At 39.2% G+C, this 144,179-nt stretch overlaps 1 protein-coding gene across 1 annotated transcript; it reads left to right on the plus strand.

Moving 5' to 3' along the window:
• The first annotated feature begins 42,093 nt into the window (after positions 1-42,093).
• SYDE2 (synapse defective Rho GTPase homolog 2) lies at positions 42,094-120,965 on the plus strand. Its single transcript, XM_043963017.1, has 7 exons — positions 42,094-43,450; positions 66,450-67,070; positions 81,277-82,379; positions 90,851-90,977; positions 105,025-105,206; positions 113,972-114,203; positions 118,891-120,965. Exons 1-7 carry the CDS (start codon positions 42,094-42,096, stop codon positions 119,385-119,387), a joined length of 4,119 nt encoding a protein of 1,372 aa, XP_043818952.1. The 3' UTR covers positions 119,388-120,965.
• Positions 120,966-144,179: the final 23,214 nt, after the last annotated feature.

Consider the following 144,179-nt stretch of genomic DNA (forward strand, 5'->3'; position numbering starts at 1 on the left):
GTGGAAAAGGAGGAAGGAGGACACTGGGAAATCTTGGTTTGGAACCGATTCACTTCCTGGATCTAATCTACTTGTTGATGTGATATCTATAGAAGGGATGGCTAAGAAAGAGGGCAAAGAAGGAAGGAAGGAAGGAAGGAAGGAAGGAAGGAAGGAAGGAAGGAAGGAAGGAAGGAAGGAAGGAAGGAAGGAAGGAAGGAAGGAAGGAAGGAAGGAAGGAAAGGAAGGAAGGAGGGAGGGAGGGAGGAAGGGAAAGAAGGAAGGAAGGAAAGGAAGGAAGGAGGGAGGGAGGGAGGGAAGGAAGGAAGGAAGGAAAGGAAGGAGGGAGGGAAGGAAGGAAGGAAGGAAGGAAGGAAGGAAGGAAGGAAGGAAGGAAGGAAGGAAGGAAGGAAGGAAGGAAGGAAGGGAGGGAGGGAGGGAGGGAGGGAGGGAGCAAAGGAAAGGAAAGGAAAGGAAAGGAAAGGAAAGGAAAGGAAAGGAAAGGAAAGGAAAGGAAAGGAAAGGAAAGGAAAGGAAAGGAAAGGAAAGGAAAGGAAAGGAAAGGAAAGGAAAGGAAAGGAAAGGAAAGGAAAGGAAAGGAAAGGAAAGGAAAGGAAAGGAAAGGAAAGGAAAGGGGGAAGGAAGGAAGGAAGGAAGGAAGGAAGGAAGGAAGGAAGGAAGGAAGGAAGGAAGGAAGGAAGGAAGGAAGGAAGGAAGGAAGGAAAAAACATCATTTTTTCCTCTCTTGGACTTAATTTCTCATTTTTAAAATCAAGGGGTTGGGCTTGGTAGATTCTAAGTTCCCTTCTACCTCTGAATCTATAATAATAGTAAGATCTTTCTCTGAGACAGATGTGAGTGAGGAGAGGATGGGTGATACACAGAGAAACTGTGAGTATGTGGGGGAAGTTGAGGTGGTCTGAATTGAATGGCTCCAGTAGAAACTGAGGTCATTGGCTGAGAATAAGGGAGCAGGGGGTAGAGTTGGAAAATTAAGGAGCCTGGAAAAAAATTTGGAGCAACAGGTGTGGGGAATGAGATAGGGTTATGCATAGGGATGAATAAAAGAATTCCTGAGGAACAGTTAGTACACAGCTGAAATTAAAATCACATCTGTACCACCTTTCCAAGGGCTTCTGAGAAACTAAAATAAGCTAATCATGAAAACACTCCCCCCAATTAAAAGCCATATTAAACGGTAAGATATTAATAATATTCTTATGATAAAGGGCCATCCACAGGGTGCCTGGGAAATCAAGTAATTAGAAGAGATATTAGGACAAATCCGTGTTTCCACTCACTAAAGAATGTAAATATTTTAAAATATCTCTAGCAGCTAAAACTTTCTACTAACAAATGCCTTTATCAGAACATTTTTATCTGTAGTAGCCAGAACAGAAAGTGACATCTGGGCTGTGTACTCAAAGTTGTAACTTATTATTGTAAATACTGTGATTCCACCAAATTATCTTAATTGATGTAAATTCCACAAACATGCCTTATTTATATTAACAGGAACTTGATAACACAGAATGGAGGATATGTTGGACAAATTTTGTTTTTTACAGAATTTGGATATAGAAAATGTATATATTTCCTTGTTGGTTTCTATTCTTGTGGTAATTTCTCTAAATAGATTTGTCCCTATTTTAAATAATGTTTCTTACTGTCAGAAAATTTTAAGCAGTTATTTTAAGACATTGGGGAGTGGGAGGGACATATTGGGAAACATATATTAAAAAATAAAAAATTGGGGCAGCTAGGTGGCGCAGTGGATAAAGAACCGGCCCTGGATTTAGGAGTACCTGAGTTCAAATCTGACCTCAGACACCTGACACATACTAGCTGTGTGACCCTGGGCAAGTCACTTAACCCCCATTGCCCTGCAAAAAAAAAAAATGAAAATAAAAATAAATTATTTTTTAAATGATATCAAGTTGAGTAGTAGAATAATTTTCTCTTACATGGTTTTATTCAAGACAAAAGTGTTTTATACTTTTTTTTTTACTTTAAACATCAACTTTATGATGGACAGGGGTGACCGGTATATTTACAAGTTTTAGACCACGTTTAGGTGGAAAATGAGGCACTTTGAAGTGATTTACCTTGTAACTAAATCAATTTACTTTCTAAAATGTCACTGTATTACTACTATCCTCCAAAAGTTGTTATTAACTACTTTTTCACCTCTATAAAATCTTTGGGAAATAGTCTAGATGTCCTGTGTGATAAAATAATGGGATTTAGCAGATACTCAAAGACCCACCTGGAGATTAATCTAAACTGATTGAATCAAGTGAGAGTTAACTAGATTGTAATCACACCTGGCTAGCCCTTAATGGATTTGGAGGATGCCAACCAATCAGCTTGAAGCAGTGTGTAAGGACCGCCTCTGTTCCAGACCTATAAAAAGCTTCCACAATCAGTTTGCTAAAGAGTTCCTGATTAAAGCAGGCTCGTGGAGGAGGACTTGAGGAAGAACCCAACCAGGCTGGAACTCTATTGGAGATAGGTCTTTTCTTAACTTTCTGAACTCCATGTTAATACTTGTATGCTTTAATAAATGTTTAATGCCCAAAGACTGGTGCTGAAGCTTATAATTTAATGTGACCACAACATAGATTTTAAACATCACACCTGACTGGCATGCATATACATACATACATACATACATACATACATACATACATACATACATACATACATACATACATACATACGTGTGTATGTATATGTGTGTGCGTGTGTGTGTGCATGGGCATGCATGGGCATGTGTGTGTATGCATGTGTGTATGTGTATATATGGATGTGTATGTATCTCTCAAAGCCATTCTTGACAAAGAGTAGGAGAAGCTTCCCTGAGTAGTATTCCACAACAGAGCCTATCTTCACAGTCACACAACTGGAGAGCCCTCTCCCTCCAGAGGCTGCCCCTTCCACTTTTGCATAACCCTGATTGTTCACTAAGTTTTTCCTTACCTTGGCATTTACCAAAATCTGCCTCTATCTAGTTCTGTCTTCTGAGACTGAACAGAGCAAGTTACTAAACCCTTCCATTGGACTCCATTCTGTTGACTTATTTTTAATTCATACCAAATTGTTTTACTCTTTTATAGTATAATTTGAGATCTGGCAAATCTTGCGGTAGGATACTACTCTCTATGCCCGGTTTTGCTTGGCATTTTTGAGGCTGGGCTGTGCAGTGGAAAAGAGCACTGGAACCTGGGGTCAAAAAGACCTGAGCTCAAATCTGGCTTCCAACACTTACTAGCTGTGTGACTCTGAGCAAGTCATTTAACTACTGTCTCATCTATAAAAATGGAGATAATAATAGTCCTTACATCCTAGGGTTATTGTAAGAATAAAATGCTATAGTAGTTTTAAAGTACTTTGCAAACTTTGCAATGCTATATAAAATTATCAGCTATTATATGTCTACTAAAAAGTACCTCTAAGGGGGCAGCTAGGTAGCATAGTAGATAAAGCACTGGCCCCAGATTCAGAAGGACTTGAGTTCAAATCCGGCCTCAGACACTTGACACTTACTAGCTGTGTGACTCTGGGCAAGTCACTTAACCCTCAATGCCCTGCCCCCCCCAAAAAAAGTACCTTTAGTAACCAGCTAATTGTTGATTTCCCAAAAGTGTCTTAACTTCGTAGTGAATAAAAGTCTCCTTAAAAGCTCCTCCAACACAGTGCCTCCCAAGCCCATATTAAGACCTTTAGTACCCACTTTACAATAAATGAATAAATGAGATGATGGATATAAAGTGCTTTACCAATTTCAAAGCACTATATATACACATTGTTATTGTTATTGTTGTTGTTATATTGGGTCTCTTGAAAAATGCCACAGAAATAATTTACATAGGTAATAGGATTTTGAGCTATAAAGGACCTTAAAGGCCCTTCCTGGTTAAAAATCATTATTTTATTTTACAGTTGAGGAAATTGAGGTCAAGAGGGGTTAAATGACTTACCCAAGGTCACACAGGTAGTAAATAGAATTGGAATTCAGGACCTCTAACTCCAAACCCAGTACTCTTTCCACTTCATCCCATTTCCTCTTAGTTATTCATATTCATACACAAGGAACTGTTTGTTCACTAAAGATGTTGGCTACCCTTATGGATACTGTCTGGCATAGAGTTCACATCTAAGATTGGTTCTCTATGATGATGATAAGGTCCTCCAGGTGCTATCATTGGAAGATGATATTGTACTAAGTGCACCAAGCCCTGCAATTTGTAGCACCTCCTAAAGGAAATCCATAATTACTCAAAAGTTTGGTCTAACCAGCCACATGAGAAAAACCAAGTAGACAAAGAATGCCATCTATTTTTTTTTTTTGCGGGGCAATGGGGGTTAAGTGACTTGCCCAGGGTCACACAGCTAGTAAGTGTCAAATATCTGAGGTTGGATTTGAACTCAGGTCCTCCTGAATCCAGGGTCGGTGCTTTATCCACTGCTCCACCTAGCTGCCCCTATGCCATCTATTTTTAACATCAATATCCTTCTAGTGGCTTTGAACCACGGAATATCACCATCTCCAAAGAAACACTTCTGTGGGCCACACAAAGGGCAGTGAAGAAACGAATGGAAGGCATGTGAACAGGGATATACCGTGTACAAGAATTGGTGGAAAAGATAGCTGTCAAAGATAAGTGGGCCCAGAAAAGGAGACATGGAACAAGAGTGAAGGTAAACTGATGGACAGTTTATGAGCTATATTGATCTCCATATAATATTATCTAAAAGAAGGTGACCAGGGTGAAGAGTCGACACTTTGTGGAGGATTTAAGGGAGAATATGAGCAAGATTTATAAGGATGAAGAATCTATTGGAGTGTGACATCGCAGTCCAAGATGGTGGCAGTGGTTGGAGTCTCCTTAAGGTGAAATATTATCCTGGGCATTGCTGCATGCTGGGACCCATGTGCACACCTGCAATAGGGCCCAGATAATAGCAGCCAATGCTCCTTGCTTCAAGATATAGAACCTGGACAATCCTGAAAACAAATATATGAAGTCGATTTGAATAAATGTGGTCCTGTGGTGTTAGATGCCTTGATCAAGATGAAAAAAGTAGTTACCATGTTTACTTTCTGAAGATCATACAGAGGTGGCATCTGTGGTTCTTATTCAATGTACATCTGTTTTATCTTAAACATTCATTGGTGGGGGCAGCTAGGTGGCATAGTGGATAAAGCACTGCCCCGGATTCAGGAGGACCTGAGTTCAAATCTGGCCTCAGATGCTTGACACTTACTAGTTGTGTGACCCTGGGCAAGTCACTTAACCCTCATTGCCCTGTCAAAAAAAACAAACAAAAAAGAAACATTCATTTAAAATTTTGAGTTCTGAATTCTCTCCTTCCTTCTAGAACCTCGCCCACCCATTGAGAAGTCAAGTGATATTATATCAATTACATATGTGATGTCATGCAAAATGTATTTCCATATTAAATACGTTGCACAAACAACCAAAAAAACTACAACCCGACAAAAAAATAAAGGAAAAAAGTCTTCTGCTTCAATTTGCATCAGAGTTCATCAGTTCTTTCTCTAGAGATGGGGAGTATGTTCATCATGGGTCCTTTGGAATTGTCTTAGATCATTGCATTGAGAAGAGTAGTAACCAAGTCTTTCACAGTTGATTATAGTTATTATATTGCTGCTACTGTGTACAGTAATGTCTGTGATTTGGTTTTTTTTGTTGTTTGTTTTTTGGTGAGACAATTGGGGTTAAGTGACTTATCCAGAGTCACACAGCTAGTAAGTGTCAGGCGTCTGAGGCTCAATTTGAACTCAGGTCCTTCTGAATCCAGGGCCAGTGCTTTATCTACAGTGCCACCTAGCTGCCCCAATGTCTGTGGTTTTAAAACAACTTTTCTTTTTTAAGTTTGTGGAAGCAAAGGAAGAGAAGGCAGAAAATATAAATGGATTTTTCTAGGAGTTTGCCTCTGAAAGGGGGAAAAGATAGAGGATAATTGCTTTCTATTTTAACATCATTTAAAAAATCTGTATGCAAGGGTAACATTAAGCACCTATCTTTCCTCCTTTGAGCTGTTGTGGGGTGAGGCTTGACCCCAGGCAAGGGGCAGAGGTAGGAGAGATATCTCCAATGAAAAGGCATAAGAGGGGGCAGCTAGGTGGTGCAGCAGATAAAGTACTGGCCCTGAATTCAGGAGGACCCGAGTTCAAATCCGGCCTCAGACACTTGACACTTACTAGCTGAGTGACCCTGGGCAAGTCACATAACCCCAATTGCCTCACCAAAAAAACAAAACAAAAAAAGGCATTAGAAGTAGAAGCTTAATGAGAAGGTACAAAGCCAAGGTTAGATGGTGTAATAGGAGGGAGCACAGGTTGTTGGACACCATATATGGTCTCCTGAGTGTCATGTCCCTAGGCAATCCCAGGTACCTTTCTCTTTCTCCTGCTTTTGGCAAGGCCTTTCTGCAGAGAGAAAGATCTCAGACCATCAAGGCAAGAAGTAGTAGGAAAGTGGGGGGAAAAAAGTAGTGGGGACTTTATGGTCAGGACCTGGAGTCAGAAAGACCTGAGTTAAAATTTGTCCTCTGACTTGTATATGCCTATATGACTCTAGACAAGTCACTTCACCTCTGTTTGCCTCCATTTCCCCTCTATAAAATGGGGATAATAATAGCACCTATCTCTCAGGGTTGTGAGAATTAAAGAGATAGCCATTGTAAAGTACTTAGCCAAGCCCCTGACACGTACAAAGGGCTACCTAAATGTTAGTTGTTGCTGTTGTTGTTATTTAGGGGAGAAATGTCCTCCAATGATCAGAGGAGTCCACTTTTTGTCCTAACCCATAGTAATCAAGTGATGCTGCAGCTCTAGGCTTCCCACCTGGTCTCTGAGCCTCCCATGGTTGGGGGAAGTCCTAGACTGTGTGGGATCTGTCTGGGCAAGGTGACAGAGGGCTGAGGCCCAGATCTGATAGCATGGCAATATTCAGATCCTTGTGACTTGTTACCCAACTCATCCTCAACATGAAAGGTTAGAAATTAGAGATTCGCTGCCATCCCCTTCTCCATGTTTCATACCAGTCTCAATTAGTTAACAAGCAGTCAGGATTTTAGAGTCACAGGGGGAAAGGAAGTACCTGGATTTGACTTCTCAGACCCTAAAGAAAGCATGGTGGTGGACAAAAGAGATCTGCAGAAAGAGTCAAGAGTTTGGGGAATTCTATACCTCAGAGGTCACCCTCCTTTTTGTGGGCTCATAGTTGGCAATTTGGTGCCAATTCAGCCACGCGTTGTGCTTTACCCTGCTTTTCCTGCCTATACATTTCCTGTCTCTATATATTGGATTACAACCCCAATGATGCAAAGAAGGCTATATTACACCAGAGAAAGGAAAGGGAAAGAGGACTGATCAGACCTCTAATATAAAAATGAACTCATCCTGTGGTGATGGTGTGCCAGAAAGCCAACTACTATGAAACCTGAATTTTAGTTCTGGTTCTTCCCCTCGTTTTCTGTGTGATTTTGGGGCATGCAAGTTCCTTTCTTTGGACCTCAGCTTCCTCACCCATGAAGTGAGGACATTACATTAGATGAGCTCCAAGATTCCTTCCAGTTCTGCCAGTCTCCATTTGTACAAACTAGTGGCTTCAAGCTGTCAACATTCCTTCTCAAAGGCAGAAATGGAAGGAATAGTTTCTGGTCAACTCTTTTACAAGTAAGCAATTCTCTTTTTTGGGGTTTATTTTATTTATTTATTTATTTTTAGTGAGGCAATTGGGGTTAAGTGACTTGCCCAGGGTCACACAGCTAGTAAGTGTTAAGTGTCTGAGGCCGGATTTGAACTCAGGTCCTCCTGACTCCAGGGCCGGTGCTCTATCCACTGCGCCACCTAGCTGCACCACAAGTAAGCAATTCTCAAGGTGAGCCGCTTGTCTTTTAAAAAAAAATGGATCCAAATATGACTGCCCCTCAACAAGATGCAGTGAGAAACATTTATTAAAAGATTGTGGTGCAAAATAAATATTTCAGAGTGCCAATGAAATGAAGAACTCTTATCTTTCTGGAATGTTAAAGTGCTTGCCTACTGTAAGACAGGAGAGACTGATTAGGTGTTTCTAGTAACTGCTCATAGGGGATTACATAAAAGCAAACACAATTCTTGGTATTTTATTTAAGACTTCTGTGATCAGTCTTCTCACCTGTCAAGTTTGAACTGTGGAATTTCAGGATTTCCACAGATTGTGGAATTAGCTATTATTTAACCATCAAACCTCACAGTTGGATGGGAGTTGACCTAGTCTATCTCACAATTTAACAGAATTTCTTCTACAATATGTGACCCAAGTGATCACCTATCCCTTGCTTAATGATCTCTAGGAAGAGGGAACCAATTACCTTCTTTCTTTCTTTCTTTCTTTTTTGGCAAGGCAATAAGGGTTAAGTGACTTGCCCAGGGTCACACAGCTAGTAAGTGTCAAATGTCTTAAGTCAGATTTGAACTCAGGTCCTCCTGAATCAAGGGCCAGTGCTTTATCCACTGTACCAAAACTGATTACCTTCTGAAGCAGCCCATTCCATTTCTGGATAATGCTGATTGCCACAAGGTTTTCCCTTACCTTGAGCCAAAGTATCTCTTTCTAAAGCTTCCAGCTATTCCCTGTTCTGTCTGCTGAGTGCAAACAGATTATTTTACAGGACAATTTTCCAAATGCTTGAGAAACTTATCTTGTCATGCCCAACCCTTCCCCCCACCCAAGTCTTCTGTTCTCCAGGATAAACATCTCCAGTTCCTTCAAACAAATCATCAAAAGGCAAAGATAATTCTCCTCAGGAAAGAAAACCAAAGCAAAATAAGTGTCAAGTGGTTTAGCTTTCTTATATTTTGCCGTTATCATGCCATCATTAGCTCTAGGTTTGAATCCTAGTTCCAACACTTCATAGCTATGGGATCACAGCCAAATCTCATAATCTTCATAAAATGGGGATAAATTTTTTTTTTACATATAAGGTATTTTTATTTTTTCCGTTACATGTAAAGATAGTTCTCAACTTTTGTTTATACAAGCTTTACAATTTCAGATTTTTCTTCCTCCCTCCCCTCCCTCCCCCCTCCCCTAGACAGCAGGTAATCTGATATAGGTTATATCTACATATCTATATATCTATATACATATACATATATATATACACATAATAACATTAATCCTATTTCTGCATTAATCCTGTTACAAGAGAAAAAATCAGAGCAGTGATGCAAAACCTCAAAATATATAAAAAAAAAAACAACAGCACCCAAAACAAAAGAAATAGTATGGTTCAATCAGCATCTATACTCCACAGTTCTTTTTTTTTTTCTTGGATTTGGAGATCCTCTTCTATCATGAGTTCCCTGGAACTCTTCTGTACCATTGCATTGGTGAGAAGAATACAGTCCATCACAGTAGGTCAACACTCAATGTTGATGATACTGTGTACAATGTTCTCCTGGTTCTGCTCATCTCACTCATCATCAGCTCACGTAAGACCCTCCAGGTTTCTCTGAACTCCTCCTGCTCATCATTTCTTACAGCACAATAGTATTCCATTGTATTCATATACCACAACTTGTCCAGCCATTCCCCAATTGATGGGCACCCCCTCAACTTCCAATTCCTTGCTACCACGTAAAGAGCAGCTATAAATATTTTTGTACATGTGGGTCCCTTTCCCCCTTCCATGATTTCTTTGAGAAAAAGACCTAAAAGTGGAATTGCTGGGTCAAAGGGTATGCACAGCTTTATCGCCCTTTGGGGCATAATTCCAAATTGCTCTCCAGAATGGTTGGATCAGTTCACAGCTCCACCAACAATGCATTAGTGTTCCAATTTTCCCACAGCTTCTCCAACATTTATTATCTTCCTTTTTTGTCATTTTAGCCAATCTGATAGGTGTCAGGTGGTACTTCAGAGTTGTTTTAATTTGCATCTCTCTAATCATTAGAGATTTAGAGCATTTTTTCATATGGGAATAGATAGCTTTGGTTTCTTCATCAGAAAACTGCCTGTTCATATCCTTTGACCATTTCTCAATTGGGGAATGACTTGGATTCTTATAAATTTGATTTAATTCCCTATATATTTTAGAGATGAGGACTTTATCAGAAGTACTGGCCTCAAAAATTGTTTCCCAGCTTTCTGCCTCCCTTCTAATTTTGGATGCATTGCTTCTGTTTGTACAAAAATTTTTTAATTTAATATAATCAAAATCATCCATTTTGCATTTTATAATATACTCTATCTCTTGTTTGGTTAAAAACTGTTTTCCTTTCCAAAGATCTGATAGGTACACTATTCCTTTCTCTCCTAATTTACCTATGGTATCACCTCTTATGTCTAAATCATGTATCCATTTTGACCTTATTTTAGTATAAGGTGTAAGATGTTGGTCTAAGCCTAATTTCTGCCATACTATCTTCCAGTTTTCCCAGCAGTTTTTGTCAAATACTGAGTTCCTATCCCAGAAGCTGGAGTCTTTGGGTTTATCAAACACTACATTACTAGTGTCATTTACTACTGCATTTCCTGAGCCTAGCCTATTCCATTGATCTACCACTCTATTTTTTAGCCAGTATCAGATAGTTTTGATGACTGCTGCTTTATAGTAAAGCTCCAGGTTTGGTACCGCTAACCCAACTTTCTGTGAATTTTTTTTCATTATTTCCCTGGATATTCTTGATTTTTTGTTTTTCCAGATGAATTTTGTTACTATTTTTTCTAGCTGTATAAAATAATTTTTAGGTAGTCTGATTGGTATGCCACTGAATAAGTAAATTAATTTAGGCAGTATTGTCATTTTTACTATATTAGCTCTGCCTATCCATGAGCAATTGATATCTTTCCAATTATTTAGATCTGATTTGATTTGTGTGAAGAGTGTTTGGTAGTTGTGTTCATAGAGTTCCTGGGTTTGTCTTGGCAAGTAGACTCCCAAGTATTTTATATTATCTACCATTACTTTAAATGGAATTTCTCTTTCTATCTCTTGCTGCTGGACTTTGTTGGTCATGGATAGAAATGCTGATGATTTATGTGGATTAACAACTTTGCTAAAGTTGTTAATTGTTTCAAGTAATTTTTGAGTTGATTCTCTAGGATTCTTTAAGTATATCATCATATCATCTGCAAAGAGTGATAGTTTTGCTTCCTCCTTGTCTATTCTAATTCCTTTAATTCCTTTTTCTTCTCTGATTGCTAAAGCTAACATTTCTAGGACAATATTAAATAATAGCGGTGATAATGGACATCCCTGTTTCACCCCTGATCTTATTGGGAAGGCCTCTAATTTATCTCCATTGCATATAATACTTGCTGATGGCTTTAGGTAGATACTGTTTATTATTCTAAGGAAAGCTCCACCTATTCCTAAACTCTCTAGTGTTTTTATTAGGAATGGGTGTTGTACTTTGTCAAAAGCTTTCTCTGCATCTATTGAGATAATCATATGATTTTGGTTGGTTTTCTTATTGATGTGGTTGATTATGTTAATAGTTTTTCTAATGTTGAACCAGCCCTGCATTCCTGGTATAAATCCCACCTGGTCATAGTGTATTATCCTGGTGATCACTTGCTGTAATCTCCTTGCTAATATCTTATTTAAGATTTTAGCATCAATATTCATTAGGGAAATTGGTCTATAATTTTCTTTCTCTGTTTTTGCTTTGTCTGGTTTTGGTATCACCACCATATTTGTGTCATAAAATGAATTTGGTAGAACTCCTTCTTCACCTATTTTTCCAAATAATTTGTATAATATTGGAATTAATTGTTCTTTAAATGTTTGGTAAAATTCACCCGTAAACCAAAATGGGGATAAATTTAGGCATACTTATAATATCTACAACACAAAGTCTAGGTGAAGAAAGTACTTTGTCAATCTGTCAAGTATTTGGAAGAGGGCAACCTTTATGATGAAGGGCTTTGAGTCCATGAGATATAAGGCTTAGTGTAAATAACTGGACATGTTTAGCCTGAAGGAGATAAGATGGAAGGTCAGGGGAAATGACAGAGGAAGTCATCTTTAAATATTTGAAGGGAGGTCATACAGAAGAGGGATTATACTTGTTCTGTCTGCCTCCTGAGAAGAGAATTAGGAGCAATCATTGGAAGTTGCAAAAAAGGTAAATTTAGGCTTGATTTAGGCCAAGAAAAGTTCCTAAAATTTAGAGCTGATCAAAAGAGAAGTGGGCTGCCTCAAGAAATGTATTCTTCCTCTTTGGGGATCTTCAAACAGAGGCTGCATGACTGTTTGTTGGACATTATATAGTGGGGAATTCTTTTGTATATGCATTGGGCTAGATAGATGGTCACTGATCTCCCTTCCAAATCTCAAACTCTCTGATTTTGTAAAATGAAAGACAGCTCCCTCCCCCCAAATCAATCATGTTCAAGTATACAGACACAAAGAGGCAAGTACCCCCACTGGCCATGTCTGATAATGCATATATTGTTATGCATATAATGCATAACAATAATACATATAATACAATATAATAATGCATATAATGTTATATATTGAGGTCAAAGAGGAAATTAATAAACGAACACTAGGGTACTTCATTGGCATCCATACAAAGGTCTAGAGCAAAGTCCTCAGCATGTTAGTTGGATCTCCTGTGGAAAATTAATGGGGGGGGGGGGGTGCAGCTAGGTGGTGCAGTGGATGAACTACCTGCCCTGGATTCAGGAGGACCTGAGTTCAAATTCAACCTCAGACACTTGACACTTAATAGCTGTGTGACCCTGGGCAAGTCACTTAACCCTCATTGCCCTGGAAAGAAAGAAAGAAAGAAAGAAAGAAAGAAAGAAAGAAAGAAAGAAAGAAAGAAAGAAAGAAAGAAAGAAAGAAAGAAAGAGAAAAGAAAAGAAAGAAAATTAATGGGGAAATATGAACAAGAGTCCCAAAGGATGTTGGCATGGATAGGTTATAATATGCTTCATTGCCAGGAGTACTCACATCAATAAAATCACAGAGATCTGGAAGTATGCAATGTCTAACATTCCATTATCTTCTAATTTTTTATATGTTTTTAGATTTAGAGCTCTGACCCATTGAGAATTTATTTTGATACGAGTATGAGAAGTTAATCCAATTCTGTTTTTTACTATATTGTTATCTAATTTCTCCCACATGTTTACTGAATGATGAATTCCTTCCCCAGGGTTTTGTATTTGTCAAACACTACTCTATTTTATGCATTTCTTTCTAATCTATTTTTGTTGGTTTACTTTTAATTCTTACCAGATACTTTGAAATCTGGTAGATATGGCAAGACACCGCTCCCCATCAAGTCCCCCAGTTTTTCTTGACATTCTTGACTGTTCAGAATGCATATTTCTAACTCCCTCTGAATTTTATCTTCAAGACCAGTTCCTCCTGGGGCTAAAGCTCCTTCTAGACTTCAGGTCAATTCAATTTCCAAACAAGGCCAAATTTCTTCTTGGCTGTCAACTGTAGGGAGATTCCCTTTATTGCCCTAGGCTTACTGTCTCTGGCAGTAGTTTCTTCACAGTCTTGCTACCATTTTTTTTTTATTTATGTGAGTGAAGAGAAAAAAAAAATCATGGATTAAGTCTTGACTGCCAGCCTCATGCCTTATCTCCCAATTGTCTGTTACTATCACCAATTTCCCTTCCCAGACTTTTAAAATCTCTAGGAGAGAAGCACAGAAAGAAAAGGCATTCTAGGATCAGTTCTAAGGACTTGCATTTTCTACCCTCCCCCAACCCATCCTTCTCCAGGTAATGATCTTTGTGTCCAGCTAGGATCTGGGGGGAGTAAGAAGGAAATTAGCAAGGAGTTTGATTTCTTTTTCTATCCTCTGGAAGTTTCTACCTTATAAAGAGCATAGATGCTCAATAAATAGTTTTTTGAACAAATATAAGAATGTAATTTCCTAGGGTACTGACCTTTGAAATAAATAAAAATCATGCTAATAACCTCTTATTTCCAAGATGTAAGATCTTCCTCCCAAATAGCAGCTTATCAATAATTTCAGAGAAATTAATTAATGATGCCTACCATCACACTGATAATAAGTGGCAGGGGTGGAATGATACCCCAAAATGAAGCCGCACTTGATCCACTTGATACCATGCTCCCTCTCCTAAGATTATATACCTTGGTTAAACCTTTAGGGAAAAAGAAAAAAATATTCATACCACAGCAAAGGAGAGCAAGAGTATTAAGGTGTTCTTGGCTATGTAACAACTAATATTCTCTGTGTTAATATCAGCATGTGAGTATCATGGTGAATATGTGACTGATATATGAATGTCATATCAGATTGTGAAAAAAAGTGGAAAAAGTTAAAGATGGCAGGAACTATATTGTAAAGTGTGGTTTAGGGACAAGGAATGAAACAGACCAAGGTTTATAGACTACTGAAACACCTCATGTCTTTATATCTTGAACATTTTCTTTGAGAAAAGAATTAGTGTCATCCAAGTAAACAGTCATCTGAAAGGCATTTAAAGATGAAATGGAAAGAAGACAGAAAATAGAAGAAAAATGGAAAAGATCTATAAAAATTATTATAACCAATCATTTTCATCATCAAGTACAATGGAACCTCCACACTTTGACCCTAATGTCACAGTCTAGGATGTGCTTATAGGGCCAATAAAAATGGCATTAAAGAGAACAAAGTGGGGCAACTAGGTGGCACAGTGGATAGAGCACCGGCCCTGGAGTCAGGAGTACCTGAGTTGAAATCCGGCCTCAGACACTTAACACTTATTAACTGTGTGACCCTGGGCAAGTCACTTAACCCCCATTGCCTCACTAAAAAAAAAAAAAAGAGAGAGAGAGAGAGAGAACAAAGATGGGAAAAGCAGCCAAATTTGACCAAATGTATATAGAGAAAGGTTGTAATGGAGATGTGTTGGAGACACCATTAGGATGGCCCTGGAGCATCAGTATGTATCCGAAGAAGGGAAAAATATCAAAGGCATAAAAAATTCCCTCCCACAACTTCAGACCACGTAAAAATAAAAAAAAGCAACTAAGAAAACATCTACTAACCTATGTGTTTACTCTCCCATGGTCCAAAATCTTTATGTATATTTATATACAGACAAGTAGTACAGAGGATAGTGAAACCTGGCCTTGGAATCAGGAAGACCTGAGTTCAAATCCAGCCTCAGACACTTACTAGCTGTGTGACCCTGGGCAAGTTACTTAGCCTCCATTAACTTACTCAGTCTCAGTTTCCTCATCTGTAAAATATGGTAATAATATCGCCCAACTCAAAGGGTTGTTGTGAGCATACAATGAGATAACATAGATGAAGTACTTTGCAAAACTTAAAGTGCTATATAAATACTATTTATTACTACAGGAACCAGGGATATCTTTGCTGAAGATATTAATAGGGAATGAGTAGGCTTTCAGAATTAATATTCATTACATTTTTTACCATTTCACAATTGGCTGAGAGATATAATGAATGTAAGCTCAAATTGTTTGTTAATTATGAAAAGGCATGTGATTCAGTAAAACAAAATGGCCCTTAAAACTTCTAACAAAATGCCTCCCATTTATATGTCAAGGCAATTCAACCTTTCTTTAAAAGATATGACAACATTAAAAAAGAAAAACTATTCCACAAGCCTCTGGTTATGAATATTAAGCAAAAAACGAAATATGGAGATGTATCCCTGGCAAAGCTGTTGACCACCGTTTTGGAGGAGATGCATTACAAAGACCAGCTTCAAGTGGGATTCTCTATGGGGGGAAGAAGGGGAAGGGGAGTTCTCCCGAGCTCTCCTTGACTGGATAATATTGCTGTGGTTACATCAAAGCCTGGAATATTGCAAGGCCCTCTGAAAAAGATCAGTCGCTATTCAAAAGTTTGGCCCAAGCACCACCAACACCACCCAAGTAGATGGAGAGTGTCTGTTGCCTGGGTTATGATATGCATTTGGGTAGACAGCTCACAGTTCTTATACATTAGAATGTAATCTGGGACAGAAGTATAGATGAGACAATCATTTGGACCTGGAATTGTAATGAAAGAAGAAACCAGGCAATTGACTTTAGGAAATTGCCAAGTTCCTATAATGACTCAACTTTCCCTGGAAACCCAGGTACATCTTTTTAAAACCAGTATTGTTTTGATGCTGTTGTTTTGTCCTTTGTTCTCAAAGAGGACCATGACACTGGGGTGATGTCATGACTTGCAGTGCATTGGATTTTTAAATGAAGGAGGGCTGTGCAAGGTCACCAACCTCACTCTTTCCTCCAGAGCCATCTGGGTCCAGTGGCAAGATATATATATCAGGATGACTGGAGTTGGCCCTGGTTGTTTTTTTAAGGCAGGTGGGGTTAAGTGACTTGCCCAGCGTCATACAGCTAGTAAGTGTCTGAAGTGAGATTCGAACTCTGGTCCTCCCAATTTCAGGGACAGTGCTCCATCCACTGCACCACCTAGCTGCCCTTGTTCCATGACAATGGCACATGGAATCCAACAATCTCCAAAAAATTAAAAATTATTCACACAGAGGGCGGTGGAAAGGAGTAAGTAGATGGTAGGAGTAAGGAAGCTGTAATAAATAACCAATAAAGAACTTTAAGAACAGTAATAAAAGAATGCTTACCACCAGGCTATGAAATGCAGAGGGGCTAAGTGCTGGAAATATAAATGCAAACATGCAAAGCAGTCCCTGCCCACAAGGAACTTACATTTTAATGAGGGAGGACTACTCCTAAAGGGGAACATGTAAAGGTGGAGGAGAGGGGCTGGGACTGGGAGATTATATGCAGCCAGAATCCCAGCAAAATAAGGCCAAAGCGCACTTAGAGTTTAGCATGCCAGGGGCTAAATCCAAGGCTCTGGTGGGGGGCATGTGGGGATATTGTCAGTGGAGGTGAAACAGTACAGAGACGGCTCTGAAGTAGAATAGGTAGGAAAAAAAATAGGGGCTAATCTTGTGGCTAAAGTGACGGATGGCAAGTGGACAGAGAAAATGCTCAGCAGGTACCCTTCAATGGCAGGAGCAAGTGAACTAGACTACTGAGAAGACAGATACCTATGTCAAACTTACAGAAGGTCACGGACTCTAGATAGGCAGGCATGGGTAGCTTGTGATCTGCCCCTGCTGGAAGGAACTCCCAAATCAATGAAATGCCGGCTCCATTTGAGTGCTTGAGGGTTTTGAGTGTGTTTTATTGTACTTAATGAAACCTTATAAGCATTTTAAGGTGGTGCCAGAATAAATAAGGATTACCTCCTCTTCTTCACAGATAGAGATTAATGTCCATAAATATTTCCCAAAACCATACGAATATTCAGTATTCTCATGCTATATTTCCTCTTTTCTGTGAAAAGGAGGCCTAAAACTGAAACTCTTGTGAGTCAAATCACAACCCACTGTCGAGATAGGAAGACTTATCTTGGTCACCTAGATGCACCACACTTGGACCAGGCCTAATTACTTTGTTTTTTTTATGTTGTTTTGTTTTTTGGGGTTTTTCGGTGAGGCAATGGGGGTTAAGTGACTTGACCAGGGTCACACAGCCAGTAAGTGTCAAGTATCTGAGGCTGGATTTGAACTCAGGTCCTCCTGAATCCAGGGCTGGTGCTTTATCCACTGTGTCACCTAGATGCCCTGGCATAATTACTTTGTAATCAAATCTCATCTATTTTTTAAAAAAGTCAATAATGTAGAAATATGTTTAATGTGATCGTCCATATATAAGTATATCAGATTGCTTTCTTCTTGGGGAGTGGGATAGGAAGGGAGGGAGGGAGAAAATTTTGGAACTAGAAATCTTAGGAAAACAAATGTTGAAAACTATCTTTACATGTAACTGGAAAATAATAAAATATGTTTATTATTTTAAAAAAATAAAAACAAAAACAAAGTCAAGTTAACAATTAAAGTCAAGAAGCATTTATTAAGTGCCCACTCTGATAGGTACTGTACTAAGGACTAGAGATACAATGAAAGGTAAAAATCCCAATCTCTGCCTTCAGGGACCTTACAGTCTAGCTGGAGAGACAACTATATAAAAACAAGATACATACAATATGAATTAGAGATAACCTCAGAGCAAAGGTACTATAAGGTTAAGAAAGACTTGGAGGGGCAGCTAGGTGGTGCAATGGGTAAAGCACCAGCCCTGGATTCAGGAGGTCCTGAGTTCAAATCCAGCCTCAGACACTTGACACTTATTAGCTATGTGACCCTGGGCAAGTCACTTAACCCCCATTGCCCCTCGAAAGGAAGGAAGACTGGGAAAGGCTTAATGCAAAAGGTGAAACTGAGACTTGAAGGAGCAAAGAAAGCCAACAGGCCTGCATGACGAGCAAAAGAGTTCCAGGCATTTAAACAGATTTATCATTTAGGATTCCTCACAACATCCTGGGAAGATCTGATCTATGATCTGACAAAGGAGGGACCTATGACAGGGAGTGCTTGAATGGTAGATCTGCTGAAGGTCAAAGAGGGGATGAGTGGTGATGCTATGGCTGCCTCTCAGCCAAGGAAAGCCTAGTAGGCTTCAGTAGGGAAAGGAATTCTCTAAGAAGGGTTGATGTCAGCATGGCAAGCTGTCAGAGTCTTTCAATGTGTGGGCAATACCCATTTTATTCTATTAAGCAATTTGGATGGAGGAAGGGATTAGCTTGAAGAGCTATGAGGATTACTAATTAGCAAAATCATGTGAGCAACACAAGACTCTTTAACCTCTTTTGACTCTTCCAGGTGCAGTGGAGACTCTCCAAATCATAGTCACATTAAGAGATGAAAGCCTTCTGATAGTTTTTCCTTACACAATTATCTTAAAAGACAAAACCATGGTGCAGCTAGGTGGAGCAGTGGATAAAGCACCTGCCCTGGATTCAGGAGGCCCTCAGTTCAAATCCAGCCTCAGACACTTGACACTTACTAGCCGTGTGACCCTAGGCAAGTCACTTAACCCTCATTGCCCCACAAAAAAAAAAAAAAAAAGACAAAACCAACCCCCCCCCCCAGCTTCCTTTGGCCAATGAGGAGAGATATTTTACCAGTAATTGTGAAATTTGTAGAAATCAGTCAACAATCATTTATTTATTAAGTACCTGGTGTGTGTGCCAAGCACCCTTCTATGTGTTCTAGAGCAACCTCTGCTCTCTAAAAAACAAACCCTGCTTTCTAGGGTAAGAGAGAAAATGTGCACATATAATAGGTAAGGATAGGGTGTGGACCTCAGATTCTTTTGGAACTCCCAGGGGAGGAATCTCCTCCTCTCAGAGTAGGTCTCTCTCTTTTACTGCAGTCTTACAAGTTGACTGAGGGCCTGAGAGATGTTTCCTAGGGTCACTCATCCTGTGCGTGAGACCAGGCTTAAACCCTGGTCTTCCTAGCTTCCATTCAAATTCATTAAGCTACACTATATCTTTATACACACACACACACACACACATAAATGTATATACTGCCTCTTTATATACATATGCATTTATATTCATATAAATACAAACTACATACAAAACACATTTAATATCTTTTTAGTTTTTTTTTGGTGGGGCAATGAGAGTTGCGACTTGCCCAGGGTCACACAGCTAGTGGCAAGTATCTGAGGTCACATTTGAACTCAGGTCCTCCTGGATCTAGGGCAGGTGCTTTATCCACTGAGCCACCTAGCTGCCCCCATTTTTTTTTTTTTTTGAGGAACTTTATTATCAGCTGGGGGAATCAAGAATGAGCTCATACAGGAAGTGATGAGCCCTGAGTTTTTTTAATGTAGCTTAGGCTCTGATGCTATTGTCCTAGATCCCACTCGCACTGACAAGTTGGGTCTCCAGGGAGTGGGTACTATATCTCCCCTTGAGAGTTCTGGGGGGAAGCCCTGTAGGGCTGGGAGTGGTTATTCCTAGTACTGTGACTCACCCAACTTCCCATTAGTGTGCTTCCCCTATTGATTATCAGTTGATATAAATTAGCCAGCTAGACTTAATTAGCTCTTAGAAATGGATGTAGGGGCAGCTAAGTGGTGCAGTGGATAGAGCACCGGCTCTGGAGTCAGGAGTACCTGAGTTCAAATCTGGCCTCAGACACTTAACACTTACTGGCTGTGTGACCCTGGGCAAGTCACTTAACCCCAATTGCCTCACTAAAAAAAAAATGGATGTAATAAGAACAAGTGGTACAAAGGATCCTCTGATCTTCCCTCCTCCTCACCTCCCCATACCGAACTAGGGACATATGCCACAGATACAAAGTCTAGGGGAACATGGGCTCATGCTTAGAGAATGTGTTTGATACAGCAAAGGGGGTGGCTCAGAGTTCCTGAAGGACGTTGGCTAGAGTTCTTTTGTTCCCTCTCTGGGGCCCTCACAAACCTCTCTCGAAGCACGGGCAGCTTTCTCTGAGGCTCCTTATAGGATTCAGATGCTACCTTCCCCCAGTCTATTTAGTTTGTTCTTGACTCTTTTCTTTTTTTTAGTGAAGGTCACAAGAGGAGGCTCAGTCAAGGGGGGCTGAGAGAAGAAAGAGATTCTTCCCTCCCCCTCCCCACCAAGCAATTTGCTTACTGGGGCTTGGCTGAAAATGCTCTCTCCTGACTTGCCATTGGATGCTGGCTAGACCCTTGAATACCTGGGTTCCAGACTACTTTGTTACTTTATACAAGTCCCATAGGGATTGATTAAGTCATTCTAGTCTTTCCCCAACTTAACTGTTTGCACTTAGTTTAATTCCCTAAATTGATTCATTAATTTAATAGTTATGTTCACACCTTGAGCACAGCTAGGAAAAGTGGATACACTGAACAACAACAATATTCATGCCTGAAAAAGTATCAGGGCTGCCATGTTTTGGGGGAGGTTTTTGTTAGTTACTTTATGTGAGAGGGGCTGGTAGGTAGTGCAGGGACAAAGTGTTGGTCCTGGAGTCAGGAAATTGTTGTTGTTGAATTGTTTCAGTCTTGTCTACTCTCTGACCTCATTTGGGATTTTATTGGCAGAGGTACTGAAGTGGTTTGCCATTTCCTTCTCCAACTCATTTTATAGATGATGAACTGAGGCAAACAGTTCTCCCTGACTCTGGGCAACTAAATGGCACAGTGGATAAAGGAATGGTCCTGGAGTCAGGAGGACCTGAATTCTAATTTGACTTCAGATACTTACCAGCTGTGTGACTCTGGGCAAGTCATTTAACCCTGTGTGCCTCAGTTTCCTCATCTGTAAAATGAGCTGGAGAAGGAAAGGGTGAATCACTCCAGTATCTTTGCCAAGAAAATCCCAAATGGGGTCACTAAGAGTCAGACATAACTGAAAATGAAAAATGACTGAATAACTTTAAGTGGGATGGTATGTATGATTAATTGAATCAATTGATGAGAGATGGAGTTGATCCACTCAGATATGGGACAACCCTGAGGCAGAATTGCCAGGATTAGAGGACAAGAGCTTCTATATCTAGCTGGCCCCAGACCCGCATTTTACCCCATCTACTTATCCCCCCTGGAGGAAACAAGGATGTAAGCAAGTGGGCATCAGAGTATGGCCCCACATCTATCTTTACACCTCTTGTATCCAGAACAATAATAAAATCAAAATTACCCCTGCTACTTGAAAGTCTATGAGGACATCCTGCCCTGTGGCTTGGCTCACAATCCCTGTGACTGCTTGCACCAATGCTTCCTTCCACAATCCCTTCCTTGATTGTTATTCCTGCTGTCTATCTCCAGATGATCCCGTCTGCTCCTTGAGGGCAGGGATTGTTATATTTGTATCCCTAGCTTCTAGCATAATGCTTGATACAAAGTAAATCCTCAATAATTGCTTGTTGTTTGGTACTACAAAACATGCAAAGTAAGGGGCAGCTAGGTGGTGCACCGGCCTTGGAGTCAGGAGTACCCGAATTCTAATCCGGTCTCAGACACTTAACACTTACTAGCTGTGTGACCCTGGGCAAGTCACTTAACCCCAATTGCCTCACTAAAAAACAACAACAACAACAACAAAAAACATGCAAAGTACGTAATTCATGTAATCAATCCATGTTACTCAAGTGATGGGGGCAGGGTGGGGGAACCCATTCACTTACATTAATAATGTAGCATATTAAAGTCTGCAAAATGTTTTGCATGAATGATGTCATTTGAATCTCACAGTCGCCCTGAGACATAGATGCTACAACTAACATCATCCCCATTTTAAAGATGAGAAAACTGAAGCTCAGAGGTCAGTGACCCATGGTCACCTGGTTGGTAGAGGTAGGATTTGAACCCAGGTCTTCCTAACTTCAAGATTCACCACACGTTTATCATTCAGGATTTCAAGTCTTGATGTCATAGATGCTTATGTTTCCTCAGGTGGCAATTCTCAGAAGACAAGTTTTTGTGAGTACTAGTGAAGGGAGAAATTCATTAACCTAGTGGCCAAGCGTTAGGCTGATCACCTGCTCACCTAAACAGGCTGGTTCTTGGTCAAGTTTTAGCCACACAGTCCATCACTGGGCCATATTCAAACCTTTCCAAGTAGGTAGCACCTGCCAGAGCCTAGGTTAGACTGGCACAGGCTGCAGGAGCTCAGGTACCATGATAAGGGAGTGGTGGTGGAATCTACCTTTGGAAAGGACTCAATGAGCACAATCAGGCATGTGACGTCTGTGCCAACCCCCCCTGCAATGCTCTCCCCTCTCATGGCTGTGCTATGACATTTTTAGATAGCTTTATTCTGGAAACAAACCAAATGTTCAGGCCTATGGATGTCAGCAACGATTTTCTAAAATATAATGTCTAGGAAGAGACGCAGTCTCCCATTTCTCCCTGTAGAATGTGTGTATCAAACATAGCTGTGATTCATACTTTAAATATGCATTTATTTAATTGAATCACAGAGTAAACAGAGACATAAAACTCCAAATGCCTCCAGGCAGCCTTGGTAAGTGCAATGGACTTTGTTTAGAAGCTTTGTTCTTTTGGGATTTCAGCAACCTCTGGGTATGTAATTATGAGGCTGCCATATATTGTACACAGGGGAAAAGGTTTTTCTTATTAGTGAGTCTGCTTTGTATTCAATGAAAAAAGACTTTCTTCAATGAAAGCTCATGGAAATCGTGCTTTACTAGTTTCTTATTGCATCCAGTTAGAATTACTGTTATTATTGTAAGACTTTGTCTCCTCTGCTCAGACTGGACGATCAAACACAAATCATGCTGAAGGTTTTATTAACAGTGGTTCAGGCTAATTATTCTACATTACTGGAAGATTATTTTAATACTGTTTATAAGAACCTGAAAGTATTGGGAAAAAATATGGTTATCCAGCAGCAACTGTCTTTTAGGTAGAATTCTGAACAGTAACATTCAAAGTTTCACTGTTCTAGTTTAAATTTGTCTATCAGATATTTGGAGAGAAATCTAGCAATCCACTCACAAAAGAGTGAGTGGAAAAATGTTAGATAAATCATATCTGATTTATATTTTATTATATCTAATAGCAAAATTTTAAATTTTAAAATTGGATTATACATGGATTTTTATAGTAAAAGCTTCAAATTCAAAGTTTAAAAAAAACTATGAGAATATGTTTGGGAGGAAAGTTTCTTTTTGGCAAGGTTTGAAGTTTACCATTGGCTACTCTATTAGTCATTAGTAAGTATGTTGATAATTGGTGCATTTCTATTTTTATAGACATGCACACAAACATATATGTATATATATACACACAACTATGTGTGTGTGTATATATACATACAATCATATATGTATGTTAATAATATGTAATTCTGCATTGTTTTCAATGAAATAGACATACAGAAACACCCTCTGTGTATATATATCTATGGGGGAGTCTTTAAAAAATCATTGCTTGGGGCAGCTAGGTGGTGCAGTGGACCAGCCCTGGATTCAGGAGGACCTGAGTTCAAATTTGACCTCAGACACCCTGGGCAAAGTCACTTAACCCTCATTGCCCCCCCCCCCAAAAAAAAGCATTGCTTGGAACTAAATTATAGGCAGCTTTTGATTTGGGTTTTTTCCTAAATTAGTTTCTAGTTATTCCAAGTCTCTGTAAGGGGCTAAAATTCTAGCTAGTCTGTCTAAAATCTAATGACTGGTCGTCAATAAATTATAAGCTTTAGCAAGAGTCAGACTTTTAAGCATTTATTAAGGAGAATAAGAATTTGGTGAAGAGAGAGAGAAAGAGGCCTAGATTCAGGTATCTATCTCCGGGAGCTACAGTTCTCCTGCTCCGCTCTCCATGAGAGTCCTGGCAAAAGAGATCGAGAGAGCCAGCCTCGCCCTCCTCTTCCTCCCACAAGCAAACGTCACTTCCTGATGCCAAAGAAAAGCCGCTTGGCTTGCCCTCAGAAGCTTTCTCCTCATGGCACAGATTTCCTACAAGTAGCTCTCCAGCAGGTGGCGTCATTCCAATTGTTACATCACAGTATGTAACATGCAACCTTTATTCTGTATACGGCAGTAAATTCTTCAGTTCTAGAATAGAAAAGGTTAAGGTTTATTTTCACAATATGTCCGATACTTTAAAATAATTTTCCCAATAATTCTTTGTTGAAAATTATTAATAATCCTTTAAAAAAAAAACCTTACAGAAGAGAACAAACACAGTACTGCAAAAGCTTAAATAGTTCCAGATACTAAAAAAATTTGGGGGTTTTGTTAGTAAGAAAGAGTGACAAGGCCAGAAACAAGTCCTAGTTTTAATTATGGCTTTCTAAACAAAATCATGAAATTCATTAATTTTTTTAAAAAGTTGGGCTAATAAGCAAATTATAGTTTTTAATTGTGTTTTTACTAAATATTCTATTTATTTATATATGTGTATATATTGTGTTTACAGGTTGAACAACTTAAGCTTTTGAAGGCAATGATTGTTTCATTTTTGGTTTTGTATTCCCAACACTAGTGTAGTTTAGGTGTTTAATAAATCTTTATTGATTGAAAATCCTTGTTGTTCAGTCATGTCTGACTCTTCATAACTCCATTTGGGGTTTTCTTGGCAGAGATGCTAGAGTGGTTTTGCCATTTCCTTCTCCAGTTCATTTCGAAGATGAGGAAACAGAGACAAACAGGGTTAAGTGACTTGCCCAGGGCCACACAGCTACTAAGCCCCTGAGACCAGATTTGAATGGAGGAAAATGAGTCTTCCTGAATCCAAGCCCAGTGCTCTATCTATCTATATCCGAGACAAGCTTGAGTGAATCAGAGTTTCTTAATAAAATGTGACACATGGTCTAGCTGAGGACCATCCTATCACCATCCAACAAACTCAAGGAATTACATTTGGTCTAGATCTGTGATTTTATTGGTACAAGGAACTCCCGGTGAGGCAAATCTCTGTACCAGTACAGATTAATTGTTCTACAATTTATAATCTTATAAAGTTGCTGGGGAATACAGAGAGCTTAGTCAAGTGACTTGCTGAAGGTCATACAGTCAATAAGTTTCAAAGTCAGGACTAGAACTCAGATCTTACTGGCTTGGAGGCCAATTTAGAGTCATCATACCTCTTTGGATTACATTTACTTTAAGTTAAATGTATAAAAAGCTGTGTGTATGTGTGTGTGTGTGTGCACGCGTGCACACGTGTGCGCATGTCTGCACGCATGCACATGAACAAGGGAGTGTGTGTTTTTGTGTAATATCTTTGTGACTTTGGTTGTTTCTGGGTCCTCATTCCTAATCTGTAAAATGAAAGGGTTGGGCTAGATAGTTTTTTTCAACCTTAAAATCTATGTCCCTATGATACCAAGTTGTAGCTACCTTTAAAATAAAAGTCAGACTCCCAAGATTTTGCTATAAAAAGACAAATATGAATGACTGGAGCTTGGGCTGGAAGCACCAAGAACACTAGAGAACACTAATGATAGTAGTGAAGTGTTTAGCCACATTTCCTGAAGGTCCTTTGAAATGTTAAACCACATTCTGTAAAAGAGAAAAATAATTCACACAAACAAAGGTTCCCTCCGGCCAAAAGAAGCAGCAAACATTCCTTGTCTTTTTCATTCAAACTAGCAGTCTAGGGAAAGCCTGAATGGCAGCTGTAAATTTACTGTCTCTGAGTGAAGGGAGCAGAACCAGGGGAACAGTTTGGACACAAATAACAACATGGTAGCCTCGGATCGATGCCATGAACAACCTTGATTCCAAATCACACGTGATTAAGAGTGCCACCCACCTCCTGAATAAGAGGCGTGGGACTAAATCAGCAGAACAAAATACACATTTTTTGGTCAGGGCCGACATGGGAGTTTGTTTTTCTTAACTATGAAGGTGTTTTTGTTTTGTTTTGCTTTATTTTTTTTTTTGTTTGGGCTCTCTCTCTCTTTCTCTCTCTCTCTCTCTCTCTGTAGGGAAGGAGAAAAAAATGAATGGTTGATAATTGAAAAAAAATCAAACATGAAGAACTATGTAACTGAAAGGGAAAGTCATGGATATATATTACCCAATAAATGAACAGTTCAAAGAACGTAATTGATCAGCAGGATATCATATCTGCTTAATTGCTGTTTCTAACAATTTCCTTAATCTGTGTGTGTGTGGGGGGGGGTTCTCATCTTTTCTTTTTTCTTCTTTTTTCTGTTAATTGCTTCCTCCATTGAAGAATTCATAAATATAAGTCCACTCCTCCCAGAAAAGAAGTCTGCTAATCAGGTATAAATATGTATATTCAGTAAACCTCTGCATTTAAGGTTGTTTGTTTGTTTGTTTGTTTTTTGGAAAGAGGAAAAGAAGAAAAGAATATTATAAATTGATGCTTTGAGAACCCATACTGTGGTTGTGTATATCAAGTTTTTACTTTACAAGATTTCTGGTTTTAGTACTCTCTTTTTAATGCCATTAATGGAGTTGAAAGTGAATTTAGGTCTAAAGCCAATTTACTGCCTTAACCTGGCTGCTATGTTAGACTTTCTCTGAGATGGAAAGATTGAGGCAAGTAAAGCCAATGTTAGAGACGAACCTGTGAATCAGGAAAATGCAGTGGACTTTCAAGGAAAAGACAATGGAATACTTTGGTTGCCATGGGGACAATTCCCTGTGGACCTTAACCAATTATATTGAGGCTAATTCTACTGTGCCTTCCCTGACATTAAATAAGCTAGTCCTCCTTTTTCTACCAGATTCACTCTAGTTTGGCCTCCTGCCCAGCAGGGGCACTGTTGGACCATAGAAGGGGCATCCTTTGTGAGCTTAACCAACAAAATTCAATGAATGTGTATTAAATGCCTACTGCATGTAAGAAAAAATCTGGGACCAATTCTGGGAACCCTTTCTAAATTAGTGAACAATAAGTTAATTCAGGATGATAATGGTGATGGTGATAGTTAATATTTATATAGCACTTTCTATGTTCCAGGCACTGTGCTAAGGACTTTACAAATATCAAAATATGTGGGACTTTCTTAAGGGGCAATATAGGAAATTTAAATGGTTGCGGACAAGGTAGCAGTTGCATTTGTTAAGAGGTGTAATTTATTTTTTTTAAAGATATGAATTATTTTATTTCTTTTTTAAGAAGCAATCTAGGGGCGGCTAGGTGGCGCAGTGGATAGAGCACTGGCCCTGGAGTCAGGAGTACCTGAGTTCAAATCCGGCCTCAGACACTTAACACTTACTAGCTGTGTGACCATGGGCAAGTCACTTAACCCCAATTGCCTCACTAAAAAAAAAAAAAAGCAATCTAGGTTAAGTGACTTGCCCAGGGTCACACAGCTAGTAAGTGTCCGAGGCTGGATTTGAACTCAGGTCCTCTTGACTCCAGAGCCAGGGAGACACCTAGCTGCCCCTAAAAAAGATGTAAATTCTTTAAAAAACAAAACAAAACAAAAAATGGGGCAGCTAGGTGGTGCAGTGGATAAAGCACCTGCCCTGGATTCAAGAGGACCTGAGTTCAAATTCAGTATCAGACACTTGACACGTGCTAGCTGTGTGACCCTGGGAAAGTCACTTAACCCTCATTGCCCTGCAAAAAACAAAAACAAAACCAACAAATACAGGATTCCACTTGTTTTATTTTTGTCTGCTTTTGAAAAAAAAAGTGCTTTTTGTTGTTCCTATTGTCCTTTTACCTATATGGTATCTAAATTACCATATAATATCATTCAGATATTACCTGAATGGTATCTATAACTTGATGTGGTAGAAAGAGAGCTGATTTTGGAGTCAGGAAGACCTGGGTTCAAATTCGACCTCTGATACATATTGGCTTTGTGAATGTAGGTACTTCACTTCTCAGTGTCCAAGGGTAGCTCTAAGACTCCAAATTACACAAAAGTGTTTATTTTCATCAGTAGAGGGAGTTCCTCATGGGGTGCTGTATCCCCAAGAAATGACCAATTACATATCTAGTTCAAAAATTTTGTGGCTAGAACCCATCTTCTTTTATTATATTTTTTACAGTGCTTAGATCGCACCCTCTACATTATTGCCTCATTTCTATTGCCTCAAATCCATCAGTAGATAATTAAATACCAAAAGTAGGTTCACACCTTAAAAGCATCCTTTAGTTCTTGGGGCTCAGTTGCCACAGATGTGGTGCTAGGTGGAGCCCCAAACAATGGAAGATGATTTTGTATTAGACAATGACTGGTACAACACCTGAACTCAGAAAGGTGAATTAAGGACAGAGAATCAACTGCTAAATCTCACCCTCCTGTTTATGTTTTTCTTTGTAACCCTAGTGCTTAGCAAAGTTCCTAGCACATAGTGGGCACTTGCATATTTTTTGGTGGACTTGACTTTCAGCCAGATTCTCAAGGTTGTATTTCATAATTGATTTTGACTATATAATCACAGTTGGTTCTTACTGTGCAAATATACATTATCATATTTTCTTGACAACAAAGTTAAATGTGAAAAATAAAGGTTTTGTAACCATCAGTTGGAATGGAAATAATTTGAGATAGAGATCAAATTGTGTTTATACACATGATTATTGGCAGCCTTACCCTCAGTCATTTCCTGTGTGACTCTTTCATGGGGGAGTAAGTTTATGCCTGAACAATTCATTAAATAGCTTTAAATGTATGAAATGGAAATACTGTTGTACCATCTGTGGTTTTCTGTGTGAAATAGAATCAAGATTTTTTATAATATAATTTTTTTTCTGAAATCAGAATTATATATCTGATAGATTTTTTTATTCCAGACTTGGTTAGTTTAATGAGCTAGCTAAATACACTTTTCCCATCCATGTCTCATATTCATCAATAGAAATCATTGCAAAAATAACACTGAAGTAGTATGGTCTAGTGGAGAGGTAAGCAGTGGGCTGGAAATGAAAGCAGATTCTCTCTTCCAAACTGAATCCAATATGCCAGTTCAGTCACTGTGCTCTTCCTAGGTGTGCTAGACACTGCTGGTGATACAATCATAAATAAGATTAAAGGCACAATCCCTTGCCTTCAAGGAGTTGATAGTCTAATAGGGAAGTTAAAATATGCATGCAAATAACTAGGTAGAAAGGAGAATCTGAAGGAAAATTCAGAAGAGTCTTGGATTTCTGGGAAAGCTTTATGGAGAGACAACCTAGGACATGAAGTACCAGTAGGAAGTATTTGGACTACTGGAGTTGGGTGGGCATAGAGGGTAAATCAAAAGCATGAAAATAGAAATGGCTAATTTATGTCTTAGTCTCCTTTTTTCAGTTGAGTCTGACTCTTCTTGACTCCATTTGGAATTTTCTTGGCAAGATATTAGAGTGGTTTGCCATTTCCTTCTGCAGTTCATTTTCCAGATGAGGAAACTGAGGCAAAGAGGCTTAAATGACTTGCCCAGGGTCACCCAGCTAGTAAGCAGGCAAGGCCAGATTTGAGGTCTTCCTGATTCCAGGCTCAGCATTCTACCCACAGGGCTGCTTAGGTGCCTCTAATTTATTTTATATTTAATTTTGGAGATGATAGGGAGTCACTGGAGTTTATTGAGTAGGAAAGTGATGAGGTCAGACCTGAGGTTTAGAAAAATTCCTTTGGAAGCTATTGTAATAGTTTTCTGTCTCTCACACAAGTCTCTCCCCAATCCATACCATCCTTTACTCCCAGCTGTCAAAAGTGGAAGGTCTGTCCATGTCACCTCCTCTCCCCCTATTCAGTCAACTCCAGACTCCCTATCACCTCCAAGATGAAAAATGAAATCCTCTGTTTGGCGCTTTATAACCTGTTGTTCTCCTACATTTTTAGTCTTCTTATTCCACCCCAGTCCCATTCTATATACCCTCCTATCCAATGACAAAGGCTTCTTTGCTGTTGCTCTTTGAATAAGACATTCCCTTTCCCTACTTGGCATTTTCACTGACTGTCCCTCGTGCCTGGAATTCTCTCACTCATCTCTGCCTCTTGGTTTGCTTTAAGTGGCTGCTAAAATCTGCCTTCTATAAGAAGTCTTTTCTTATCCTCCTTCAAATGCTAATGCTTATCTCCAATCTATTTTATTTCTTGTTTGGACTTAGTTATTCCCATATTGTCTCTCCCATTAGACTATGAGCTCCTTAAGAGCAGGGACTATCTTTTGCCTTCTTTTTTTTTTGTATGCCCAGAATTTAGCAAAGTGCCCAGCACACAGCAGACACTCAATAAATGCTTGCTGACTGATTGACTGTTCTTATTATTTCTTTTCTTTCTTTCTTTTTTTTTGTTGGGGCAATTGGGGTTAAGTGACTTGCCCAGGATCACACAGCTAGCAAGTGTCAAGTGTCTAAAGTCAGATTTGAACTCAGGTCCTTCTGAATTCAGGGCTGGTGCTCTATCCACTGTGCCACCTAGCTGCCCCATGTTCTTATTGTTTCTTAAACAATGCAGTCCTTGGAATGGCTTTTCCCATCTGTGCACAAAATATACTTCTTTACCCCTGAACCTTCTTAGAATCCCAAGTTTCTTTTAAGACTCAATTTTAAGAAGCATGTTCTTCAGGAAGCCTTTCCTGATCTCTCAACTACTAATACCTGTCCCCCTCCTCCCCCCCCAAAAAACCATAATTTACATTTATTTTGTATTTTTTGTATATACCTACATATATGTTGTTTTTTTGGATAGAATGCAAATTCATCAAAGGTAGGGACTACTTATTTCACTTTTATTTTTTCATCTCCAGTGCTAATCCCAGTGCCTGAGAGACAGTAATCACTAGATTCTGGTTGTTTGATTATCACCAGAAGGTTGACCATAAGGTGATGATTTTTTTTCAAGTGGCAAAAGAACTGTGTTCCATGTCCAATATGCAAAAAATTAAACTTATAAAATAGATGTGTATTATTCAGAGTTAATTATTTATACTCTAAAAGGAATGTAATTTGATTTTATAAAAGGACTTATCACTGACTCCCTTTTAGTATAGAGTTTAACCAATCAACCATCTACTACATGAAAAGTACTGTGCTAGTTAAAAACATTTTTCATTTTATTAATCTTATCTGCCCCGAGTCCTCTTAACAACTCAAACTGCATGTGATTTAGAATCACTCTTTCCTCCCATTAATAAAACACTTTCACCGATAACCATTTCTAATTCATCTCTTGCCTTTATGCTTTTGTTCATGCCATTTTCTCCTTGCATTTTCATTATCATCTCATACATTTAAAATATAATTATTTGTTTAAATTCTATTTATACAAATATTTTCAGGTATATGTATATTGCTTATATTTTTACTGACTTCCATAGAGGATAGGGACTAAGCTTTTGATTTCATTAAGATAGGGTGAGTCCCAGATACTTCCTCCAAGGCAGATTAGAACTTCTCCAATTTAACATTCTCAGAAAGTTGCCTAGAGTGCAGAGACTTTAACTGACTTGCTGAAGGCCATAACGCCAGTGTGTGTCAGCCTCAAGACCTGAACCAATTCAGGCCTTCCTGGCTCTGAGACTCTTTTTCTATCCACTACCTATCTCATGTGGTCTCTTATTGAGTTCCATAAGGCAGGAAAAAAACAACAACAAACAAACCCAAACCAAACCAATTCATCTAATGTAAATTTTCATCTATAGTTATCCAGGGCATGTTAGTAATTCGTGTGTAGCAAAGGGTTCAGGCAGTGGAAAGGTGGCTGAATCTGATGTGTCTCATTCTTCCCCCTTTATTATATCAGATAGAGAAAACAAATTACCAAGGTTTCCTTCAAACCTTCTACTTGATCTAGGAACATGTTAAATTTCACCAAAAATGGCAGTGGTTTGGGTATGTAAACAATGCCTTAAGAATGCCCCCTAAGAAGATGGAGAAGGATGGGGGAGTGAGAAACTCTTACTCTCAACAGATTTGGCTCAAAGAGGGAATGACATACACACTCAAGTGGGTATAGTAATATATTTTGCCTTGAGGGAAAGTGGGAGGGGAAGGAGATAAGGAGGGGAGAGATGAAGGAAGGGAGGACAGATTGGGGGAAGGGGCAGTAAAAAGCAAAACACTTTCGAGGAGGGATAGGGTGGAAGAAGATAGAAAATAGAGTAAATATCAAGGGGAGGGAATAAAATGGAGAGTAATACAGTTAGCAATAGTAACTGTGAAAGAAATCAGAAGGATGTATGAAAAATGCAAACCACCAACAGAGAAAGAACTGATGGTATCTGAATAGATTGAAGTATAATTTTGTTTGTTAGTTCCTCTTTCTAAAGCTATTTTGTCTATTTTCTTTCACAACCTGACTAATGAGATGTTTTGCATGACTGCTCATGTATGACTTATATTGAATTGCTTGATTTCTTAAGGAGGGTTAAGGAGGGAGGGAGGAAGAAAATGTGGAACATAAAGTTTTTAAAAAATCAATGTGAAAAAATTTGGTTTTTTTTTAATATAACTTGGAGAAAATTCTAAATAAATTATATTAAAGAAAAAAAAAAGAATGCCCCCTAAACAAAACAACAATCTTTTCCCTACAATCATCTCTAAACTACAGAACAAAAGATAACCCTACAGTGACTATAGCTCCCTCAGAGCAATCACTGTCTACAGAGACTGGGGATAGCTTTCTTCAATCCTGATATAAAGGTTTCCTCAGATTTCCTCAGATGGTTTCCTCAGATTTTGATTTGATGGAACTTGGGAAGGAAGTATTTTGCCCAAGTCTATCCCTCATATTCATGCTCGTAGCTGGGGATAGCTAACACACTGGGCACTAATGGAGCACTGTTATCCTTTTAAATTCATCCTCCACTGTTTATCTGTACTTCCCACTCTTATATGAGTCCTTTTTTTCCCCTCCCATTGGTAATAAACATTTTTATAGTTTTGGGTTCCAATTTTTATCCCTCTTTCCCTCCCTCCCCTCACCCCTCCCTGAGGTGGCAAACAATTAGATATGGGTTATACATGTACCATTATGTAAAATGCTACCATATTTACCATTTTGTACAAGAAAACTTGATTAAAAGAAAAAAATGCAAGTAAAAAATAGCATGCTTCAGTCTGTGTTCCATCAGTTCTTTCTTTGGAGGTGGATAGTATATTTCATCAATAATCCTTTGGGATTGTTTTGGATTGTTGTATTGCTGAGAATAGTCAAGTCATTCATGGTTCTTCATCAAACAATATTTCTGTCTCTGTGTACAATGTTCTTTTGGTTCTGCTCACTTCACTATACATCATTTCATGCATGTCTTTCCAGGCCTTTCTGAAATCATCTTGCTTGTTGTTTCTTACAGCACAATAATATTCTATCACCATCATATACCACAGTTTGTTTAGCCAGTCCCCAATTGATGGGCATTCCTTTGACTTCCAATTCTTAGCCACCACAAAAAGAGCTGCTAGAAATATTTTTGTCCAAATAGGTCTTTTTCTCTTTTGGGGGACGTCTTTGGGATATAAACCTATACAAGCCCTTTTAAAATTTGATTCAATCAGTGAGGCCCTTGTTCAGTTATATCAACTTCTTTAGATATTTTCAATTCTTCTTCCTCAGTTTTTTATTTTTGTCTTTTTGTCCCTAGGACCTAGCACAGTCCAGGCACATAGTAAGGATTTAATATATATGAGCTAATTCAATCAATCATTCCATCAGCCTGGGTGCTAGAAAGATATCAACAAAACAATTCTTATTCTCCAGGAGTTACATTGATTGGAATCATGATTTTGTAAACAAAACCCTACTGGGAGTTTCCTTCCCATTGTCCGTTTTGAGTTCACTTCTCTTTTAGAGTTTTAGGCGACAGATTCCTATTTTATCTTTTCTCTGCCTTTTTGAAATCTGCCCTAAAGGCTAGGATACACCTAAGGCTATTGCTAGTTTGTTCCTTGTTTGTCCTTGGTTCTTGAAGAGAACCACGATATATATCAGGAAGGTGATGTCATGAATTGGAAGTGAATTGGATTTAAGTGAGGGAGGGCTGTGCAAAGCCACCAATCTCACTCTCTCCTTCAGAGCCATCTGGGTCCAGTGGCAGGATATATATCAGGACAACTAGAGATGGCCCCAAATGCAATGGGAGACTCTGGCCTTTTTAGATTAAGGTCTTTCCTGGGTCTCAGTTTGCCTGAGGCCATGCCCAGTCAGTGATTAAGGCTAGGTAAGAAATGAGCAAGGCTATTGCTATCCATCCCCTCTATATCTGTCAGTTTGTCAGTCAATAAACATTTAAATGCCATGGACTGTGATAAATAAATACATACTGGGGCTACAAATAAGGAAAAAAGATAGTTTCTGCTCTCAAGGTGCTTACAATCTAATGGATGAAGACAAAACATAAATGGAAGCTGTAAATTGTGGATGGGATGGAGTGGAGGAAAAGATATACAAGTTGAGAAGTCAGAGAAGTTTCAGAGTAGTACAGCCAGGTGAGAAACAAGGAGATGGCTGACCTGAAATGGAGGCTTGGAGTTCATGGCCACACCCTTCAATAAGAGACTGTAAATAATGCAGGTCACAAATAATCTAGTTTGGTTAGGCAAAGCCCACAAGGAGAGACATCATGTGGGAAATAACAGAATTTCAAGAGCTAGAAGGGACTTGAATGGAGCAAAAAAGAATCCTTACTGCAATATAGGTACCCATCTCACCATTGGACTTTGTGCTGTTCAGTCATGTCCAACTCTTCATGACCCCATTTGGGGTTTTCTTGGCAAAAACCCTGGATTGGTTCGCCATTTCCTTCTCCAGCTCATTTTACAGATGAGGAAACTGAGGCAAACAGGGTTAAGTGACTTTCCCAGGGTCACACAGCTAGTAAGTGTCTGGGGCCAGATTTGAACAGAGGAAGATGTCTTCCTGACTCCAGGCTTGTTGCTCTATCCACTGTGCCACCTGACTCTTTGTTTTGTTTTGTTTTTCTGACTGCTTGTTTAATCAAGCCTAAATTTGGGGGGCAGCTAGATGGCAAGCACCGGCCCTGGATTCAGGAGGACCTGAGTTCAAATCCGGCCTCAGACACTTGACACTTTACTAGCTGTGTGACCCTGGGCAAGTCACTTGACCCCCATTGCCAAAAAAAAAAAAAAAAGAAAAAAAAAGAAAGAAAAAAGAATCAAGCCTAAATTTGCCTCTGCAATTTCCAACCAGTGGTGAAGTTTTGTCCTGTAAAGTTAAGGAAAGCAAATCTAATCCTTTTTTTTCACCCAAATCCCTTTTAAGGACATGAAGACAGTTCTCATATTTGTGCCTCCTTCCCCTCAAGTCTTCTATAGGCTAAGCAATCCTAATACTTCAACTACCCTCAAAAGGCATGGATTGAAGCCCTTCACTATCCCGATTTCTTTCCTCTGGACATTCTCCAGCTTATCAGTCTCTTTCCTAAAAGATGATACCCAGAACAGAATAGAATACTACAGATGTCATTTGTACATTTGGGATTGACACATCCCTTTGCTCCAGGATGGGATGCCTCTCTTCATTCAGCCCAAGATCACATCAGCATTTTCTGATAGCATTATCCCAGTTGATCCAAATTGAATTTGATGTCCACTAAAACTCTTGTCTGCCAAAAGCTCAGGTATCACCAGATTGTGAAAGGCCCTGAATACCTGAAGAGGTGGGACTGGAAGTCTAAGCCTGGAACCCAGTAATTTCTTGGTAGGGAAACATTTCTCCCGCCATTGTCCCCCAAGGTCCTCCATTTTCCCTAAGTAATACCTGGTCTTCTCATGGACCAGGAACTGAACATCAACTCTCCCTTATGTTTTGTGTCCTCCAATTAGAATGAGAGTCCCTTGAGAGTAGGGAGGGTCTCAATTTTTTATCTGTATCCTGACTGCATAGCACAGTGCTTCATACATAGTAAGCACTTAATAAATCTTTTTTCATTCCATAATTTGGCACGGTTGAAGGAGGTTCTAATGCCAGGATTCTGTTATTTTAGGTTCAACGTTGGGACAAAACGAGCCACTTGAAAACCATTGAACAGTTAACAAAGGGAGATTTACTTTGCTCTAACCCCAGAAGAATATGCAACAAATATATAGTGGTACTTAGTTTCTCTGAATGTGCCTCTCCACACACATATGGGAACTCTGATGATCAGGACAGTGTATAATAGAGGTGGCAAGCTTCCTGGTCTTCAGAAATCCAGTCAAAAGACTCTACTTTTTGTACCCTTAGGTGACCAGGAAGCTGTTTTGGGGGGATCTTGAGCCAACCAGTGCCTAGGCATAGTTTTGACTCCTTTTAGGGAAAGCTTATCCCTGTTGAAGGAGGGAAGGAAGAAGGGTGTGGGCAAACCCCATATTGTGGGTGGAGGGAAAAAAAAACCTGCATCAGGGCAAGGCTGGTAAATATTAGTCTTATCAGAGGCAATGATGTGAAGGAGCTGTAGGAGAAGAAGGATGAGGGGGAGACCTGGTTGGTGGCTATTGCAGTAATGTAGGTAGGTGGTAATGATGGGTGATAAAAGATGGTAGCAACAGGAATTGAGAGGAGAGTTGTGAGACTTTGTAGAGGAATGGATAGAAATCAGATTGGGTGTAGGGGGTTTGGGGAAGATTAGGGCTGGAGGGATAGAGTTGGGTGACATTTGCATAGAGAGGGACTGAAAAGTAGTACGGTGGGAAGAACACCAACTTTGAAGTCAGAAGACCTCTGAAGCTGGCTACTTTGTGACCTTGGGCGAGTCACTTGGTCTGTTTCCTCATCTGTAAAATGAAGGGATTGGATTAGATGGTCTCTAAGGTCTTGCAGCTCTGAAAACCTTATAGTGCTTTATATGTATGAATCCCATCAAAGATGACCATGAATGTGATCAGCAAGAGAGAGAAAAGAATCAAGGATAGAACTTTGCAGAGCTTGTTTCACGTAAGGAAATGATGTTTCGTCATGAAGCACAGGGAGGAGTGTGAGAACCAGGGTGCCACCCCCTGCTGAGAAAGACATTGTGAAAACCAGAGCCCTACCCCCTAGCAAACATGTGGCTTGGCTTGACATCTGGAAGTCATCACTACTCATAGAACTGCCTGTCAGTCATGTCAATCAATGCTACCAGCTAATCAGCTTGGAGCTGTGTGTGGGGACTGCCCTGTTTCCTGTTCCACAGGGAGCTTCTGGGAGAAGCCACTGAGGATCACCCTTTTTGTTCTGGGACTTTGGGTTGGTGGCAGACAGAGTGGAAAGGAGACAGGCTTTTCTTGCTTTACTATACTCCATGTGCTCTCTTTACTCTTTTTTTTTCTTGGTGAGGCAATTGGGGTTAAGTGACTTGCCCAGGGTCACACAGCTAGTATCAAGTGTCTGTGGCTGGATTTGAACTCAGGTCCTCCTGAATTCAGGTCCAGTGCTTTATCCACTGTGCCACCTAGCTGCCTCCTCTTTACTCTTTAATAAATGCTTAAAAGCCTAGACTGTTGCTGAATTTATCAATAAATCTTAGCTAGTTTCCCCCTCCAAAACTAGGGGGGCAGGTAAGGATACACATTAGATTTTTTTTGGGGGGGTTATTTGTTTTTCCCCCCCTGGTGGGGCAATGAGGGTTAAGTGACTTGCCCAGGGTCACACAGCTAGTAAGTGTCAAGTGTCTGAGGCCGGATTTGAACTCAGGTCCTCCTGAATCCAGGGCCGGTGCTTTGTCTACTGCACCATGTAGTTGCCCCCTACACATTAGATTTTAAAAACCACAAGCTCCAACATCTTTTTTTTTATTTCATTTTATTTTATTTTTATTTTAGTGAGGCAATTGGGGTTAAGTGACTTGCCCAGGGTCACACAGCTAGTAAGTGTCAAGTGTCTGAGGCCGGATTTGAACTCAGGTACTCCTGACTCCAGGGCCGGTGCTCTATCCACTGCGCCATCTAGCTGCCCCCAAGCTCCAACATCTTAAGATCAGGAAGAAGGACCATCATGAGGAAGAGATATTGGGCATTTTCTTGTTTCTATAAGGCAGAGCTCTGAGCAATGATAGGAAGTGGCAAAGAGGAAGATATAGGGGGATTATCAGAGCTTTCCAAAAGTGGAATGGGCTACCTTGGGAGTAAATGGGTTCCCCTTCACCGCAGGTCTTTCGGTGAAGGCTAGGTGACCACTTGTCAGGGATGTGGCAGAGGGGGTTTCTGTTCAAGTATTAGTGCAACCAGATTCTCTCTGAGGCCCCTTCCCATGATAGAGTAGGCAGTGAAGCAGTCAGAGGAGGGACACTTAGAAAGGAAGAATGAAAAAGCATTCATCTGAGTGCATACTATGTGTCAGGTACTAGAGATAAAAATACAAAAGTGAGCTAGTCCTTACCCTTGGGGAGACAAAATAGAAGAGTAAGTGGGGGTGGCCAGGGAAGGGAGTTTTGGCCTGGGTGAGTGAAGGCCATAGCTCCATCAATTGTTAAAGCCCCTCAAAAAGCAATGGTTTTACTGATCGGATTGTTTCTAGAGCAAAAGACTGAGAGGTGGTGGGAAGCCATATGTGCCCCATAGCAGGAGTGATGGAAGACATGGGAAGGATGTACTGAAGCATGGCCATCTGCATAGAGATGAGATGGTCCTGAGATAAAGAAAGGCAACAGCATTTTCGTGGATGTGTGTGAACAAGACCCAGGATCTTGTGCCCAAGAACCCTGGGAATAGTAGGGCTCCTCTTCCCTCTCCCCTCCCCATACCTGCCCTGCTTTTTAGCCCAGATCCTGCAACCACTTCCTTGTGAAAAAGGAGCCCACATGCATCAACCATTGACCCACTCTGCTGAAGGGCAGCTCAGCCCAAGAAACCTGGGAATAGCAGCACCCTCTCCATAGACACACACCCTCCTAAGACCACCAGCTCTGCTTCCAACCAACAATCACCAGGGGAAGCAATTCTTGAAGATATGGGACCTGACAACTGACTCTCTGGGTGCTGCAGCCTTTGTCTCTTCAGCAGCCACAAAGTACTTAGCATTGTCGGGATCAATGGCAGAAACTGCTAGGGTTTTATTAAGAGAAATTACACTAAAGAAGGTTCCATTCCATCTGCTTTGCTGCTTCCTAGGAACCACTGGATCTTTCTATCTAACTTGTAGCTGAAACCACATATATTTTAATAAGATGTCCCCAAGATCTTAAAACTTAAGACTTTGGGGACATCCTGTATATTGTCTTCCCATATTTGATTATCTTGCTCTCCCTGAGAGCAGGGATTGTTTTGCCTTTTTTTTTTTTGTCTCTAGCATTAAGCACAGTGCTTTGCATATAGTAAGTGCTTAATTTTTTTTTAGCAAGCACATAATATATGCTTATCAATTAGCTAATTAATTAATGTTCTAGAAACAGATATAGTGGGTTTGCATTTACTCACTCACTGAATAGGAGTGAGTGCAAATTAAAAAACCCATTATATCTAGCTGAATCTAGAACATTTCATATCCACCCACCTCGACACCTTGCTACCAGCCCTGCAGCTGCCTCCCTCTCTTTACCTGTAATAACATTATTCCAGAAACCAGACCTCCAGAGCCCATTCTCCCCTCACCATTCTTTGGGGGAGTAAATCCACCCAGAATAAAAAGGATAGACCAAAGTTTAATAAATCTTTGATGACTTGACAGTATAGTATTTAGAAAGCCAAGGAAGGAATTTGCCCAGATGGAGGGAATAATCACCAGTGTCAAAAAAGCTGTAAGGAGGGTGAAGACAGAGAAAAAGCTATTGAATTAGTGGTTAAGGAGGGTGCAGTTGGCCCTGGAATAGCAGTTTTTAGTAGGTATTTTGGAACACTGTTATTCTTTGATTCCTTTTCTTGGTCCTGGTGCAGATCATTTAGTGACCTGGATGGGAATGTGAACTACAATTATATCTTTAAAAAAATAATTTGCAGATCTGGTATTTACAGTTCATAACTACTGATACAACTGAAAAATTAAGACTTCTTTCAACCATAAATTTTCTTTTTAAACTTCTTCTTCTTCTTTTTTTTTTTTAGTGAGGCAATTGGGGTTAAGTGACTTGCCCAGGGTCACACAACTAGTAAGTGTTAAGTGTCTGAGGCCGGATTTGAACTCAGGTACTCCTGACTCCAGGGCCAGTGCTCTATCCACTGCACCACCTAGCTGCCCCAACCATAAATTTTCAATGTCTACTATCACAATGGTCATAGAGACCCTTAGGGGGCACTATGTTGCTGAAGGGAAGTACTGGTTGCTGAATTCCATTTAATAAACAATCAAAGGAGACATGAATACTGGTGTTTCTCAAGGAAAAAAAAAATCTAATACAGAAAACAAAACAGACAACCTAATTGTTCTTTGACAAAATTAAATTAAAAAAAAGTTTTCCTAATAATAGCCATTCTAGCTTCCCTCCCCCCCCCTTCTTTTAAAACGATTCAGTAAAAGAGAACCATATTAGCTGTGCATTGACTACTATGTTAATGCACTATCTCAGGACCAAGAGGAACTGGGTTCAGATCTCACCTCTTCCACTTGTGTTGACCTTGGGCAAGTCACAACTTCCCTAGGCCTGTTTCCTCATCCGGAAAATGAGAAGCTGGACTAGGCAACTGCTGAAGTCACTTCTAGATCTAAAACTATAATCTTGGGATCTAGCCCAGTTTCCTCATTTTACCAAGAAGGAAAACTAAGGGAGAGAGTGTCCTGTCATGGAAAGTACACTGACTTTGGAATGGGTACAAGGAGTCCAAAGTCCAGCTTTGCCATCTATCTACCTACCTACCTATCTTTTTTTTTTTTTTTTTAGTGAGGCAACTGGGGTTAAGTGACTTGCCCAGGGTCACACAGCTAGTATGTGTTAAGTGTCTCAGGCCGGATTTGAACTCAGGTACTCCTGACTCCAGGGCCCGTTCTATCCACTGGCCACCTAGCTGCCCCCTATCTATCTTAATCATCTATCCACCCACCCATCCATCCACCCATCCATCCATCCATCCATCCATGACCTTGCCTAAATCGCTTCGTTTGTCTAGGACTCAGATGGACTGGATGATCTCTAAGGTCCCTTCCCATGATCTTAAGTACTATCAGGCCTCAGTTTCCCAAACTGCACAACCTCGGGGTTAGACTAGATGCCCTCTTAGACCCTTTCCAGACCTAAATCAGTACAATCCCATCAGGCTTAGAGAAAAGAGAACTTTCCAACAGGAACTGTGAGTTTAGAGCCCCGCTCGTCTTTGCCTATCTGTGTCCCCAGCGTGCTCAGCACATAGTAGGTGCTTCCTAAGTGTCTAACGATTGACTACGGGTTCCACAGCGCCCAAGGGACCCCAAGTTGGGTGTCTTTTTCAGACGGAGCCCGCATGACGGGAGATGCACCCGCGGCGTGCCCGTCCAAACAGCCTTTGTGGGAGCACATGCCGGGACCTGCAGTCCCCGGGGTGCCAGCGCGAGCCCAGCTGGGGGCCTCGGCCGGCCACCTGGAGACCTTTTGCAAGAGCCCGCCCCGGGTTCGCACGAGGACGCTGGGCGCAGGAAGGCTGGGACGGGGGCTCCCTCCTTTCGCTCCCCTCCCTCAAGGCTGGCGTTCCCCCCCCCCCGCCCCTCAGCCCTCGCCCCGGGGCGCGTGGCCCCCGCGCTCCCCGCGCGCCCCTCGCCGATCTCCTGGGCCGGTGGAGCATGCGCGCTGGCGCCGCTCCCATCCCCGCCCCCTTCCCCCGGCTGAGTTATGCCAAGTATGTGAGGAGCCGGGGAGGCGGGAGGCGGGTTCGAGAGCCACCGCCGGCCATGGGGCGCTGCCGCCGCCGCTGCCGCTGTCGCCGCCGCCGCCCGCCGGAGCCAGGGCCGGGGGCGCCGAGGCAGGCGCGCGTGCCATGGCAGAGCCTCTGAGGAGAACCTGGTCCCGGCTGCGGGGGAAGCGCGCCTCGCGCGGGGCCGCGCGCCCGGAGCGGGAGCGCGCGCGGCCCGAGGAGTCCCGCGCTCCCCCCGTGCCGCTCGCCCCCGCCGGCCCCGAGGGCGAGGACGCGGGCCCGGCAGCCCCCTGCGCGTGCTCGCCCGGCGGCCGCGGCCGCGGTAGCAGCCTCGGGCCCCCGCTGTCCCGGCGGTCCAGTCCGGGCGGCCGCATCCTGCGGCAGGCGGAGGGCCCGGACCTGGAGGACGAGGACTACTATGAGAACCTGCCCGGCTCCGAGGGCGAGGGCTGGGGCGAGGGCTCGGCCGCCCCCGCCGCCATCGCCCCCGCCGCCGCCTCCGCCGCCGGCCCCTCCCCGGGGGCGGGCGGCGGCCGCCTGGAGACGGGCCGGCTGCGCTCCCAGCTCCAGGAGGCCTATTATTTACTCATCCAGGCCATGCACGACCTGCAGCAGGTGTCCCCGCCCCAGGCGCCGTGGACGGGGTTAGAGGGGCACAGGCACCCGGCGGCTCCTCCCCCTCTTCCTTCATCTTCGCCCTCTCCCCCTCTTCTCCTCCCCCCTCCCTCTCCTTCTCTCCCTCCTCCCGCGTCCTCTCTTCCCCCTGAGCCTCCTCTCTCCCCCCCTCATCCCCCCTCTCCCCCTCCTCTTCTCCCTCCTCTCCCTCCTCTCTCTCCTCTTCTCCCTCCTCTCTCTCCTCTTCTCCCTCCTCTCCCTCCTCCCCCTCCTCCCTCTCCTCCCCCTCCTCCCCCGCCCCGCACGCGGAGCCTGGAGAGCTTCCCGGTGGGGGCCCCGGCGCTTCTGCAGCGGTGGTCCAGCGACAGCTCGGTCCGCTACAGCGCGCTGCCGGCCACCGCGCAGTCCAGCTGTGCGGGCTGGGACCGGGACGCTCCCCAGCCACGTGGAGGGGCGATGGACAGCCTCGGGTCGGGCTGCGCCTCCCGAGCCGCACCGGCCGGCTGCGTGGGCTTGCGTCCCTCGGAGCGGGGGACGGACGCAAGGTTGATCGGGGACCCCGGCTCCTCCGGGAGTCCTTTGGGCCATCTGGCGGCGCCCTCTGGCTTACACAGGAGCAAAGGGCACGGCCCCGAGAGTCCCTTCTTTAAGCCTCCCGTGGTGACTGTGAAGAAGCTGCAGAAGTGGATGTACAAAGGACGCCTGCTGTCCCTGGGAATGAAGGGACGCGTTAGTGGGTCCCCGTCCCGGTCCCCGTCCCCCAAAGCCCTTGACACTCCAGCAGCCCCGCGGTGCCTGGGAGCATGGAAAGTGCAAGAAAGCAAAACCCATCCTGTACCTGCAGACCAAAGAATCATGCTGACAGGTAGGGGACTAAGTAGCTTTACCGTTTTTCCTGTCCTTAACGTCCATAACATTCAAGGCTTTTTTTTTTAACCAATTTTGGATTCCGATTTAGTGATGGAGAATGTCGTTGCATATTAACTTATTGTAACAAAAGGGCATAGATGTCATGTAAGTGACACCAGCACCGCTTTTGAGGTAACATTGTAACCGATTTAATCATTCTAGTGTTTCGGTTTTTTTTCCTTTTCTTTTTAACGCACTGGAATGAAAACTGATGTTTTTAGACACTTGAATTTTTTTTCTCTTAAGAGCCATTGTGAACTTTCTGAACACAGCCAGCAATGAGTAACTATTACAACACTTGGATTTAAGAACTGGGTGGTGCTTTCCTCAGTCTGTGTAGCTCTAGGCAAAACCATTGACTTTTGTGCAGTTTGTGAATTTGAATTTGTTCCAGTGTAGAATTTACACAGTAAATAAGCTTTTATTTTAATCACTTCCCCCCCCCATCAACAAAGAATTTTAATATGTATGATTTTTTTTCGTTTCACTGAGTAGGATTCCACTTGCACCCATTACTCAAATCTAAATAATGACTTTTGTTTTCATACGTATCTGATTATATTTAAATCAACAGAATCACATTTGATCATTACCATTTATCTTAATAGTATTTTCAAGTAGTCTTGCTAAGCTGTAATAAACTAATTTGGAATTTTCATTTCATTTTAACTTAGCAAAGAGGGCAAAGTATCATAGTCAGGGAAGTGCAGAATTGTAATTTAATAAACGGATTTGAAAAGTGAAGAGAACTGAATACACTAAATTATCATATTCTTTACTAGTAGTAAAATAGTAGTTGGCATGAGACTTTTAGGTGTTAATTCGGATATGAGATGTCAGCCCTAGGAATTGAGATATTGTCCTAAGATGGACTGGGTGGAGAGGGTGCTGGGTTCAGGATTAAGAAGACATGAGTTCATCTTCCTTCTCAGGTGCTTGGTAGCTGTGAGCGTCCCCTGTACAAGACACTTCCTCTCTCTGCCCTCATTTTTATCATCTCTAAAATGAGGTAGTGTAGATTGATTGACTTATGGCTTCATAACTTAACTCTCTAAAAGATGATTAAAATATCAGTTTTTGACAAAACTTCCCATTTTAATGATGCTTTGAGCTTTGATTTGCATATAGGCATCATATCTCTGAGTGAATTTTTGCTATAGTATAAATGGTGGTCTGTTGGATTACTTATTTTATCAGTTAGTGTCATTAATGTCAGTTATATAATTTTAAAATGCTAAATGTTGATATTTAAATTTTAACATGGAAGCAGTATAGAATAAACTTCAGCTCATTTGACAGCGTCATTTTATAAGAAAGCTTTAAGTGGAAAGTGACAAACTCTACTTGTCACAAAATTGTCACAGACTTTAAAAGTTCATTAACAAATAAGTATGTGTGCATCAGTGGTTATGGTGGAAACAAAAGTTTAGACAACTTCTGGGCACATTGAGGCATATATGAAAGTATGCTTTATTTATGAGAAAAAGATGAATTTTAAGCAGATTTGTCAAATAAGATATTTTGGGGCCTCTCTAATTCTGTACCACTAAATTGTTATATATTTTTTAAAAAATTGTTTCATCTCACAAGTGGGAAAGTGAGGTATTTTGCAGTAAGTTGATCATTAAGTAAGATGCGCCTTTTGGTTCTTAAGTATTTATAAGCATTTTTGTCATTTGGAAAATTCAGTACTGCAACTCCTTTTCTTCTTGTGATTTTGGTTCAGTTAACCCTTTGTATAATTTAAAAATAGGAGCCTATACAAAGGGTGATGTAAAACTTGTCAGACATTTCGTAACTTATTGTCTGAAGGTAAAATATATACCTTCTGTACACGTGTATAATTTTGTTGGAGAATACACATTCATGTAAAAAAAACCAACCTACTTATTACCAAAGATAAGACTAGATTAGTTGGAATTCTGCCAGCAAGAATTAGTTAAATGGGCTGGCAAGCTTTAAAGGAAATTAAAGTTCAATATCCAAATTAATCATATTATAGGTAAGGTTATTCTCATGAATGAATTATTAGTATTTTAAGAAAACTACATACTGTCTTTGAACTCTCTTTGGGAAAGCTTTTCTAAATGAATTTCCATTCAAATGACATATTTAACTTTTAGATGATAGAGTTGACATATCTAATTGATTTCATTTCCTATATCTACTGTCATTAAACATCTGTTTAAGGAGATGCTGTAGACATCTGTTATTGGGACTTAACAGAAATTCTCATGATATCCATGTGGACATTATGGGGAAATGTGAACAGTTAAATGGATTCAGAACTGGCTAAATTACTATAATCCTGAAATTTGGATTACTGAATTCCCCTCATCCTGCAGGGGCATGCTGCTGGTCTCTGGCCTGAACCCTGTTCTATTCTGTATTTTTAATAAATAACTAGGATGAAGATACATAGAACTGAGAGTGATAGCTAAGATGTCAGATGACAGAATAGGGATAAGAAAAAAAATTTCAGGATGGAGTGAAATGATAGAACAAGTAAAAAAAGTTGAAATTTAATAAGGATAAATACATTTAAAATGTTGCTCTTCAGCAGAAAGAAAGAAAACGAGAGAAAGAAAGAAAAGAGAAAGAAAGAAGAAAAGAATCTGAGTAATTACAGGCTGGAGAGATGAAAAAGGTGTGACAAGTTAAATTGAGTCAATAGTATAGATATATCATCCAAAGAAGTAACATGACCTTGTTGTTGTTCAGTTATTCAATTGTGTATGAGTTTTTTTGACCCTGTGGTCCATAAGGCCCATGGGAGTTTTCTTGGCAAAGATACTGGAGCTGTCTGCTATTTGCTTCTCCAGTGGATTAAGGCAAACATAGGGTAAGTGACTTTCCCTGGGGTCACACTGCTAGTAAGTGTTTGAAGCTGAATTTGAACTCTGGTCTTCCTGATTCCAGGCCCAGTACTCTATCCACTGAGCAACCTAGCTGCCTCCTATGACATTAGGCAGCACTAAATGTTGCCTCCAGAGCATTATGTTCAGTTCTGGATGCCATATTTTAGAAGGGACATGGCTCATAAGAAGTCTATCAGGATGGTAAGCTTGAAACTGTCATCTAGAAATGGTTGAAAAAACTTGGGGATAGTTTTGCTGGTGAAGAGTGGAATGTAGCTGTCATGTAAAAGAGGGCTTAATAGTTTACCTCCATGGTGCCTTTTGGTTCTGAAAATCTGTAATAAAAAAAGACTATTATAAGAGAAAATATTGATGGGTAGAAAATACTGCTTTTTTGAAATAAGTTGAGTTTATTGAACATTTTAGGCAAAACTTAAAAGACCTTTTAGATGTTTTCAGATAGTATCTAATTAAGTCTCATTAAAGTCTATGGATTAGGGTTATGATGGTGTTGGATGAAGGTACTCATTTGCAGAGAAATAACTTACTTACCCAATGCCACATAGTAGGGTAGAAGAGCCTTTTTATTTTTTTAAAGTAGTTTGTAACAGTTTTATTTCATAAAAGAGCAAATTGTTCAGATTGATACCATTCTTCATCAGTTTGGAATATTGGCATCTTCTAAGGCACTAACTAAAAGCACAGTACAGCTAAAGCTGCACCTTCTTGATTAAACATCGATTATAATTGTAGTCACAAGGTATATTCTTTTTCTTATATTATCTATGATAGTAATCCTCTTTGTTTTTAATTTGACCACACTTGTGATTTCATCAAATTAGGGAGCTGCCAGAGAGAGGGAACTAACTCTCCCAGTGCAGGCTGCCATCTGTCCCATAATTAGGAATCTCAGAGAGCTGCCTTAGGTACTGAGAGGTTGTCTTTGCCCACACTCAAAAGGAGAGTTTGAGTCCAAGGTGGAACTTAACCAGGGCTTCTGGACTCAGGTTAATTCTCTGTCTGCTAGGCAACACTTCCTTCTCTTCTTTTTGCAAGTATTTTATGAATGCTTTTTTGAGTATTATTATTATTTTTTTAAATTCTTTTGTTTAAATTCTTTTTTTTTTTTAGTGAGGCAATGGGGGTTAAGTGACTTGCCCAGTGTCTGAGGCCGAATTTGAACTCAGGTACTCCTGACTCCAGGGCCGGTGCTCTATTCACTGTGCCACCTAGCTGCCCCTGAGTATTATTTTTTAACATTACTGTCACTTCCTAGGCAGTTATCCTACCAATAGAAAACTCCTTTATCAAATGTGGTTATTTAAATCAAACTTACGCCAGTAACCACATCTAAAATGTATGCTTCGTTCCACACCTATTGTTCGCTATCACTGTGTGGAAAGGCCAGAGGAATGGTAGCTGCATGGATCAGAGTTCTGAACTCTTATAGTGTTGTTTGCCTTTACACTGTTGTGGTCATCACATAGATTATTTTCGTGATTGTGCTTACTTTGTTCTGCATAAGCTCATGCAAGTCTAGTTGTTCCCCTGAATTCATAGTTAAGTCTTTTGAAATAATAATAATATCCCATTATCTTAATATCCCACAATTTGTTCAGCTATTCCCCAGCTGATAGACAACCACTTTCCGACCAGTTCTTTGCTGTTATACAAAATAGGCTGCTATAAATATTTTCTTACATAATTATTTGTGCTTCAGATTACTTTTATTTCTCATGGAACATGAACAAGATGAGAGGTCTGAGTTTTCTCAAACAAGATTAACTTCTACAGAGACCACACTTGAGACAACTGAAATGTTATCAAATACGGTGGATCATGCTATAAGTATCTTGTCTTCTCAGTGTTCTGAGACTAGGTGTATTTCCACAGAGACCAAGCCTGTAGTAACTGGAATGTTCTCAGAGTATGTGTCTCCAACCACAAATATCTTGTCCTCTGAATGTTATATAGTTGAGCTGACATTTGTTTTTCTTCCCCCTTCTTGGAGGTGAGAGGTCCCCAGGTGTTACATATTGAGTAGGTTTTCTGAATTCATCCATCAGTTGGCCTTACTTTTTTTTCCTCCCTCACAATCCCCACCCCATATGTGCTCCCCTACACATCTGTCAGGTGGGGAGGGGTGGAGAGAAGAAGAGGAGGAAAGGGAGAAGGGAGGGGAGGGGAAAGGGAAGGGGTTCCAGAATGGGATGGAGATACACACTCACTCACTCTGTCTGTCTCTCCCCTCAGCCCCCATCTCATTTATATATCTGCTACTGTTTATTACCAGATCAAGGGGCAATTTCTGCACTCACATAATTTCAAATTGTTTTCCAGAGTGGTTGAATTACTTTTCAGCTCTACCAGTGGTGCATTAGTTATTAGTGTGCCTGCTTTCCAACAGCCTCAACAGCATTGATCTTTTGTCCCTTTTATCAATCTGATGTTTGGGTGGTAAAACCTTCAAGTGATTTAATTTGCATTTTTCTTATTATTGGTCATCTGGAACATTGTTTTATTTGGTTATTTGATAGCTTACATTTCTCTCTTTTTGAAAACTACCTGTTCAAATCTTTGGAACCTTTAATCCTTGGGGTATGACTCTTGTTCTTACATATTTGTATCAATTCATTACATACCTTAGATAACAGAAGTTTATCAGAGGTATTTGCTACAGAGTTTTTTACCCCCTCAAATTAACTGCTTCTCTTCTTATTCTAGCTTTGTTGATTTTGTTCATGGAAAAAAAAATTCAGTTTTATGTAATCAAAATTGCCCATTTTATCTCCAGTTATGAGTTTTTTCTGTAGTCATAATTGCTTAAATTACCTCTTTCCATTCTCCTCAAACTTTAAATGATGTATTCTTTTATACTTAAGTGCCATCTTCACTAAAAAATTTGAGTCTACCAGCTGAGAGCTCCCTTTTCAGCCTCATCTCACATCACTCAGGCATCTTCCTCTACTGTTATCTCCTTTACCCCCATCATAGACAGAGCAGTGGCCCTTCTCATTGCCAAGGCAAACTTCTCTACCTTTGATCCCATTCCATTCTGTCTTCACCAGCATGTTTCTCCTTATCTGTTGGCTATTTCCCTGCTCCCTACAAATAAATGTGCCCACGATCCCTAACCCTAACCTTATTAGCGTACCCACCTATATCTCTTTCATTTCATGCCTAAATTCCCTGAGTAATTAATACCTCCATTTTCTCTACTCTTATGCTTCTAAACTTTCTGCATTCTGACTTCCTTATTCAACTGGAAAATGCTCTCTCCCAGATCTCTTAATTGGCCAAATCTAATGGCCTCTTCTCAACCTTTATTCTTTTTAACTTCTCTGCAATCTGTTAATCACCCTCTTATTCTGGATACTCTGTCTTTTCTAGCTTTTCTTGATACTGTTCTTTCCTGGTATTCTTCATTCCTCTTTGACCACTTTTCAGTCTCTTTTGATAAGGTCGTCTTCCAAGTTATATTCACTCACAATGAATATGTCTTTTCAAAGGTCTTTCCCTGTCCCTTTGTCTCTTCTCGCTCCATATTATCCTGATTGATGATCTCATCAGCTCCCTTGGGCTCAGTTATTATCTTTATGTAGATGATTCTTAAATCTATTTATCCAGTATTAATCTTTTTCCTGACCATGAGTTTTGAATCATCACCTGCCTATTGGACATCTTGAACTGGATGTTTGTCTTTTCCATTCCTCACTCTCACTCTACATATCCAATTTGTTGCTGTCTTGTTGGTCCTACCTTCAAAACATTTTGCATCTAAATTCCTTTCCTTTCATTCACACAGCTGCCCCACTTCATGCAGGCCCTCCTTACCTCATACCTGGATTCTTAGGATGATAACCTTCTAGTCAATCTCCTCTCAAATATCGCCCTGCTCTGATCCATCCACTGTATTGCCAGAGTAAAGAGGGGGTGAGTCTATGTTACCCCTAAACTCAGTAATCTCCAGTGGATCCCTGTTAATTGATAGGATCAAATATAAAGCCTTTTAGCACTCAACTCGGGTCTAAACTTGCAGTCTTACTTTGTGTCCTTAGGGTCCCTTCCCCTTTTCCTCCATTTCCTTCAATGTCTCCTTCTAGAACCTCCATTTAAGGAGGGTGCCTAGGCCAAACACTGTTTCCTACCATACTGCTCTCCTCTAGATTTCTCCATCATTCCTCCCTCCCTTTTATGTGTTCTCTTTTCTTTAAAATGTAAGCTCCTTGGAGTCAGGGACTGGCTTTCTTTTTGCTTTACTTGTATTCCCAGCTCTTAGCACATTCTAAGTGCTTAATAAATGCTTGTTAACTGATTGCATTTTACTCTTGTAAAACTGATTGACTTACTGTTCTTCACACACAGAACTCCATCTCCCATCTCCAGAACTTTTCCATGCCTGTGTCCTATGCCTGAAATACTCTCTCTTCACCTTGCACCTTCTGGATTCCCTGTCTTCCTTCAAGACTCAGCTGTCTTGCAAGAGGCCTTTTCTAGTGCCCCCATTGTTAGTGACTTTCCACTGAGATAACACTTCTTACATTGTTTATATCTTGTATGAATGTAGATAACATAGATAATTTGAACTTGGGGGGGGCAGGGGTTGTGTTTTTACCTTTCTTTGTATCCCTAGCCCTTAGCACAGTGCCCAACACATAGTAACCACTTAACAAATGCTTGCTCATTATGTATTTTCTCTCAATAGAAAATATTATCTACAGTTTCCAATTTTTAAACAAATTTTGAACTTAAACACTAACAAAGTATTTTCATACACACAGACAATAAAGAGAATTCTTTGAGATGATAATCTCCTCTTCTTGCTTTTCCAAATTCCTTCATTATTCAATCCCAAATTGCTATAGAGTAAACCCCTCAACCCCTAATGTCTGTTCTCTCGTTTCCACCTATTTAAGCCCTCCTCTGACAATATCTCAGTCTGTATCAGCCCACCCCTTCTACTGTGTCCTCTTGAATTACCACTCTGTAATTAACAAACTCTCCTAAGTGTTAGATGACTTCTTCCCTGTAGTACTCACTGAGTGTTGGTTCTTCCTATATAATAACATTGGCTGTCTTTTGTAATAATTGTTGCACCTTGTATATGCTCTGACTTACTAGACCTGGTGGTAAAGTCAGAATATCTCCTGCTCCTCATTGCCATGTCTAGCTTCTCCCTCTCCCTCTATCACTCAGCAACCTTTTTTTCTTTTAAGGTCCACACTTCCAAATTTATTACCCAATCTGGAGCTTAGAGGCTGGTTGTTTACTGATCCTCAGGACATCTCTCCCTTCTTTATCAGTGAGTTCAGTGCTTGACTGACAGTCTTCCCTCACACCCCAACTCCAGGGCTTTTACTGGGAATGAATGTTAGCAAGCATGTTGATGTTCCCCTAACCCCACAATTCCTGAGTCTACACAACTACCATGAACAGGATGGTCATACCCTTAGTCTTGCCATCATCCATAAATGTTCTGTTTTCATGATCAGGAACACTGAAGTTCTTTTATCTAATCATTATCTTTTATCATTCTATCTTTCCTTATGCCACCCAAACCTGTTCTTTACCCTGGCTTCTTTACTTTCCCAGGCCATCACCATTGCTCTTTTTCTTTCTTTGCTTTTGAATCTCTTTCTCCCTTGTCCTATCACATGCCCACATCTTGTTAAACCCCAACCTTGTATTAGTCCTACCATTCTCCTTTGCTTTTCCTCACATGCTGCTAAATGGGACCGGAAGAAGTGAAGAAACTAAGCTGTTCATTATACATGTATTATGTTCTCTCATATAAGTTGGTCCTTCACCACAAGGTATTATTTTGATCCTCTCTCTGTCACAATGTTGGTTACAAGCCTCTCCTTTTCTCAGACATACCTCAGCAGCTCCTTTTCCTGGATTTTCAGCTGAGAATCTCATCTGTTTCTTTACCAAGAACACCAAAGCCATTCAGTTTTCACTCTCTTTTCTTCCTTATCTCACAACCCTGGACAGCATCCCCCCTACTCCCCATTCTTTTTTCTTTTATTGTGAAGCTGTGGCCCTTCACACAAAGGGCAATTCCTCTACTGCTACCTTTTAAAATTCTGAGCTTAATGAATATAAAATATAATAAGAATTTTTGCATGTTGTTTTTCCTTTTTCTTCAAAGAGGACTAATGACATCTCAGATGATATCTTGTGCATGAATTGGATTTGAGTGAGGCAAAGCTATACACAGGAGTCAGCTTCACTCTCTCTTCCAGAGTCATTGAAGTCCAATGGCAGGACAAAAGTCAAGATGACTGTTGATGTTGTGTGTTTTTGCATATTAAATTATTATTGCTATTTACATAAATTTTGGGTAAGCATATTATTCATTTGTTCAATATTATACCAGTAAAGGATTGACCATGTGTCTCTCTAACTTCTCATGGTCTCAGGCTGTGTGGTAGAGAAAGCAGGGGGAGAACTTCAGCATGTCAGTTAGCAAGAGCAGGAGAAAAGCCCCAGAAGTCCCCAAAGACCTCAAAGACACCTATGTTTTAAATTTGGATAACTGGGAAGATAATGGTCCTCTAGACAGTACTAGGGAAATTAGGAAGAGGGGACACAGCTACAAGGGGAATTTTCCTAAACCACAAGTCTGACAATATCACTGCCTTACTCAGTAAATCCCAGTGGCTCTCTGTTATCTCTGGGATTAAGTATAAATTCTGTTATTTAAAGCTCTTCAAAAACTGTTCTCACTATATTTCTAGTCTTAGACATTATGCCCCACTCAATGCACACTACAGTATATCCATACTGACCCAGGAATCTCTGTCTCTTTGCCTTTGTTTCTTTGCACTGGTGGTCCCTTGATGCCTAGAATTCAATCCTTCATCTTCAGTCTTGGTTTTTTTAAGACTCAGCTCAAGTGCTTCCTTTTATAAGATGCATTTTCTGTTCCCTCCAGCTGTTAGTACTCTCTCTCCCAACACAACCTTTTGGTTATTTTGAAGATACCCTCTATACACTATGTACAATGTTATTTCCCTCATTAAAATGTAAATTTTTTATGGGCAGTACCTGTTTTGTTTCTTTTTTTGTGTCTCCAGTGTTTAGTATAATTCCTGGTACATAGTAGATGCTTAATAAATGCTTGTTGTGGAGCTTGTGCATTCATGGCCCAGGCTGACTGTCAGTATCTGCACTTTAGTTGGTATATGGTTACAATCCTGAGTTCATGGAAGGCAAGGCTGATTATGTCTGTTGCTAAGCTTTTTGAGTCTTCTCCATTCCCTAGGTGTGTCTTTAACTAGTATTAGGCAAGAAATTGACTGCCCTTATGCCCAGCCCTCCTTCTTTGTCTAAAAAGAAATCCTTCTTAGGCTGAGATGGACTTGACTGACCCGGAAGGGTAACAGCATCCATTTTCTTCCTTGCTGTGTGACCCTGGGCAAGTTATTTAACTCCAATTGTCTTAAACATCAGGGCCATTTTCAGTCATCCTGATATATATCTTGCCACCAGACCCAGATGGCTCTGGAGGAGAGAGAGAGAGTGAGGTTGGTGACCCTGCACAGCCCTCCCTCACTTAAATACAATTCAGTGCAAGTCATGACTTCGCCGTGATGTCATGATCCTCTTTGAGAAAGGAGGACCACTACCATCAGCAACATAGAAGGAAGTCATTCTTCAGCATTGTCTTCCATACTATTAACTCACTCAGATATTTTTTCTACAGCTGGTGAGTGCATTCCCATTATAAATCTGATTCCATCACTTCTTTTCTCCTGATTACCATGGAGTCCAAGTACCTTTTCAAAAAGAAATTGTTGTAATGTGTGTATTGTTTTCATTATCCCTTGACTACTCTGGGACCCTATTTTAGACTGATAAATTAACCAATCTTTCTACTACTTGGTATGAGATAGATTTCGATCATTACATTTCTTTATGTGTTCCTTACCTATCACAATTGCTTCTTCTTCTCTATCCCATTGGAGATTGAGTTAGAATCCAAAACAGCCAAATAGTCCACAAGCATTTATTAAACATCTAAGATACACCAGACATTTTGCTAGGAGCTGGGGATAATACAAAGACAGAAAGAACACAGTCCTTGCTTTCGAGGAGTTTGCATTCTACTAAGGGTAACAGAACATACACATATAAATAAATATGAAATTTATTTGAAGTAAATACAAGATGGTTTTAGTGGGGAGCGAGGGACATTTGTAGGGAGGAGCACATGTAAAGATCGCATGTAGAATGTGGCCCTTTAGGTGAACTTTGAAGGAAGAGAGGCATTCTCAGAGATGGAGATGATGAGGGGAATGCATTCTAGGTATGGGGGACAGCCTGTGCAAAGGATCAGTGTTCCTTTGTTCATCTGTTATTGAAGATAAAATTAATTCCTTCCTTCCTTCCTTCCTTCCTTCCTTCCTTCCTTCCTTCCTTCCTTCCTTCCTTCCTTCCTTCCTTCCTTCCTTCCTTCCTTCCTTCCTTCCTTCCTTCCTTCCTTCCTTCCTTCCTTCCTTCCTTCCTTCCTTCCTTCCTCCCTCCCTCCCTCCCTCCCTCCCTCCCTCCCTCCCTCCCTCTCTCTCTCTCTCTTTCTTTCTTTCTTTCTTTCTGGGGCAGTGGGGGTTAAGTGACTTGCCTAGGGTCACACAGCTAGTAAGTGTCAAGTGTCTTCGGCCAGATTTGAACTCAGGTCCTCCTGAATCCAGGGCCGGTGCTTTATCCACTGTGCCACCTAGCTGCCCCCTAAAATTAATTTTTTTTATAAAAATGGTGATAAATCTGTTTAATTTTTTACTTTTATTTGTTGTCTTTCATTTTCCATCTGAAAATGTTCTTGGAATAAACTGGTTTGGTTGACTCTCATGCTGGGTCTTGATAACTATTTAAAATCTTCCACTATCCATTTTTTTCCATTTAGCAAGGAGAATCAAATATTTGCTATTGTCAGGAGGTTTCTGGTCCCTTTTTGTTTCCTCATTTTGATGGTTGGTTTATTTTGGCTAATCTTGCAGAAATGGTGATAGTTCAGGTTGATGACTTTTCCTTTTTCACATTTTTTAGCATCTATGATTCCCTACATTGGTTTGCTAGCTGTTGGCTGTCTGTTAAGATGTAGATTTTTGTTTTGTTTTGTTGGTTTTTTTGGTGATATTGTTCAGTGCTTGGTATGTCTAAAGCCTTCCTACTACTCTCTTCTTGGAAGCATTCATGGTGTACAGGTCTAGCTTTGGCTTCTTTTTTTCTTAATCCTTTTCATTGAAGTCATTATCAACTATATAGCAATTTGTAGAATCTTGTCATTTTCTTTGTAGAATTTCTCTTTATCATCATCTTCTGCAACCTGATATTAGCACATATAAATTTACATTATTGGCTTATTCTAGTTATGAGCACTGTAAAGTGAGATAAACAAGGGTCTTATGAAATTGTTTCTTTTTACTTTGGGGTGAATGATAAAGCCAGGTCTACCAATTCCTTTTTTTCCCTCTCTGATGGTAACGTCTGAGATGGTCTTCCATTTAACTACAATTTCTTATATATTCTGGTTTAACTTATAGTAAAAATGTCAGTATTGATATGATTCAGTTTCTTAAGCAGAATATCAACTTATTGGTTATTGAATAAGGGCATAAATAAGTTTATAGAAACTGTGGTAAAATTTTTTGCTACTATTCCATGATCACTTCAAGTGTTAATGGGGGCTGCATTGAACTGAGAGGGCATTTTGGATTTTTCTTTGTTTCATGGGTTACCATGCCAAAGAACTAATCATCCATTGGCTAACATGCTGGTGTTAAGCCTCTTTCCTCTAACTTAGGCTGGTCCATGGACAAAAGACATTGGCTATTGTCAGGACCATACTAGTGTCCCACTGTCCTAGCATTTGACAGTCCAGTGTCATCCTCATATCATAATGAGGCATTAGAGATGGACTTTGCAAAGGCTTTTGAGAATAATCAAATAGGAGTTTTTAAAAAAAATGTTATGAACTTTTTAGAACTTTTAGTAGTACTAGCGTGCTATTAATCATTTTGTGTACTTATGTATTTAATAATTATGCATGGGCTAATTTGTCCCTAATTGAGATTAATTCAGAAATTTAAAGTTATTATGCATAGTTATAAGTATTATCATGTTGCATCAAGCCTTAAGATTACTTAGAAATTATGAACCCATTTGCCCGCTATCCTGCATTTAAAAATACATTTTAATTGGTACCTATTACTCAGACATAAACTCAAAAGCAACAGGTAGATTTATTTTGCATTTAAAAAATGATTAAAATGTAACTAGGTATGTTTGGTTTGAGACATTTATATACATGATTGTTTTATGAATTATAATGCCTAAGTATATATAAACTTTGAGAGTGGGAGGAGGGAAGAAAAAAAAGAAAAAAAGAAATTTACTTGATAACTTTATTATATATTTAAAGGGAATAGCAAGTTGTATATAATAGAAAAAAATTGTAACTGGTAATAAAAAGGTCAACATGGTCTTTCAGTGCAATTCAATCCCAAGGAGCAATTAATTACTAACAGTCTAATATGTGTAAAGCATTTCGCTAGATCTGGGGCAATATAAATGAAAAACAATCCCTGCCTTTAAGGATCTTGTACTCTTCTGGGGATATCTAAAATATAAACAGATAACTATATACTCGATACTTTGAGGAGCAAGCACTAATGACCAAGGTGTCAGGAAACTATAGGAAAACCAAGGAACCTAGGGATTCAAAGAGGTAAGGAGAGAGTCTATTCCAGGTGTGAGGAACAGGCTGGTTGTCCAGAGCCCTGGAGACTGGAGAATTCATGAACGGGGAGTGGGCTCAACAGTGGACAGATGGACAGTCAGGCTGGAAAGATAGAGTAGAGCTAAGGTGTAAAGAATTTTAAAACTCTTAACTGGATGAGTTTGCCTTTTATCTTAGAAGAGAATGGGGGCTTGGTGTCTCTTTCTCTCTCTCTCTTTTTTTTTTTTTGATGAGGCAGTTGGGGTTAAGTGACTTGCCCAGGTCACACAGTTAGTAAATGTCAAGTATCTGAGGCTGGATTTGAACTCAGGTCCTCCTGAATCCAGGGCTGGTGCTTTATCCACTGTGCCACCTAGCTACCCCTTTGTTTCTTTTCTTTTCTTTCTTTTTTTTTTTTAGTGTTTTATAATGTACATAATTTTAAGTACATGATACAGTTTATAAGTAAAATCTCGTATGTGTGTATATCTTACAGACAGCTGAAAGGCAGCATCTCTGAAAGAGAACTCATTGTCTTCTCCTCCTACCCAATTTCGTTCGTTCCCTTCCTATTTTCCCTGTTTTTTGTTGAGAGCAGTACCACCCTTCTAGTCACCCAGGTTCATAACTCCAGAATCATCCTTGATATTTCCCTCTTTTACCTTCCACATCAATCACGAGTCTTGCCGATTTCCCTGCATATATGTATATGTAGAAACACACACATACACACATATTTTTACTGATAGAGTGCATAATCAAAAAGTTTGGAGACCACTGATCTACATGAGAGGTGATGAGGGCCTGAAATGGGATGGTGGCATGTTAATACAAAGAAAAGAATGAATGCAGGGGATGTGTAGATAAAATTGGGAGGACACGATGACTGATTAGATATGGAAGAAGGTGAGAGAGAATGTGAAATATCAAGACTGATTTTGAAGTTATGAACCTGGGTGACTAGAAGGTTGGTATTGCTTTCAACAAAAAGGAAAGAAGGAAGGAAGAAGAAATTGGATTGGAGGAAAAGATGATGAGTTCTTTTTCAGATATGTGGCCTTTCAGATGCCTTTGAGATATTTGGGCCCAATAGGCAGTTGGTGATCTGGGATTGAAACTCAGGAGAGTAGATTTTCTTAAAATTAAAGTTGAATTTGTTTTTTTTTACCGATATAGATCCTTTTCTTTTCTACTTTCCTCAAGAACTCTGATCATTTCATTCCCTCTGGTCTGATTCCTTATCTTCCAGAGCTACAAAGAAACCTAGTTCATCTTACTCATGCTCTTCTTTTCCATTTTTGCCTGTCCTCTTAAGCTTAAGCCTAAACCTCTTTTTCCTTAGAAACTATTTCTAGTCTGGTTTTCCCTTTTTTCCCCTTAGAAAAGCAATTGAGTCAGAGGTTTTGTTTTGGTTTTGGTGGAGGAGAGACAGGGCATTAGTGATCTTGAACTGGAAAGTTTTGTGTATCACTGATTTTTAAAGAAATGTGTTGATTATAATAATAATAATAATACTTAACATTTATGTAGCATCTTGGCACTGTGGTAAGGGCTTTACAAATATTATGTCAGTTCATCTTCACAACAACCCAGTAAAGTAGTTACTTTTATTATCCCCAATTTACCATGGAGGTTACTGAGGCAAACAGGTGAAAGTGATCTACCCCTGGTCTCATAGCTATTAAATGTATAAGGCCAGATTAGAATCAAATCTTCCTAACTCCAGGCTCAGTAATCTGTGTGCTGTACTACCTGTGTGCTTCATTGAAAGTTGGGAAATACAGTCCAAAGACTTAAAACTGTTAGACATTGGGCAAAATTTATTTATTTTGCTCTCTCCTTGGCTCAGTTTCTCTAAAATGTGGGTAAATTTTTTCCCTTTCTCCTTTGTAAGGGTATCTTATCAAGATATGAAATATTAGTTGTGAAAACATTTTGAGCCCATTGGTCTAACTGGGGAAGAGTACAGCGGGCACATCATCTTGTTAATTCTGGATATTAGACCTTTCTTAAAGAAGCCAGATACCTCATTAGCTCTCTTCCTTGCCCTAGCACATTGCTCACTCATACTTCATTTGTACCAGGCTTTTACCTTCCAACATTGTTGTCCTTGCCTTCCTGGTGCAAAGAGTCTTTTCTTTAGTTATAAGTATCCAGAGTAGTTCCTTTACCACTTTGCTCCTCACTATTTACCACAGTAACTTAGAAACAACAAACAGTATCTACCTCTTTTTTGTTGGCCTCAGTTTCCTCAATGCTTTGTGTTTTTTACCCCTCCTGACCTTATTCTTATGGGACCCTGCCATGCTTTTGTAGTCACCCTTTACTGCCTGCCATTGCTTTTTTTTTCTCTTTCTACACATCTTTCAAAAAATATAACCTAGGGAGTTTGTAGTCGATCTCCATACTAATATACCTTTAGACCACAGCTCCTTATTTTTCTTTTTGGTAGTTTGAGGTGTTAATACAAATATCGATGTGCCAAAGGAGCTCATTCATTTTCTTCATCCCTCAAGGAATTGGCATTTGGATTGGTGATCTTGATGGACCTGCTCATCTGCTTTCTCTGTAGTTTTATGTTTCTTAGAGGAAACATTGTGAATAATCTCTGTAAGGTAAGATGGTTGCACACCAGGAATGCTTCTGTCCCTTTGATACTGAGTATCCAGTATTGTAGGAATCCATCATGTCATGTGTTTTGTCTTTTTACTGCTAATCATCATCCTGTGTGGTCAGTCTTTTGATAATATGACAGTTTTGCTTGATCTTGACATAGTGATCTGTTGTCTGATGAACTTTTTTGTTCTTTTAGCTATTTTAGGCTTCAGAGACTCTGAGGGTTGGCATGTTGATGGTAGAAAGATGGCAGTCTCATCTGGGGAGGGTGAGAAAGAGGGAGTGGAGAGACACACAGAGATGAGGGTGGGAGAAGGAGAGAAAGGGGAAATGCAAACACATATTCATTTGACAACTGTACTTTTTTTGCCTCTTTAGAATTGTTACTCTTTCTGTTCTCAGAATTTCATCTTTGGTATCTTCTCATCTGTTCTATGTAGAATTTTAGTTTGTGAGATTCTGCCTATTTTTTCTTCTGAGCCTTCTTCCAAAAGCTAAATCATTTAGACAATTGATAGCTTTTTTCTCCTTTATCATTAACCCTAAGGTGTAATCATTTCTGCCCCACCTCCCCAGGTTTCCATCATTTCCACTCTAGCCACCAGTTCCTCACTGTTAGTGAGAATCAGGTTTAGAATAGAATTTTTCCTCATTGGTGCCTCTACCAAAGGAGAGATTTTCTTTCCTTCCAACATAAACCTATAAAATACTCTGTTGCCCAACTGGAACTGAACAATTACTCACAGAATGTTGATTGTCCTTCGTTCTCAAAGAGGACCATGACATAGGGGAGGTGATATCATAACTTGCAGTGAATTGGATTTAAGTGAGGCAGGGTTGTGCAGTCACCAGCCTCACTCTGTTCTCTGGAGCCATCTGGGTTCAGTGGCAACATATAGATCAGGATAACTGGGGATGGCCCTGGATGCATTGGGAGATCTTGGCTTTTTCAAGCTTTTTCCAGGTCTCAGCATAGCTCCTCTCTTTCCCTTTCCCTTTCCCTTTCCCATTCCTTTTCCCTTTCCCTTTCCCTTTCCACTTTCCCTTTCCCTCCCTCTGTCCATAGAGGGAATCATACCCTTACCTATGGGCACTCTGCCCAATGAAATATAAGTTTAATTGCTATCACTTCACAAGATGTCTTGGGGTTTAAGGCTAGATTTCTTTTAAGGACCATTCCTTAAACCCAAATAACTGGGTCCTAGCCTAAGCCTCATTTGGCTACTGTTTGGCCTCTTGATGGCTCAGCGTGGGTGTAAATAGCAATTGTTTCTATTTTGGTCAGAAACCCTGAGGGTCTTCCCCCCTCCCCCCACTTATGTATTGAGTGTTTGATTTTCTTTTTGAGTAGGTAAAAGAGATTCTTTGCCTCATTTCTTACCTATCCTTAATCACTGAATGGGTGTTGTCTCAGGCAAACTGAGATCTGGGAAAGACCTTAGTTTAGAAAAAGGTCAAGGGGCCATCACCTGTGGTGGCCAACCGAGGGAAAAATAACATGTACTTATAAGTAAATACAAAACACATAAAAAATGCTTACAAAGTAACAGGAGGAGGGCCATACTAATCACAGGAAGAATCAGGAAAAGTCTATTGTAGGGGGTTAGATTTGCACTCAGCCTTGAAGGAAATTTGGCAGTCTAACAGGTGAAGGTGAGAAAAGTGTTTCAAGTGTGTGTGTGTGTGGGGGGGGGAGGGGGCATGGTCAGTGCTGGAGTCACCACGGGTAGTGATGAAATGTCATACTGTGAAAAGGGCAAGGCAGACTAGTTTGGCTGATAAGGGTGTGAGAGGAAGTGATGTAATTAGCCTGGAAAGACTCCTGGGGCCAGACTGTGAACGTCTTTAAATGCCAGAGTTGTGCTTATTCCCAGGTGCAATTGGGAGCCACTAGAGGTTTTTCATCAGAGGATGGACATGATTCAGGAATATCCATTTAGCAGCTGTGTGGGGACTGGTGTAGAGAATAAGAGAATTGGAGGCAGGGAGCCCAGTTAGAAGGCTGATGCAGTAGTACAGGGCTTCTTAAACTTTTTCCATTTGTGACCCTTTTGCCCAAGAAATTTTTATGTGACCCCAGGTATGTATAAAATAGGTATACATAACCTTTTACTATTGCCTAATATTTTGCAACCCTGACATTCAGTTAAGAGAACTCACAGCTTAAAAAGCTAGGTGGTAGTCCAGAGGTGATAAGGCCTTGAATTAGAGTTAGGCTGGTGGTTGTGTGAGGAGAGACAGTCAGAGAGAGACAGACAGAGACTAAGAGATAGAGACAGAGAGATTGATTGATTGGGAGCTATTATCAAGTTATAAACAAGATTTCACAATTGATTGACTCTGTGAGGTGAAGACAGTGAGGAGTTGAGAATAACACCAAGACTTTCAACCTAGGTGACTAGAAGGTTGGAAGCTTGAAACAGAAAAGGCTTTTGGGGAAGAGATGATGCGGTTCAGTTTTGGACATGTTCAGTTTGAGAGGCCTGTGGACATGCATTTTTTTTTTATGCACAGGAGGCAGATTGGGTATTGAAGCTTAGGAGAGAGACTAGGACTGGAAATACAGATTTGGGAGTCATGATAATTAAACCCAAAGGAGGACCAAAATGACATCACTGTTAGAATCAAGTTACAGTGTGTCCAACTGTGGCTGATCTGACTAATATGTGCTTGGAATGCTCTACCACAGGTCGGGTACAAATAATCCATGTGAACAACTGAGATAGTCATTGAATCGTTATTGGATATCAAAGCTAGTGTTTTAGCTTCAATGGTGTTACTTACCTACTGTGGGACTAACCTTGATCTGCCTCCAATTATTTATTCATCTAATAGCTTATTTTCATGGACTGAATTAATGATTTTTAGGTGGAAGATGCCCAGATGATTGAGAGTTGATCATCCCCATTAACAAGTTCAGGCATGCCCATAGTTTACAAATTAATTGTACTACAAAAGGTTTAAATTCAGCTTTTGGTTTGGAATGCTAACCCTTTTTCCTTTTCTTTTAAAAAATTAAAATTTCTTTTAAGAAAATCTTAATAATATTTTATTTTTTCCAGTTATATGTAAAAATAGTTTTTAACATTTGTTTTTATAAGATTTTGAGTTTTAAATTTTTCTCCCTCCTTCCCTTCCCTCTTCCCTCCCCGAGACAGAAAGCAATATGATATAGGTTATATACATACAATCACATTAAACATTTCCGCATCAGTCATCTTGTAAAAGAAGAATCAGAACAAAAGGGAAAAACCTCAAAAAAGAAAAAAAAAACAACATAGAAATAGTATGGTTCAATTTGCATTCAGATCCCACAGTTCTTTTTTCTGGATATGGAGAGCATGTTCTATCATGAGTCCTTTGAAATTGTCTTGGATCATTGTATTGCTGAGAAGAGCTAACTAAGTCTATCACAGTTGGTCATCACACAGTGTTGCTATTACTGTATACAGTTCTCTTGGTTCTGCTCGTTTCACTCAGCATCAGTTCATGTAAGTCTTCCCAGGTTTTTCTGAAATCTGCCTGTTCATCATTTCTTACACCACAGCACTATTCCATTACATTCATATAATACAACTTGTTTGGGCATTCCCTTGATTTCCAATTCTTTGCCACCACAAAGAGAGCTGTTATAAATATTTTTGTACATTGTGGGTCCTTTCCCCTTGTTTATGATCTCGTTGGCATACAGACCTAGTAGTGATGTTACTGGGTCAAAATTTTTTTTTTATTATAGACATATATTTAACAGAGTAATAACAAATTGCTTTATTTATCCCCTTCTGAAGCAGTTGGCTTTCTTCTCAGGATTAAAAAAAAAATGATTTATTGATGCACCCTTCCTTCCTCCCTCCCTCCTTCCCTCCCTCCCTCCCTCTCTCCCTCCCTCCCTCTCTCCCTTCCATCAGCCATTACAACCTTCCCAAATAAAAGTTCACTTTAATGACAAATAAGTATAGTCAAGCAAAACAAGTCAACTTATTTAATAGGCCCTGTCTAAAAATGCATGTCTTATTCTTTCCCTCTAGTTCAACCGTCCTCTTCTAAGAGGCAAGAGATATGTTTAATTATTTCTGAAGTCATGATTGATTACTACATTTGTTAGAATGTTGAAGTTTTTCAACTTTGTTTTTTTTCTTTTATATTATTGTGGTCATTTTGTAAATTATTCTCTCAGTTCTGTTCATTTCATTCTGTACCAATTCACAGAAATCTTTACAAGTTTCTTTAGGTTTATGTTTCTTGTTTTTTTACAGCACAATAATAGAATGCATTTTCTCCAAAAAAATACTATGCAAAGTGGCAGTATTTCTAGGCTAACTCAAAAAAAGGCTAACATATTATAGTGATGCTTCTCAAAGGCTGTGCCAGTGGAACACAAGAACTCTTGGTAGGTTCTGTTCAATCAATCAAACATTTATTACATACCTACCATGTATTAGGCACTATGCTAAGTGTAGGGGATGAAAAGAAAGGCAAAAGAAAACCTAGAGAAGCTCACAGTCTAATTTCTCAAACTGGGAAGATTTCCATGTGGGAATATACCTGGTGACTGTATGTTTTATGTTTGATGATCAACCTAGTTAAGTTTGGAGAAGCTTGGTTTGAGGTTTACTCTAAGGTGAATTTTTCAGCCATAGCAAGTATCTATCTATCATTCATTTATCTATCCATCCATCCATCCATCCATTCATTTATTTTCACAACAGTTCTTGAAGACCATTTTCTAATTTGTTACAATATATATTTTTAGAATAACTAATACCAAAGAGATCATAGATTCTTGAAGTATTTTATAGTATATAAATTGCATATATATATGTGTGTATATATATATGTGTGTATATATGTGTGTGTGTGTGTGTGTGTGTGTGTGTGTGTGTGTGTGTGTTACATAGTTGTTTATGGGGAAAATGTACAATGTACAAAAGTTCCAGTTGGGGAGTATCAGGAAAACATTTAATATACTTGAAGTACAATGATAGCAAATACTATAATGTGTCATCATCACATATAACATCACTATGGGAAAAATGTTCTGACCTGGGATACTTGGTTATCATTTCATCCAGTTGTTAGTGGGAGGGAGGACTGTCTCAGTTTTCAGCTATTAGTTGTGTGCCCTAGGGAAGTGACTCCATAATGGAGGTGGGGACAGGGGAGGTAAAGATTCTAGAAGATTAAGGGTCTAGGAGCCATGGTAGGCTCAGGTCTCAGCTTATCCTTATAATATATGAACAATACTGGTGATATTAAAGGATACAACTAAATAGTTCTAAGACTAAATTTTGAGGTAGTTTCTTTGTAACTTATTTTGTAGATGTGACCAATATATATGTTTCAAGCTTTGGGAATTTGAAGTTTTATTAAAATTAATTGCACTAGGTGTTTCTCAAGGTATTTTTTATTATATCTATTAAATGTTTGCTATCAATGGAAGTTTCAGCTTGCTTAAATGTGGGCTGGTAGGAGCTGTTTTCTTCGTGTGTTTCTTCGGAATGTTGTGCAAGTAGAAGCATGTCTATGGTATCATTTACAGTGTTTTGTCAGAAAACTGTTAGTTTAAATAATGTGCCTAGCTAAATCAAATTTTGATCATAAGTGACTTCCTAGAAAATGTAAAATGAGCTATGGACTGCAGCTGTCATGAGTCATGTAATTTTATAATCTTTAGCTCTTATTTACAGTATCTTAAGGGCCTAAAAACAATACCCTCCATTTATATGAAATTCTGTTAAAGATTACAGGAGTTGAAGGGAGTCTTAAAATGTTTTTTGAATGTTGAGAAAGAACATATAGACAGATGCCTATAAGACCCAAACTGTTGTTTCAAAGTCAGACTTTTGGACTTTTTGATTTATGCTTCATTCTATAGTTTTAATGGATTTGTTCCCTGAAGTCCCTCAAAATTGTAGGGATGACAGGGAAAGAGAGAAATAGATTCAGGAAGAAACTGAAGGAAAGATTCCTAAATCTGCCTTTTGGTAAAAAGTAAGTTGACCCAATTTTGGGTTTCTTGGTTTGTTTTTTAAAATTTCATCTGTATGGGTATATATAATTAGAACAAAGAAAACAAGAGGTTGCTTTGCATTTTGCTTAGGAATTTTCTCAGTAGAGAGGAGTTTACTTGATTACATGAGAGAAACTTTTTAAAAATAAGTTTTTATTCCTAACTTTTTTTTATATCACTTACATTTTCAATTGTATCCTTCCTCCCCCTCCCCCCCCAGTCATCTCCTATAAGGAAGAATAAAAAAGAAAAAAAATAGTTTAGCAAAACTAATCAACACATCAAAAAATCTGATATATGTCTAAACTCAACATGAACTGAACTCATCTTAAAATTTTTTAAAATAAAAAATGTGCAAATACATGTAATTCTGTCTTCTCTCCCTTAAACCTCCTTTTTCTTTCTCTCCTTTCCTTAAATAGCAAGAACCCTGTTATAGACATGTAGTTAAGCAAAACAACTTTCCACATTGGGCATGTCCAAAAAATATGTCTCAGTCTGAATTCTGATTATGTCACCTCCCTAGAGGTTAGAGCTGTTAAGGGATTTATATTAAAATTTTAATTATGGAATTTATAAAGGAAATATCTAAATTTATCTTGGCTCAAGTATGGTTTTGAAACTCTTCAGAAAACATTTTAATTTATATTTTTAAACAAGTTCATTTCACAGTAACTTAAGAGATCTGAGAAAAGTTTTATCTTTCTTGGTAAATCTGGAACAATAGTCTATTCTCTTTTCTTTTTAACAGATTTAATTGAAAACGTTTACATCTCTTCAATGAAGAAAAGAGAACTTAAAGGTTTAAAGGACAATGAACTGAATGAACAGAGGCCACACAACAGCATCACAGTCTCTAAGAAACGCAACTGGCTTCATCAGAGCACTCTAAGGTCTTTTAATCAGGAAGAAGAATTTATGAAGACTCAAGAGATCACCCACATATTCAAATCTCCTTCATTATTTCAACATCATCTACCAAAAAATGCTAATGCTACACACTCTTCCTTGTCAAATTATACTTTAGAATTTAGTGACGAAAATGATGCAGATGATGAAGGTGAAATATGGTACAACCCAATTCCTGAGGATGATGGCCATGTCTTACACAGTGTTGCTAGTTCTGAGGAAACAAATTCTGGTAATTTGGGTATTTCGGCTCTCACTTTGAAAGTGTCATCTGGAAATGATTTGGCAAAACCAGTGAGGCAAGTAAATGAACATGTAAATGTTCAGATAGCACAAGCCAGTGAGATTCCTCAGGTCAATTCCATGTGTTCTGCAGAATTGGTACAGCTGAATAAGCAGAGGCTTGGATGTAGGACTCAAGATAATAACTCTCTGGTTGAAGACAATTTAAAGTCAATTACAGGTGAGTATTGACATGAGCACAGCTCTTTCTTTTTCTTTTGTTCCCCTTTGGCAGCATCTGAAACACATTCTAATAGATGCATGTTCCATATATATTTTTCCTTTCTCTCTATTGGATAGCCATGGTGTCATGCAGAGGTGTCAGACGCATCATGGCAGCCTCACATATTCCACAATGCTTGACTCAAACCAGATTAAAATGCAGTCCCATCTGATTCTAATGTGTTGATATATCCGTAAAGAATGAAATATATAGAGCTGTGTAGTTTTCTATGTCAGTATGTGAGTTTGAAACTACAGGTGTACTAGATAGAGGGCTGGTCTCTAAATCACAAAGAACTGAGGTCAGGTCCCATCTCTGTCACATGCTGGCTCTGTGACCCTGGGTAAGTCATTTATCTTTCAGATGTCTGTTATAAGTTTCAGAGCAGGAGTTGTGCTGTATTGATAGAAGGGAGAAATTTCTTCATTAAAATCTCCCTGTGCCAATGAAATCCAGCTGAAAATGGATGCAATTATGAAAATATAAAAATAAACTTAAATGTAGATCACAAATATATCAATATTTCTTGATGGCTTTGAAGCATCACTGGCTTGATACTGTTAACTGAAGTGTGAAACAGTAGCCAACAATATTACCTAGTAGGGCAGGAACAGGATTAAAATGTCATCAGGATACATTTAATAAAATAAATAAAAATACAGTAGAACATAGCTAATGTTAACATGTGGTTTTTTAAAAGTCAATATGTTGCCAGCAGGGATCCTTTTGGACAGTTGAATACCCTTGTTTCTATTTGAGTTTGACATTACTAATCTAGACCACCATAATAACATTCCCTGATTTAATTGTAGGGATATCATATTGAATAGAAGAAAAAAATCTGTTTTTCATAAAAATAAGTTATTATTTAGTTTAATTCTTCTGTTTAAAACTAGGTAACTTGATCCTGGGAAGCCGTATTTCTGATGAGCCTAATGGTGAGTCAGATCATTCCTTATAACCATGCATGTAGACTATGCATTGATAAAATTAGAATGATTGTTGAAGTAATAAGAGCTAGTATTTCTATAGCACCTACTATGCATTCGGCACTATACTAGGTGCTTTACGTATTATTTAATCCAGTCCTCATGACAAGCCAGGGCAATGACTGCTTGACTTTGGAAAGAGCTAGAAGCAAGGTGCAGTGAGCAAGAGAGTCTAGAAAAGTAAACTATTGCTTCTTTAGCAATACCCACTTTTGAATGGTAGGGACAGATGCTTTGCTCATTGGTCGGGATTTAGGGAACTCCCTCTACCAGTGCAGGTCAGTGATGTCATTAAGTACTGACATTTTCCTGTTCTTTTCCTATGTATGCAAACCAGTATAAGCTTGGATTTCTTTGAGTATAAAATTTAAAATATCAAGCAGTCTTTCTTAAAATTTTTGCTAGTTATTTACGTATTTGCATAAATGTTCTCAATAGCCAGAAACTAATGTTATTGACAGTTATTGCAGGTGTTACTGAGAAAATTTATGTATAAAAATCAGTCTTTTTTTTTTTGTACAATGTATATTTATAAAGACCATCTGGCTATACTATTTGTAGGCCCTGGTGCCCCTCTTACACTCATGTTGTAATCTGGGTACAAAAATAATACTAAAAAACATTTGTAGGAAATAAACCATACTGAATACCATGTCATAATTAATTTTTGTTATAACATAAAATGGCCTTCCCTAAGCCCTTCCTCTGATACTAAATTAAGGTGACTTGAAATTCTCAAAAGTCATATTGCTGGGGGTAGCTAGGTGGCATAGTGGATAAAGCACTGGCCCTGGATTCAGGAGGACCTGAGTTCAAATCCAGCCTCAGACATTTGACACTTACTAGCTGTGTGACCCTGGGCAAGTCACTTAACCCTCATTGCCCTGCAAAAAAACTAAAAAAAACAAAAACAAAAGTTACATTGCTGGAGTCCAAACTCTGATAGGACCTACCAGACTGAAAAGGCTTTGACTATGGGATTACTGTTTGGACTGGATGTCTCCTAAGAGCTAAAAGTTCCAAAAGACCTATTCCCATTAAGAACTGACTGATAAAAATAGTATAGATTATTTGTTTTGTTTTTTTGTTTTTGTTTTTGCTGAGCAACGGGGGTTAAGTGACTTGCCCAGGGTCACACAGCTAGTAAGTGTCAAGTGTCTGAGGCTGGATTTGAACTCAGGTCCTCCTGAATCCAGGGCCGGTGCTTTATCCACTGCGCCACCTAGCTGCCCAATAGTATAGATTATTATGATCAACTTAATTTGATGTAATATTTCAATATTTCAAGTATCCATGATTTCACTGTATATATTTCTCCCACTGATGCAGATAACAATGCCATCCATACACTAATGGACAATTTAATGTCCATTAAATTGGACTTAGAAAAAAAGTCTAAACCTTTGGACAGAGTTTTTCCAACTTAAAACAAAAATATTATTCTCTTGAACAAGTCTTTTGTTTTTGTGTTTGTGTCCTCAAGACCACTCACAGTATGACACATAGTAAGTAGGTGCTTAATAAATTCTTGTTGCTTGAGTACAGTGTGACCAGGCTAAGGGAAGAAAAGATACTAACAAGTAGGAAAAGTATGGTCCACCGTGTTAAATTCTACTGAGAGGCCAAGGAGAATGACAAGGGTCCATCATGTTAAATGCTACCGAGAGGTCAAGGTAAAAAAAAAAAGTCCATTAGATTTAATTATAAATATTTCCAAAGGACTCTCAGAGAGGTGACAGTGGGACCAGATATAAGTAAGGGATTGAGTGAGTGGGTGGTAAGGAAGCAAAGTTTCATGGGGAAAGGGAGGAGAGGCAGAGCAGCCTGGATGGTAGATATTCCTTTAGATTCCCAGGTTAGCTGGGCAGGAAGGATCAAGGGATCAGGAATTCAAAAAGTGGAGAGAGCTTTAGTGAAGTGGCTAACAATAGGATTCAGACCGGAAAGGGAGGAGACTGAGGTCAGGACAGGATGGGTAGGTGAGAGCAGCCAAAGATCATGAGCCTCCAGAGCAGCTATAAAAAGAGTAAAGGAATTGAGGAACTGACATGATAGGAACTTGCGGTCAGGGAATTTAAAAGCTCAGGACTTTGGAAGTGGGAACCTCTGGAGTGATGCTGAAGGTGAAAGTGTGAGCACCTGATGGTTGGGCTAGGTAGAGAGGAGGTAGATGCCATACGAGTCAAGTACAGGAGATTGTGAGGACAGGGTATGAGGTGTGCAGAGCACTCGATGTACTACAGTTTGTAGTAACTGAGCCTCTGAGCACCAGAAATGGGATTCAAACCCCAGCCTCTCTGGACTGAGTTCAGTACTCTTTCCACAGCACCACGGTGCTTCTCCATCTCTTTCTTCCTCTCTCCCCCTCTGTCTGCCTCTCAAAAACTTTTTTGGTTACATTTGAATTCCAAGATGTTTCCCTCCCTTGCTCCCAACCCCCCACTAGAGAAGGCCACACATTTGAGAGATATATATGTGAAGCTATACAGTACATAATTTCATGTGTCAGTTCTTTCTCTGGAGGTAGATAGCATCTTTATATAGGTCCTTTGTAGTTGATTTGAATATTCATATAACTCAGAATAGCTTAGTCACTCACATTTACTCTTTGAACAGTGTTGTTACTATATATAACATTCTCTTGGTTCTGCATATTTCACCAGTCATTATTTCATGCAAGTCTTTCCACGTTTTCCTAAAATCAACCACTTCATCATGTCTTATAGTATTCCATCATTATCATACACCACAACTTATCCAGCCATTCCCCAGTTGATGGGCAGTCCCTCAACTTCCAGTTCTTTGACACCCTGAAGAGAGCTGCTATAAATATTTTAGAACATGTAAGTTCTTTTCCTTTTTTCTTGCTCACCTTGGGAAACAGACCTAATAGTGGTACTGTTGAATTAAAGGTTTACAGTTTTATAACTCTTTGGGCATAATTCCAGATTGCTCTTCAAAATGGTTGGATTAGGTCACAGTTCCACCAACAGTGTATTAGTGTCCCAATTTTCCCCAACCCCTTCCAACATTTATCATTTACCCCTTCTGTCATTTTAGCCAATCTGATTGGTGTGAGATAGTATCTCAAAGTTGTTTTAATTTGCATTTCTCTAATCAGTAATGAGTTAGAATATTTTTTCATATGACTATGTAGCTTTGATTTCTTCATTGAAAAACTTCCTGTCCATATCCGTTGATCATTTATCAATTGGGGAATGACTCATATTCTTATAAATTTGACAATGTTCTCTATATATTTGAGATATGAGGTCCTTTTCTGAGAAACTGTCTATAACACCCCTGCCCCATCTTCTGCTTTTCTTCTTGGCTACATTGGTTTTATTTGTACAAAACCTTTAAGATTTAATGTAATCAAAATTATTCATTTTACATCTCACAGTGCTCTTTCTCTGTGTCTCTTCTTCATAAATTCTTCTGTTGATAAATCTGATAGGCAATATATTCCATGCTCTTTTAATTTACTTATGATATCTCCCTTTATGTCTAGGTCATGTATCCATTTTGACCATATCATGGTAAATAGTATAAGATACTGATCTATACCTAGTTTCTGCCAAACTGCTTTCCAGTTTTCTCATCAACTTTTACTACACAGTGAATTCTTATTCTGAAAACATAAATCTTTATATTTATGAAACACAAGGTTACTATACTCATTTATTACTGTGTATTATATGTCTAATCTATTCCACTGATCCACCGTTCTATTCTTTAGTCAGTACTGGATAGTTTTGATAATTACCTCCTAGCCCTCCTTCCTTTATTTAAAAAATCAATTCCTGGGGCAGCTAGGTGGCGCAGTGGATAGAGTACTGGCCCTGGAGTCAGGAGTACTTGAGTTCAAATCCGGCCTCAGACACTTAACACTTACTAGCTGTGTGACCCTGGGCAAGTCACTTAACCCCAATTGCCTCACCCCCCCCCCCAAAAAAAATCAATTCCTTTGATATTCTTGACTTTTTGTTCTTCCAAATGAATTTTACTATTTTTTCTTGCTTAGTGAAGTTTTTTTTTTTTGATGATTTAGTTGGGATGGCACCAAATATAAGTAGATTATCTTAGATAATGTTCTCATTTTTATTACTGGGTCAGCCCATCCATGAACAATTGATATATCTCCAATTATTTAAATCTGATGAGTGCTTCTTTCTTGAATACTTTTCCCTCATACCTTTTGTTTTTATATTACATTAATTTCTAAATGTATTCCTCCTCAGAGAGTCATCTATTCCTTGTACCAAAAAGTAAAAAAAAAAAAAAGAAAGAAAGGGGATGGGGAGAGAGGAAGCAGTTGAACAAAATGAAAAAATATAACCAAGTGTGTGCCATGTTCTAGATCCGAAGAAATGTTCTGTTATTGGAAATAACAGTACAAAAATGACTTGATACACAAGTAAGGAGATAAATAAATTTGTCCCCATTCAGTTCCATTCTCCAATAGCAGCAAAGTCTGATCATGTCATTCTTCTGCTCAGTAAATTCTTGTGGCTTACTATTCCCTCTAGGGAATATATATAAATTCCTCTCTGCCATTTAGATCTTTTCATAACCTGGGTCCCATCCCATGTCTAGAATTAGCCTACTCCTTGCCTCCATCTTTTAGAATCCTTGGCTTTCCCCAGAACTTACTCAAGCACCATTTTCTTTATGAAGTCATTCCCAATCTACTCCCACCTCTAACTCTATTGTATTTCTTCCCAAAAGGCTTTGTATTCATTTTGTGTACATATTGATTTACTTACATGTGTTCATGGTGCTACATGGGGAACCATGTAGCTGCCTTCCAGAAAGAATGGGCAAGGACTGTTTCAGTTTTTGTCTTTGTTAACCACAGGACTTAATTCAGGGTTCTGGCCCACAGTAAGCACTTAATAAGTGCTTCTTTAATTGATTAAGACAAGATTAGCACATGAAAACCTGATTAAGTGCTCATTTGTTATAATGTAGTTTAACTTCATATATTTTGCTTTTTCTCAAGTCCTGTCATTAGACATAAGAAACTAAAACTATTCAACTTTTAACTTTGTTCCCAAAGTTTACATTAAAATCAGCTTGTTTTTCCTGAATACAGAGAAGTTGAATTATGGGAATATGGTAGGTCAGGAGCATATCAGGATAGCAGCAGGAAGTGAGCCCAGCTTTAAAAATTTACCATTGGTAATCTACAAAGTACATAATCTACCTATGAATGATTTAAATCTTAATGTATTTAGAAAAGCCAATATACTTAAAACAGGATTGTTCTCACTCTGAACTTGCTTTTTATGAAATTGGTTCTTTAGTTCAGTGCATACATATTTAATGATAATGAAATAATAAATATTTTATATACCAATTCAGTCCACGTTTCATGAAAGGTTGTTATTTGTTAAAAGTGAACAGTTTATTCCAAATTTGTAAAATATTTGTTCTTTTCAAATTAAAGAACAACTTTTTAAAGCACGAGAATAGTAGGGTCTTCCTTTCAAAATAACTCATGGATTATTTCGTGCTATTCTAAAATACCCCTAGAGCTAAAATTTATCGTGTCTACATTTAAGTTGAGTTTTGGGTGAGGAAGTTCTGAATTTAACTTGTAATAATGACTAGTCACTTTGAAGGGCACATCTGGTTGTTACCGTACCATAATGTTATATTAATAGAACAGTCAGAAGGATATTTGCAGAAGCATTACTCAGTCGCCAAAACATTCAGCAGTACTTTTGTTGTCTATCTATGTCTTCACGATACTGGTTGCTGGATTTTTACTAAAGAGATGTGACCACTGTCCTCTAGGACTTTATAATCTATCTATTCCTGAATATACATATCTGATCATCAAACTTCGAGCCAGAAAGGGTCATTTTACAAATGCTGTGAGGCCTAGGGTGGGTGAGTGACTTGTCCAAGGACACACAAATGATTAAGCAGGAGAGGAGCTTTGCAATCAGGTGATCCAGCTATAAATCCATGGATTACTCCCTGCCATTACCTCTTACTAGAGAGCACACTGCATTATACCATGCTCCGTGACATGAAACTAGATTTGTGTAGCGTCCTCATCGAGCTGGAAGGAACATTAAAAGCTATCCAGTTTGGATTCTGCCCAAAGCATGACTTTCTCTTGATAACACACATAGGAACCAGAGAACAGTAACCACAAAAAGTGTGATAGCAAAGCACATACACTAGTCTGGCTGTGATCAGAATAGAGCCATTGTCACAGAAAAGTTCTTGAAAAGTGACTGAGAGGTAGCTCAGAATAATGGAAAATGAACCAGAATTAGCATCAGGAGACCTGTGTCCTAGAGCTGACAATTACTAGCAATGTGACAGGGGCCGTCTACTCTCTCTGAGATAGGGCAGTGATACTAGAACGTTCTTATCTCATAGCATTAGTATGAGGGAAGTGCTTTATTAACCACAAAAAAATAGGTAAATTTCAAATTCCTCTTTGATTAATGTTCTTGGTTTGGGGCAGAGAAGATAGGAACATGTTCTAGAAGGAAAATCAGAACATGTGAGAATAAAATTTGTCTTGGGCAGAGTAGGATTTCTAGATCATGGTTTCAAATAAAAATAGAGGAAAGTTTGAAGAATTACTCATTCATGCCAAGTGAAGGGAAAAGGGCTCAACTAAGAAAGGTCTATTGAATTTGGCAAGTTGGGAGTCACCTACAACCTTCAGAACTGTTGCATTGAGGCTCTTTATTCTAGAGATTTAGCTCTAAAAGGTGATGGAGAAAATACTAATAATACATGGTGGATTTGAGTGAAAGGCATTTGTACTAAATTAGAGGAAAGAACTAATGGATATTAAGAAATTGGAATTGTTAAGTTGGTAAGTGTAGGCCAGACGCAAGCACAAGTTGGGGTCTAGATTACAGGGAGGGGCTGACTTTACAGAGGGGGAATCCCAGAATCCAAGGCCAGCAAGTCCCAACTCAGATGCTGAAGGAGTCTTCAGTATGACATGGCCCAGAAGTGCTTGTCTAGCTACTTCTGTGTGAAGATTTCTGAGGAGGAGAAACCCACCAACTCAGACACTCATTCCACTTATGGACAGCACTAACACTGGGGATGTTTTCCTGAAACCAAGTCTAAATTGGCTGCGCTGCAAATTCCTCCATTTGGGACCAAACAGAAAATGACTGGTCTTTCTTCTGCATGACAGCTCTTCATATCCTTCAAGATGACTGTCCTGTCTCCTTGGAGTATTTTCTTCTCTAGGCTAAACATTCAGTTCAGTCATTTTTTAATTGCCTACTATGTTCCAGGCACTGTCCTAAGCTCTGGGGATACAGAAAGAGATGAAAGATGGTCTCTGCCCTCATGGAACTTACAATCAAATGGGGGAGATAACATGCAAAAACCAAATGCACACATATACATTTGCGCGCACACACATATATGTATTGTGTTATATAAACATATACAGACATGTATGTGTGTGCACACACATGTGTATATATACAGATCACACACACATACACACATATACCACACGGGTTGTCAGAGAGATGGGAGGAGAACCAGGAGAGAGCAGTGCCCCAAAAACCTAGAGAAAAGAGAGTATCAAGGAGGTGAGAGTGATCCACAGTGTCAAAGGCTGCAGCAGTCAACAAGAATGAAGATGGAGAAAAGGGCATCGGTAACGCTGGAATGAGCAGCTTCAGTGGAATGATAAGGTCAGAAGCTGAACTGGATGGGGTTAAGAAGAGAGTGAGAGGAGAGAAAGTGAGGCATCTGTTGTAGGCAGCCTTACTGAGGAGCTTAGCTACAAAGGGCAGAAGAGATACAGGACGATGGTGGGGATGGAGGGATCCAGTGAGGGTTTTCCCAGGATAAGGGAGACATGGACATGTTTGAGGGCAGTAGGGAATGAGCCAGTAGACAGGGAGAGATTGAAAATAAGTCAGAGTGGGGCAGCTACGTGGCGCAGTGGATAGAGCACCAGCCCTGAATTCAGGAGGACCTGAGTTCAAATCCGCCCTCAGACACTTAACACTTACTAGCTGTGTGACCCTGGGCAAGTCACTTAACCCCAATTGCCTCAAAAAAAAAAGAAAAGAAAAGAAAAGAAAAGAAAAAAAGTCAGAGTACAAATGACCGAGGGGGCATTCTGTTGGAGGAGATAGGATGGATTGAGATCATTTGAACAAGTAGCAGAGCTATCCTTGGTGAGGACTAAAACTACTTCATCATGGACAGGGAGAAGGAGGAGAAAGTGATCGAAGTCATCTGAGAGATAGGAGATGAGGAAGAGGGAGTTCATAGGGAATGTTCTTACATTTTTCTGTTAAAAAAAAAAAAAGGGAGGCCAGGTTCTGAACTGAGAGGTTGGGGAGAGGGAGAGGCATGGGACATTTGAGGAGGGATGTAAAGTTTGGAAGAGCCAGTCGTCAGGGGAGGTGTTGCAGGATTGCCTGGCAGCAGGGAGGCCCTGGTGAAGGCTGTGTAACAAATTGGGGGTGTCCCCCGTCAGAATAGTTGTGTGGGTTTTCTCCACTTTTGTTCAGCTGATGGTGTGTTTATGATAAGCCGTCCTCAGGTGGCATCAGCCTTTGGGATTGGCCTCCCTTCACAGTGTCCAGTTTATCAACATCTTCCTTGGGTGTTGGAAGGAAATCACCTTTCCTAGGAATTCAGGCAATAAGAGGCTTGATTCCAGAAAAGGGTTTTGTTGAAGAGATTAGAGGAGAGCTCCTAGGATTTTACAACAGATTAACTTTCCAGGAGCATGTGACGCCAGGTCATCAGCAATGAGGAGAGAGAGAAGAAGCAAACCAGGAGCATGGAGCACAGGATCTGGGCCCTGGAGGATTCGAAGGTTTGCGGCCTGTGGATGTGTTATTAACTGGAATTATTTATACTTATTTTTATAACAGAGAAGTTTTTATGTATAACAAAATTTAGACCAGCATTTTTATGTACTATCAACAAGCAGTGTGGTACAGTGGATGCAGTCTGGAAGACCTGAGTTCAGGTTCTGCCCTGGTCATGTACATGTTGGCTGCCTAACCATGAGCAACTCTTTCTAAGACTAGTAAATTCAGTGAAAGAAATGTCCACACAGAGAGCTCCCTGTGCCTGTTAAAACACAGGTCCAGACAAAAAGCAAAAAACCCCTAAAACTAGTTATAAATTCTTCAAGGTCAAGATCTGTCTTTTAGAATGGCATCCATTGAAGTGCCATAAGAAGATAGGAACTTTAAAAAAACCCACAACCCAAACCTTTTGATGGTAGTGTTTTTGGATAACAGTTTAGCTGAATAGCAAGCTTTATCCTGAACTCCATGTTTGCAGTAACATCTAGCAACAACCACAACAGACTATAAAGTAAACATCACTTTGTCATAGAAACAATTGAAGAGACCTCTTACGTGTTTTGGGGGTCATGAATTTTTTTCATACCTTACATTTAATCAGTGCATTTGTTCTACTTCAGAATAGTTTTGTTGCTTTAAAATATTTCGAGATCGATGGGTTAATCCCATTTGTGATTGGGATTAATTTGCAACATGTGAGTTTGGGGCAGAAGATAAGAAGTCTAGAACCTTTCTGAACCATGCCTTTGTTCTAGTTCAGGATCTGTCATGACCATTCGCCGCCAAGCATACATACGTGCTTTAAGATCACAAGATGATTTGATTAATGTGATGATTTGTGATCCTTTGTCAGGTTTTTTGTTTTTTTTTTAGGCAATGGGGGTTAAGTGACTTGCCCAGGGTCACACAGCTAGTAAGTGTCAAGTGTCTGAGGCCGGATTTGAACTCAGGTACTCCTGAATCCAGGGCCGGTGCTTCAACCACTGTGCCATCTAGCTGCCCTCCTTTGTCAGTTTTACTGGTATTTTTTGTGTTTTCACCTGTGTGGAAACTCACTCCCATTACTTGTTAAAGGTCTTTATTCACCAGAAACCTTTAGGCTTAGAGAGTTAGCTGAGGGCTCTGGAGAGGTTACCTGGCCAGCTTGTATCTAATGCAAGGTGTGACCCTAGGTCTTTTTTTTTTTTTTTCTTTTGTTGGGCAATGAGGGTTAAATGACTTGCCCCAGGTCACACAGCTAGTAAGCATCAAGTGTCTGAGGCTGGATTTGAACTCAGGTTCTCCTGAATCCAGGGCCAGTGCTCTATTCACTGTGCCACCTAGCTGCCCTGACCCTAGGTCTTTTTGACTCCAAAGATAGCCTTCTCGAAATGAGATAGTAACATAATACATAACTCACTTACATAGCACTTTGCTGACATTATCTCATTTGATCTCAATACAAATATAGGTGGTACAACGGAAAGAGCTCTGGGCTTGGAGTCAGGAAGACCTGAGTTCACATCTGGCTTCAAACACTAGCTGTCTGACTCTAGGCAAGTTAGTTAACCTCTGTCTCCCTCAGTTTCCTCATCTTTAAAATTGGGATAATAATAGCATCTACTCCACAAGAGTTGTTGTGAGGATATAAGAAGACAATATTTGAAAGCACTTTGCGCCCTTTAAAGCCCTATATGATTGTCATTACTATCATCATCCTCTTCTTTTGACAGAGGAGGAAGCTGAGGCTTCCTAAGTAGGTTAGGTGACTAGTAAGTGGTTGACCTGGAGCTCAAAATGAAGTCTCTTCTGGCTTGGCATACCGTATTCCTTCTAGTACATTAATTGTAAGATTAAGTCATGGTCACCTAACTTCATAAAAACCTAAATTGAGTTACGTATAAAATGAACAGAAGCCTAATTTGAGATATTGAATTTCTTTTAAAGTAAGATCTGAGTTTTATAATTTAGTGTGCCAGACAGTAATTGTAGACCAGGAAATACTTCTAGACATCTAAAAAAAGAACCAAAAAGACCTGTAAAAACGGAACAGCTGCTATGTATATACCTTTTTTCTACCATCCTTCCCAGAAATATATTTTTAAAACATAAAGATACGATCCTAAAAAACCCAAAGGAAGTCTTTAAACATGGTTTACTTACCTTGCATCACTATGGTTTTTAATTGAGAACAGGAAGATGTGCTTTACTTAAAGTAACTTGTTCTCTCATGCACTATGGTAGAAAGCTCTCAGGAAATGAGCAGAGCAGAGAGGATGAATGTTCAGATCAGAGAATAAGAAAGTTAATTTAATATATTAACTAAAGATTTGAATCTGTTGGACAAAATTCTGTATTGTGTTTTCTAAAGCTTAGTCTCTGGTTTTATTGCAATACATGGCTTAATTTTAAGTGTTGATTTCCAAACTACTGGGCATATTGAATTAGCCTCATGTTTCATATTAATTGAATGGTAACTGTCAAATATTTTGACAAATCAGAATCAAACTGAGGGAAGTGCAATATTGTCACTTACTTTTCTAAGTCATGACAGAAAGGGACCATGAAACATGGACCTGATTATTATAGAATGTTTTAGACCAACCCACCAGTGGGCTTGTGCTATGGTTTGTAGTACAAAGGATTGCTTTGTCCAGTTTTATCAAATACAACATTTCTTGCCAAAAAACCACAGCCAGCACACTCAGAATAGCTCTCTATAAAACAACAACAACAACAAAATCCAACTTCCTTTTCAATGAGACCTATTAATTGGGTAAAATAAGGAAATAAGAAGAGACTCTTTGGAAATTATTGGAACTTAAAAATAATTTTTTCTTGTTTTATCTTTGAAAGTAAAAGTAGGGGCAGCTAGGTGGAACAGTGGATAAAGCACTGGCCCTGGATTCAGGAGTACCTGAGTTCAAATCCGGCCTCAGACACTTGATACTTACTAGCTGTGTGACCCTGGGCAAGTCACTTAACCCCCACAGCCCCGCAAAAAAAAAAAAAAAGAAAGTAAAAGTGAAGCTGTTATATCTTTAATCTGATATTAATGTGGGACTTTCCTCATAAAACAGTGGTTAGTACATAGTGTATGTACATAGTACATGGAGATTTGAAGTTATTGGGATATTGTTAGAATATGTAATACTTGTCATAAATTAACATTTCATTTAAGAAAATATTTCTATTTATTATGAGATATTTGAAATAGTTAAATTTTTTATCTAAACTGTTACTTTGAAGTCTTAAATGTATATACATAAAGATAATGAATTCAAAGTTCAGCTGTAGAATGTTGATTTTATTCTAAACCTTTTTTTGGTTGGAGAATTTAAGTTTTATGGCTAAATGTAACTTTCGGCTAACTTATTAGTCAAAAGCATTTTGCTGTTCCTCTCAAATTCTTAACTGGAAATGGGAATAAAATCCAGTATATTTGTGTACAGCCTAGCTATATTTGATTTGATCTCACAGAGAATAGCCCTGCTTTAAATCTTTGGAGGGATGGAGTATTGTCAGAGAGAGGAATGCGTATATCATAAAAAAGAAAATAGTGGCTCACAGTTACTAAAATTATCATCTGTTGATATTTCCAGTATTGAATGTTTCCATTTCTGGTTAAATTGAGTCCCTTTGTTATATTTCTTGCAGTTTCACAGAGCAAACAAAAAAAGACAAAAAAAAAAAAACCCAACAGAGCCCCCCCCCCAAAAAAAAAGTTTATTTTAGTTAGATTTATATCTTGTTGTCAGCATGCTGATGTGAACATATAGGTCTTTTAAGTGTCAGTTGATTAATTTTCAGAAGATTAGAAATAGAAAAGAAACACTTATGTACTAGCAATGGAATTCTAAGCTAAAAAGAAAATTAAAACAGCCTATCTACCTCATCTTCTTTGGTTATCCATGAGTCAAATCAAGTAAACAAGCATTAATTAAGCACTTAGTATGTGCCAGGCCATGTACTAAAGGGCTTGAAATACAAATAGAAACCAAAAAGAAGACAGTCCCTGTCTTCATGGAGCTTACACTCTAATGGGAGAAAACAGTACATAAAAGGAAACTGAAACTTGGGGAGGAGGTGGGGGAAGAGGGGTAAGTAAAGACCATATGGTAATAAACTAGTGAGGGAAAAGATTAGAATACTTCTTATTAATTTGTCATCTTTATGTAAAGCCACTTATTTTGTATAGCTTCCTGAAAGTTGATAACAGTTGGTCTGAATCATTCGTTTTTGTCAGGATATGACAAAGCAGCTAATCTCATTATCGTGAGAGATGCTATGCGATTTGAGATGGTAAGCAGAAATAGCTATTAAAGCAAAGAATTGCTAATAAACTTTTTACTTTTGCTTTTAAAGGTCCTGGAATCCCAGTTGCTACAAGTAAGTCTGAATTAAGTACAGCTGAATCATCTCCTCCAAGTCCCAACCCTGTGAAAAAAGGTGGCTCCATCAATTGGTCTTTTCCAGATAAAATCAAATCTCCAAAAACTGTAAGGAAACTTTCCATGAAAATGAAAAAACTACCTGAACTTAGCAGAAAGCTAAGTGTCAAAGGAACCTTGGGCCATATACACAGTTCCCACAGCCCCTCCTCCTTGTCTAAATGTAACTGTCAAGGTAGGAGCCACACAGTCACTTTACCTTCTGGGAATACCACCCCGGCTGCTCAGAGAAATGTGATAAGCCGATACCACTTGGACAGCAGTGTCTCTTCCCAGCAAAATTTCCCCAAAGAGAATTCTTCAAGTTCTAAATCTACTTGCAAAGGTGGTTATCTCAGTGATGGAGATTCACCTGAGCTCATAATTAAATCAGGTAAACGTGGATCTGAAAACAAACATTTGAGGGGAAAGGAAATATTTCCAAATAGTAGCAACAAAACTGAAATAGACATTGATGCTTTTAGACATTACAGCTTTTCTGATCAACCCAAGTGTTCACAGTATCTCTCTGGACTCATGAGCGTGCATTTCTATGGAGCAGAGGATTTAAAACCACCGAGAATGGATTCAAAAGATGTCTTTTGTGCAATTCAGGTAGACTCAGTCAACAAAGCAAGAACAGCATTGCTTACATGCCGGACGACCTTTTTAGACATGGATCACACCTTCAACATAGAAATTGAAAATGCACAGCACTTAAAGTTAGTAGTCTTCAGTTGGGAACCAACACCAAGGAAAAATCGTGTGTGTTGTCATGGAACTGTTGTTCTCCCCACCTTGTTCAGAGTGACAAAGACACACCAGTTGGCTGTCAAACTTGAACCCAGAGGACTTATTTATGTGAAAGTGACTCTTATGGAGCAGTGGGAGAATTCTCTTCCGGGCCTAGATGCAAATCGAGAACCAGTAATATTTGGGGTAGATGTTCAAAAAGTTGTGGAGAAGGAAAATGTAGGATTGACGGTGCCACTGTTGATGCAGAAATGTATCATGGAAATCGAAAAGAGAGGCTGTCAGGTAATTGGTCTTTCTGTGTTTTTTTTGAAAAGTGGCTTTGATTATTTCATGGCTAAGGAAATTTTGGGGAGCATGCTTTGAAGGCTAAATTTGGGTGAAGGATATTAGAAATCCATTCCTTTATGATTCTTTATTTTCTTATAGTTTCCAATTGCCTTTTGTTGTATAATTCATGTTTTGGACAATAGATGATTAAGAATATGTTAGATGGGTTCCACATTTATCGTGAAGCAAGAGTTTCAGGGATACATTCTCTCGAGCAAACATTGCCATTGCACTGTTTACCTGCTTCCTCAAGATGCCCTCACCACAGCATAATTGAGAATTCATAACTGATAGGGTAGGCAGAAGATACTCACAATCAGGTTGTCTTTATTATTCCTTGTTTAGACCAAAAAATATTCTTAATGAGTACAATTATCCATGCTTTAAAAATATTTTCCCCTAGATCAGGAGAATATATAACTGTAGCTGATTCTTAGATTTATGATGTTGAGATGATCAGGGGTATTGTGATTAAATCTCACATACTTCCATTTAGAAAGTTAAAAACAAAAGCTAATGATATACTAAGTGTAGGAATGAAGAACAGGTTTTTTTTAGTCCAGTAATATGGATGGCATTATGCTGAAGTATATTACCTATAGTGCCAATATTGTTCATCCATTGATATGGGTGATAAATCTTAATACTAAAAATAACAAATCATCACGTTTCAATGTTTTTATTAAGATAATTTTGAAATTTACAGCATTTTCACAGGATCATAGGATTTAGTCCTGCATTATACCTTATAGACGATCTAATCTAGCCTCCCTGTTGTACAGATGAGAAAACCGAGGCTGCACAAGTTAAGCGATGGCCTCTCCTTCCCAGGCCCTCTGGTGCCAAATCTGTTCTAATATAGTGTGTTATCTCTATCCTCCATATGCTATATGACACTGAAGAGATATATTATGTCCTCAAAATATATTCAAAATACAACTTAAGTCATGGAGAAGGAAATCTACTACTTTTAAACTCATTGCATATAATAAGGACTTTAAAGTTCAGAAGTTAATATGGAATCCATGAAGGCAGTATTCTATTTAATACCAGGAAGGAGTCGTGGGTTCTTGTTTCTTCTCTATCGTCCTCACCATAGCTAGCATCTGCACGGCTCCTGCTACGTCCAGGCACTGTGCTAATCGCTTCACAGGTATCTCATTGGATCTTCACAAAAATCTTAGGAAACAGGTGCTATTATTATCCACATTTTACAGATAAGGAAACAGAGGCAGACAGCAGTGAAGTGATTTGGCTCAGGTCACACAGCTAATAAGTGCTGGAGCACAGATTTGAACTCGGGTCTTCTTGACTTCAGGCCTAGCACTCCGGCCACCCCATCACTCACTAATCACTAACTTGTGAACTTAGGGATGTTATTTAACTTCAATTGCCCATGTATATAAAATGGGGATTATAATACCCTGTCTGTCTGAAGGGAGAGTTTTGGGCCCCTGATCTGTTGAGGCTTCTTCCAACTCAAGGGTGTTTTGTATTTTTCCCTATTCTAATGTCAGTTCACAGTGTATGAAACCGAAGTGGCTTTAATCAGTCAACTTTTATTAAGCACCACATGTGGGGCGACACTATGATAAATGCTGAGGATGGAAGAACAAAGATAAAACAGTCTTCTGGCCTCAAGGAGCTGATACTTTGTGGGGAAACCCTTTGGGCACATACATGGTAGAAGTGTTGTGCATAAATTAGACTTGAGTTGTACACATTGGTCTCCTACCAAACAATTGTTTCAGTTTGTAACTGTCCCTGTTCTTGGACTGTGCACACTTAGCCTTGGAAACACAGAGACCAAAATAATCTTTTATGTAGGCCTGCTCTTCTTGGGGTTAAGTGATATGAAAATCGGTATAAAAAATTCTTGTGTCTGAACTGGTTTTGCTTCCCAGTCAAGCTTTTTATGAAACCAAAGAGGCAACTTTTCTTTTCTGCCTTTTTTTTTTCTGCCTGTATTTTGCTTAGCTAGAAAAACAGTTCATTTATCAGACATACATTACATTTGTCAGGGGACAAGCTAGGTGGTGCAGTGGATAGAGCACTGGCCCTGGAGTCAGGAGGACCTGAGTTCAAATCCAGCCTCAGACACAACACTTACTAGCTGTGTGACCCTAGGCAAGTCACTTAACCCCAATTGCCTCACCAAAAAAAAAAGAATTGCCCATTTGTCAGTTACTAAAAAATTATTTCAATAGATTGTTAAAATAAAAAACAAAGTATCACTATTTTGTGTCATCCTGTTATCTGAAGTATTTTAATATATCTATTGCAAACTTATATTGAGTGCCAAGAGAATATAATTGGGAAAACACTATAGAACAGGAATTGCTTCTTGATATTTGGAATGAATTTTTTTCATGAGTCCTTTAGTAATTTATAAATAAACTTGATCCATTAAATGATATAATTTAGATTTCTACCATATTCAGGGAAATACTTTATTGGTCAGGATTTTAAATTATTGTATTTTTTCTTGAATTTTTAAATTTAAAAATTTATATATTTTGTTATGATACAACAGACCCCAAATACCCAAACACCTTGCCTTTCCTCCCTCAAACAGTTAGCTTTACTGATTATTAACAGAAAAGTGGGAAGTTCTTTGCTTTGGATAGTATGGTACTAATGTTGACTATTGTATTTGGCCAGAGTTTTGTTTCCTCAGCATTGACTTTATTTGCAGTTGTTGTTTATACTGCTATTTTAGTTCTGTTTTCTTTACTCTTCATTACTTAATGCAGATCATCTCTTTTTTCTTGAAATTATAGTGATATTTTTTACTTTTAGATCTAGTGGTTTAGCATTTTTTGGTTAAAAGTCTGACAAACTAAAAAGTAGCTTTCATAATTTTGTAGTTGGAAATGCACTTTCTTGAATTAGACCTCTTTTGACATATTGAGAGTGCTCATTTACTATGCTTGGACATTACAGATTGGCTTTCTACCAAAAATTTGGTTAATCTTTGTAACTATTCCAGTTCTTTGGCTAAGCACATTAGATCCTGTTAAACACACAGACACAAACAAACTTTTACATAGGCCTGTTTTATTTCAGGTTCTTTACAAAAGCTCTGAAACTACTTAGAAAGAATAACCACACTGCATGAGATTCATGGCGCATCCAGGCCAGGATTCAGATTTGAAAAAGTACCCAGGAGAGGTATTATTATAGAAAGGAGTGCGGTGTCCTTGGTCAATGTTAAATATTATGGGTATTTGCAAACCTGATTCTTATCCCCTAGTGACTTGCCATGATCTGATAGCCATTGATTTATTAAATCCTTTTTGAATCTCTGTGTTCAAGTGTTACCATATCTTGGAGTAATGAAGGTCATAAGTTTATTATGCACAATGTGAAATGGCTGCATGTCAGTTTGTTAAATGGGATTTGCCTAGTGGTCAGTTCACCTAAAGACAACCACTTCCAACAATTCTCTTGTAATCAATTTGCCTGATTGTAATTTCCTGAAATTTATATTTGTAATAAGAATTACAGTATTTCAGTGTAATGAAATGGTTTTCACCCATGTTAAGCACTTTATTCCCTATTGACAAATTAAAAAAAAAGTTTTACCTAGTCTTCTGTACTTTAAAATTTTTTTGTTGAGAAGGCAATATAGCATAGCTGAAACAATAGTAGACTTGGCAATTCCAAGATCTAGATCCAAGGCCCAGCTCCACCACACTGGCTATGTTACCTAGGGTGAGCAGTTTACCTTCTGTGGACCTCACTCTTGTCACCTGTAAGTTCAGGATTTTGCTTGTCCTGTTTACCTCATAGGGCTGTTGTGAGAAAGCCTTTTTAAGCCTTCAAGCACTATATAAATGTGAGGTGTCACTGACACGGTTACCACTGTTTCTTGTCTGTCTATTGCAGTTGTCTTGGGAGGAAAATGCTTTAAAAACCACAATGTACCCCTCCATGTGCCATTCTTGTCATTGTTGTCATTATTCATTTTGCTTATTATCAGTAATCAAATGAATAGTAGAAATTAGGGTTAGTTATGTATAATATAAATATATAAGTTATATAACATAGATATTAATTATAGACATTATTAGTGACCATAGTAGTGGACAAATGAGCCTATATCTACTGTTTGTTCCTGCTAGCAGGAACAATCAGGGCAGAAATATAATCAGTATGCTAATATGTTAAGTTCCATAGCATTTTGTTTTTCGAGTTATTAAAATAGTAAAATATTGGGGCAGCTAGGTGGCACAGTGGATAGAGCACCGGCCCTGGAGTTAGGAGGACTGGAGTTCAAATCCGGCCTCAGACACTTAACACTTACTAGCTGTGTGACCCTGGGCAAGTCACTTAACCCCAATTGCCTCACCCCACCAAAAAATAGTAAAGTATTATTATTGTTACTAAGTAAAGTTGCGTCATAAGTTCTGACCAAAGTGGAAAGGTTGCAGAAAGCAGGCCTAGATGTTGTTTGAAGACCAGCCAACCTGAATTCAGAGAAGCCCTTTACCGCTGGGTTATTTTCTGCCTCAGAGGTCCACAAGCACTGTGATTTGCTTTAGTGGAGGAGGAATACCTGCACCAATGAATTCTTGTATGGTAGCTCTAAAGTCATCCATCTCAGTGCTGAGCTGAGGACTCTGCCCCAGCCTCTCTGCTGACTTCCAGTCTCGCATCTCCAATTGCCTTTTAGACATCTTTAATGGGATGTCCAGTAAACTTAAACTCAAACACATCCCAAACTGAACTTATCTTCCTCCATTACTCTAGAGCAGGGCTTCTTAAACTTTTTTTACTTGCGACTCCTTTTTGCCTGAGAAATGTTTATATGACCCTGAGTCTATAGGTCTATAAACTAGGCCTACATAACCTTTTACTGTTGCCACATTTTTCACGGCCCCCATTTTCAGTTACGTGACTCCATATGGGGTCACGACCATAGTTTAAGAAGCTAGGCTGTAGAGGATGGTACCTTCTAGTCCCTCAGGCTTACAACCTTGAAATCATCATGGATTCCTTACTGTTTTGTACCTCTCATATTCAATCTGCTGCCAAGGTCTGTTGTTTTACCTTTGCAAAATCTCTTGTATACTTGCCCTTTCCTCCTCTGCCTTTGCCACTACCCTGATGGAGGCCCTTATCACCTCACACGAGGATTGTTAGGATGGCTTTCAGGTGGGTTTGCCGGTGTAAGTCTCTCCCTTCTCCATTCCATCCTTAATTAAACCAATAATTTGATTTTCCTAAAGCGCAGATCCAATCATGTCACCTTCCATCCCACACTCAGTAAACTCCATTGGCTTCCTGTTGCCTCCACGAGCAAATACAAAACGCTCTGTTGGGCATTCAAAAGCCTTTATAACCTAAGACCTTCTTACCCTACTCCATGACATGGACTCTTTGATCCAGTGAAATTGGACTTCTTGCTATGATGCAAACAAGATGTTCCATCTCTTGACTGGGCATTTTCTCTGGTTGTCCCCGTGCCTGTAATGCTCATAATCTGCTCTGCCTACTGACCTGTCTGGCTTCCTTTAATTACCAACCAAAATTCCACTTAATTCCAGTTCCTTCCCTGTGTTATTTCCTATTTATCTTGCCTATAGCTTGCTTTGTATATATTTGGTTGCATGTTGTCTTCCCTACTAGATTGTAAGCTCCTTGATGTGAGGAACTCTCTTTTGCCTCTTTTCATTTCCCTGGACCTTAGCACAGGGACTGGCACATGGCAGGTGCTTAATAAATGTTGATTGATTGATAAGTGGGGACAAGAAATGTGTACAGCATTTTTGTGAAGTGAGGATATTTAATGAAATGGCAAAGTAAGAAGAGGAGCAAGAAGACATTTTCTCCATATACTTGGGTCCCCCTCTGCTACAATAATACACACCATCTGTGTGTGAAGAGTGGGTACATATAAGACACCCATGTAGGGAACATGTGTGATTATGGGGTATTCCTTGAACTCAGGAAGATCTAAGTTCAAATCCAGCTGGGTGACCCTGGGAAAGTCACTTGAACTTCTCTATGCCTCAGTTTTCTCAACTATAAAAGGTGGCTAATAATAGCATCTACCTCCCAGGGTTGTTTTGAGGAAAATGAAATGACTTTTGTAAAGCACCATATAAGTGCTAGTTATCATCACCATCATCTTTGTTGTCATCATCCATTGATAGGCTGCTCAAAGCTCTGGCATTGCAGGGCGACTGCCGTCTTCTGATTGCACCATGGTGCTCTTCCTGCTGGACTCCAGTGGACATACAATGACTGCCCTCTTGGGAAGTACTTTTCTGTGCCCTGCTCTGTTGGAACACCATGGCCATGCAGAGCCCTGCTAGGCGGCCCAAGGCTGCACAGGTCTTCTTGGGCTGTGGGTCTTTCTGGTGCTCTTTCACTTCAAAAGCCAGAGGCTTTTTTATAGTTCTTAGAACGGCAGCAGCCCTAAAATCAGAAACAGTGCCAGGAAAAAAGAGGCTGCTCAGATTTTGTTTTTCTTCATTTATGGCCTTATCTCTCTATTCCTTTCCATAGAGGTGTTTTTTTGTTTTAAAGTGAGGCTATTGGGGTTAAGTGACTTGCCCAGGGTCACACAGCTAGTAAGTGTTAAGTGTCTGAGGCCGGATTTGAACTCAGGCACTCCTGACTCCAGGGCTGGTGCTCTATCCACTGCGCCACCTAGCTGCCCCCCTTTCCATAGAGTTTTGACCAGAAGGTGTTGTTTATGCTTATCAAGTATTCTTTTTCTTTCTTTTTTTTTTAGTGAGGCAATTGGGGTTAAGTGACTTGCCCAGGGTCACACAGCTAGTAAGTGTTAAGTGTCTGAGGCCAGATTTGAACTCAGGTACTCCTGACTCCAGGGCCGGTGCTCTATCCACTGCGCCACCTAGTTGCCCCCTATCAAGTATTCTTGATGTAGATACATGAAAGTTTTATAGCTTGGTACCAAGGAATTTTCTACCTTGGAAGAGTGATTTTTTTTTTGTTTTGATTCTAATATATTTCTAGATCCTCAGGATTTTTGTTGTGTTTTTTGACTGTAGAAGTGCATTGAGGTGCTCTGTTTTTAAGGAAGCGGTATTTAGTGATTCTTAGCTTCCTTTCTTGATTTGTAACAACTTGGATCCCACTAAGTATGTTGAATTTTGTTTTCTTCTGTTTATGTCTAATGACTTGTCCACTGTGAAGCCCACTTGGCACTTTCTACCCATTGATTCAGCCTCAGAAATCTTCCTTGCAATCTTCCTTTTATCAGCTTTGTGTTTTATTTTATTTTTTTTAGCTTTGTGTTTGATGATTGAAGTCTTCAAACTTGTATGTTTTGCAGTATGTTTCTTCCTCCAAATCACTGTAAATGTTTTAATTAAGAACAGTTCTAGGCACTAATCCCTGTGGAACCTTACCACTTACCCTCCTCTTTCAAGACATGCCTTTTTATCCCTCCTATTTTTGTTTCTTGTATCTCAGCCAATTTTTTTTATCCTTGCAAAATAGTATCTTTCTTTCTATAATGCAGCCTAGCTCCAATCCACTGACTCAATTTTGAAATTAGTCTTTGTTGTAGAACTTTGGCAGAGGCTTAAAAAACATCCCAGATAGTCAGCTTGTTTCTCTTCATCCTTATGAAGATTTAACCGTTAAGCCTAGTAGATATTAAGCATAATTTCTCTTTTAAGAAAACGTGTTACTTTCCCTCAATAAATTAGGTTATATTATGTATTTTTGTCTATGGAACTTTTTACCTTAGATTCAATTCATTATTATTTTTTTAAATAATAGGAAACTAAAAAGAAAGAGTATAAGTACTTGAATCTGCTCTTTTCTTCACTTACATAACCTTAATTAAATGGTAGTTTTGCTAGATTTACTAAGTGGATCCAGCAGCATAAGTAATACACCTATACAAGTTTACTGTAACACTATAGAATGAGATTCAGTTTAATGAAGTATGAAACAGGGTTTTTTTAGAACCAGTCTAAGATGGATTAGTTCAAGGAATGTCAAAATAACACCACCATATGACTGACATACAACAGCTCTGTGTACATCTTAAGTAAAATACAGCAAGTCTTAAGTAACTGACCACAGGGATATTTGTTTAGTGCATAGGCTTGGGGGAAAGGAATTTGAAGTGAAGAAGATACATATATCAAGAACTAGGGGGGTGGGGCAGCTAGGTGGTGCAGTGGATAAAGCATCAGCCCTGCGCGCCCCACCTGAAAAAATAAAAATTAAAAAAACAACTATGGAAAAGATATTGCAAAACAATGATTTAAGAATTTAAAATAGGTTTTGGTGAAATTAATAATCTTGTTTTTGAGGAATTTTAAAGTTTAATGCCATTGTAAAATATTTCATTGTAATATTAATGTCAACCATGTATGCAATAATACTTATTTTTCTTTTTATCATGTTTTACCATAATGTGGCCTTGGTTTTATTTCCAGGTAATAGGCCTATACCGATTATGTGGTTCAGCAGCAGTCAAGAAAGAACTTCGAGAAGCATTTGAGAAGGATAGCAAGGCCGTTGGTCTATGTGAAAATCAATATCCAGACATAAATGTAATCACAGGTAATATATTTCCTTTTTATATAAACTTATTATGCAAATCTTAGGAGAGAAAATGGAATCGTCCTTTCTGGCTATCGCTTTCTAGCTCACTAGCAAGGAGCAATAGGGTGCCCTGAGATCATTGCATCATCAATTTAGAGCCAGAAAGGACCTTAGAAGTCATCTGGTCAAACTCCTTTGTTTTTATGTATGTGGAAACTGCGCCCCAAGGAAATTGAAGTGACCTGTCCAAGGTCCTGAGGTAGGATGTGACTCTAGAGTCATTGCTCTTTCCACTGGCTTTCACTGCCTCCCCAGTGCAGCCTACATAAGAGATGGCTTCTAGGACGTGAGTGGGGCAGATTAGTGCTTTTCAAGTATTTTAAGGGTTGTAGGGCAGTAGCTTGTTTTGCTTTGCGCCAGAGGGCAGAACTAGGAACAATGGGTAGAATTTATAAAGCACAGTTTTTGACTCAGTATTAGGATAAACTGCTTTAACAATTTGTGGTCACCTGAAGCCAAAAAGACTGCTTCAGAAGGTAGTAGTGATTATTTTTCAGTGATGACATAGAGAAAATTTCTTTTCAGATATAGATTGGACTGGGGCACCTAGGTAGCAGAGTGGATAAAGCACTGGCCCTGGATTCAGGAGGACCTGAGTTCAAATCTGGCCTTAGACATTTGACACTTACTAGCTGTGTGACCCTGGGCAAGTCACTTAACCTTCATTGCCCTGCAAAAACAAACAAAAACAAACAAACAAACAAACAAAAATAGGTTGGACTGATTGACTTTAGAGATTTCACTCTATGATGCTATGATTTTAAAGAAATAACTGAAGCCATGGAAATAAAAGAGATTGGCAAAGGCAAGAGAGAAGTATGAGAACAGAATCTTGGAGATCACCTTATGGGATCAGAAAAAGGACAAGAAGCTAGAAAGAGACAGGTGAAATCATTGAGATACTCAAGGAAAACTTGGAGACATATGTTATCTTAGAAGCTAAGGGAAGAGACAGTATCCAGAAAGGTCAGTATAGAGAAAAGACCATGGATCTGGTTATTAGGAAGAAGTCCATGGTGACCTTTTGAAGGGGCTGTTTTAGTGGGATAGAATGGCTAGTGTGGAAAATGGAATTTGCAGTCTAGTGGAATCGCAGAATCTCCTCAGAGGTGGAAGGAGCTCAGAATCCATGTGGTCCAACTTTTAAGTGAACGGGAGCCCACTGCATAGTATTCCCGACAAGTGGTCATGAAGGATTTTTAAAAAGGTTTTTAGCAAAGGGGAGCCCTCGGCCATTAAGGCAGTGCGTTTTACTTTTTGATAGTAAGCATTTCTTAAGAACGTACTCTGTGCTGGGCACTGTGCTAAGCTCTGAGCATACAGACATGGAAAAAGAAGAGCCCCTGCCCTCAAGGAGCTTACAGTTTAGTAGAGGAAGAGAACACAGAAAACAAAGCTGAAAACAGGGAAGGGAAAGGGGACCCTGGTCAGGGGCATAATGGAGAAAAGTGCAGGCAGGTGGGAAATGAAGAGAGAGCTGCCTCGGGAGTCCTCTTTATTTTATTTTATTTTTTTGGCAAGGCAATTGGGGTTAAGTGATTTGCCCAGGGTCACACAGCTAGTAAGTGTTAAGTGTCTGAGGCCAGATTTAAACTCAGGTCCTCCTGACTCCAGGGCTGGTACTCTATCCACTGTGCCACCTAGCTGCCCCTGGGCGCCCTCTTTAAATGGAGGCTGTGGGAGAAGCTCACTGTCCTTTAGTCAGAGGTAAGGGCACCAGGGGTGAGAGGAGATCATGAAATACAAGTTCTAGGACTGAAGCAATTTTACAGAACAAAGAGTTCTAATTGTTAGGAAGCTTTTTCTTGTAACAAGCCTAAATTTCCTTATTTGTAATTTCTAGTCATTGGTTGATTCCTAGCCAAACCTAATTCCTTTTCTGCCCGAGACCTTTTAATACTCTCCTAGTTCTTTTCTTCTCTAGGATAAACATCCTCAAAATCTTCATCCACTCCTTATAGATAGCATCATAGCCCTTTGACTCAATGTCCTTACTAATATAGGGTACCCAGAAATGAACTCAGTTCTCCAAACAGACCAGACCAGACCAGAATATAGTGAGTCTATAATCTCACTAGTCCTGGACACTGTGCCTCTCCTCATTTGACCTACTAGCTATTTTTGCTACCCCGTTGTGCTTTTGACTCATTAAGTTTGCAATTCACTAAGTCTTACCAGATCTTTCTTAGAGGAACTACTCTCTAACCAAGGTTACCATATGTTTTACTTGTGAGTTGATTTTTTGAACCCAGGTTTCCCTCTTAAACTTCATCCTGTTTGATTTGGTGCATTGTTCTAGCTTGTCACAATCTTTTTGAACCCTGACTGTCATTCAGCATGCTAGCTATCTCTTCTAGCTCTGCGTCATCTGCAGATTCGTTAAGCATGGAATCTACCTTTTTTGTAAGTCACTGATACAGGATACACAAGCAAATAGTTACTAGACAAAGCAGAAGGTGAAGAATGGCATTGAAGATATCTCATGCCATGAGAATGCAGAGGGAGGAAAGCCCCCAAAGCCTTGGGAGTTCAGAGGAACGAGAGATCATTTCTAGCTGGGGTGGGAAAGAAAGCTCCATGGGGGAGATAGACTTGGCTTCAGTCTCAAAGGAGAGGTTGGATTTTGATGAACAGAATTCTGGTGATTGAGCGTTCCAGGTAGAGGAAAGGATGGGAGCCAAGGTTCGGAGGAGGAAAAGCACTGGGCTTGTTGGGGGATGTTGAGGTGATCATTCTGGATCTGGGGGGAGCAATGAGTAAGTGAAGCTAAGGAGATACATCCCAGGGTAGGATTTGTATAATGAAATGATGGGTTTAAATGTCTGGCCCAAATGTTTGGAATTGATTGTTTTGGCAGTGGGGAGCCATTGATTCTGTGGGCAATGGAGTGGCACGATTAGAGCAAAACTAATTTGGGAGGGGACGTGATGCCGGGTGATGGGATCAGAGGTGCATTTAGAAGCATTAGCCTCTTAGAAGAGGAGGAGGAATACTTCATGGGAGGAGAGAAAGAAAAAATGGTGAGCGTGCACTTTTTAAAGTAGAGTTGAGGGGGGCTGAAGAAGATTAGACAGCCTTTGTCTTTTCAGTAAAGAAGCAAGATTATTTACTGACAATGAGAGGGTGGGATTGAATTCTTCAGGTTGTTTGCTATACTCAATAAATAGAGCTTTAACAAGTAAGTACATATACAAGTGATATAGTTCATAGGTTATGCTTCTCTCTTTTACTATAAAATGATTCTTTGAAGGAAAAAGTTGATTTGTGCTAATTAAGAAATTTAAATATTTTATTGTTATATTTTTCCTTTTTTATATATATGTAAAACTATCCAGCTTTCTACCTTTTTTATTTGTTTGTTTTTGCAGGGCAATGAGGGTTAAGTGATTTGCCCAGGGTCACACAGCTAGTTTTAAGTGTCAAATGTCTGAGGTAGGACTTGAACTCAGGTCCTCCTGAATCCAAGGCCAGTGCTTTATCCACTGCGCCACCTAGCTGCCCCCTCTACTTTTTTTTTTTTTAACCAGATATTTTATTTCCTTGGTGTAGGGAGCTCCAAGTGAGGAACTCTTTTTCCCCCAATGCAGATTGGTACTCTGAAACATACGATGTTAGAGGGTTGTCTGGGAGCACTGAGAGATTAAGAGATTTACCTAGCATCACACCACCAGTATATGTCAGAATCAAGACTTAAATTCAGCTCTTTCTGATTTTGAGGCCAATTCTATGTATATGGCATACTGCCTTTCACATTCCACTATTTCTAAAAAACTTTTATGTCAAATTGTTTCCCATTCATCTGGAACACAGGCCTGTTAACTATAAACATCAAGAAATGTGGACGACTTCGGGAAGCATGATCATGTATTTATGCTACCTAAAACTCGAGTTAGTCTTTGCCTTAAACATTCAAAATATCTTTTATATCTTTTAATATCTTTTCTAATTGAGTGAGAGGTAACAAAGTCAAAGGTATTGTGTATTGTCTCTAATATATAGTATGTAGAATCTTTTTCTGTAATAGACCAGACTCCCCTGTCTGATTTAATGGTATGATGAATTATTTTATAATTGACTAAAACAGAAAAACGCCCAATTTATTGAACTTTATGGGAATTGTTTTATAATGAATACATTGCTAGGAAGCACATGCCTGGTCTACAAAGTCAGTTAAAAATTGCCCGATGCCTTCTTTCTGAACATGGTTCCCTTCCTTACCTAGAAGAGACAGGCAGGGAATAGCATGCACCATTCTCATCCCTTTTTTCCTTTAAACTTCTTTGATCTTATGGGTAGTTTTAGTTTGAATTTGAGTCAATCATTCAGTCAGTAAACATCTATTAAGCTCTTTTTATGTACCAATCACTGTGCTAAGTTCTGGAGAGAGAAGTAAAAGATAGTTCTGAATTTTAAGGTACTCCAGTCTAATGGGAAAGACAACAAAGATATGCAAACAAGCCATAGGGAATAATTAACAGAGGGAGGGCACTAGAATTAAGGGGGCTTGGGAAAGACTTTCTGTAGAAGATGGGGTTTTACTTGAGACTTAAAAGGAAGCCTGGGTAGCAAATAGATGGTGATGAAGAGGGAGAAAGCATTCCAGGCATGGGGGAACAGCCAGAGAAAATGCCCAGAACCAAGAAATGGAGTGCTTTGTTCATGGAGCAGCCAGGAGGCCAGTGTCACCTGATGAAAGAGTACATGGTAGGGGGTAAGGTGTAAGAAGACTGGGAAGGTAGGAGGGAGCCAACTATATGAAGAGCATGGAGGGAATTCGTTTTTAGATTTGGTGGGGTCATGGTGACTTAATGAGAGGAACTGAAGGGTGCTAACTACTTAATGGCAAGATAAAAAGTATGTCATTATAGACTTAGAGCTGGAAAGGAATTTTAAGTGTAATGTAGTTCAGTTCTTTCATTTTATGAAAAAAAGAAAATGAGGCCAAGAAAGGTTAAACGACTTGCCCAGGAACAGGAGCACAGAGACAGTAAACAGCAAAACTAGAAATATAAACAATTCCTCTGACTCCAAATAAAGTGCTCTTTCTAGGGTACCATGATGTGTCTCTAAGGAGCCCTCACCAGGTTAAAGAAAAAAGCATAGTATCTGATACTTTCATCATAGAGAATATTATTGGACCAAAATCTCTATAACCATTTGTTATAATTGGGTTATTTGTTATGAATTTGGAATGACCAATTCAGCAAAACACTAAGTCATTCATTGGAAAATAGAAATAGCCCTGTATACAAAATACTTTTTGTAATATGATGCTGCTTTTCTTTCTTAACCTCAAATTTTTTTCATTCTTTGACAGATGGTTGGATTTTTGTTTTGGGTTTTTGTTTTTGTACATCATTGAACTGAGGTGTCAAGTTAAGGGGCTCTAGTCTCATGATGTTTGTTGGTTAGAATAATTTACCTGATACAGTAGCAAAACCAAGAACTGAACTTCTAGAAGTCATATACATATTTAATTTCTGATTTCATCTCAAATATATGACTTAAAGGATTCAATGAACCATTGCCACTTGAAAGACTTCTTCATGGCTATACATATATGTTCTTGTATCTTAGAGGAAATTTTACCTATACTTTTTTTTTTTTTTGCGGGGCAATTGAGGTTAAGTGACTTGCCCAGGGTCACACAGCTAGTAAGTGTCAAGTGTCTGAGGCCAGATTTGAACTCAGGTCCTCCTGAATCCAGGGCCGGTGCTTTATCCATTGCGCCACCTAGCTGCCCCCAATTTTACCTATACTTAAATGCTTGACAGGCTAGCAGACTTTTAATCTTTTAAAAACTTTAAGTCTTTCTTTAGTAGTATGAAAGAAGATAATTCTGTCCCCCCCTTGCCCCCCCTTTTTTGCAGGGCAATGGAGTTTGTGACTTGCCCAGGGTCAACTAGTAAGTATCAAGTGTCTGAGGCTGGATTTGAACACAGGTCCTCCTGAATCCAGGGCTGGTGCTTTATCCACATGCCACCTAGCTGCCCCCTGTCCCCTCTTTTTAACCATAGAATTGTTATTTCCCAACAATATATGAAACTGGAGCAAAAGATTGTATCTAAGATGCTGTTACCCACTATAATGTTTAGGACACAGGGACAAATAGTTCATTTTTGGCCTTCTATGGACTTACATGATATGATTGAGTAATGCTACTCTATATCATGTAAAACTATTGCTATGGCTATTTTTTCTTGAGTATATTCATAGTCTTTTGTCCAGGCCATGAATTGCGTGGATTGGCAATCTATAGAGCTTGTTCATCAATGTTGGGCAGTCACCATAAATAGATATGCAGTGAATTGAGCCAAGAAGTGGAAAATAAGATGGGTTACCTTTGGTAAATTACAGTTTAAATGATTCCAAGCTTCTCCATGAAACAAAGACTATTCTTGTTATTAGTATCAATCTTCTTTTAATGCTGTTACATGATTTTGAGTCATGGAAGATTATACTGTCCAAAGAGGGTCACCCAAAGGGCCGTGGACTTGAGCAAGGTGTAACACATTACAGATGTGGAATCTTGAAAAAGTTATGTGAAGGATGTCATTAGAAAAGTGTATAACAGAAACACAAAAAAGAAATGGCTCAGCCATGTAAGGAGAATGAAGTACAACTGATAGAGAACCTATATATACTTACAGTGTCAGGAGAACTTGAGGAAGTCTCCTCATATGTTGGTTGGACCTTCCCTAATGAGCTTCCTGGACAACATAAATAAGGCTTACACAGGAGGGTCATACTGGAATAGGTTGTGATTTGCATTGTTAGAAATGAAATCAAATATACTGGAGTATTGGAACACATACATATCTATCTGTGTTTTATCTCTTCAACCAGAATATAACTCCTAGATGGTGGAAACCCATGTTTTTTTTTTTTTCTATATCTATTATACCTCACATATTGCCTTGCATATAGTAAGAGCACAGTAAATCTTTTTGTTGATTATCATGGTCCATCCTCCTCCCTTGGTCTCTCTCTATATGAATATCCATTTATTTTCATTTTGTTCAGTGTATTTGTCACGAAAGAGAAATATTGCTTTCTTCACAGCAACCTTGTGACACAGTTATCATAAAGCAGCATGATATAGTGGAAAGACTAGGGTCATGAAGACCTAGGTTTATTTTTCACCTCTTACACTAGTATAGATGTTTGACCTTGGGCAAGTCACTTACATCTTCTTTTTGCTTCAATTTCTTCCATCTGTGAAATAGAATAATATACTGCTTATATAATCAATTAATCAAGCTCTGGTGTACAAATCGAATAATAAATCAATGATTAGACAAACACACTGTGGTACATGGATATAATGGGATACTTTGCTGTAAGAAACAATGAGCATGGGGGCAGCTACGTGGTGCAGTGGATAAAGCACCGGCCCTGGATTCAGGAGGACCTGAGTTCAAATCCAGCCTCATACACTTGACACTTACTAGCTGTGTGATCTTGGGCAAGTCACTTAACCCTCATTGCCTCACCCCCACAAAAAAGAAAGAAACAATGAGCATGATGAATTCAGAGAAGCATGGAAAGATTTGCATGAACAGAAGCAAATTGAAGTAAAGCAGAGCCAGGAAGACATACACAATGAGTACAGCAACATAAAGGGAAAGAACAATCATCCCAACACAATCAAACTTGTATGTTGCAGAATTATAGGAGGACAAGAAGAGAGATGAGAAGCTGCCTTGCCCTCCCTTTCCTCCTCACCAGAGCTAGTAAACTTTGGAGCAGGGATTGGAATCCAGGTTTCATGACTCCAAGTACAGTACTCTTTCCACTGTGTCATGCAGGATTGTACAGAAGCTATTCCTTAAACTTTAAAGTGCTATATTCATCATTATTACTGAAATAGAAAGAGATTGTGATCTGTGTTGATGGAGGGGGTGTACCCATGCCAATGTAGTCACCGATCTTTTGAAGGATTGAAGGAATACCATATTAAAAAACCTTTTAAGTCCAAATTTAATTTTATAATTACATTATAGAGTACAGCTAATCATATTGAGTTTTGTAAGAACTAACAAGTCTTGCTTTGTCAAAGAAGAAAATGGATGGTATTTTTTATTCTGCCCTGGGGGATTAATGGTGTCTTTAGTTGGCAGATCCAGAAAATGTTATTTCCTCTTCCTGATTGTTCATTGGAACTTAGTTGTCTTTTGTTTATACTGAATGTTGCTATTTATCGAAGACAGACAGGCTAAAATTAGAAGTTTAATAGTGAGAATAGTAGTCTCATGATTTAAATGAGATTTTTACCAATATGAATTAGCTTATATAATTTTTAATTGAGTTGAAATATAAGTGAGTATTTTTATATGTTTTACTTGAGTATTTGAACACTAAGACATCTGGAAAGTTTTGTTTAAAATTAAGAGTATCAGGCAGATATTCCGAGGAAGAGACGTGAGGTGGCACATACCAATTAAGTTAAAACACTACCATCAACAGGTCCACTCTCTTCTGACCCGTCCTGATGGAGACAGCCTAGTACAGTCAAACCCAAGAGCCCTGGGCATAGAGATGCCCCCTGGACTCCTAGTCTTGCTTCTAGTCTTTCCCCCTCAGCCATCTCTGAGGGGAAGAGTCATGTCATTTCAAACATATCACCCCTGATTGAACCGTGCCTTGTGACAAAGAAAAGCTGTTAAGCAACGGCATTCATCAAGCAATGTCTATGCTGCACCGTAGCCTTCCACGTCTCTTCCATGAGCTGTGAGGGATAATTCATTTCTCAGTCATTCAGCCTTCATCATCTTCACCAGCAGTGCTACCCAACTGTATGTTCTAACTTTGTTTCTTTCTTTGACTTTCTTGGTGTATATTCCTAGTAAGAAGATCACTGGTCAGTTTAGTCATTTTTATTGCATAATTCCAAGTTAATATCCAAATTGAGACATCACAGTTCCATCAACAGTATATTAGTGTTCCTATCTTCCCACAGTCCCTTCAACATGGATTGTTCTCATTTTTTGTCATCATGGCCAATTTGCACAGTATACAGTGAAACAAAAGAGCTGTTTTAATTTGCATTCCTCATATTGTTAGGGATTTGGAAAACATTTTGTTTTCATTTATACTTTGCAGTTCTTTTGAAAACTGCCCATATAATTTAACCACTTGTCTATTGAGAAAAGCACTTGGTATTATATATTTTCTAATTCCTTGCATATTTTGGATACTAGACTTTTATTGGTGATATTAGATGCACATAATCCCCATTTATCTTCTAATTCTACAGCGTGGGTGGGGGCTCTAGAATGAAATTTTGAAGAAACAGAGGAAAACAACTCCACTTAGGAAGGGAAAATGGGATTTGTCAGAAGAAACAAGGTGGATGCAAGGGGAACACACCAACAAACAACATAGATTTAAAAAAGAAATGTATCGACTGTCTAGAGTATGGAAGCAAGGCCAGGTGACAGAAGGTGCATATGAGGATTTCAAAGTAAAAGAATGAGGAATGCTGTTGCTCAGAAGAAGCTGAGGCTGGTATGGGAAACTCAGATCTACAAAAAGGGGTATTTGTCTTTTTAGCTTTCTGGGTAGAAAAAGGACCAAAGAAGAGATGCAACCTTTGCTTGGAGGGCAACAGAAAAGACAGAGCTGCTCATTTCTTCATTGTTTCTGTTTTCTCTTCAAAGGAGAATAACTTTTACACTAAAAATGACAGAACAAAAATGGCAAACAGAGAGTTGATACCCAAGATAAGTAGGATAGGGTTTTAAAATTTTTTTAAAATTCAGTTTTGTTATATTTTCAGTTCCAAATTCTCTTCCCTCCCCCAGCTCATTGAGAAGGCAAGAAAAACAGAACCCATCACAAACATACATAGACATGCAAAACAAATTTCCATATTAGCCATGTTCCCTTTCCACCAAAAAAAAAAAAAAGACAAGAAAAAGAAAGAAGTGGAAGAAAATATACTTCAACTGCTCTTTGAGTCCATCAGTTCTCTATCTGTAGGTGGCTTCCTTAGGTGCTCCATTTATATCAGACAATTTTCCACATCCTTCCTTTCCCTTCTTCCCTCTCTCAGTGCAGTTCTCTTCTTCACCCTTGACATTTTTTTTTTTTGGCAAGGCAATGAGGGGTTAAGTGACTTGCCCAGGGTCACACAGCTAGTAAGTGTCAAGTGTCTGAGGCTGGATTTGAACTCAGGTACTCCTGAATTCAGGGCCGGTGCTTTATCCACTGTGCCACCTAACTGCCCCTTTACATTAAAAAAAAAATATTCAAACATAATAGCATCACCTCTAGGACTCTTGTCTGATTAGACTCCCTTAAAGATCCTTTGTGATCTTTGGTTCTTTTTTAAATTTTACTTTTAATTTATGGAATAAAACAAGCATTTCCTTATGCCCTTTTTAGTTTTAGTTTCATATGTCCTTTATAGTTAATTTGTGTATTATAATAAACAAAATAACTTATTCACTCAAAGTTGTTCTTAAAACAATATTGCTGTTACTATATACAGTGTTCTCTTGGTTCTGCTCATTTCACTCTTCATTATTTTGTGCAAGTCTTTCCATGTTTTTCTAAAATCATTGAGCTCATCATTTCTTTTTAAAAATTTTTTAATAAAAGTATTTTATTATTTTCCAGTTACATGAAGAGAGAGTTTTCAACATTTGTTTATATAAGATGTCCAATTTCAAATTTTTCTCCCTCCCCCCTACCCTAGACAGTAGGTAATCTGATATAGGTTTTATATATGTGTGTGTGTGTGTGTGTATAATAACATTAAACATATTTCTGCATTAGTCATGTTATAAGAGAAGAACCAGAGCAATAAGGAAAAACCTCAAAATAGAAAAACAGTATCAAAAACAAAGGAAATAGTATGGTTCAATCAGCAGCATCCATATTCCACAGGTCTTTTTTTTTTTTCTGGATTTGGAGAGCCTTTTCCATCATGAGTCCTTTGGAACTTTCTTACACCATTGTGTTGGTGACAAGAATCTAGTCTATCACAGTTGATCAACACATAATCTTGATGATACTGTGTATAATGTTCTTCTGGTTCTGCTCATCTCACTCATCATCAGTTCATGCAAGTCCTTCCAGGTTTCTCTGAACTCCTCCTGCTGATCATTTCTTATAGCACAATAGAATTCCATTATATTCATATACCATAACTTGTTCAGCCATTCCCCAATTGATGGGCAACCCCTCAATTTCCAATTCCTTGCCACCACAAAAAGAGCAGCTATATTTTTGTACATGTGGGTCCTTTTCCCTTTTTTATGATCTCTTTGGGAAAAAGACCCAAAAGTGGTATTGCTGGGTCACAGGGTATGCACAGCTTTTTGGCCCTTTGGGCATAATTCCAAATTGCTTTCCAGAATGGTTAGATCAGTTCACAGCTCCACCAACAGTGCTAATTAGTGTTCCAACTTTTCCACAGCTTCTCCAACATTTATTATTTAACTTTTTTGTCATACTAGCCAATCTGATAGGTTTCAGGTGATACCTCAGAGTTGTTTTAATTTGCAACTCTCTAATCAGTAGTGATTTATAGCATTTTTAATATGGGAATAGATGAGCTCATCATTTCTTATAGCAGAATAGGATAATAAAATTCTGAGGGATTATGCATAACATTTGCTCATATAAGAATGTAAAAAGTTTAAGTTTGCTTAGTCCTTTATGATTTTTCACTTGTGTTTACACCTTTTTATGCTTGAGTCCTGTGTTTGAATGTCAGATTTTCTTTTCAGCTCTGGTCTTTTTTATCAGTAATATTTCTAGTTTTAATAAATAAAAGTTTTTTCTCTACCCCTTTAAATCATCAAACTGTTGACATACAAATGAGGCAATATCTTAAATCTTTCACAAGGTGATTTAAGTCTTTATATTTGTGCCAGTTAATTTTCTGTACAGACCTGTTCAAATCACATTTGAAAACTGTTTCTTCACCAAATGTTCATCATATTAGCAACAATATCTTACACCCTTTAATAGTTGATTTAAATCTTTGCACAAAGTACATTTTCATGTCTTTTGTAGTACAATAACCGCTCCATATGGAAAGAGTCTTAAAAGGGGCTGTTCCAAATCCACCTGACTGTTTTGGCTTTCTGTTCACTTTTTTGTTTTGTCTCCAAGCATATTATGAAGTACTTTGCCAAATGCCAAGGAAAGGGCCCTTTGGCACGTCACTGTAGGCAACCTTCTGTGGAATCAAACACTTAAATTTGATATGTGTACATTTGTTTTCCTGTGTATTGCAGTTATATAATTAAATTGCCACATTTTTCCTGAGTCAAATAGAATTGTTTCCTAATTATTTTAGTTACTCTGCTGGTTCTGCCGTAGAACTGTGTAATCAATGTAGGTACTCCCTACAGTGATAGAGATGGCAATTTTATTCATGCCTGCCCATTTTGTGTGATTCTTGTCCATGTCCTTCTGTGATAAGATACCCACCCACCCACCCATTTTCTCAGGTTCTTTTCTTTGTTTTCTTGGCATTGTTTAGATATCAGTGTATGCTCAGTTACTAAAGCATGGCAATGAAAATAGTTAGTAGGGAGATAGTTTAATTTGATTAAGATTATTTTTGTATTAAAGAAACAAAGCTTTTTGTATAAAACAACCACAAACATAGATTTTATACAAAATGGAATTATTTTATATGAAATTGTTATAAAATTAGGGAACCTCATTATATCTTATTAGCCAAGCTTTTTCATATAGGGCTTATTTCAGAACTTTTTCTTGTAAAACATTCTGGTGGTTGGTGAAAGAAAATTTCTTCAGATATATAGTTGTTGTGGAGTTGAGAGATCTGAGTTGAGAGCCTAATGATTCTCCTCTTACTATTCTGGATCATGGACTGACTGTCATTGCCAGCTTGCAAGGTACTAGAATTTTACTCCATGATCATATAATCAGGTAGGTATTATCAGTCCTATAATTAGAAAGCCCAGTGTGACTATAATGCTGATGGCAAATACAACTACACTAAAATGGGTTTATAAAAGTTCAAGTTCCACATTTCTAATTGCTTCAGAAAGCAATCTGGCATCTGGAGTTACAAGTACTTTTTGTAACAATGAGCAAATCTATAGTTTGATCACTCAACACTTTATTAAAATGGGTTTTTTTTACATATTTTCTTTTTTCCTGTTTTAATAGAACTTCATCCCATAACTTTTTTCTCCCTTTAAGAATTCCATTAAAATTCATGAGATGATCAGTTCCCTACAACTTAATGTGAAAGTTCAAACTCCAAGTGGCATTGATCACTTAGTCAACTAATTTCAGCGTTAGCTGCAGTAATTGTATGATGTTTTGACCTTTTGGAAATCTAAGTAATTTATTTAACGCTATGGTCGTATTATAGTCTCCATCTGACTGCTTGTTCTGAGGAACAAAATGTTCCTCCATCTCTTCCGACTGCCAGGACTCCATTTACAATTATAAAGGAGATTTAGACGACTGGGCTTGCTAGGCTTGTGATTCTGTTGTTAATTAATGACTGACAGTTTGGGATAATGGATGGAGAGCCAACCTTGAAATCTGTTCTGAGTCTTGTGACCCTGGATAAGTCACTTATCCTCTCAGTGCCTCAGGTAACTTTCTAAGACTGGGAGTTGGTAGAAGGAATTTCTTCTTTGGGAGTTTCTTAAACCCAAGAAATCATAGATCCAGTTAAAAATTTTTTTTTAAATTAAAAAAAATTAATATTGAGATTAAGATTGATGTGCTGTCATTTATTAACTTTTTTGCTATTTGAGCATTGTTTTATAAGATGCTTTTATATAATAAAAAATATAATAATGTAGAAACATCAAGAGGAGCCTTCTTTTGGAAAGTACCCTAATCTAAGTAAGTATGTAAAAGTAGATAAATGTGTCTATACATTTATCATACTTTTAAAGCCAAAACAACAAGTGAGGCTACTTTTTTTTTGTTATTTCCTTTCTTCAGCCTCTTAACCATATTATCTTGTGTTTGTTTCCTTTTGTTTTGTTTTTTGGCAAAGGTGTCCTTAAGGATTATTTACGAGAACTCCCTTCTCCTTTGATAACCAAGCAACTCTATGAGGCAGTGTTAGATGCCATGGCCAAAAATCCTTTGAAAATGACTGGAAATGGCTGTGAGAATGACCCAAGTGACTCTAAGCACACTGTTGAACTTCTGGATTGTTTGCCTGATATTGAAAAGGTAAGTAGCATGATTAGTAATTATGCTGATAACAGTGGCAATGCATGATAATTGATGCTAGAACTACATCTGCTAGTCTCCAGCCTTAGCTTTCATTGAACTGGTAGGCCTAACTTAAACTCCTTTTTCTTTGTTTTAACAGGCATAATAAATTCAATTTTATGTATGTTAAGGTCACTTTTGCAAGTTGATCTGCTTTTGCACATGAGTCTTAATACATTCAATGACCTTCTCTTAGAATCTGATAAAGTATTGTTGACAGTAAGCTTTATAAGCCATCAGTGTGTAGAGGTACCATTGAGATCTGAAGAAATAAACTGAGATAGCCATGTGGTTTTAAATGGGTTTGTTTTTAATATGATTTAATTATATTGATTGTTTTCCTTCCTTCCTTCCTTCCTTCCTTCCTTCCTTCCTTCCTTCCTTCCTTCCTTCCTTCCTTCCTTCCTTCCTTCCTTCCTTCCTTCCTTCCTTCCTTCCTTCCTTCCTTCCTTCCTTCCTTCCTTCCTTCCTTCCTTCCTTCCTTCCTCCCTCCCTCCCTCCCTCCCTCCCTCCCTCCCTCCCTCCCTCCCTCCCTCCCTCCCTCCCTCCCTCCCTCTTTCTTTCTTTCTTTCTTTCTTTCTTTCTTTCTTTCTTTCTTTCTTTCTTTCTTTCTTTCTTTCTTTCTTTCTTTCTTTCTTTCTTTCTTTCTTTCTTTCTTTCTTTCTTTCTTTCTTTCTTTCTTTCGGTGGGGCAGTGGGGGTTAAGTGACTTGCCCAGGGTCACACAGCTAGTCAGTGTCAAGTGTCTGAGGCCAGACCTGAACTCAGATCCTCCTGAATCCAGGGCCAGTGCTTTATCCACTGTGCCACCTAGTTGTCCCTGATTGTTTTCCTAATGTTGAATTTTGGTCATGATGAATGATTTCTTTGTTGAATTGCTATAATCTGTTTGACAGGATTTTATTTAACATTTTTGAATGGATATTCATTAATGATATTGGTTCACAGTTTTCCTTCTGTGCTTTATCCTTCCTTGGCTTATGTATTAGGAATATAGTCTGTAGGAATATATTTGTTTCATAAAAGAAATCTGGTAGGGTGCTTTCTTTCTCAATTTTTGAGTACAGTTTGTATAAAATTGGTACTAATTATTCTTTCAAAAGTTAGAATTCTCCCATGAATCCATCAGGATCAGGAGTTTTTTCTTTGATCATTTCTTTTCAAATAGTTCTACTTCCTTTTCTGATATTGAATTACATATGGTCTCTATGTGGTCTTCTCTTGGTTTAGGTATTTCATATTTTTGAAGGTATTCCTCTTTCTTTTGTGTTCCCAATTTTTTTCGCATATAACTGTGTGTAGTAGGTTCTGTTACTTCTTTTTATCATCACAGTTGTTTCTGACTATATCTTCTCTGGAATTGAAGCATCCCCTGTGTTAGCAAAGAAAAACAACTAAGCAAAAGCAACCAAGAGAGTTACTGCATCTGATAATTTATGTGGTGTTTTGCTTTGCTTTCGTTATTCTCTGCCCTCATATTTCTAGACAAATTTCCTTTATCCTTCTCAATAAAATTGCTTCTTCAAAATTTCATTCTTGAGAACTTTTGGGTTTTTTTGCTCCTGGACTGACTGGCCCTGTATACTTTTAGTCCTTGGAACTGTATTTTTCTTTGAACCCTTTCAAAAATCTACTTTTGGCAACTTTACTTTCTTGCTCTATAAATTTCTAAGATGAAATGTTCACTGCCCCTCAGTATGCTAGCTTCTTGTCATCTCTGCCCGAGCAACTACTTCTTTGTTCACAAAACTTAGGTCTAGAATTCAATTTTCCTGTTTCTATAACTCATTAGCAGATACTTGATGCAAAGATAATTTTCTTCCAGCCCATAGCTTTTCATCTTATGCTACCTCCACTCATTTATTCAGACAAAAGCTTTTGCATTTTATATATTATGGAAATAATCTGTTTTGTCTTTTGTAATCTCTATCCATCATCTGGTTATAAATTCTCCCCCAGTGTTACTTCTAAGCGATATTGCTTCCCCCTCTCCTCTGATTTATGATTTGACTTTTTATATTTAGACTGCTCATCCATTTGGCATTTATTTTGTTATAGAAATGTAAAATTCTACTCTAATCCAGTTTTCCACCAAATTGTTTTCAGATTTTCTCAATCATTCTTGTTGAATAGGAATTCTTACTGTGTATTTAGTAGTTTGTGTTTTGTGCTTATCAAACACTGGGGGCAGCTAGGTGGCGCAGTGGATAAAGCACTGGCCCTGGATTCAGGAGGACCTGAATTCAAATTCCAGCCCCAGACACTTGACACTTAGTAGATGTGTGACCCTGGGCAAGTCCCTTAACCCTCATTGCCTGCAAAAACAAAAACAAACAAACAAACCCTGGGCTACTGTGTTTGCTTCTAGTTCTTACTTATCTAATTTGTTTTACTGATCTTATTTTTGTCTTTCTGGTTTTCAATACCAAAGCTTTAAGCTTCCCCCCCCCCCCTTTTTTTTTTGTTGGCAGGCAATGAGGGTTAAGTGACTTGCCCAGGGTCACATAGCTAGTAAGTGTCAAGTGTTTGAGGTGGGATTTGAACTCAGGTCTTCCTGAATCCAGGGTCAGTGCTTAATCCACTGCACCACCTAGCTGCCCCCTATATGATGACTTTTGGTAAAGATATATACATTATAGCCATATGATGTATACGTTATACATATATAACATATACATCTGTACAAAAAGTCTATATATAGTGTTTGCATTCAGAAATAATATGAATAATTTGAAAGACTTATTTTTGAACACAAACACGATTATATTATTGCTGAATTATTATACATATATTATACATAATATTTACATATAATAATATATAATATAAAATAATACATCATATTATGTATACTAATTCATTAAGGAGATAATACAATGGAAATAATTTTCTATCTAGTTTATACCCAGACTTTCCCACTCATCCTCTGCCATATTTCCTGAATCAGCCATATCATCTCTCTTGGCCTCTATTCTGTCTACTGCTCCCTTCTTTCCCTTTGTGCTTCAGGGGTTCCAGGTACTTTATTTAATTCCTCCACTCCTAGTGTAAAATGTGGCACTGAGAAATACAGTACTTGCCCAGAGAAGAGGATCCCTGGAAGTAACCAGGCCTCTAGATGGCCCCATAGTGCACAGCCTGCGGGGCCTGGAATGAGGAAGATCTGGGTTCAGATGCAGCCTCAGGCACTGTGTCACCCTGAGGAAGTCACTTAGCCTCTGCCTGTCTTAGTTTCCTCAACTGTAAAATGGAGATAATAACCATACCTACTTTGCAGGATCAGATGAGATCATATTTGTAAAAAGTGCTTAGCAAAGTGCCTGGCACATAGTAGGCATTACTGAAATGCCTTCTCCCTTCTCTTCCCTAGCCATTCTCATAAAGTTATGGCATAATTTTATGAAGTGATTTACCCAGGGTCATACAGCTTCTAAGTGTCTGAGATAGGGTTTGCACCCAGGTCTTTCTGATTATGAGCCCAGCATGTTATCCATTGCTCTACATCCCTCTTCCAGGACAGAAATTTCTGAGAAGTTTCCTTAAGTTCTTGAAGAATACTTTGTGAAACTCCAGAGCATCCTCTTTCCACTGGTGGAACCTAAATTTCTGTATCCTCTCCCCCGTTCCCAATTTCCACCCCAAGCAACCCTCCCCTGCTTTCTCTTTCTAGGTAAGGTGAGAGATCAGAAGGACAACAGCCCCTTCTCCTATAGGTCAGGCAGGAGTGAATCTACTGGCTCCTCTGATCTTATTCTTCCTACGTCCCCATTTGAAAAACATTTCCTTGGCCCATTCCTTGCCCTAGGAATGTCAAATTTCAAATGAGAGAAATTGAGTTCTAGAACAAGAAATAACAATTTATTTCTTACACTTTTCTAAGTGTTTCATTATTACTCTTATTGGCCCCTAAATTAGGAGAGCTGAATTTTTAAAAATTTATTTTTAAAATGTCACACCTTTTGTCTTTATACCACAGTCATTTTCCACTGCTACATGTCGAACTACTCATTGTGACAAAGAAAAACAATTCATCAAAAATATGATACAGAGACTGTGCAGCAGTTCTTGTCAAAAAAAAGGAGTCCTTTTTTCCCTCAGTAATTTATATTCTTAGATTTGTCAAATATTGGGCTACTGTTTTCAATTTCTTCTTTTTCTTGGTTATTTGGTCTTTTCTACTGCTTGATCTACTTTTCTGCTTAAAAAAAGGTACCACTTTTTTATGACTATTGCTTTATAATGTAGTTTAAGGTCTGGTGCCTCCATTTTGTACTTTTTTATTTCTGTCTCTGTTGTGCCTTCAATGAAGTAGGGATTCCAAGAGATAGCGGTGAGGACAGAGTGCATTCTAGACATTGTGACCCACTGGTTTAGAGGTGGACAGTGAAATGTTATATATGGGGAATAGTTTGGTTGGACTGACAAGTATATCAAAGGAAATAATATGAAAAAAGACAGGAGGAGTGGATGGGAGATGGGTTGTGGAAGACCTTGGATTCCAGAGCTTATACAAAAGTAGAATGGGCTGCCTTGGAAGGTAATGGTTTCCATGTTTTTAAAACAAACACAGAATGATACCTTGTATATGTTTGTATTAGAGTATTCTTTTCTGAATATAGGTAGATTAGAAGACCTTTAAGGTCTCTTCCAGTGTTGAATGCTGTGACTAGATAAGCACTCTGGTCTTTTTTCACTTTTCTAGGTATATGTTCAATACTCTGTTCTAATTCTTAGGTTTGATTTACTTTACATCTAGTTTGGCAATATTGAAAATATATAACCTTTGTTGATTATAAGTTACTGTTTAGCAAAGTAAAGGACAGATAATATTTAACTACTGATTAGCAACCACAACTTTTCAAGTATTTTAAAGGAAACACTGGCATTATCAAAAAGAGAAGTTTTTATAGTGTTAGCATTTTTAAAATTTTGACATAAGATTAAGATACCTTAAAATCATTACACAGAAATTATTTTTTCAGAAGGTAGCCCACTTTTCCAAGTCTGTTGTAAAATTGTTAAGATTTGAATTATTTCCCTGAGTTATAGTGGTGTTTAAAATTTATTTTTATTCATTTATTCAGAGAACAGTTTTAACTTAAGTTGGCAAATTAAATATTGTTTTTATGACTTCATGATTAAAATATTTGTGTGGTAATTCATAGTTTATATTCTTAATAGTTTATGATTCTTAATCATAACTTTTGTTTTAGTATCATTTCATTTCCCAATTAGGAAGACGAAAGAAGTAAGCATTTATATAGTGCTTACTATGTTCTAGACATTGTGCTAAATTCTTTTTACAAATTGTATCTCATTTGATTCTCACATCAACTCTAGGAGGTATGTCCTATTAATTATCCATGTTTTACCATTGAGGAAACTGAGACAATCAAAGATTAAATGAATTGTTCAGAATCATATACCTCATAAGTGTCTAAGGCAGTTTTGAACTCAGGCCTTCCTGACTGTAGGATCAGTGTTCTATCTGTTATACCACTGGCTGCCTCTGTAAATGTCGCCTTCCTGCCTCACCCACCCATCCAAAGATTTTTTTTTTTAATTGGCTTTTTTTTTAGTGGTCTTTCTTTAGGAAGATTTTAAGATAAATGACAACCCCATGGAGTTATTATTTAGCAAACTTTGAAATGTTTGCCATTAATAGCATTATCAGAAGTTATTGAACTAATGACTAATTATACATATAACAGTTTGATGTAAGTTAGAAAGTTAGGAAAGATTTTTAGAGTTACAAATTTGGTTGCCTGGACCATTATAATAGTCTTATATGTAATTGGTCTCTTTGCTACCAACCTCTCCAATCCATTTTCCATACAACTGCCAAAAATATTACTAGGGCACAGACCTGACCATGCTACTCCCCTCTTCCAAAACCTTTTATACATTCTGTATTTCAACCAAAATAATCGACTAGCTATTCCATCTTTTGTCTTTGTGCATTTGCATATGCCAGCCTTCATTCTTGGTATGTACTCCATCACCACCTGTGACTTTCAGGATTTTTCTCTTCTTTGAAGGTTCAGCTCAGACACCAGTTCATCTATGAAAGCTTCTTTATTCCTGTTTACCTTCTACTTACTCAGATTTCCCTAGAATGATTTGTCTTACCCTCTCTGACCTTGTCTCCCATTACTTTCTACTTTGTATTATATTGATATGTGTGTATGTTCTCACTTAGTAGAATATAAATTTTTTGAAGTGACTAGGTGATATAGAGGATGGAATGCTGGATCCGGAATCAGGAAGACCTGAGTTTGAAGCTTGACTCAGGCACTTACTAATGGTATTATCTTGGAAAAATCATGTAATATTGTCTGAATTTCTTCATCTGTAAAATAATAATAATAATAATAATAATAATAACAACAATGATAATAATAATATCTAACATTTCCATAGTACTTTAAGGTTTGCAGAGTATCAGTTGTTTATCCTCACAACCACATAGTATCATTTTCCCCATATTATAGATGAGAAAGCTGACAAGTGAGTTGTCTTTGGTTATACATCTAGTAGTGTCTGAGGCTAGATGTGAACTCAGGTGTCCTGAATGTAATTGTGATGCTCTGTTGACTGTACCACCTTGCTGCTTCTGGGGATGATGATAGCACCTAGGTCACAGGCTTGTTGCGAGGATAAAATGAGATAATAGAAAAAAACCTATTTATTACTGAGAGGAATTTTAGCATTCCTTTCTCTGGCATTTTTCACAGTGCCCCATACCTAATGCACAGACAGTAAATATTTGAATTGAATATCAATTTTATTTTCTGAATGGATACTTTTATGATCTGTGATCTTGTTGATGAGGGCACTCATTCACAGCCCATGGAAGCTTTTCATCCTGTGTAACTCTTGTTCATCACCTCTTGTAAAGGTTTCATAGGCAGTTCACCCAGTGTGCTAGGAACCTTCCTTTTGATCTCTTGACATTGCATGTATCTCACTGTTGAGCACATCCTTTACCATTACTTCAGTGGTCATTCATAGTATGTTACAATCTATTCACGCTCATTACTTTCCTTCTCTTTGGATGAAAGCTATCAAATTGAATGTTCCAAGGCCTGCCTGAATCAGTTTAAAGTGCAATTGATAAATGCTTAGTAAAATAAACAAACGCAACACAACCTAAATATTGTTCATTTGTGTTTTTCTGTGTCAGTGTATGACCCTCAGGAATCCGTTTCTATTTGTGTTTGATACCACTGCTTTGGATGCTCCGAGCTTCAGTTGGTTAAAAATGCTGATATAATTGGCCATATTTCACCTCCGGATCAAAGTTTAGGGTCAATGGACAGCACTACCTATTGTCTCAAAGGCCGTCTGTCTGCCTTGCTGTCTTTCTAACCTATTGTCTGTTCATAGTATTAAGTCAAAATATATGTGCTGATGGGCCATACCCCTGATAGTCTAAACAGTAGGCATTATTCATCATCCATTTGGTTTTTACACTTTGGAGAGTTGCACAAAACCTTTTATGGGATCTCATGTCATATTTAGGTGGCTCTTTCATCCAGGGCTTAAAGTAATTAGCACAATTTTATCCTATCCACGAGCAAGATCCTCTGGAGCTAAGGTGTCTCAGTACATAGGGACCTGCTGCTGCAACACTCCCGAGTGCAGCCCAAACCAGACTTAAATGTCCTTGGAAAATTAAAATATTTAGCAAAATAAATAAAAATTCAATGAAACAGATAATGTTACATTTTAAAACTGTCATTATATGCCTGCCCCCCATTTCAAGTTCAGTGCTGTTGGTTGGCTAGACCTTGGTATCCTGATGGGATGGCTCTTAACTTTCTGTATGTAGGTCCTGTCTATTTATATCTATCTATCATCTATCTATCTGGCATATTCTTATTACAATAATGCTTGTGTTTCTTCTGCTTATCATCCAAATGCTTTCCACTGTGCTTCTGCCTCCTATATTCCAGATTTCCTCATATTAGTCTTTTAATAGACGGTGCTTTTCCATTCTTTTCATTCTGATCCTATTGAATAAAATATACTCTTTTAGAATCATTTCCAGTCATGAGCCCCATTCCACCAAGGTTTGGTAATACCTGCAAGGTCAAATTTGCTTACATTAAAACATCTAATTAATCTTTGTTGTTGTTGTCGTCGTTGTTACCTGTACCTTGTATATTTCTGTATATTGATGATGGAACCATTGAGTTTTATTACTGATTGTTTGCACATGTATTCCTCCTTCAACTTTCCTTGTAGCAAAGAATAAAAAAAGAAGAGGGGGAACAAGGAGCTCAGCAAAACTAACAAACATATCAGCCACGTCTGACAGTCCACAGTGTTCTCACCTCTGCAGAGAAGGGAGAGAGGTGTATTTTCTCATTTTGTTTGGGGCTGAGCTCGGTAATTATGATCACACAGTGTTCAGTTGGGAGTTTTTTGTTTGCTTTTACCATTTGCATTATTATGTTTACTGTTTTCTTGGTTCTGCTTATTTGATTCTGCCTCAGTTCATATGTATCATCCCTTGATTGTCTAAATTCTTTATGTTCATCATGTATCATGGAATATTCTTTTACATCGATATACGACAATTTGTTTGGTCTTTCTCCAGTCAATGAACATCTACTTCATTTTGGTTTCTTAACAGATTGTTTCTGTTTAATTCCATTGTTAAAAATTACTTTATATTTTCAGGTAAACATATGTTACATGAAATGCAACTTTTCATTTTAGGCAACATTGAAGATGCTGTTGGATCATCTGAAATTAGTGGCTTCTTATCATGAAGTTAATAAGATGACCTGTCAAAATTTAGCAGTGTGTTTTGGGCCTGTTTTGCTAAGTCAAAGGCAAGAGACTTCGCCTCATAACCACAGAGTCTTTACTGATTCCAAAGAACTTGCAAGTGCTCTGGATTTCAAAAAACACATAGAGGTTCTTCATTACTTACTCCAACTGTGGCCAGGTAATATGTTTATTGAAAATTTTTCTAGTTCATGAATAACATGTTGAAAAGTTATTGAATTGTAAAATATGCCAGTTTTATTTTTAAATCTCTCTGGTTCTTTCAGCTCCCAAGTTTTATGATTCCATGGTATTCCTCAGTGAGCTTGGAACACAGGACCTCAGTCAGTATCTGTTAATTGCTTGATTTGATTGGGATATAAATGTTAAGGCCCAATGCAAACTGGCTTATATATAACCGAATTGGCTCAGTATGTTTCATTCAATGCCTTCTTGTGTTGTAGAAAGGATTCTGAATTCTCAAAGGTTTTTGCCGAGTTGGCAAGGCTGGTGAGGATATAATGTGATTATAATGGAAAGAGAGTCAGAGAACCTGAGTTTGAACTCAACCCTTGCCCCTTACTCTTGAAGAACTGGAGTGCAGGTGGTCAGGGAGGATGTTCTTAAGTGCAGAGAAATCCTTGATTTAGAACTTTTAAAAAATGAACATTTTTTAAAAATAATTTTGAATTGGCAAAATGAGTCACTGCTTATTAACATAAACTTTTCATGAACTGTTTTTGTAGTCACCACTTTTTAACTTTAAAGTAGAATTTATTGTTTAAATTTTGATTTAAAATTTTCTGTGCATTTAGACTGAGTTATTCTTATAAATCTTAATAGATAGACAATTTAAACTGGAAAGAAACTTTGTGTTTCGATATCCCAAATTTTCTAATGCAAATAAATTTACATAAAGCACTTGGGGGGAATGAAGGCAAATAAGGACAGATGAAGAGAATAAAAGAGAATGAGATAGGGATTGGAAGGACTTATTCAGGTCATTCTCAGGAACTGTGGGTGTTGCCCAGGGCTCTATCCTGGGTCCTCTTCTGCCTCTCCACCACTTAGTTTGGTGATCTCATAAGCTCCCATGATTCACTTACCATCTTTATACAGGTAATTCCCGTGTCTATGTATCTAGTACACATCCAAAATAAAACTCATTCTTTCTCACAGATCCTTACCTCTTCTCCTCCTCCTCCTCCTCCTCCCCCCTTTTCTTTTCTCTTTTTGGTGGTACAGTGAGGGTTAAGCAACTTGTCCAGGGTCACACAGCTTATAAATGTCAAATGTCTGAGGTCACATTTGAACTCAGGTCCTCCTGAATCCAGGGCCGATGCTTTATCCACTGTGCCACCTAGCTGTCTGATCCTTGCCTCTTCTTCTTCTTCTTCTTTTTTTTTTTTTAAAATATTTTTCCCCCTGGGGCAATGGGGGTTAAGTGACTTGCCCAGGGTCACACAGCTAGTATCAAGTGTCTGAGGCCGGACTTGAATTCAGGTCCTCCTGAATCCAGGGCCAGTGCGTTATCCACTGCGCCACCTAGCTGCCCCCAATCCTTTCCTCTTCTTAACGTCTGTATTACTGTTGAGGGCACCACCTTCCTCCTGGTCATCTAGGCTTGATGTCCTCATCACAGCCACCACCCTGGGGCAGGCTTTCACCCCCTCACACACAGACTAAGCATGGTGACTTCTGGCTGGTTTCTGCCTGAAGTGTCTCCCCACTCTGCCAGGTCTGACCCCTGCTCAGTATTAGTCTGTGTGTATCTTGTTTGCACTTAGTTATTTACATGCTGTCTCTCCTCCCCTTAGATTATGAGCTCCTTGAAGGCAGGGACTGTGTTTTGACCTTTCTTTGTATTCTTAGGATTTAGCCCAGTGCCTGGCACACAGTAAATAACAAATGCTTGTTGACTGACTGAAGTATCTTGGAATCATGGACATAGAGCTGGAAGGAACCTTGGAGACCATCTTATTTAATCATTTAAATTTACAAATGACAAAACTGAGGCCCAAAAAACTTAAGTGATTTTTTTTCCCATGAAATCCCCCATTGACTATTCTTTATGCTTGTAAGGCTTTCCTTCCCTCTATCCCCTCTATGCCCTTGGAAGTCTTTTCCTTTAGAGCCCGAATCAAATGTCTGCAGCCCTCCTTTCTCCTGTCCTGAAAGGTGAGGATAATTTTTCCCTCCTTAGACTTTATGTTTCACTTTGCACCTCTCTGATACACTGATTTTATGTTATATTCCCCTTGTAGAGCGTTAATTCAGTGAAAGCAGGGACCGTCTTCTTTAAATTTCATATGTCCCAGTGGCTTAGCACAATGTTTTTCACAGAAAAAGTGCTCAAGAGTCTATGTTGAGTTGAATTGAGTACGTTAAATCCATAACAGCGTCTTAGAGAGAGATAGGCAGTACTGAGTCAGCTACTGAGCCAAAGCCAATGAGTTAATAAATGCAGGATTTCTTCCACATCTGGGCCTTGGTTCTGGATGCATAATTCGATTATCTTTGATGCGCATTTTTGTTTTGTTTGGGTTTTGCTTTAGGATATTTTCCTGCTTAGACTCGAGGAGAGAAAAATTTAAATATCATTTATCACTGCCCTTAGCTATTTATAACCCTCTGTGGGGCAAGAAAATAATATAGAATCTTAGACTTGGAAGGAAGTTGAGAGGTTCTTTCATCCAGCTGCCTACCCAATACATAAATCCATTCTGTAACATTTCTGACCAGCAGTCATTCAACCTCTTCTTGAACAATTCTCATGAGGGAAAACTCACAATGTTGCGAGGCAGGGAAATATTTCAGACATTTCAAGTAAATCTAATTTTTAGAAAGCTACTCTGTGTATTAGGTTGAAATCTTTTTCCTTATAACTTCTAGTTGTTGGTCTTAGTTCTGCCCTCTGGAACTACACAGATCAGTAAGTGAAATCTCTCTTTCACATGAAAGCCCTTGACGTGAAGATCATTACCATATATTTCCCAAGTCTTAGGTTAAACAGTTTATCTCCTATGAGAACCAAAGCTTCTTGTGTATGTTTAAATTTAGAGAATCTTGTACCAAATAGGGATTGGGGTTGAATAATATAAAATCTATAGCAACAAATCTAAGAAATAAGTGAAATGAATACTCTGAGGTCAGTATTGCTTTTAAGAAACATACACTTTAGCTTTACAATATAGAACATGAAATGGATTGTTCTTATAGATTTTTTTATATGTAAGAATACATAGATAGGCTATTTGTGTAGGGCATAGAGAAAAGCCTCAATTATTATCATCTAACAAAAATAAATATAGAAGTTACAGTTGAAAATTGGAGAGAGTGGAGCCACTAGGAAAAGTTGTAGACACAAAAATGGTTGTAGTTCATTGGATCATCAGCCAGAAGAAAGGAACGTTAATAGAGTGGCATGATGATATGTCAACATATCAGTCAGTAATGTTTAGTGAGAGAGACACAACTTGGTGTTATGGATAGGGAGCTGATCTTAGAGCCAAGAAGACCTGAGTTTGTGTGACCTCTGACCTGTGTTTGGCCATGCCTAAAGGACAAGTCACTCCACCTCTCAGGGCCAAGCAGGTCATTATCTGCATAAGGAGAAGGAGTTCCTCGATGGAAACACCCTTCACCAACAGAATCACAAGTTCAGTCTCTGTCCTAATTAAAATGGATTCATGGTAATCAGTAATGGAGCTAAGTTTGGAAGTTAAAAATAAACTTATTTTTAATCATTCAATACTTCCACAGTCTGCTAAGCAAATAGAAAAACTTATCAAGGTGCTCTCTCAAAACATTTCTTTTCTGCATTTCCCTGTAGGTCTGGAAAACCTGAACCAAAGGCATGTTTATGTAGCCCTTTAATTTCCTTATTTCGCACAACTGCAAACAAGTAGTCATTGTTCATTTCCAGAGTGTAAAGTTGGTGTGTTATCATTCACTCAGGGCCCCTTCATCTTAATGGAGTATAGTGGGAACAGAAAGACCTTTGTCGAAGTAAAATAAAATAAGCACAAAGCGAATGTTACTGTGGATAGCCCTTACCTCCATAGCATTCTAAAATAAGGTCGTGACTTTCCATACTGAAAAGTCATGTAGAAATGTTTTAGTTCGTTGTGCCCTAAGCGGCAGACAAGGACTGCTTCAGGTACCATTTCATGGATTATTACGGGATGTTATTTGAGGGTATTAGATATTTAGCAAGAATGAGAAAATAAAATATCTGTACTGTTTACAGGCAATAAAGGAAGACTATTAGTAGCTTACGCTGTATAATCAAAATCAGGTAACAAATGATCAAGTGTGATTTCAGTGCATTTTACCAAAGAATTGGGATCTGGGCTGCTTTAGTAAAGTTAATTATGACATGACTCCTAATAAAAGTGCACACAACCTGGGCCAGCAGCTCTCAGGGGTCATTTCGGATGCCTTTGGCTGGTTCAGATGTTTGCCAAAGGAGGAGCTTTTTCTTTCTTCCTTTTTTTGGACACCAGTATGCCATGCCTGCTTTCTGCTGCAGCATTAGTGTAGAAGAAACTTCTAGATTACCTGCTTTTGGAACTGTAACGAGATAATGATTAACTCACGAGTAAGTTAATCAACACTTGGAAGTGCTTGTTTCATTTTAATGAGGCCTCTTCATCCAGCATGGACCTGCACCACTGGCTCTTTATCACTAATCTTGATGGTATCTGATAATGACAGAAAAATAATGGTGGAATGATTTCCTCTTAGGTTTTGCATGTTTTAATGCATGCTTGTAGTTTAGTCTTCATTGGCTAATCTTTTAGCTCCATTTGTTTTTGGAGTCCCCATTGGATTACTATCACTAAAAGTCAATATATTGTTTGTTCTAGCACAACGTCTAAATGTCAAAGAATCAACAGACAATTTGTCCCCAGAGCAAAAATCTCTGAATTGTTTGAGACGGAAGAAGCAGCGACCACATATGTTGAACTTAAGTGGCACTGAGGGGTCTGGAGTGCTTAGGCCGAGGCAAACCAGATTGGACAGCCCCCTGAGTAATCGCTATGCAGGAGACTGGAGCGGTTGTGGAGAAAACTACTTTATTAACCTGAAAGAAAATGTGAATGAAGTCGATTATGATGATGTTCCTTCTGAAGATACAGAGAGTGGGGAGGACTGCAGCAAAGCCGATGGAGTTGATCAAGTGGTCGAACAACCGGAATCTGTCTCCAGAGGGTGTACATTTCAAACATACTTGGCAATGCAGACAATAGATTCTTCCATAGATCGAAAAGTTAATCTCAAAGATTTACAGGAAAGCATTGATATTTTAATTGGAAATCTAGAGCGTGAACTTAACAAAAACAAGCTCAATATAAGTGTTTGATTTTTAGGGATTATTTGCGTGGTATTCCTCCTTCTCTCCTCCTTCTGATGATGTTTACCCTATTTTTAATACCTTCTGATAACTCCTGCTTAAATTATGTGGTACATTTAGACATTCCATTCATCAGGAGAAGTTTCCCTCTGCTCATTACAAAGTTATTCTGGGGTCAAAGATAACTTAAGCTTTCTGTGAATAAAGTCGACACATTTCTTACCAAATATTATGGATGAGAAGAATGCACTTGTAGCATTCATGTTATCTGAGATTAGCCCCCTATAACTTTGTGCTTTGTGGAAGTAACCCTCTTTTTTCCCTGAAGCATTACAAGTGAAAAAAACATTCTTTTTGGAGGAGAAGAACATTTCAACTGCTTAGCCAGTGTTTGGCAGCAAGAATTGATGTAGATTGATTTACCATTGGGTCACATTTCATTTGCAATGCAAAGGCTGCTATGATAAGAGAACTTTTATAAATAAAAGTTAAATTGTATAAATATTAATGTATTCCTGTATTAACATTTTCAATAATTATTTAAATGTGCAAAAATGAAATATTTTTCTAACCCAAAAAGTTTGTGTATATTTATATAAGTACATATATGTATAGTTATTTGGAAGGGGGCACCAAATAGTCAGTCGTGTCATAAAACATGTCATGAGGCCAAACTTAGAATTTACTCCAAAATATACTTTTTTCCAGGAGATTTATAAAGTATAGATTGAAAGAGGTATTTGTATAGAAATTGTGCCAAAATGGACAGAGAATGATAATTATCATTTGCAACTTACCTAAATAGGTATTTATCTCCAGCATCTTATTCAGAGATCAACCATGACACAGTAAAGACATATTCTGATTAAATTGTAAATAACTTAACGTTTGAAATTTGAAATTTCTTATTTAAAGAATTTGTTGGTTAGTTATATTTCAGCTTTGGGCTTTATTTTCTTCATCATCTTGGTGTTGAGAATTCGAGAATTGCCCATAATTAATCCTAAGAACCATGACAACCTTGCTGGGAAATTCTTATTAATTCTATGCATTTAAAAAAATTCAGCTTGGTGTTTGAGTATTTATTTACATAAGTACATGTACACACTGACAATATTACCCCTATTTTCCTGAAGGAATCTCTTATCATCCTATGATTTATTGCTTTTCGTTAACTTATTTTGGCTTTATGAATCCAGAAAACAGTAACTACAATGAATACAATTATGTTTTAAAATGTAAATGTAGCTTGAAACCTTTTATCAATAAATCAAAGCGTATTTTTTTAAACTTTTGTATTTAGAGATTATGTCATTTTCAAACTAAAGGCAAAAAAAGGTTGAATTGCCATGAGTCTTCAAGGCCTTGTAACCAGTAAACAATTCTCTATATTTTCAACATTGAAATAATTGGTCACATGTTTTTATGAGCTGTACCTTGCTTCTTATTTGGAAATCATAGTTTTCAATGTCAGATAAACTGGTCTATTTTTGTAACCAATTCATCATTTTTAACACATTATCAAGAAATTCCTGATTGCTTTGTCTGCATATATTAAACAAACACTCAAGGAAATATTCTATTAAATTCTCTACCAAAAAAAGATTATTCTGACCTCTTTATTTTATTTACAGTATATAACGTGAAACTTTTGAAACTATGAAACTTCACATTTTCAAAAATTACAAAGTATATTTTACAGACAACAATTTAAGTGTTTGATCATTTATTAGTGTATTATTAGAGTTTTTTTTAAATTTCAGAATTACTTTAATTTAAAAATTTCCCCTGGGCAGCTAGGTGGCACAGTGGATAAAGCACTGGCCCTGGATTCAGGAGGACCTGAGTTCAAATCTAGCCTCAGAAACTTGACCCTTACTAGCTGTGTGACCCTGGGCAAGTCACTTAACCCTCATTGTGGGGGGGGGGGAAGGAAAAAAATTTCCTTTGCAGATTATTTGAATGAATTTTAAGTGTCTGTTGTTTTTTAAATAAGTAGAGCTCATTGGAAAAGTCTATAACCTCTGTATATCATCCAGATCTTAAAAACAGTAGTACTTCATTTATCTCGCATTGTAAAGGAATGAAGTAAATTAGATAAGCCATATAAATAAATTTCCTAGATAACTGAAAAATGTCAAAACTTATATTTTAACTGTTTTGGATGGAAAATTTCCTAAAATTGATGGACTGCCTTTTAACATAAAAAGAAATTAAACACAATCACTTAACATTTACTAAATACCTACTGTGTGCCAACCACTGTGCTAAGCACTGGGGGTACAAAAAGAGGCAAAAAGACAGTCCCCCGCCCTCAGTGAGATCACAATCTAATGAAGGAGACAATATGCAAACATATATGTGCGTGTGTGTGTGTGTTTACACTCACACACATATATGTATGCAGTCAATATACAGAATAAATAGGAAACAGTTTAGAGAGGGAAGGCACCAGAATTAAGAGGGATTGGGAAATACTTCCTGTAGAAAATGGGATTTTAGTTAGGATTAAAGGAAGCTGGGCAAGGCAGAAGGTGGAGTTGAGAACATTATAGGTGGAGAGAGAATATTATAGGCATGGGGGATAGCCAGAGAAAATGGTCAGAGCCTTGGGGCAGCTAAGTGGTGCAGTGGATAAAGCACTGGCCCTGGATCCAGGAGGTCCTGAATTCAAATCTGGCCTCAGACACTTGATACTTACTAGCTGTGTGACCTTGGGCAAGTCACTTGACCCTCATTGCCCTACGAAGGAAGGAAGGAAGGAAGGAAGGAAGGAAGGAAGGAAGGAAGGAAGGAAGGAAGGAAGGAAGGAAGGAAGGGAAGGAGGGAGGGAGGGAAACTGGCCAGAGCTAAGACAGGGATGGTCCAGGACCACCATGAAGCCTGTGTCATCGAATCAAACACCATGGGTTAAGGAATAGGTTTATGAGAAGACTGGAAAGATAAGAGGAGACTAGGTTATGAAGGGCTTTGAATACCAAAGAGAGCATTATGTATTTGATCCTAGAATCAATAGGAAGCTGCCAGAGTTTAATGAGTAGGGGAATGCCATGGTCAGACCTGTGCTTTAGGGAAATCACTTTGGTGACTGAACATAGGATGGAGCAGGAAGAGACTTGAGGCAGACAGACCTTCTAGCAGCTGTTGCAGTAACCCAGACTGGGTGAGGGCCGGCACCAGGTTAAGGGCAGTGTCCCAAGAGAGAAGGGGACTTAAGAGATGTGGTAAAGGTGAAACTGATGGGCCTTGGCCACAGATTAGATGGGGGTGGGTTGTGGGGCCTCAAGAGATATGAGGAGCTGAGGATGACTCTTATCTTGCAAGCCCGAAGGACTGGGAGGATGGAATTGCCCTTTGTAGTAATGGGCAAGGTCGGACATGGGGAGGGTTTCGTGAGTTCTGGTTTGGACATGTTGAGTTTAAGATGTCTGAAAGGCAGGTGGAGATGCAAGATTTGAGGTCAGCGGAGAGGTTGGGCAGGACAGGTGGATTTGAGAATCATCAGCATAGACATGGTAATTAAAATCTTGGAAACTGATGAGATCACCAAGTGAAGGGGTACAGAGGGAGAAGAGAAGAGGGCCCAGGACCCTGAAGGGCACTTACAGTTTGAAGATGGGATCCTAACAAAGGAACAACTGGGAGCTAAGAAGGAGCTGTCAGATATGATATGGGCTTGGGACATATCAAGGAATTTGGGGCTATTAAAGTTTAAACTGGCCCGCTAAACTAAAGGACAGACATACCTTGAGAAGTAAGGGTGGTAAGCCCATTAGGCATGACTGCTACCTGATAGGCACCAGGGGACAGAGATAACTCCAGAAGTCAGGACCACCACTCCGCCCCACCCCCAAAGGGGACTTTCCTTTGTCAGGTGGTCACCCTATCTGTTTACCTCATCTACCATCTATAAAAGCTTTTGCCTTTCTTCTGTTCCAGGAGAAATGTGCCTCAGAGAATCATCTGATCTCAGCCATTTTCTGTCCTTCGACTTCTCTCTTGGTCCCTTTCTCTAGTGCCTAAATAAAAGGCTATTTTATTTTATTTTTTGCGGGGCAGTGAGAGTTAAGTGACTTGCCCAGGGTCACACAGCTAGTAAGTGTTGAGTGTCTGAGGTCGGATTTGAACTCAGGTCCTTCTGAATCCAGGGCCCATGCTTTATCCACTGCGCCACCTAGCTTCCCCTCGAAACTATTTTATTCTAATTGGATTTGTGTCCAAGAGTGTGTAATTCTTTAAAGAGGAATACCAAAGGACCCCACCACCACCAATTTCCCCCATGACACATAGGAGAAGCAGGAAAGTATTGTTCTGAAAACAGAAGAGAGTAGCAAGGAGGAGAATCAAGAGTGTCAAAGGTTGCAGAGAGGTCAAGGAAAATGAGGACTGAAAAAAGGCCATTGGATTTTGCAACTAAGGGGTCATTGGTACCTTTGGTGAAAACATTTTTGGTGGAATGATAAGGTCAGAAGGCAGATTGTAGGGGGTTTGGAAGAAAATGAGAGATGAAAAAATTGGAGGCACCTATTGTATATGGCCTTTTCGAGGAGTTTGGCTACAAAGAACTGAAGTGATAGAAAACTGTATCTAGTGAGGATGGAAAGATTTTTTTCAGGACAATGGAGACAGGATTGTTAGTAGGCAGTAGGGAGAGAGCCAGGATACAGGGAGAAATTGAAAATGAATGAGTGGGGGTGGGGGTGGGGATAGAGCACTGGCCGTGGAGTCAGGAGGATCTGAGTTTGAATCCAGCCTCAGACACTTGACCTTTACTAGCTATGACCCTGGGCAACTCATTAACCCCAATTGCCTCACCAAAAGAAAGAAAGAAAGAAGGAAAGAAAGAAAGAAAGGAAGGAAGAAAATGAATGAGTGGGGATGACAGTGGGTGCAGTCTGTTGGAGGAAATGGGATGGAATGGGATCATTTGAAGAAGGAGAGTGATTACCCTTGGTAATGTGAGACAAGGGTGAAGGAGGTGAGAGAGGCAGAAGGCATCCTAGTGATAGGAGATGAGGAAGAGGGAGCTCATGGTTATTGGCCTAATTTTTTTCTTGTAAAATATGAAGCAAGGTTCTCAGCCGAGAGGGTGAAGGGAAGAGGAACCATTGGATGTTTGAGGATGGATGGAAAGGTTTAGAACAGCTGCTATGGAGAGTGGGATAGTGAATCTTTAAGGCAGATACAGAAGGAAAGATTGCCTAGCAGTAGTGAGGCCCCAGTTGAGGTTATGTAATAGATTTATAGTGGACCCAGTCCGAATGGTGGTGTGATTTTCTTTACCACATAAAGAATTGTTGCATCTAATTTTTCTCTTGCTCACCTAGCAACCTCTTGCAATCTGGCTTCTTATTACAAATGAAATTTCTCTCTATAAAATTAGTGACCAAATTTAATGGTCTTTTCTCTGTCCTTATTCTTGTTGACCTATCTTTTGCATTTGCTCCCTTCTCCTCCTCTCCCTTCCCCTCCTCTCCCCTCCCCTCCTCTATACCTTCTCTGTGGTATTTTGTGACACTGCATTCTCTTGCTTCTCCTGCTCTTCTAATCGTCCCTTCTCACTGTCCTTTACTTGCTTATCATTCATATCCTTCCCCCTTACTTATTTTACCCCAAGGTTCTCTCTTGGGTCCTCTTTTCTCTCTCTATACTGTCTCACTTAGTGACTTATCAGTTCCCATGATTTCCTTTCTATCCCTATTCAATTTTCTCCAGACATCTCTCATCTCTAGTTCCCATGGTTTCAATCCCAGATCTACTCATGGAGCACTAGTCTCTCTCCTGAGCTTTAGCCCCACATCATAAACTGTCTGGTAGACATAAGAACTGACTATCCCACAGGTGTTTCAAACTCAACACACCTAAAATAGAACTCATCTTTCCCTCCAAAACCTTTTTCCAGTGTGTCTTTTCGGTCACCCAGGTATGCAGCTTTGGTTTTTATCCTTGACTTTTCTTTTTTCTTTTCTTTTCTTTTTTTTGATGAGGCAGTTGGGGTTAAGTGCCTTGCCCAGGGTCACACAGCTACTAAGTGTTAAGTGTCTGAGGCCGGATTTGAACTCAGGTCCTCCTGACTCCAGGGCCAGTGCTCTAACCACTGTACCACCTAGCCGCCCCTATCCTTGACTTCTCACTCTTAACCTTTTATATCTAGTTATTTGCCAAATCTGTGCCTCCACCACATCTCACATCCATCCCCTTCTCTATACTTGATACAATTAGCACCTCATTACCTCTTACCTGGACTACGTAAATAGCAATCGTCTTTTAGTCTAGTTAGTCTTCCTGCCTTGTGTCTACCCCTTTTATTCCATCCTTTGCACAGTTGCAGAGTGATATTTCCTAACGTGCAAGTCCGAGCATGCTATGCCTCCTCTCAATACCCACCCCACCCCCGTGGCTCCCTATTGCCTTTAGGATCAAATATAAACTGCTCTGATTAGTATTTAGAGCCCCTTGCACCCTGGCCCCATCTTACCTGCCCAGCCATGCTACTCTTTATTCTTTTCCCTTCTTGCTCTCAGCTGTTCAGACTGCTGCCTCACTGTTTCACTGGCTGTCCCCTCTGCCAGGAATGTACCCCCACCTCACCATCTCCTCTTAGAATTCTGAGTCTTCTTCAAGATTTAGCTCTGGCACCACCTTGATCCTAGCTGTTTTGTCCTTCCACCTCAAAATCATCCTGTATCTTGTGTGTGTGTGTGTGTGTGTGTGTGTGTGTGCATATACATGTAGTTTCCCCTAATGAAATATAAGTTCCTTGAGAGCAGGTATTATTTAACTTCTTGTTAAGGGCTAAAATTCTAGCTAAACTGTCTAAACTATTTAGTGAGTGGTCACCAATAAATTATAAGCTTTAGCAAGAGTTAGAGTTTTAAGCATTTATTAAGGAGAATAAGAATTTGGTAAAGAGAGAGAAAGGCCTACATTCATCTATATTAAAGGGAGAGCACATTTCTAGCCCCGCTCTCCACCAACGTCCTCAGGAAAAAGCGCCAGACAGAGCGCTAGACTCTTCCTTCTTCCTCCCACTACCCACTTCCTGATGCCAAAGAAACGACTCCTGGTCTTGCCCTCAAAGACCTTCGTTTCATGGGCGGAACTCTTCTACAGTAAATCTCCAGCAGGTGGCATCATTCCAATCGTTACATTCTCCTGTGTAATCCTCCTTTGCTAGGGCCTTGCATAGTGCTTGGCATATAGTAGGTGCTTAATATGTGTATGCACTGGTGATTGATTATTTAAACTATGCATCTCTCCTGAAGCCCAGGAAATAGTTGGTATTTATTAAATATTGAATGTACGGATTAATTGTCTTAAGGACTGGGTCACCGTTAATGAACACTCATTACCATTTGTTGTAGACAGTAATGCTTTCAGGCTATTGAGGCTTGCAAGGCATACTGAATACTAAACGCATACTAAATAGCACCAGATTGCAAATGCTTGGTGAGTTTTTGCATGTACTTTTTGTAATTTTACTTTCGATTCCTACATTTCCAATTTATTGCTTCTTCCTGCTTTCAATGGACTTAGTTAATATCCCTTTCACTGCTTTGCTACTTCTTTCTTTCTTTTCTTTTTCTTTTCTTTTTTTTTTCTTTTTTTGGCTGGGCAACGAGGGTTAAGTGACTTGCCCAGGATCACACAGCTAGTAGGTGTCAAGCGCATGAGGTCGGATTTGAACTCAGGTCCTCCTGAATCCAGGGCCAGTGCTTTATCCACTGTGCCACTTTGCTGCCCTGCTACTTCTAATATGCTAGGAATTTGGAAAACCAAGTTTGTTTAAAATGTATAGAAATAAGAGAAACATACAGGCTCTGGTGAAGAGCTTAAAAGATGACTCTGGGAGTAAAGTTCATGAGCTTTAAGACATCAGTCATTCCACTCAGCAAGGATCTGTTAAGAGATGACTGTGTGCCTCACATGGGGCTGAGCGCCAAAGACACAAAGAAAGGCCAAAATGCCACCTCCCAAGGAGCCCACAGTCTATGACTTGGTGACATCCTTCTTAATCGTTTCCAGCCTTTTTGCTCTGGGCTGTGTTGCTGTTACTAGAACATTGGAACCTGAATGAATGTGGGTTTATTGTAATATAGTTTTTTTAAAGTGCTTCATGTTTGTTGAAATTTATAGCCCTTCTTAGGTTTGGGTAGTTGTCCTGCAATGTCTGAGTTAATCAGAAACATTTTGATATGGGGTTGGGACACATCAAGGAATTTTGGACTATTAAAGTTTAAACTGAGCAGCTAAACTAAAGGACATGAGTCTGGGGTAACTCTCCTTGAGAAGCTAAGCTGTCAGGATGGACACACCTAACAAGTAAGGGAGATAAGCCTACTAGGCATGGCTTCAGCCTGGTGGGCGCCAGGGGACAGAGATAACTCCAGAAGTCAGGACCACCACCCCTCACTCAAGCTTTCCCTACCCCCAAATGGAACTTTCCTTTGTCAAGTGGTCACCCAATCGTCCACCCTATCTACCATCTATAAAAGCCTTTGTCTTTCTTCTGTTAGAGGAGAAATGTGCCTCAGAGAATCATGTGATCTCTAAGCTATTTTCTCCCCTCCAGAGAAGTCTTTGACTTCTCTCTTGGTCTCTTTCCTCTAGCTCCTAAATAAAAAACGATTTTATTCTAATTGGATTCGTGTGCCAGAGGATGTAATTTTTTTTTTTTGTGTGCGGGGCAATGAGGGTTAAGTGACTTGCCCAGGGTCACACAACTAGTAAGTGTCAAGTGTCTGAGGCCATATTTGAACTCAAGTCCTCCTGAATCCAGGGCCAGTGCTTTATCCACTGCACTCCCTAGCTGCCCCAGATATAATTCTTTAAAGAGGAATACCTAAGGACCCCCACCACCTATTTTCCCTGTGAGGAAGGACCTATTGTGGAACCTTTTTCAAGCAATATTTAAAAAAAAATAACCTGCCTTCCCCACAAATTTTAAATTACGAAGACTTACAGTTCTGGAGGATAAATATGTATGGCACTGAATTTTGTGAGGTCACAGATTCTGTAGCCTAAAAAATTTCTTCTCACATTATTGTTTAGAAAGGTGGTTGAATGTTGTTACTGGCCATTTTTCATGCATCAAATAGCAACTTCCAGTTGTTTTTCGGTAAAACTAAAATTCATTTAAGCATGATGTCCTCACTTCGATCTACTCTGCCTGCTCTGGAGTTTTCATCCTATCTAAGAATGCTATTTGCCTTTGAATAATTCTCATTTGGGGTTTAGAAGTCACTAATGAAGTTTATACCTGGTTAATATTAAAGTGCTAGGAAGCACACCTAATTAACTCACTCTAGGGCTTGATAATCCAGTCATTCCTTTTGTTTTACAACATGAGCTTTGCTGTGTAAACGTTGCCGGGGGGCTACCTTGTGGTATAGTCATGTTCCCTTTTAAAAAACCAAAGTCTCTTTAACAGAAGAAAATTAGATAAAAAAACGTTTAATGTATTTTCTGATACAAGACCTTTTAATACATTTTCAGATACAAGAATGGCCTGTGTAATACAGTTTTGATAACTTCTATTACCAGGTGGTGTTTGGTTCTGGTTGTAGAATTCTTTCATTCTTTTCATTGCTATTTGATTTTCTAGAAGGAAAAAGAAGGAAACTAGTTTTGTTTCTTCCCTGGTCAATGTCTGCTGTCTTGGCAGAATTCCAATTCAGGTCGTTCTAGTCTGCCTATCAATAATTCCCTTGTGGCTTCAATTAGATCTGGTATTGTATTCATTTCCTGTGCTGACCGACTAGAATTGTGTCTTGGTTTCCATTGGACAGCTGCTACAATTGCACCTTGGCTGTCTAGGTTTCTTAGGGCTGGGACAAGGAAAAAGAAATCGTGAAGGACGCATTTGGCATCATGGAAAGCCGCATTTAAGGTTTTCTCACATGACATCATTTGCATTTTTTATATATATGTCATAGAACATGCCATGTGCTTTGTCACACTAAATGTGTATGCAGCTTTTTTTTCTAAACTGTATGTGAAAAAAATTTTTAATTGGGATCTTTATGGCTGAAAGATACATGGAGCATGAGATGTTTTCTTTAATTAAAAAAAAATCATTTATTCGGAGAAGGAGTTGGGAATGATGACTAAGCGACCTCTGGAATTAGAAAAAACAGTAGACTGGCAAATCCAGGATATTTGTGAGGCCGATACATAGTACCGTGATTTGCATTCTAGTGACAATTGTGCGAATGGAAGAAAGATGCTTTAAGCTAGGAAAGGAAGACTTCTGTTTCTTAGTTCTTCATTAATAAGCCAAGATATATAAATAAAGCATTTATTAAGCAAGTTGCCATGTGTCAGGCACCCTAATAAGCACTAGGGATACAGACAAATGAGATGATCCATACATTAAGGGTGCTTACACTCTAATGGGGAAAGACCACATGGATGGGGGGGTCAGGAGGCAGGTAAGGAAAAGTAGCAAGGGGGCAGGACATCCAGATAGTTGGAGTATTTCTTTATTTACAAAGTTGCCGCAAGAAGCACTATATTTTCACAGAATTGATTAGGGTAATTTTTGCTAGAGCTAGTGAGAGGGACATAGGGATATGACCCTCCACTGAGATGGAAAGTGCCCCCCCTTCAACCTAGTGATCTGATCTCAAAGTCTTAAAGCCCCTTAAAGCCCATTTCTCGCTCTCTCTCTGTTTTTTCTCTAGAAAGAGGCAATAACGAGAAGCTACTATCCCCCTTTCTAAATATAGGCATATCAACTTAAAAAGTGCTTCATAGGGTCTGCACCGGGACATTATGTAGATATGATAAATTGTTGCTGAAACAGGAAATTTTGCAAAATAACCTATGGCTGAACCCCTGAGGTTGGGGCACTCTGACCTAGGAGAGAGACTTATCACTGAACATCCCAGGAGAGGGATTTATTGCTGAACATATAGTATTAATCCAATTACCGCATTTTGCTCAAATTAGATGTCTGTAAAGAGTATAAAAACTGCTTGGTTTCTTAATCCCGGTGTGTCACACCTCCTGGTTGTCCCAGTGAGTGTGGTACACCTTTCTTTCGAAAGAAATAAAATCAGTGCTTTGGCCTCCTTTCTCCTCGAGTCTCGATTACAGGGGTCCGTGGGTGTACTTCCCATCCCACTCACTAGGAAAAATATTTTTCCTATCTGTTTAGTATATTTTTATAAGTTTGGCTGGACTTAAATTCCTTATGAGAAAAGCAGAGAGACTACTTGGTGGAGCTATGCTTAGCCCAGTGCCTGGCACATAGTGCACATAGTAGGAGCTTAATAAATATTTATTGTCTGACTGTTGCTACAGTGAACCTTGTAAATTAAGCTGAAAATGGAGGCTTCTTGATTGAGCCTAGCGAGAGAACTGTTCAAATAACAGCACAGGATTGACTTCAACTAATTCAGCTAGGTCGGTGGGCAAGTTTAACTTGTTTTCCATTCATTGGAATTAATTTTGCTATTTAAACTGTTATGGGCTTGGAAGGGGACTAGAGTGCGGTATCAGGTTACTTTATGCCATGAGCAGCATGGGTAATGGAAACCCAGGAAGTCAGACACGTGGGGTTTCAATTCTGCCTATGGCACAAAGCTAGCCCGCCCCCCCCCCCCCAGCCCCATAATAACAATGCATGCACACCTACTTCGTAGAGTGCTTATGGTGAGACAAGACAATTGGTGTGAAAAGGCTCTATAACGAAAAGGGTGATGCTGACAAATGTAAGCTGTTACAGACCCCAAATTATTGCTATGCTCTTCAGATCGACTCAAAACTAAATTTCTAACTACTGAAGAAGGTTCAGTGGCTATTCAATGTAAGTACGCAGACCTCATTAACTTGGCAAAAGTTACTACTACTTCAGGGACACAGCTGGCTCACATTTTATTACCGTTTGGGAGATGATTAAACACTGACCCCCTTGTACGTGACCTTTGTTCAAGAATTTGGCCCCAGATTGCCTGGCTGTTTGCATCGGGCCTTGCATAACTGTTCCCTCCTTGCTATTGTAAAAGCTACATTTTAACCGAAGAAAAAGTTTGGATTCCTAGGTAAGTGAAAACAGATTCTTTGAACTGCTAGATAAGAAAAGGGCAGCTGTTGGCCTGACCTGACCCCCAAGGCTTAGGGTCAGCTCATTCCCCTATAGAGTCAGAACTGCCTGCCCTGCCTTGTCCAATTGAAGTGAGGAAATTGAAGATATGGGAGTAGTTTATGAAACCTCGGTGATTCCAACATTCTAATTCCGATCTTGCTACTGATTTGTTCCCTAAGCTTCTACTTACTTGTTATCTTTATCCTTCCTGCCATATATGATTAGCAAATCCCTTCGGTTTACTTTCCAAGTTTCTGCTCTTCTCATCCTTGCCATCCTTTTTTTTTTTGCTTCCTTTCCCCATGCTCTTTTCCTGATCCCAAATCCATCGACATCCCTATTTTACCACTTGCATCTAGTGTCTTAAACCAACTTCTTAAAACCAAGTCATGTCCAACTCTTCATGACCCTATTTTCTTGGCAAAGATCCCAGAGTGGTTTGCTGTTTTCTTCTCCATCTTATTTTACAGATGAGCAATGGAGGCAGAGTTAAGTGACTTGAGCAGGGCCACTCAACTGGTAAGTTTCTGAGCCTGGATTTGAATTCATTCCCAGTGCTCTATCCACATGGCTCCACCTAGGTCTCCAACTTCTGTTTCCTGTTTATTCTTCTGTTAACCCCTAATGGCTTCAATTCTTCCCCTGCCTTTTGTGATTTAAATATACAAATTGGTGACCTTTTACACCCTGGGCTTTCCTTTTCTAAGACATTCATATGTGGGACTCAGTGACATGGTAAAGTCTTAAACTTCACCTTCATTTGAAGCTGATCCAACCTTAAGATTTGGAACTCTTGGGGCAGCTGGGTGGTGCAGTGGATAGAGCACTGGCCCTGGGTTCAGGAGGACCTGAGTTCAAATGCGGCCTGAGACACTTGACACTAGCTGTGTGACTCTGGGCAAGTCACTTAACCCCACTTGCCTCACCCCCCCTCCCCAAAGATTTGGAACTCTGCAATTTCTCCCTCACCACATTCTTTTAACCTTCCACCTTCCCTATACCCACTCTACCTAAACTTGGTTTCTGCCTTCATTGTGTTGTCTCATCCCGTGATCTCTGCTCAATCCATCATCCTTGTAGTGAATTCACTTCCCCAGCCCTTTACAGTCCCTATGCTGTGTTTAGCCATTTTAGGGATGTACTCTTTTCGACCTGAGTATTCCTTCTTCCCTTGACCTGCGATTCCTGCTCTGCCAATCTCAAACCTGCATAAGTCTTTCCATCCTAATTGCTCTCCCTGTTTCTGTTCTCCCCTCCACTCCATCCTCATCAGAATAGCCACTGTGATTTCCCCAAAGTGCAGGTCTAGTTGATTGGTTTTTTATTCCCTCCAGAATCAACTATAGGCTCCTTTGTTTAGGTGTTAAAAACCTTTACAACCCACGTGGTCCCAATCTAATCTTTTTTTTTTGTTTTTGGTGAGGCAAATGGGGTTAAGTGACTTGCCCAGGGTCACACAGCTAGTAAGTGTCAAGTGTCTGAGGTCACATTTGAACTCAGGTCCTCCTAAATCCACGACTGGTGCTTTATCCACTGCGCCACCTAGCTGCCCCCCATTCTAATCTTAAACATCACTCTCCTGTACTGTACAAAACAACCAGACAGACCTTGTTGCTCACCCATTATATTGCCTTCCATCATTACCTTTGCACCAATTGTCCACCATGCTCTGAAAGTACTTCCCACCTCACATCTGCATCTCAGAAGTTCTTGTTTCCTTCAGAACTCTCCCTGATCAACACTTTCTACATAAAGCTCTCCCTCCAATAGACTTTCCTTGTATTTGTTTGTCACATACTTGTTTTCTCCCCCAACCTAATGTAAGTTCCTTGGGGACAAGGGCCATCTCATTTTTGTCTTTGTATTTCCAAGTCCTGGCACAGGGTAGGCATTTAATAAATGACTGTTAATTAATTGATTTATCTGTCTTTTCTACTCCTTAAGTGCTGAAGTAGTACTGGAGTGAGAAAACCACTTTGATTTTATACACTAGAAATGTAGGCCTTGTAACCTTCACTGGACCTTCACTTCTATCCAGTGATCTTTTTTTTCAATTTTTTTTTAAGTGAGGCAATTGGGGTTAAGTGACTTGCCCAGGGTCACACAGCTAGTAAGTGCTAAGTGTCTGAGGCTGGATTTGAACTCAGGTACTCCTGACTCCAGGGCCGGTGCTCTATCCACTGTGCCACCTAGCTGCCCCTCCAGTGATCATTTTCATCATTTTTTCATGACATTGCCCACAGTGGCATTTTATAAACCTCCCCTGACTGAAGCCCCTCCAACTACAGGTTCATCCATCTCAACAGATAACTTCACTTCCTATGTTACTGTGGATCGATGCTATCAGACATCAGAGTCTTCATCTTCTTTATGCCTCAGTAACTACATGTTCTACCATCCCCCTTTCCTCCTCTTTGCTTACAGAGAGTGAGATAGCCTTCCTTCTTCCTTGTCAAAGCTAACATGTCCTAGGTTTTCTTCCCACTTGACTTCTGCAGGGTTCTGCTGCATTGATAGAATGAAAGGAAAATGATACCAAAAGGAAATACCTTGTGATTGACTAAAATGACCATGCCTCTTGGGCCTATGTGTAAAAACAGCATTCTAGTCTGGGAATTCCTCAGTTCAGGAACTGAGGATCCTGGCCTCAAGATGTAGAGCCAGAAAAACCAGCCTCCTGAAAAAAAAAATCACTCTTGGGATGAGAGAGGAGGGGATTTTCTCTCTTCCTTCACTCCATTATTGGATGGATTGGATCAATAGGAGATAATGCATCAGCTAGGATCTGGGTGATAAAAGAACTGACATAGACCTACGAAGACAGTCACATAAGGATAGGGACAGTTTCTTTTCTTTTCTTTTCTTTTTTTTTGGGGGGGGGGGTGAGGCAATTGGGGTTAAGTGACTTGCCCAGGGTCACACAGGTAGTAAGTGTTAAGTATCTGAGGCTGGATTTGAACTTAGGTCCTCCTGAATCCAGGGCCAGTGTTCTATCCACTGCGCCACCTAGCTGCCCGGGATAGGGGCAGTTTCAAGAGTGTGACTCTTCAGAGCAGAGAGAAGAGCCACCATGGGTGGTGAAAGGAGAAAAAAGAAAGAAAGGACTATGAAACCTTGGAATTGCACCGTAAGGGAGCACTAAATAAGGTTTCAACAGAGAAGGAATTTCTAGACCCTCAACTCAAGTACCAGGAATTATCAGTTACCATTTGCCACACTTGTATCATACACATATACCTCATTATCATTGTACCATATATGTAAGTTTGAGTCTACTCTTCACATTGATGTTGTGTGTATTTCTGGAAGAGTGTACTCCAGGTTTTGTTTTTGTTTTTTTTTTGGGGGGGGAATGTTTTTTACCACCTATTCTTAACTATATTCTCTTAGTAAATGCCTTTGCCAAAAGTTATTTGTTTACTGGGTGATTCTTGATGGGGAGCACATAGTGGGGACTCATGAGCCACAGGGATTGAATTAGCCATTCACAGGGTTACTTGTCCCTAGAGACCCGGGAGTAGGGCCCCAACTCTCTAGTGCAAGTTGGGGAAGTAATAGAGCAGCTTGTTTATGACTATACCTATATCTATACATGTACATATGTATATGAACACACAGATATGTATACATGTATATATGTGTGTTTAGCTATACACATATGTATACACACATCTATTTTATATATATATAGGGGCAGAGGCAGAAATGCGTTTAGGCTGGTGTTAAGGGCTAAAATTCTAGCTAAACTGTCTAAAATATCTAATGAGTGGTCGCCAATCAATTACAAGCTTTAGCAAGAGTTAGACTTTTAAGCATTTATTAAGGAGAATAAGAATTTGGTAAAGAGAGAGAGAAAGGCCTAGATTCCTATCTATTAAAGGGAGAGCACATTTCTAGCTCCGCTCTCCACCAGAGTCCAGAGGAAAGAGAGCGAGCCTGAGCGCCAGTCTCTTCCTTCCTCCTCCCACTAGTCTGCGTCACTTCCTGATGCCTGGTCTTGCCCTCAAAGACCTTCGCTTCATGGGCAGAACTCTTCTACAGTAAGTATCCAGCAGGGGGCGTCATTCCAATCGTTACAGTCCCCCCTGTTGTTCCTCAAGAAACAAAATGTTTCCTTGACGGAACAGTAAAAACAATATAATAACTATTGCTAACTAATAATATGTGAACAACAATATAGAAAAGGAAGAGAGGAAAGTTTTGTCCAGAGGGGCGATTTTTTTTGTCCTCATGAACCGACGCTTTGACATTGGTCTTGCAAAGGGAGGGCCTCTGCAGAGAATACATGTTACAGATGGTGTATATTATAACAGAAAGAGAAAAAAAACAACAAAAACAACAAATCAAAACTGTTCATTTAAAGTCTCTGAAAGTCTTTTCTTAGATGTCCTCTAGGTGTAGTCGTGGAATGGAAGTCTTTTCAGGGGTTGAGGTGTGGATGCTGGTAATCAGCCAGGAAAATTTCCTACAAAATTGAGCTTAACACAACTTTAAAATAGCTTTGTCAATAATCAAATCAAACAATAAAAGTTCTCAAAAACATGTCTAAGGGAATTCAGAATCTTAGTTGTTACACATGAAACATATAATAAAACAAAAATTGAACCATTCTTTAAAATTATAATATTACTATAGTCCCCCCCTTATGGAGGGTAATTGAGAAGACAATTGCTGCGATATTAATTATTAAAAATAATTTTTTATCTTTGTTTTATCACTTTTTGCATCATCTGCCTAATTATCCTCATGCCATTATGAGAAATTAAAAAATCTAATATAATTAGTAACAGATGTCAAGGCCAAATTCAACACTGTTATTTATCATGACACCTGAGATAATTATGGGGGTTACCATAAAAGAACAGAGAAATGATGGGATTTGAGCATTCCCACACTTGAGCAATATATACTGTCCATGCAGTATGCCAGGCTTAAAATAGGTGGATGGAATACATGTCCATGCCACCAAACATATTGGAGGAAACTGAGTCAGACTTAATCAGATGCATGGGATTCAGATGTCCATGGCATCAGGCATATAGGAGGGAGCATAGAAGCCAGGTGTAGAAGTGAGATGGGTGGGATGAATACTTCCAGCCATCTGTACAATATTGTGGGGAAAAAGAGAATAAAATATTAAACCAAGAGAATCCAACCTCAACATTTGTCAAAAGCCGTTCTCTCGGCCATACCTTGACTTCATGCATGTCTCCCCTCATGTGACAGTTCAGTGTCTGCTCTTGCATGTATTCCTCTTGTGATTGGATGGCACCTTGGCCAACTGGCATCTGATAACTCAGAATAAAGGTAATTAGTGTCTTAAATGATAAGTTCCCATAATCCAAGTCTCATATGGATTTAAAAATTGAGGATAATAAATGATTGCAAAAAATGTGAATACATCTTGACTCAGAACACAATATATAATTATGCAACAATTTCAAATAATACCCCTTTTTTTAACTTAGTATACAATTACTTTTTTGAAAAATCTGAACATATTTAAATACAAGTTAAAGCACAACAGAATCTCAAAGAAAACTTTTTTTTGAAAAAAGAAAACTTTTACAAATGTTCCCCTCTTTTTTTTTTTTTTTGGAATGTGCTTATCAAAAATAATACTTCTAGAATCAATTTACACTTGCCATGGCAACCAGTCTGCCAAGGAAATGCTTTAAAGAGTTTGATCAAATAATCAGTTGAGAAAAACAAAAACAAACAACTCAGAATATGGGAGCACAATACTCCTAGAATTAACATTGTATTATGAAATCAAAACCATCTTGCAATTTTTTCAAAATTAGATAGATAAACGAATAGAAGAAAATACACATGGAACAATAAAAAACAATGAAATTCAAACTAGGACTAAATGAATGTGAACTTAATATTAATAAGAGTATTATAAAATATAAACTTGATCACATGACTATAAAAAGCTTTTACAAATATTCTCCTTGTTTTAAAAACTAAGTATAAGACACAATCTCAAAAGCATGAAAATCTCTATGAAAATAAACCCATTACCATTAATTTCAAAATGTAGATGTAATAGCATAGAAATCCTATGTAACCTCTGAACTGATACAATTACTCTGAGTGAATTCAGAACACTTTTGATTCCGATATCTAAAATCCCCAATACTCATATCAATACCTTGCTGCTTACTTCTACATTTCTGTAAAATATATATCCTTCCATGGCAAAAGAAGCAGAGTCTTGAACTATGTTGATGATTGTCATTCTTATTCAACTTAAGTTTTTCTTCTTTAACCCCTCTATATTGTCTGTTGGGCTTTTCACCATACAAATGCTTTATAAGATTACTAATTAAAGACAAAAGCAGGTTAGCAAAATTATGAACAAAACGAGCATATCTGGAATTTAAAGAGTTTTCTAAGATTGTCTCAAAAGCACAGCCAGGCCAGGGAAGGGCTGAGCCTGAAGCTGCAAATGCAGGTAGAAAAAGTTGAGCATGCGCATCAGATCTCTGGACTTCCCAGGCAGGGGAAGCTATGGGCTTGGCCATAGGAGGAGTAGAGGGTGGGGTCTGGAGAGGAGGGGAGGGACCAGAGCAATTTGAATCAGACTTGATTTTGAACTCAGGCCTGGATTCCTCTTCCCCCACTTTGCCTCCAGGTGCTAGGGGATTAAAAGCTTCTAGAGGGTGGGTCATTGCCTCCAGGCATGCAAAATTAGAGCAACAATTAGTGTTAGAATTGGGAAAAGCTGCAGGAATCTCTTCAGGTTTCTCTGAAAAAGCATGGTTGGGAGAGGGAGTGATATTTCCTTGTGTGAGTAAGTTGCTGGCTCTTTTAACAAAAATAAAAAGAAAAATAGAAAATCCACAAAAACAAAGCATTAACATGATCTTATCTCCCATTTGTCTGGTTAAACAGACTAAAATCAAAAATAGGGTAATTAGGGAGTTTAAAAGGTCCATTCGAAAAAATTTAAAGGGAAAACACAGCCAGTGCGCCAGTACTTAGCAGTTTAAAGGGTAGGGGAAATTTCTTACCCAACCGGAAGATCAGAAGTGAGGTTCAGCTTTCCTCTTCGTGGTCAGCCATCTGTTAAGGGCTAAAATTCTAGCTAAACTGTCTAAAATATCTAATGAGTGGTCGCCAATCAATTACAAGCTTTAGCAAGAGTTAGACTTTTAAGCATTTATTAAGGAGAATAAGAATTTGGTAAAGAGAGAGAGAGGCCTAGATTCCTATCTATTAAAGGGAGAGCACATTTCTAGCTCCGCTCTCCACCAGAGTCCAGAGGAAAGAGCGCGAGCCTGAGTGCCAGTCTCTTCCTTCCTCCTCCCACTAGTCTGCGTCACTTCCTGATGCCTGGTCTTGCCCTCAAAGACCTTCGCTTCATGGGCAGAACTCTTCTACAGTAAGTATCCAGCAGGTGGCGTCATTCCAATCGTTACACTGGAGAAAAACAATGACCTTTTTCTCGAGGGCCAGGCTTTGTTCTTGCTCAGATTCATTTTCATGGCAGAAGAAAAGCTTCTTTGGGCCCCCAAAAGAATCCAGAGCGAGTGAGACTCCCATCTATTGGACCTATAGGGGCTTGGTGCTAAAATTGGGCCAAGATTAACAAGGACAGTGGCCAGACATCAGAGGAAGAATCCACCTTGATCTGTGGCTTGAGACAGTCGATACTGGCCTGTGTTCCAAAGAACTCAGCTCCTGGGGCAAGAAATCTTATTCTGGAGATTGAGAGCCTGGTCATTGCCCATCACAGGCAGGATTTTGGGAATAAACGGACTCTTCTCAGGGGTTGAAAAGTCACTGAGGATTTTGATTTGCCCCCAGTCTGATTGCACATACGCCCTTGCTGCGCATACTCCTTCACATGCGCACTGACCGGATGTGTTGCCCACACTGGTACCTCTTAGATGTGCTCATCCTCTCACTAATGATGCGGCAAAATGTGCCAGAGGTTTATGAGGGAAAATTTTTATTGGTATTTTTTTCTGTGATATTTCATTAAACTACTTTGCTTTTGTGTAATTGTATCTTCTGGCATACCGGCAAAAGTAAACCCAGTAGTGGGGGCTTGTGAGGCATGGTTTTGCACAGATGTGGCTCCAGAATACTTTGAACACAGGAGAGCCTTGTCTTGGGGAAACTACATATGAGTTTGAGGTTGGGGAGGCAGTTCCAAATCTGTAATACAAATTGTTAAGATTTGTAATAATAAAGTTATTATGAAGAAAGCACTTTGCAAACCTTAGGGTGCTCAGTAAATGTGGTGTTATGATTGAGAAGGCTGAGAGCAACTTTTCCTACATAGGCCAGAAGTACTTTTACAGCAATTCTTTCTCTGTGGCTGTAGGGGTGATTTTTAGTTTGCTTTTCCCTTGGGAGAACCAGGGGAAGAGAAGTCTTAGAGGGAAGATGATGTCAGATGTTGAGGGTGTTATGGGATTGAGCATCAAGGAAACAAAAAGGAGCAGCTGTCTCCTTGAGACTGTACATTTAAGAAAGTCAGGAAGTAGTTTCCAGGCTGGTATTGGCCATTTTGTAGGTTGGAAACCAGCCTGAGTAAGGTGAAGCGTGTGCTGGAATTCTGTGTGGTCACCTGAAGGGGAATGACCTGGGGTATAGCATGCAGAGAAGTGTGTAGAAGCTTGGAGAGAGGGAGAGGGAGCGAGGGAGATGGTCCATTGGAGTGTATAGAATACAGAATGGGGTAGAGAGTCTTTTTTTTTTCTTTAGTGAGGCAATTGGGGTTAAGTGACTTGCCCAGGGTCACACAGCTAGTAAGTGTTAAGTGTCTGAAGCTGGATTTGAACTTAGGTCCTCCTGAATCCAGGGCTGGTGCTCTATCCACTGCGCCATCTAGCTGCCCTTGGGGTAGAGAGTCTTAAGGCAACAGTAGAACCCTGTCCTAGCATTCCCTCCACACAGTATAGGATCATAGATCTGGAGCTCACGCAAGCCAGCCCTTAATTTTATAACAGCATCAGAGATGGGTTAAGGGACAAACAGGTAGTAACAGAGCTGGGGAATTGACTCCAGAATCAATGCTTTTTCCAGCATCTCTGGCAGAGGAAGATGTGATGAGAGGCTTTTAGTTAGATTTAGTATTGTGCCACTTACTAGAGCTGAGCATTTTTCTGAACCTCTTCTTCATTTCTTTGAAGAATAAAGATCTAGAATTTAGGGTATCTGACTCAGTGATAATTTAATACCAACCCTTGGTGGGATGGGAAGGTTGTAGTTTGTGAGAAAGGAGAAATTTGGGCCAAGCCATTGTCTTCATGCCCTGAAACAGGGCCTGGTGCCCCACTGTGATAAAATAATGTAATTTGGCAGATGCCCAGGGGTCCCACCTGACTGATCTAGTATTGATTGAGAAACTGACTAAGTACCTACTTGAGATGATTAGATATAGGCCACACCTGGCCCGCCCTGAGTGACGAATACTATTGACGTCACTAGGGGGGGAACCACTCTTGGCCAAGCAACTTGAAGGACCTCCCTTTTGGAGGAGGGAGAGAAAAAGTAGAAAAGGAGAACGCTGAGGCTGGGAGCTTCTTTCTGGTGAGCTTCCGAGAGTGGACTGGGGAGGGGACTGCACAACTCACTCCCATAGAAACCACGGACCCCAGGTGGTGAGTTAATAGAAATGAGGCCAGCTCTTTGAATTAGCTGAGCTGGAAGCAAGTTTGGGGATTGTATCAGTCTTTGCTAGAGCCAGGGAGCTTATCCTTTTTTCTCTTCCCCTATTCACTTGTCCTTGGCTTTATTAATTTCACCTTTGTTATATATTTTATTCCCACTAATAAAACCTGATTTATTTATGGAAAAGAAGCTGTTAGTCTCCTTTCTTATTGGCCTGGAAAAAATAACTAAAAAAGGCAGTTTGGAAGGGAAGAAACTTTGGACCTAGAGGTCCCCCATTATTTTCTGAACCCCAATATTACAGCAAGCCATCCAATTAACTCTTCCCATATTAAATTTGACCCTTATACTACTAAACCCATGTCCCTTGGTGCAGGGAGACTCTGCCTGCCAAGTCTGAAGAAAAGTAGCTATTGCTGTGTAGACCCCATGGAAGATAATGAACCAGAGTGATGGCCCAAATGATACTGACAGCTAGATAAAGCATTTATTAAATGATTACTTAGTTCTGGCCACTGTCCTAAGAGGCCTGGCATACAAATAGAAACAACTTACATTTCTTTATTTTTTACATTTTGAATAGAATTTTATTTTCCAAAAATATATGTAAAAACAAAATTTTTTGTTTTATACTGAGGCAATTGGGGTTAAGTGACTTGCCCAAGGTCACACAGCTAGTAAGTGTTAAGTGTCTGAGGCCGGATTTGAACTCAGGTACTCCTGAATCCAGGGCCGGTGCTCTATCCACTGTGCCACCTAGCTGCCCCCAAACAAAATTTTAACATCAATTTTAAAAAAACCTTTGTGTTCCAACTTCTCTTCCCCCCTCCATTCACACCCCCACCCACAAGAACTCAAGCAATTCAAAATAAGTTATACATGAATAGTCATGGAAAAATTCCCACATTAGCTAGTTGTGAGAGAAAACAGTCAAAAACCCCAAACTTCAGATTAAGGAATTGTCAAAGAGGAAAAGAAAAAAAAATTTTTAATGTGCTCCCATCTGTTTTCAGATACTATCAGTTCTTTCTCTGCAGATGGGCTGCAATCTTCATAAGTCCTTCAGGGTTATATTGGATCATTGCCTTGCTGAAAATAACCACATGCTTCCCAGCAGATCATCCTCCACTATTGCTGTTATTTTGTATACAGTACATTTTACTCTGCTTCAGTTTATGTAGGCCTTTCCAGGTTTTTCTGATAGTATCCTGTTCATTATAACCTGTATATAGTACCTTAAGGTTGACAGAGAATTTTCTCCATAAGAGCCCAGCAGCAGGTCCCATACGTTTTGCCATTATAATCATCATAACTATTTCCCTCCATCCCACTCCCTTCCCATGACATTTACTCTGTCTTCTTTTTACCTATTCCTCCTCAGAAGTGTTTTACTTCTGACTATCCTCTTCCTTGCTCTGCATTCCCTTTTTTCACCCTTCCTTCCTTATCCTCTTCCCCTCCTCTTTTCCTGCTATTTCCTCCAAGATCCCACTCCAGTGAGATCAGGGTCCCTGAGCTAATTCTGTGTTCTAAATTTTTCTTCCTCCTTCCCTCCTTAACCCTCCCTATGAGATCAAGCAATGCAATATGTCATGCTGATGCAGTAATGCAGAACATCGTCCATCTTCCTTGAAAGTGTTTTGCTTTTTACTGCTCTCTCCCCCAATCTGTCCTTTCCTCCTTTCCTTCTTCCCCCCTCCCCCCAGGGCAAAAATATGTTACTATACCTACTTGAGTATGTATGTTAGTCCTTCTTTGAGCCAATTCTAATGATACTAATATTCACTCATTCCCCAACTCCTTCCCCTTCTTCTACTCTCCTCCATAAGCTTTTTTCTTGTTTCCTTCATGTGAACTACCTCTCCCCAGACCATCTCTCCCCTTCCCCCTCCCCTAGTTCATTTCTCCTACACCTTAACCCTATTTTAATGATGTCATCATGGATTAGTTAGGTGGCACAGTGGACAAAGCACCAGCCCTGGACCCAGGAGGCCCCAAGCCCAAATCCAGTCCCAGACATAAGACACCCCACCCTGTCTGCCCTACAAGGAACAAAACATAAATGCTTTACAGATATCATCCCTTCATATTCAGTTCAGCCCTGTCTTCTGTGAATTTCTTACTGAGATAGTTCTTATGATTTCAAAGTATTATCTTCCCATGTAGGAATGTAAACAGTTTGATCTTTTAATATCCCTCATGAAGTCTTTTTCCTGTTTACCTTTTTATGCTTCTCCAGGGTCTTGTATTTGAAAGTCAACTTTTCCATTCAGTTCAGGTCTTTTCATCACAAATGCTTGAAAGACCTCTTTCTCATTGAAATTCCATTTTTGCCTCTGAAAGATTATACTCAGTTTTGCTGGGTACGTGATTTTTGGCTGTAGTCCCAGTTCCTTTGCCCTCTGGAATATCATATTCCATGCCCTCTGGTCCTTTAATGTAGAAGCTGCTAGATCTTGCTTTATCCTTATTGGAGCTCCACAGTATTTGAATTCCTTTTTTCTAGTTGCTTGCAGTATTTTCTCCTTGACCTGGGAGTTCTGGAATTTGGCTATAATATTCCTGGAGGTTTTCCTTTGGGGATCTCTTTCAGGAGGTGATCGATGCATTCTTTCAATTTCTATTTTAGCTTCTGCTTCTAGAATATCAGGGCAATTTTCCCTCACAATCTTTTGGAGGATGGTGTCTAAACTCTTGTTTTGGTCATGGTTTTCAGGTAGTCCAATGATTTTCAAATTCTCTCTCCTAGATTTGTTTTCCAGGTCAGCTATTTTTTCCAAGGAGATATTTCACATTGCCCTCTATTTTTTCATTCAATTGGATTTGCTTTACTGTGTGTTGGTTTCTCATAAGGTCACTAGCTTCCATTTGTTCAATCCTAATTCTTAGGCAGTTATTTTCATCAGACAGTTTTTTAATCTCCTTTTCCATTTGGCTTTTCAAACTGTTGACTTGTTTCTCTTGACTCTCCTGAATCACTCTTATTTCCCTTTCCAGTCTTTCCTCCTTTTCTCTATATCTTCTGTCTATTTCTCCTACTTTCTCCTCAAAGTCCCTTTTGAGAGCTTCCATGGCCTGAGACC

Source organism: Dromiciops gliroides, chromosome 4, assembly GCF_019393635.1.
Source record: "Dromiciops gliroides isolate mDroGli1 chromosome 4, mDroGli1.pri, whole genome shotgun sequence".
Taxonomy (NCBI): Eukaryota; Metazoa; Chordata; class Mammalia; order Microbiotheria; family Microbiotheriidae; genus Dromiciops; species Dromiciops gliroides.

Bases quoted from the DNA above. Each gene is read 5' to 3' on its own strand.
- SYDE2 (XM_043963017.1), top strand. From the start codon at position 42,094: ATGGCAGAGCCTCTGAGGAGAACCTGGTCCCGGCTGCGGGGGAAGCGC. The intron at 67,071-81,276 runs GTGAGTATTGAC...TTGCTTTTAAAG, and splicing joins CAATTTAAAGTCAATTACAG to GTCCTGGAATCCCAGTTGCT. The intron at 105,207-113,971 runs GTAAGTAGCATG...TTTTCATTTTAG, and splicing joins GTTTGCCTGATATTGAAAAG to GCAACATTGAAGATGCTGTT.